This window comes from Eleutherodactylus coqui, chromosome 4 (genome assembly GCF_035609145.1).
Source record: "Eleutherodactylus coqui strain aEleCoq1 chromosome 4, aEleCoq1.hap1, whole genome shotgun sequence".
NCBI classification, from domain to species: Eukaryota; Metazoa; Chordata; class Amphibia; order Anura; family Eleutherodactylidae; genus Eleutherodactylus; species Eleutherodactylus coqui.
In genome coordinates this window covers 20,339,515-20,483,693 of record NC_089840.1, presented here as the reverse complement: position 1 = coordinate 20,483,693, position 144,179 = coordinate 20,339,515, and the positions used below count along the sequence as shown (strand labels likewise).

Sequence of the window (144,179 nt, the reverse complement as noted above, 5' to 3'; positions counted from 1 at the left end):
GAAAAAGGAGCATTGAGGGAGGACGGTGTCCACCTCAACGAGGTCGGAATGGATACTTTTTTTATCAGGTTTACAGGACGGAGTAGAGGCAGCCTTAGTGCAAGTCGGTGGGGTGGGACGGAATGCGCCATAGGGATATGGCACATCCCGTGTGGCCTGGAGTTATTCCATGCTGGATAGGGATAGTCGAGGAAGGTTGGCAAGCCAAAGGATCGGGGCTTACGAACGTCCTCTAGGACGGTTTACGGACTCAGAAGGCTAACCTTCTTACAGCATGGAAAGGTTTCTGGTTTGAGAAAAGTTAATTCTTGAGTTATATGAAAATTTAATAAAGCTGTGGCCTACCCCACATTTTATACAGCAAGAAGTTGTAGATGTGTTTGTTTGGTAAAGTAAGTGAACAAGTAGTTAATGTTAATGTCCCCAGTCACAAACAGTGAACAATTTTCCTGAATCTCCGCAGGCCTATTGGACGAGTATAAAGTCTTTAGATGTCTTGATTTGGCGGGAATAGTTTTCTCACAGTTCCTTAACTTTATGCTCATTATTCCGGCAGTAGCAAAAAGTGATCACAAAGGCTGGGCCTTGCTAAATTCACTGGAGAGAGTACATTTTGCTATCTGCCATTGCCACAGCTGGTTTTTCTTCTCTGAACTAGAACCTCAATGCCTTCCAGATGTAGCTGTTCTGGGGAATATCCCCTGCTTTTGGACTAGCAGCGTAACTGCCTCACTCTGCCTAACTTCCTGTTCCCACTCTGCTTCCTCCCCCTCTTAAAGCTACAGACGCCCAGATTTAGAACTCTACATTCTATACAACATAACAAGGAACAATAGTAAAACAGAACCCCTGTTCCAGAATATGTAATTAAAAACGGCATTTCACACGCTACTCTAAGCAAAGTTGGCATCTGCATCTGTATTACAAATGTATTGTCAGTGCCACAAGCCTCCATGCACCAGACTGAACTCTATGCCAGCTAGGTTTCAGCTGTAACTTATGCCTGTTTCAGGAGTTAAATAAAGTAATTTTGACAGGCCCCTGAAGTTACATCCCTGTTCACTTAACCCCGCCCACTGTTAGAAAAGTACCACAGGCTGGCTTAAAAGGGCCAAAAAATCACAAATTATGACGTGCACTACAATTTGTGGCTTTTGTGCACCAATAATCTGGTGACCAAATCTCAATAAATATGCCCCATCGCATCTCTTTCCATTATAGGAAGAACTGCTGCTTATCCTGATCCCCGTACTTCATGTCGAGAAAGGCATAGCTGCTGCGAAGTACCCTAGGAGGACTGGGGGTATGGCTTTCCAGATTGGGATAGATTGAGGGGATTTACCAGCTATGACAAATACTGGTGTCTCCCTGAATGGGTAGATTACCTTGTGCCAGGGGTGTATCTATAGGGTGAGCAGAGATAGCAGTCGCTACTAGGCATCAGAGCCTTAGGGGGCCCAGAGGCCCCTCTATCACATAAGAAGACACCAGTATTAAAAATGGCACATGGTAAGTGGAGACCCTGTTACAGATTTTGAAATAGGGCTCAAGAGCTTCTAGTTACGCCTCTACCTTGTGCCCTTCTTCAGCCTCCAGGAAACTCCATTGGCTATATGGCTAAGCATCTTGCTGGGCATAATGATAGAAATCATAAGAGACAAGACAGGGTAGATGATGAATGAACTCTTTTGATGCCTTATTAGGATAGAACGAACAGTCTCTCTATAACATGTAGGTCCAGGTTGCAGTCATGCAGGAGTTTACAGAAGGTCAGTGCTTTCCTCCGGGGTGGCAGGCATGTTCCTTCTTTGACTCTTGCACTTCAATCAGTGGCAAACCACCTAGCCTCAACACTGCTGCGTCATAGACCGCCAGCATCTCGTCTCCTGTTCTTTTATATGGCCTGACCTGAACCCTGCATGACTCCTGCATACCGCTCCGACACGCCTTGCGCCATTATCCGTAATTAGAGAACACTTTCTTATACATTATACAAGTGTAAGGCACAAGACATGAGCAAATAGAAAGCTGCACAAAAACATTAAACTAAACATTTACAGTCCTGTAGACGAGGAATTATCGCAGTGCCGTATGTTGAGTGATACATTTGGTGCATGCCGAGATACCTTTGTCTAACCTTATACCACCTCTTAGTTGCCTCAGTTTGCAACACTGTTGGGCCAAACGTTTGGTGCACTTTTTGGCATGTAATAGCCACTCCCTTTTCCACATAAAGCTATGCCCCTTTCCACAAAGTCACACCCATATTACATAGTAACATAGTATGTAAGGCCGAATGAAGACATTGTCCATCTAGTCCAGCCTGTCTATCCTACTGTGTTGATCCAGAGGAAGGCAAAAAACCCCAAGGCCAGAAGCCAATTAGCCCTTTTGGGGGAAAAATTCCTTCCCGACTCCCTAATGGCAATCAGACTGTTCCCTGGATCAACCCCTAATAGTTCCTACCTGCCTGTATACCAGGATTGACACTTAACCTAAGATTTATATCCTGTAATATCCTTCTTCTCCAGAAAGACATCAAGTCCCCTTTTAAACTCCTCTATCGATTTTGCCATCACCACTTCCTCCGGTAGAGAGTTCCACAGTCTCACTGCTCTTACAGTAAAGAACCCCTTTCTGTGTTGGTGATGAAACCTACTTTCCTCTAATCGTAGCGGATGTCCTCTTGTTACCGTCGTGGTCCTGGGTGTAAACAGATCACGGGAGAGATCCATGTGTTGTCCCCTCATGTACTTATACATGGTTATTTGGTCGCCTCTTAACCTTCTTTTTTCTAGAGTAAATAATCCCAGTTTTGATAGCCTCTCTGAGTATTCCAGTCCCTTCATTCCATGTATTAGTTTAGTTGCCCTTCTTTGAACCCCTTCAAGCACTGTGACATCTTTCCTGAGCACCGGTGTCCAGAATTGTACGCAGTATTCCATGTGAGGCCTGACAAGTGCCTTATATAATGGAAGGATAATGTTCTCGTCCTTCGCCCCTATACCTCTTTTAATGCACCCCAAGACTTTATTTGCCTTTGCAGCAGCTGACTGGCATTGGTTACTCCAGTTTAGTCTATTATCCACTAATACCCCTAGATCCTTTTCCATATCACTTTTCCCCAGCGGTACCCCATTAAGTGAATATTTGTGACATCCGTTCCTCCTGCCCATGTGCATAGTCTTACATTTTTCAACATTGAACTTCATTTGCCATTTTTCTGCCCAAGCCCCCATCTTATCCAGGTCCGTTTGCAGCCGCACATTGTCTTCCGTTGCATTAATTATATTGTATAATTTTGTGTCATCTGCAAATATTGATATTTTGCTGTGCAGCCCCTCTATCAGGTCATTAATAAATATGTTGAACAGAGTGGGGCCTAATACTGAACCCTGTGGCACCCCGCTAGCGACTGTGGTCCAATCAGAGTACGAACCATTTATTACCACCCTCTGCTTTCTATCGTTGAGCCAATTTTTTACCCACTTACACACGTTTTCGCCCAGTCCGAGCTGCCTCATTTTGTATATTAGCCTATTATGTGGCACGGTGTCAAAGGCTTTAGAGAAGTCCAGATATACAAGATCAATAGATTCTCCCTGGTCCAGCTTAGAGCTTACTTCATCGTAGAAACTGATCAGATTTGTCTGACATGAGCGACCCTTCATGAATCCATGCTGGTGAGGAGTTATTCCCTTAATCTCCTTGAGGTACTCATCGATGGCGTCTCTCAGAATCCCCTCGAAAATTTTTCCTGTTACTGAAGTGAGACTTACTGGCCTATAGTTACCAGGCTCACTTTTGCTCCCTTTTTTGTAAATTGGAACCACGTTGGCAATACGCCAGTCCAATGGTACTACTCCGGTCTTGATAGTGTCTAGAAATATTAGGTATAGCGGCCTAGCTATCTCGTCACTTAGTTCCTTTAGTATCCTTGGGTGTAATCCATCTGGGCCCGGTGATTTATCAATTTTAGTTTTCTTTAGACGCTTCCGCACCTCCTTCTGCGTTAGATATGAGATATTTTGTGAGGGGTTCGTTTTATTCCCCTGCATCTCGTGTGGCATTTCCTTTTCTTTGGTGAACATACTTGAGAAGAAGCTGTTTAGTAGATTTGCTTTCCCTACGTCATCATCAATGATTTCTCCTGCATTGTTTTTTAAAGGGCCAGCGCTCTCCCTGCAAATCCTTTTGCTGTTTATGTAGTTGAAAAATAGCTTCGGGTTGTTTCTGCTCTCTTTTGCAAACCGTCTTTCTGCTTCCTCCTTGGCAGTTTTGATCGTATCTTTGCATATTTTGTTTTTTTCCCTGTATGATTTTAGCGCTTCTTCGCTGCCTTCTTGCTTTAGTAGTTTGAACGCTTTCTTCTTTTCGTTTATTGCCCCTCGTACCGTCTTGTCGAGCCACATTGGTTTCCTTTTAGCTGAGTTTCTTTTATTTTTAAAGGGAATGAACTGCTCACATGAGGTGATTAGGATCCTTTTGAACTTTTCCCATTTTTCCTCCGTACTGATATTTTTGAGGATGTTGTCCCAATTAATGTTACCGATAGTAGTTCTAAGCTCATCAAATTTTGCTTTACTAAAGTTTAGTTTCTTTGTCACTCCCTGATAAGGCTTCCTATTGATTGACAGCTGGAAGTTGATTATATTGTGGTCGCTGTTCCTCAAGTGCCCCTCAACCTGCACCCCCCTTATACGTTCCGGTTTGTTAGTTAGTACTAGGTCCAGAATGGCTCTCCCTCTAGTTGGTTCCTGCACAAGTTGGTTCAGGTAATTGTCTTTAATTACTCTCAAGAACTTTTCACCCCTGTGAGATTTGCAGGTTTCGTTCTCCCATGTTATATCTGGGTAATTAAAGTCCCCCATGATAATTACTTCGTTTCGTTTTGACACCTCCTCTATCTGCCTTAGTAGTAAGTCTTCAGTTTCTTCTGTTGCTTTTGATGGTCGATAGAAGACCCCTATCAGGATTTTGTTATTTTTTCCTCCCTGTATTTCTACCCACAGAGATTCCACCTGTTCGTCTCCTACCCCTATATCCTCCCGTAGCCTCGGCTTCAAGTTCGATTTGACGTACAGACATACCCCTCCCCCTTTCTGGTTCCTTCGGTCTCTTCTGAAGAGATTGTACCCCTGCAAATTCACCGCCCAATCGCACTTATCATCAAGCCATGTTTCAGTAATTCCGACTATATCATAACTTTCATCAGTCATTCTTGCTTCAAGCTCGCCCACTTTACCGATCAGACTTCGTGCATTCGTGATCATACAATTTATATCATTTATTTTGTTTTTTAAATTTGTTTTGTTGCTATTCGTACTTATGGCTGATCTATCAGTTCTAACTGTACTAACCCCACCCCCTGCTCGTCCCCCATTCCCTTTGCTTGGACCCAGATCGCTAATTACACTGGCTACCCCACTATTTCTCATTTTGCCCTCCCCCCCAGTCCCTAGTTTAAACACTCCTCCAGCCTTCTAGCCATCTTTTCCCCCAGCACAGCTGCACCCTCCCCATTTAGATGCAGCCCGTCCCTACGGTAGAGCCTGTAGCCGACCGCAAAGTCAGCCCAGTTCTCCAGGAACCCAAATCCCTCCTTCTTACACCAACTCCGGAGCCACTTGTTTACCTCCCTAAGGTCCTGCTGCCTTTCTAGTGTGGCTTTAGGTACAGGTAGTATTTCCGAGAAAACTACCCTGGAGGTCCTCGCCCTAAGCTTGGACCCTAAGTCCCTGAAATCATTTTTGAGGACCCTCCATTGACCTCTAACTTGTTCATTGGTGCCAACGTGCACCATGACCACTGGATCCTCACCAGCCCCTCCCAGTAATCTGTCAATCCGATCCGCGATGTGTCGAACTCGAGCGCCAGGAAGACAACACACCGTTCGACGATCCCGGTCTTTATGGCAGATTGCCCTCTCTGTCCCCCTAATAATTGAGTCCCCCACCACTACAACCTGTCTAGCCTGCCCTGCGCTCCCCGTCCCCCTCTCACTGGAGCAGTCATCCCCCTGGCGTTCAGAGGGCGTGTCGTGCTGCAGCGGTGCTGGCTCTGTAATGGCATCCCCCTCATCTGCCAATCTTGCAAATTTGTTGGGTTGTGCCAGTTCAGGACTAGCCTCCGTGGTTCTCTTCCCTCTATCCCTCCTTCTTTCTGTCACCCAGCTGACTGCCTGCTCCCCCTGCTCTTCCGTACTACCGTCCGCCCCCGCCTCTACCCCAGCGAGTGCCTGCTCAGTGAGCACCAAACTCCTTTCCATGATGTCAATGGCTCTCAGTGTTGCCAGTTGCCCATTTAGATCCAGAATTTGGGCTTCTAAATGTGCGACGTGCATGCATCTTGCGCAACAGTGTGCACCCTCGATCGGCTGATCAAGGACCGCATACATTGCACAAGTAGCACACTGGATGACATTGCCAGGCATGGAGCTCATCCTAATGGGGATCTACAATTTACTTGTGGAAGTAGTGAAGATAGACTTGTTCACACTCCGCTCACACGCTGACCCGCTGCTGCAACCTCTCACACCCTGCTATAACCGCTGACCCGCTGCTGCAACCGCTGACCCGCTGCTGCAACCGCTCACCCGCTGCTTCAACCGCTGCTGCAACCGCTGACCCGCTGCTGCAACCGCTCATCCGCTGCTGCGACCCCTCACCCGCTGCTGCGACCCCTCACCCGCTGCTGCGACCCCTCACCCGCTGCACCCGCTGCTGCGACCCCTCACCCGCTGCTGCGACCACTCAACTGCTCACACGCTGCTGCAACCGCTCACTCGCTGCCGCTCTCGCGCAAACGCTTACCCGCTGACACGCGCTCACAAAATTCCCCCCCCCCCTCACAAACACTTAGACCCCCAGACACACACACACACAGAAGACACAATAAACCAGATACACAGAAGACACACAGCTCACAAACACACACAGAGGTAGATACTTATCAGCTCACTCTGCCCTCCTGTCTCAGCTGCTCCGTTCTGGTCCCCTCCGCTACTGCCGGTCTCTGTTTGCTGCCCCCGCACCTGCTTCTGCTCCGGCGGCCGCTCACTCCACCTGTCACTCTGCCCTCCTGCTGCTGCTCCGAGACCCGCTCCGCTCCGCTTCTGCACTCCTCCTGCCGGCTCCTGTCACCTTCGGGCGCCGGTATTGGGCAAAAAATGTGTCTAAAACACATCATATATGTATATTTATGTACTGAAGTTGATTCTGGTGCTGTATATATCTACTGAGGCTGGTATGTGCTGTATTCATGAGCTCAGCTTGGTTCTGGTGCTATATTTATATATTGAGATTGATTCTGGTGCTGTATTTATGTTATGAGCTTAGTTCTGGTGCTATATTTTTATATATTGAAGTTAGTTCTGGTGCTGTATTTTTGTGCTGAAGTTGGTTTGTGCTGTATTCACGTGCTGAGCTTTGGATTTGGTGCTGTATTTATGGGCTAGCTTGGTTGTGATTCTATATTTATGTATTGAGGTTGGTCCTGGTGCTGTATTTATGTTATCAGTTTGGTTCTGGTGCTATATTTTTATATATTGAAGTTAGTTCTGGGGCTGTATTTATGTACTGAGGTTGGTTTATGCTGTATTCATGTGCTCAGCTTGGTTCTGGTGCTGTCTCTATGGGCTGAGCTTGGTTCTGGTGCTATATATATATTGAGATTAATTCTGGTGCTGTATTTAGGTTATGAGCTTAGTTCTGGTGCTATATTTTTATATATTGAAGTTAGTTCTGCTGCTGTATTTATGTGCTGAAGTTGGTTTGTGCTGTATTCATGTGCTGAGCTTGGCTCTGGTGCTGTATATATTGGCTAGCTTGGTTGTGATTAACTATTTATGTATTAAGGTTGGTCCTGGTGCTGTATTTATGTTATCAGCTTGGTTCTGGTGCTATATTTTTATATATTGAGGTTGATTATGGGGCTGTATTTATGTATTGAGCTTTCTTCTGGTGCTGTATTTATATTATGAGCTTTCTTCTGGTGCTATATTTATGTATAGAGGTTGGTTCTGGTGCAGTATTTAGGTATTGAGATTGATTATGATGCTGTAATTGTTTGATGAGCTTGGTTCTGGTGCTGTATGTAGGTTGTGAGCTTGCTTCTGGTACAGTATTAAGTCTCTGTGCTGTTCTGGTGTGGGTATACTGCTATCTTGCTGCATTCTGCACAATCAGAATATAGACAGACTGCCTAACAGTGCAATATTTATCATTTTTTTCTTATGAGAGAGGGGCGCCAAACAAAATTCAAACACAAGTTGCCAACTAACTTAAAGCCGGCACTGTGGACAACCCATTCATTTCATTGTAATGCAGCTTCTCACCTGTGGAGGCACTGCAGGAGAATTAAACACTTGGAACCTCTGCAGATTTCAGCTTAGTGCTGGGGAAACCCATTTAATAACTCCTAAATGTTAAGAAGACCGCCCCCCCCCCCCCCCCTCCGATGTTGTTACCGATGCAAATAAAAAGTAATCTTTAAGCAAACTTTTCCAAGGTCTGGTTTGTCTTTCCTCTTGTAACCTTGAAATTATTTTGAAAAAACCCTCACTATATATTCTTGTCTCTTTGCGGCATCTGCTTTCTTCAAGGTTACATTACCTAAATGGATGCCCCTAGCTGCTTCAGATTCATATCTATACATCCAAAATGATCTATCTGTTCGCAGGCTTCTCATACTGCTCTTATTTTACAGAATAATTACACTGTTGGCCTTTAAAGAGGTAAATCTGCTAAGACCAAAAATATTAAAGTGAGCAGTTGGCACCTTATATGCCGTGTCACACATTGTGATCTGCTGATATAAGCGTTCTGTTTATCTCACTTTTACACAGCCAAGATATGAAGAAGCCGCTCCGGTGATGATGAGATCTCCCAATAGGTGTCTGGGACGTATGAGGGATTGGCAGGCTGGGTGAACGGGTTAAAGACTGCAAATAAGTTCTCTTTTTCATCAAATATGTTGGCAGGCGGCCTGAAGATCCTGATTTATAGAAGTTTTATATGTTTTAGATTTTAACTTTTTTTTTATAAAACATAAAGTACAAACAGCAGAGCTGAGAAGGGGTTGGAAACGTTAACCAGCTGAATGAGGGAAAATTGACATGTTTAATAAAGTCTAGTTGGGTAGAATGTATAGAGTGCCAGCTGTTGATAGGCAAGTGTGATCATTCCAATGCTAATCATAGAGAGGGCTAGTAATTAGAGATGAGCGAGCATACCCGTTAAGGCGATTTACTCGAGAGAGCATCACCTTTTTCGTCTTCCTGCTGGCTCGTCCCTGAAGATTCGGGGGGGGGGGGGGGGCTGCAGGGCCGGTGGAGGAGAGCAGGGTGGAGAGTGAGAGAGATCTCTCTCCCTCCCAATCCCCTCCGCAACCCCCCGCTCACCCCCGTGGCCCCCCCAAATCTTCAGGGACGAGCCAGCAGGTACTTGAAAAAGGCGATGCTCTCTCTTGAGTAAATCGCCTTAACGAGTATGCTCGCTCATCTCTACTAGTAATGCTGCTAATTAATTGGGGTAAGGCTGTAATTGCTAGAACATTTACCTGGGTAGCTATTGTATGTGTACTAGTGTATTCGGGGCTGGCTTTAGGTTTGATGACACCCTGTGCGGAAATATTTTTTTTGCCATCTCCCTGATCATAAGAAAAAAAAACTATATTGCACTGACAGGCAGTTTGCCTGTAATCTGCATGCAGCATACTCATACCAGAACAGCTCCGGGAATACCTACTGTACCAAAACCAAGCTTAAAAAATAAATACAGCACAATAGCCAAGCTTAGTTCGTGAATACAGTACCAGAACCAGGCTCAGTACGCGAATATAGAGCTGGAAGCAAGCTCATAACAATACTACAGAAAGAGAGAAAATGACCAAATATGGGATTGACAAGGCAACTGTTAGGTGGATTCACAACTGGCTGAGTGATCGTACTGAAAGAGTGGTCATAAATGGCTACACATCCAAGTAGGAGAATGTATCAAGTGGGGACCACAAGGCTCGGTCCTAGGCCCAGTGTTGGTCAACATTTTATAAATGATCTGGAGGAGGGAATTGATGGGAAACTGATAACGTTTGTCGACAACACAAAGGTAGGAGGGATGGCTAACACTAGAGAACAGAGAGGGATAAGAAAGATCTGGACAAGCATGAACAGTGGGCGGCGACTAACAGAATAGTATTTAACAAGGAGAAATGCAAAGTCCTACATCTGGGCAAGAAAAATAAAAAAAGCACATGCAGAATGGGAGGAATAGGGCTAAGCAGCAGCACATGTGAAAAAGACTTGGGTATACTAATAGATCACAGACTGAACATGAGTCAACAATGTGATGCAGCATCAAAAAAGGCAAACACAATTCTGGGAGGTATTAAGAGAAGCATAGAGTCTAGATCATATGAGGTAATTATCCCCCTCTACTCTTCCTTAGTCAGACCTCATCTGGAATACTGTGTCCAGTTCTGGGCACCCCACTTTAAAAAAGACATAGACGAACTGCAGCAAGTTCAGAGAAGAGTTACCATGATGGTGAGCGGCCTGCAAATCATGTCCTATGAGGAACGGTTAAAGGATCTAGGAATGTTTAGCTTGCAGAAGAGAAGGCTGAGAGGAGACAATAGCTGCCTACAAATAACTGACGGGCTGTCACAGTGCATAGGGATCAGCCCTATTCTCATCTGCACAAGGAAAGACTAGAAGCAATGGGATGAAACTGAAAGGGAGGAGACACAAATTAGATATTAGGCAGTGATGGGGATCAATGAGTGGAACAGGTTACCACAGGAGGTGGTGAGTCCTTCAATAGAAGTATTCAAGCAAAGGCTGGGCAAATATCTGTCTGGGATGATTTAGTGAATTCTGTATTGAACAGGGAGTTGGACCCTGGAGGTCCCTACAAACTTCAGTACATAAATACAGCACCAGAACCAACCTTAGTACACAGATATAATACCAGAACCAAGCTTATTACATAAATGCAGTAGCATAACTAAGTGATTGTGCTGCAGGGGCGCTAATGGCCTGACAGTAGCATCTCAGAACATCTGAGGGGAGGAGATGGAGGGGGGGGGGGGGGGGATTCATATATCTCAACAAGATTCTGCCACACAGGGGAAGAATATCATCTGGCCAGATAGACCTAGAGGGTGCAATTGTCCGCAGCCTACATGTGTCTGTGCCCTACTCTCACCTGTGCAAGCTGGTGGCCAGTGTCTTGTGCTGCCCCATAGGCTATACTAGCTAAGCCCGGCCATGAGTATAATTAATAGGAAGTGTTAAGTAAAGAAGAAATATATATGTACCCCAAGAGTATTATAGTTACTAGTCAGTGTTAAAGGGGTTGCCAAGATTAGCATAAAACGGCTACTGTCAGTGCAGCCTGTGGAAACCCATCCTAGGACGGGAAAATTCATGTGCAGACAGGAAAAGTTGGAAAAGTTATCTAGGGGGCAAAATCAAGGTTGAGTCGCGAGCATAGGTGGAGCATAACACTACATTGCTGTGAACTGTGTGCTATAAGGCTCTGCCCCCTGCCCGCAGTCATGCACCTTTCCAGCTTGTATATGGATTCTACAGTCAGTGTACTGCTATGCTCCGCCACTCGCCAATGACCGCATCCTCTTCTCCCTCTCGATGTGCACATGAATTATTCGGGATTATATAGACCTATTATTTGTGTAGTGTATAGGCTTGGTCATGGACGAGTGAGGAGGGGCAGGAAACTTTTCCGGATAGTCATACGAGAGGCAGAGAAAGTCTATAAAGCAATGGTGTGTAATTTAATTCCTCCATGTCAAAAAATGGCATCCATTGACATTCATCGACACTGGATGTTAGCACTGTGAGATGGTGGAAGGTGCATTTCAACAGTGGCGACAAGACACATTCTTTATGGCTATGCACAACAGTTACACCACGAAATGAAGTGTCTTGATCAGCTCATCTACATACAATCAGTAGATCGTGACCAGGGAACTTAGTAAGGAGCTGAATATCGCCTTCAATGCATTGGAAACAATGATTCACCTATATGCATGGATGAACTTATTAGGACGTTCTTCATTTCGTGGTGTGACGGTTGAACATGGCCACCCAGAAAATGGCTTGTCTTTCACGTTGCTGTTACCACTTGTAACCATTTTTGTCCTCCAGGGGAGGGGTGGCGACGACACACTGGACTTCAAACGTGCGTAAACTTAACTTCAGTCTTTATTTGGCATGGCACACTCCAAATCAAAGCAACACAACGTCCTTATAATCCAATAACGTGCACCACGCAGGGTGCTCAGGCCCACACAGATGGCATTCCCACCTCAGGCTGTCAGACTGGATCACAAAGTCCATATACACCCCACCTGGGTCTTAAGGTTAGGGTGGTCACCCCTATTAACCTCCCGCCTTGCCTGGTCTGTACTAGACCCTGGGTCTAGCAGCCCTACCAGCTCCACTGAGCTGTCTCTCTGGCTCTCTCAGCCAACATCTCCCCTGACTGTAGGCGGAATGCACACTTATATCCCACCTCCTGACCACACCTGTAGGCATTTTTACTTTTCTCAGGCATCAGAATGCCTGTCTGTTGCCCCCTACAGGCCCTTTTATGTAGTGCACCTCTACACGCGGTTGATGTGTGTCAGCCACCACCTCACGGCGCTAACATCTACTATTTGGCCTCTGTAAACATATAGCAAGCATCAATGAATATTAATGGCTACATGCAGGAATTCAATGACACACCTATACTTTATATACACTTCCATGCCAGATGCTATTTTATCAGACTGCGTTCTACTGCCATCTGGAGCATGACAACAAAATTTACTGGAAATTGGCAGAAGGGTTCAAAGTCTGTTGCCAGACCGCCATCATCCCTTCTGACTTAGTGTGCCAATACAATAAAATAGAGAGCATTGGTTGAAGAGTAACGTTTGTAAGTAGTCCAAGTTGTTACCTGCAAAACCCCCTAGAGCTTTAGTCTTTATTGGTACCATTTTGGGGTATATTTGATTTTTTTAATTTGGGGAGGCAAAATGAACAAAAAAAAGTCTTTTGGCTCAGTGTTTTTGCTTTCTGTATAGTATTTGCTGTGCAAGCTAAAAAGTATGTTCAATTTATTGTAAAGGTCGTTACGGTTATAATACCAAACATGTTTTTTTTATATTTTCTTTAGAAGGGGGGAAAATGTGCAAAGAAAGGATTTTTTTTTTACCAAATTCTACGTGTTTTTTAAAATGATCTTTAAATTTTAATTACACTTATTATGTTCCTGTAGGGGACTTGAACCTGCAATGTTTTGATCTCTCTGATAATACACTACAGTACTTCTGTACTGCAATGCATTATCTCTTATAAGAGAGATCACAAGCCATGGCAGACCCGAATGTCACTATTTTGCGTCTGGTTGGGTGCCATAGCAAACCATTGTCCCTCCATGATTACATAGAGAATGGTCAATAATATTACAGAAGGGTGTGACCTCCCTCTTTGAACCTTTTATCAGCATTGTTCGTGGCATGTAAGGGGTTAACAGAGGAGATTGGTGTCCTCACTGATCCTCGCTGTTGCAGCTGTCAGTCACAGATGGCTCCCAATGCAGATCGTGGAAGTTTACGTCCTTTCTCGGGAACCCCTTCCCACCTAGGGAATATATTTACTTTGTGGGGCAGGAAAGAGTTTAAGAAGTTGCTCAAGGAAAGTGGCCATTGTCTTGTTACATGTTGTCTTGTCCCCATTGCAGGGACTGATTTGTCATTTAAGGCGTTGACCTGCATTCTTTTGGCTTCATGAGTTAGAATAATGCAATACGGTTCCCTAAGCTCTTGTATCAAACCCCAGTAACGCATCAAGCTACGCTCTGTGCTATGACGGCCTCATTGGTACACAAATGTACTATTTTCATAGGGATCTTATTAGCGTACCAGCATAATCAGCGGCTGTAGGACTCATACAGTATTAAGGTGCATTTCTCATATTTTCAAAGTCATCATTTTCATCCATTGATGCAGAACTCCACCTCCGCCTCTTGACTCCAGCTCTTCTATCCCGGGGTGTACGATCATTTAGCCAGGTGCTAATGGCTGCCTATGATTGACTATAAGCATCAAGTCTATTGATTTTATCACCTTCATGTTAGATTCTCGTGTGAGAACTGTCACCTCCGTGTTCTCTCATTAAGATAATGTACTAGGCTTGAAAACCAATGTTTAGGGTTTACAGCTCATTAACTTAAAACTGTTGTAAATGGCCTCTGACCAATATTTTCCCTTCTCACATGCAAAGCTTTTTGCAGATGCCTCACTTATTTCCTACTTGCCAAATGAGCATTATCGTCCGGACCCATCAATGGATCTCTTCTGCTTCTTTCTATCGTACTGCTTGTAATTACTCCAGATTGCTGGTTATGTGTAAATAAAGCTTAATCAGCATATACCTGGGAGGGCCTACAACTTCTGGTATATTGTGTCAGATCAGCGACGGAACCTCCAACTGTTGGTACCAATGCAGATGTGAAACCACTGCAGCTCATGGCCACCTAAGTACAATTACTGGGTGCGCTCCTGCCTTGAGATGCACAAACTCTATACCTAGTTCAGCTTCCTTTCTAGCTACAGCGAAGTATCCAGTTTAGGGAATACCAAGGAGAATGTAACACGTTCCTGCCACACTAAGGGGAGGGAAGGGGTTCCTGTAAAATACTATACATGTACGGCATATGGAAGGTGAAAGAAAGAGCTCAGGAGATGAGCCTGCACCATCCGCAGTGAGAGAGGGCACATGAGTGACCCTGAAATGGCAGGGATCACAGAGAACACTGATCCCCTCCCTTAACCCAATACATATACAGACCAAGATCAATGTTGATCGCAGCCTGAATGGAAGTAACAAATTGAGGGAATTCCCTCTGTGACATCATCTGCCCTCCACCATTCAATTGCGAAGGGTCGATGGGTTGCCAGTCAATGGCCTCCAGGTCTGCCTTGGTTTTTAATGTTAGTAAATAGAGATAATACACTGGAGTACAGAAAAGAAGATCAAAGGTTCAAGTCTCCTACAGAGACTAAGGTGAAAAAAGGGGTAAAAAATTTTAAAGAAACCTTTATTGTTCGCTTTTCTCCTTTTTTCTTTAAAAAATGAACAAAAAAAAAAAAACCACGTTTGGTACCGCCACATCCATAGTGACTTGTACACTAACTTGGACATGCTTTTTATTCTGAACAGCAAATGCTATAAAAAAAAAAGCAAAAATATGGAACCAAAACAGGGGCGAGAACATACAAACTATATGCAGATGTCATCCTTGGTTGGATTTCAACCCAGGACCCCAGCAATGAAAGGCAACAGTGCGAATCACTGAACCCCCAGGCTGTGCATACAGTATTACACTAATAAACAATAGGAACAATAGGAGTGAGGGCCTTGCTCACAAGTGCTTACAATCTATGAGGAAATAGCGATGACACAAGAGGCAGAAGTCCCTGTTCTGTACAATGGTCCAGGGTAGTATACAGATAGCTGTATGAGCCAACCACTAGCCGCTATCTGTGTATGTTCAGATATCAGGTGTGTTAGGCTATATGTGGCATAAAGGGATCAGGTTCCAAGGGAGAATGTAGAAGAGGGGATAGATGGAGAAAAGTTAGATTAGGGGATGATATAGACTTCCCTAAAGAGATGTGTGCTTAAGAAGACACACTTAAAACTGAGGAATTTGGAGATTAACCTGATTGTCCATGATAGTGCATTCCAGAAAACAGGGGCAGCTCTGGAGAAGTCTTGGAGTCGGAGGTTTGGATTATGGAGGAACTAAGTTTGAGATTATTAGCAGAGTAGAGAGTGCTGGTAGGTTGGTAAACAGAAACGAAGGAGGAGATATAGGGCGGTGCAGCACTGACAATTTTATGGATGAAAGTGATAAGTTTAGATTGTTTTCTATAGTGGACGAGTGACCAGTGTGGTGAATGGCACTGGGTAGAGGCATCAATATAGCGTTTGGACAGAAAGTTGAGCCTGGCTGCTGCATTTAGGATAGATTGAAAAGGGGAGAATTTAATGAGTAGTCAAGACAAGATTGGATCAGGACAACAATGAAAGTTTTTGCTGCTTACAGGGGGGATTCTGGAGATGTTTTTGAGGTGCAAGTGCCATAGTTGAACAAGAGACTGAGTATAGGAAGTGAAGGAGGGATTAGAGTCAAATATTATCCTAAGACAGTGGGCTTAAGAGTTATGGTGGTACCGTGACACGGAGATGAAAATATCAGGAGTAGGTCGGTTAGTAAACGGCGGAAACACCAAAAGTTCAGTTTTGGAAAGTTTCACAGAGAGAGAACATGATGTTAGGGACAGCAGAGGACAATCTCTCGGGCCTTCCAGTAGTGATGGGATGATGACTCAAGAAGAAGTGTATATGATAATTAAGTGTAATCAGCATTAGAGATGATACAGAACTCAAGTCTTAACTTTTATCATCAAGAAAATAGTTTCTCTCGGAGCGTCCATCTACTATATTATATCTTCCGGTTCATTTCTTTATTTGCATATTCTTGTGGAAAAAATAAAGGAAAACAAAGAAGACTGTTTTCTCTATGAAGTTCATATTCATGGAAACTGCACATACGTTAGCACTAATAGAGTGTAATTAATTGTTGATTAATTACAACAGCCAATGACTTTGACCCCAATTTGGCGATAACAAAAAGCAATTAAAGAACCATTTCAAACAAATGCAAAATAAGCATAAAAATGCCATAACTTTCTAGAGTGGCTGATATTTTTATATCTAGTATATCAAACATTCACCCTTAGTGACAGTCAAACAATACAATTGGTGACAATAAAGCTCTACAATTTCATCTGAAAACATGGATTTTTAAAAATGATCCTCATGACACCCACTGGGTATGTACCTCTCAAGACCCGCACAACATTTAACTCCAGTTGGTCCTCTGGAGAGCTAGTATCACCCTATCTCCACTCCTCTCTTGAATCCATAGAGAAATTGTCTACATATATATATATTTGTCCTTCTGGTCCAGTCTCACAAATCCATCGTGTTTATTGCAATGAAACTAAACAACCGCATTGGTCTTCCAGTCTTCATCAAGCTTATTTCGATACAGCAGTACCTCATTCGAATAGAACTCCATATGGTATCATCCACGGCTTGAATCTCTTATCACTTCCAGCATCTTATCTATCCATTACCTCTCTAGATGGCATATGATTCCATGGCATTCATGGGGTTCCAGACCACACCTTCTCTTCTCCCCTCTGAGAAGCTCTACAACCTTGTTCTGCTCGGACTATGTGAAATGTAAGGTTTGAAGGCCATGCTGGTGGAACACCACAAGCAACAGAAGGTGGTAGATTAACGGGCAGTGGATAAACAGTCGACAATGGGAACTAGGCTAAGGGTTGGCAGACATGCTCACACCTTCAGGCGGTGGAGGAGGAGTAAAGCCCTTGGGATGATTTTAGTCTAAAGCAATGGACCACCCTCATGCTTCTTCTGCAGTGTGTCAATCAGGCCCACGCTTCTGCTGAGCTCCACTCAGGTCTGCTGAGTTCTAGAACTCCACATACTCTACCACTCCATCTGATTTATCCCTCTAAACTATACTCTGCTCACCTCAATCTATGTGTTACAGTGAGTGGCAGGTGACTCAAGTACCAGGTTAACGATTATACAAGTATAGATAATTTTAAAAAAAAATCACATAACTTATTTGGTTCTGTGTTGCGTCCAATCGGACATGCAATATCCAAAACAAACGAAAAAGGCACAACTGTGCAAAGGAAACATAAAACTACGGGAAATCCTCTCCCTATAAACCTATAACCCAGGAGGGGGCCCTGTCTACTCGGCGGGCCGATCGCTCCGATAGGTGCGGACCCGCACGCGTGCCTGGGCCCCTGACACGTCCCTATCAGGGAGCCCTAGAACAAAAGAAAGGGAAACAGAAAACCAAACAAAGAAGAAATAGGGACTTAGCTCGCACGGAGGAGCTTCAGCCAGGATGTGTTGCTCAGTAGCTGTCCAGCGGCAACTGAAGCATTGACCAGCACAGGAGTCAATACTAGCACTGCTTAAATAGGAGCAGGGCTATTCAGCACCAGGTGAGGACTGACATTACTCTTGCAACCACCACACCCTCAGCTCCAGGAGAGGTAGGAATACTGCTAAACCCTGGTCTGGCCTGAAAGCAAGGTGGGAACCTCCGAACGGCTGCAACATCTGTTTTTTGAATCCTAACTAATAATAATAATCACCTTTATTCATATAGTGCATACATATTACGTAATACTTTACATCATATGATATTGGGTTCTGCCCCCATTGGGGCTCACAATCTTTAATCACTATGCATCTGTATGTTTTTGGAGTGTAGGAGAAAACCAGAGGAACCCACACAGAGAGAACATACAAACTCCATGCAGATGTTGTCCTTGGTGGGGTTTGAATTCAAGACAACACTGCTGCACGGCAATAGTTCGAACCCCTAAGCCACCATGCTGCCCTACCGCTAACTAGCAACAACTGCTGTAGAACACGCCAAAGAGGGCAATAGACAATTATCCCAATATCAACCATGTGTTTCAACTGACATGAGAAAGGTATTTCAACAATATGCAAAGACGCAATGTCAGTGGCTTGCCGCATGCAATCCAGAGTGTTGTCAGAAAGATGGCCTGCAACATGTCAAGCTCTCCAAGTCTCTGAATTATACACTGTCAAGTTCACTAAATACTTGAGTTCACACTTTCCTAATGTAATGTGACTAGCAGACCTGCATGGTCTGTATAGTTTTTCTCTTGGTGCGCACACATTCAAGTTTTTACCGAGGCCCAACCTCATTTACGGAGCTCCTGGTATGCTTTGCACTGGAGTGTGGGTGAAGAGCCTCTCAATGACTATTAAATAGGGCCTCACACTCTGTAGAAATTTCATCTTCCTCCTATAGTCCTGAAGACGTTCTATTGGCAATCACCACACGTTATGCTCACACATGTTGAGGGCTGAGAGCTAGTCCATATAACAGAATCAAAAGTAGTTAGCACCGGCTAGACCTTACATAGCTGCAGTTCATTAAGTCTGTTACCGTGAGGTGCTTTCTATCACTGTAAGGCCCTTTTACATACAATGATTGTTGCGGGTTCAATCCTTGCTTGGTTCAGGCAGCCGGCTCAAGGATGACTCAGCCTTCCATCCTTCCGAGGTCGGTAAATGAGTACCCAGCTTGCTCAGTGCTTGCACCAGGGGACTTTACCTAGCTCAATGTGAGACTATTGTCATAAAGCTTCACAATATCCTGTAAATTGAGCCTACATAGAGACATCTTTTGCAAACATTTGCAATATTTCTTTAACGCTTCTGTACTCTTTATTGTGGAGCTGATAAAATGCAGTCTGGTTGTCTACTTCCAGCCGGAAACCACAATAACACAACGTCTACTCGGCGGATAGCATTTTGGCGCTGAGGTATATATTTGGGTGCCCCAGTTTAATAACACAACAGCATGCAAAGAGCAAAGCTCAAAAACTAGTTGTTTGGTTTCAAAAATAAGTCATGACCTACTTCTCCTTCCTGACCCAAGGCAACTGACTAACGCAGAGGCAGACTGTGACCTGCTTAGACTGGTTTAGTGTGTCAACTGCCACCTGGTTTTATGTCATTGAACGTTTAATGAAGCTGTCTAAATCAGGCAGAGTTAACCCAGAAACCACGCTACGGTCTTAAGTTGTATTTTTAGGTTAAATCCTGTTAAATACATTAAGCGGCATCCTAAGCGCACTGTGTTTGGAAACTTTGCTAATCCATCTTGTGTCTTTGGGAAATGGTGGTGAGCGATCATGTGCCTCCAGGTCTTGTATGGAGGAGTGCTGAGGTTAATAGATTCTATTCACTTTTTTCAAGAAACATGGATTACAAATTGTGCTACGGCCACTTACCCAATAGTTGACTCGTAAAAAAAAACTAAAAATGTCAAAATCTGGCTGAGCTTGGAGGTCCTCAAAGGTCAATGTAGTAATTGGTAAATAAAAGACGATCGATGAATCCTAGATAGTAGAGAATAGCGAGTATACTCGCTAAGGCACATTACTCGAGCGAGTAATGCCTTAGCTGAGTATCTTCCCGCTCGTCTCTAAAGATTCGGGGGCCGGCGGGGGAGAGCGGGAGGAACGGAGGGGAGATCTCTCTCTCCTTCTCTCCCCCCTACCGCTCCCCACCGCAACTCACCTGTCACCCTCGCCGGCCCCCGAATCTTTAGAGACGAGCGGGGAGATACTCAGCTAAGGCACTACTCGCTCGAGTAATGTGCCTTAGCGAGTATACTCGCTCATCTCTACTAGATAGATAACGTCCGGCATTCAAACCGGATAGAAATGTAAAAATAATAGCTTTGTTCCATAAATTCAAAAAATAGTTCCATTGGGGCATACTGCTTACCAACCTGTTTCAAACTACAAGGCTTCTTAGTCGTGGCGTGACCCTTGCCGTTTGAAAGCGTAGCGGTAAACGGGATGTCCTGATTCGCTATTTTTAAATTTATGGGTTAAACAGGGACCCCCCTACCATGAGGCAATCTGAGCCTGCCGCTTCAGGAGGCAGGCTGCCCTACCTCACAGAGGCAGCGGCAGGTTGCAACTCAGCCGGTAAATCACAGACCCGTATCGATGGCCGGGAAAAAAAATACCGGTTGTAAGCCGGCTGGTCAGCAACCTGACAAGTATTTTACTCGCTCGGTCTATTGCTATGCTCTAGGTCCCAATGCTGTAATCAGTCTGTGACCCATGACCTCTCCCCCACACCCCCCGCAGACACCATCCTGTATACAGTACAGACACCCAAACAGAGCTACAGATGGAGTGGGTGAAAAGCTTGTAAGGTTGCTGGAGGCCCACTATGGGGCACTATTAATACTGTAGCCATTATGTGGGTCATTATTACTACTGGGGCCACTATTAGTATTTGGGTCAATACTGAGGACAGTATACTACTGAGACCACTAAGGAGACATTATTACTACTGGAACCACTATGGGTCTCACTGTTACTACTGGGGTCACCATTACTGCTGGGGCCACTAAGAGGGTCTCTGTTACCATTGGGGCCACTTTTACTCTGTCGCTTCAGACGAGTCTGAATGGGTCAAAAATGTATTTGGTATCTCGTGTAGTTGTACGAGGTGGCGCGGGATAGGGTCCAGCTCACCAGGCTTGGGATTGGCATGCAGATGACGTAGTCTTTGGGAGTACAGGGGCCTATTTGCAGCTTTGCCATCAAGTTCCTCAAGGGGGACCTTTAGCTTGACTTCCTCTGCCCAGCTCCAGTTCTGCGGCACTGGGGACATGCTTACTATCTTGCCATCTGCTGATACTGGCCGTTTCACATTCTGGTTCTCGCTCTCAGCATCAGACACACGGGAACGAATGGAGCCCATATACATAGTTGCAGATCAAAAGGAACCAGTTCATTGAACGGAGGAAGCTTGCTTTCTCCTTGAGTGCTGGGGAGCAGTCCTGGCTCTTCTCTAGACGCTTCCCCATCTCTCTCTCAATACCCAAGACTCAATGTCGCACACGGAGACTCCAGACTTCCACACAGTCTGCTTTCACTTTCACTATCTCTCAGCTATTCCTTCAGGGCGGGCACCGGCCTCTCTTATATACCACACCATGGTTACCAGGGTGACAGGGAAAAACGGTGCATTGTGCCAGGCACGGGTTGCCCTTACCAGCACTCAGGGGGCACATATTTGAACATTGAATGCGACACAACCAAATGCAACAAAATAAAAATAACCATCACTAAGACACCCTCTTGCATATTGGTGCTTTCAATGCCTGTAAAATGAGTGTTTTGCATGGGGGTGCCATTTCCCCATTTTGCCTCGGGCAGCATAAGGTTTGGGGCATCCCTAGGAATAAAGCTAGTGGTTTTGCATTTCTATACAGTTGGAGTTCAGGACATTTTCTACCTTGGATTCATTATGATTGCTTGCTTCTGACATGGGATTGTCTGGCACCTTCGGGCCTGAGGGAGCTGACTAATTACCGTGTGGTGGATGTGGTGAGCAGTACTGTTTGTGTCTGCATTGCTATTTCCGACATAACGAGGATCTCTTATATCATCACATCAGTGGGGCTGGCTGAAAAGCTTCTGCAGCCACAGTCCCACCTAATCCAGCAAGGTCTGTCTTTTATTCATACTCATCCCCGTTGCCCTCTATGGACTCTTCTTAGAGTTGGCTCCTGATGCTGCAACTGTATCAACCCTGACATCGCCTTGTTCCGGGTGATGGGATGCGATATGGCATACAGAATATGATCAATTTCATACTTCATATAAGACAGTGCAGCGTCCGAGGAGTGGGTCCACAGCCGAGGAGATGGTGGGGTAGATGAGGTTAATTATCTCTACCATCTCCTTCCCTGGGGGCAGCTCAGGACCCGCCCAAGTTACTGCTGGGGGAGGTCACAGGGCAAAATAACCAGGAGTTACCTTAAAGTTCTTTGCCACTCGTGACGCCACTATTTCATCCTCTGTGGTGAATCTTGATGAAGTAAATAACTTAGTCCACACACAGGGAAACTTTCTGGACAAACCGGGAATGGTTGGTAATGTCCATTTACAGTAACTTCGGCACATCCCAATTTACAACAGTAGTTTGGCACAATTACACGCATAGAAGGTGGTGTGACAGGGAGGACTCTTGGGGTAACCTGAACAATCCACAGTCCTAGTTATCTGTGTGATCCCACTCCCAGCAACTCTCTCTTTCTCCAACACTGTACTGGTCAACATTCATGCTTCTGGTGCCTTTTCTCTCTCAAGCAGCGGTCCTTCTTTCTCTCTCTCAGTGCTTAGTGGTAGCACCGGCACATCCTGGGTAGGGTAGGCCCAGGCCAAGCAGAAGAGGATCACTCTGCTTCCTCCATTCTTTCCACACACAGGCCGGTCTCTGAAGAGTGAGTGTCAGACTCCTCTCACTCGCAGACTAAGATTTGTGCTAGACTGTCTCCCACTGACTGACTTCCATAGACTTGGACTAGACTAGTACAGACTCTCTCAGACTACTCTCTAGCATAGCATCCTTGCAAACACATATATAAGACATAGTCACATGACACACAACATGATACATTTTCCAGACATAACCCCGCCATTAACTCATTCAGTGCTGCAGAGGTGCAATACACATAACAAAAGGCACACTACACATAAGACACCGACAAGACAATGGCACAAGACAGACATATACCATTATGGAGGGGCCCCACTAGCTCTGGGCCACTACAATAGTTACAACGTTATCAGCAAGTGGTGTTCTGGCTTCATTCACCAGTAGCAGGTTTCTTTTGTCCAGATTTTGGTTTATCAGCGACAGAACCTGTTTCTCAGAATTTGGAAAGACGTTCGGCCACTGCTCTGTGGGTCATGGGTGGTCTAGTTGTATGTCGTTGTTTGAAAACTGTGGCGATTACATTTGTGCTTCATTCACCTGACATAAGGATGATCTCAACACATTCTGCTTGAGATAACGTCTTCATTCCACTGCCTGTGATGAAGAAAAATCAATATGCTAACATGAGGATGAATGGAATTATGTTAAAATGAAGCCCACCATTATTTTTCTGGTGAAATTCTCCACCAGTTTGATATATCACACATCGACCTTCCCACTAAAAAAAAAATTTAATTGAAGCCAAGATGGCGGCATTCAAAATGGCTGTCATGTTGGTGACATCGACTAATAGGTTTGTCCCTTCCCCCGCAGCTTGTATGCACAATTGGATCGCCATCTGCCAAACCATTTTAATGCTATAGGGGCCCTTTGAGACACCCTAAATATTAAAACATGGTTTTCACATTCTTAATGTTCTCCTCCTCTTTACAATCACATGATTTTTTATACACAGTATTGCAAATCATTCCTTTACATATATTTATTCTTTTGCTTTGCAATACATTACACAGCGGAGTTGTACATGTTTGATTAATTAGATTAGTACTATATCTGCCTTCTACAGAAGGACACATCAATGGCTTTTAGCGGTAGCTGTCATAGAAGCCGCATCCCTAACCAAACCGTTGACTTAATCGCAGCAGAGATCTCCATGAAGGAGGTGGGGGGGGGGGGGGGGGGCAGGGTAAAAAGTTAATGAGCTGAGTCTGAATCTAATTAAGATCCTTACTCTGCAGTTCAAGGCAGTGATGGAGTGCCTTAGGAAAGGAGACAAGAGGTGTCCCCACTTCTCCAGCCACAGTTTTACGGGCTTCTGGGACGTAAAGGATCACTTAGAAAGCAAGAGAACAGCACTCTAGCTTCTGAACTACATAGCCGAAGGGCAAACGGGCCCACTCACGAGCAAAACCAAGCGTGCAATATTTCTTAATTAACGTATGCAAGACAGAAGTTAAATTGGTGAAATATTGACTTCCCGGGATGGAAACAAGCTCTTCAGTCATCAGAAAATAAGTGCTTGTCTCCAGGCAGAACCTTAATGTACCTACTTGGCCAATTTCATAGGATACTTTGTACTCCACATTTCTAACAATTAATGTTTTTATCACTGAAGGAAACACAAAATTGTAGCCACTTTGTGTGGACGCAGCCTGCTAAAAATATTTGCTTTGTAGGAAATACAGTCTCAAAAAAAATGAAAGAGCCTATTAACTCCTTAATGACCAGTTATTTTGTATTTTACCTTTGTTCATTTTCTCCCTGCTTACAAAAAAAAAAAAATCTGAACTTTTTTACTTTTCCATCAACATATGAAGACTCGGCCGGCTGATATATGCTATGATCTGAGGCGTAGAAACTCGTGAACGGGCGCACAAATCTAACATTTGTGCCCCCTTTTAGATGGCATGGGCCCCTGCGCATATGGGCTGAGGCCGCCATGCCGTTGCCCCTTCCCTCCCCCTCGCCAGCTCACCTCCACTCTCCTACCCGCTGGCTGTTTGCAAAGGGAAGGGGGTGGGATGGGGCGGAGCTAAGCTCCTACCCCTTCCCGACCCTTATCAGCAGCAAGCAATGGGAGAAGGCGGGATGGGGTGGTGCTTAGATCTGCCCCCACCCATTGTAATCAGCCGGAGGGGAGGAGAGAAGAGGGAGGGAGTTTTGCCATCACGTTGCTAAACTTCCTCCCACCTCCATTCTCTGGCCGCTCTCATTGGCTCCCATAGGAGCCCATGCAGTGGCCGATGTATTCCGGCCCAAAAGATAGTTCCAGGACTGTCTTTTGGGCCTGACGTAAAAACGGCCAGCGCTATATTGGCCGGCCAGGTGCTTTTACGCCACGGGAATACGGCCATGTGATCTGATGCATTGTGATCCAATGCATCAGGTCGTAGCGTATATCAGCTGACCGTGAAAACGGCGGTCGATAAACGCTCATGTGAAAGAGCCCATAGGCGGAACGAGTTGTATTTTTCAATGGTAGCATAAAATGTGTTAGAAACATTTCTGAAGTGGAGATTAAAATAAGGGCAATTACATAATTTTTGGGGGGGGCAAGTTGGAGTTCATGATGAAAAAATTTAACTTGCTGGCACTCATCTTCTGGTGCTCTGAGTTCTGCTTCCGTCTAATGGTCTCATGTAAAATATATATATTCCATATGTAGGATATGTCTTACTAAAAGGTATAAAAAAAATTGTATCCAGCATCCACAAGTAAAATAAAAATTGCAATTTATTGCATCATGCTAAAAAAAAAACGCCAGGAACCTCAAAATCTCTGACGCATTTCGGCAGCACGTCTGCCTTAGTCGCAGCATAATTTGGCTGTAAGGGAGAGATACAATTATTGCGTCCATCCCGCCAACCCTCATTGCCCATTTTCTTACCTCCATTCAGTGACAATTTCATCTTGATCTGGAGATCCGAGTAATCTGAGACCCGCTGGTTGCTAGGGACGAGCTGCCTGACAACCCCCCATTGAAAAGACTGTGATTATTAGACATTCAGCCATGATTCAGTGGCTGTCGTTTCATACGTGACATCTACTTCACACGCCAGGAGATATTTTTACACACGTCAACATAGATGAGGTTTCCTCTTCAGGATATTCTGTGCTTGACCACAAATATGTCACCCCTTAAATAATTTTCATAGCAGGAATTATGTAAATGTCTCGGCTAGAATAAATAAGATATTGTATCTCCTACTCACGGCTGGTTTTATGGCACGGACAGGCAGAAGCAGCTGGAACACATTAATAACCCGCCACAGCCGCATTTTACGACCAGCTCACAATCAGCCGACCCAAACTGAGCAGACGGGTTACTGTGTACAGTCCGCTCTGTAGAGCAATTCACAATTCTCATCAAATCTATGGGGTTAAAAAAAAATGACCACTATGTTGGTTGCCTTATTGGTTCCTACAGGGTCACCTTCGATTTTCCCTATTATTTGGTTGCCAATGGCCAATCGCATCAATAATCGTTATAAGTGGAGAAGATCCATTTGGTTTTGTCCTTACCTGACCTGGTCCAGCCAACATTTTCCCATCTGGGCTTTTCATAGCCGAGATGGACAAAGCTTGCCATGGCTACCAGCCACCCGGTTGGAGCCGAAGGAAAGAGCCGAGTATTTCATGGCTTTCATTGAAGTGAATGGAAATACAGAAATAGCGTAGCACATCACACTACAGTGTTTCCGTAACTCAAGAAGTGATGGAATCAGTTTAACACCCTGTGCTACATTGTTTTCTTACCTACTATTCACTTAACTGAGAGCTATGGAAACAGAAACGCATTAATTGTTTGGAACAGAGCAGGCAGGTTTTCCCATTTTAGCCGTGACAAGTCGAGATGGGAATACCCCTTTAAAGGGATTGTCCGGGACTTATAATGTTGATGACTGCTTCATACTGATTCAAGTTTACCATGTGTGAGCTGTCTTGTGGTCCATCCGTAAAGATGTGCTGAACCACTGTGGAGGTCCTGGAAGGGCAAGTGACCAAACCTTTGTGCAGTGCTTTTCCATAGAAGTGCTGCAGATGTGAGGCGGCCCTGACATTTGGCCCAGGGTTTCCGCAGTGATCTGGGATGGTGTTGGTAGCATGGAGTTTCTGGGGATAGCTCACATCAGTCAGGTACTACAGAGCATCCGTGTTAGTGGTACTGCATTAAAAGGCCACTACCCATATCTTGGGTTTCTCCAGAATCTTTACCCAGTAACTGAGGCTTTAATCTATGTACTCTTGAGAAACCTGTTACACCAGGAAAAAAGTCCTTACTCAGTCATTAATAATGTAGTCTCTGGCAGCTTTGTATCACATTAATGATGGCAGACAGAAGGGAGGAGAGGAACGAGGAGGTAGAGATCTCTCCAATGCTTGTATCCAGCTCAGCCTTCATCCAAATGAAACATCCGTCCCATCGAGGAGATCAGGCCTGTATGGCTAATCCTGCAGACCACAGATTCTCTCACATCAGGGACTATCCCGAGCTCCTCACTGCACAGCATGGCCGTACAGACTCAGAGGAGTATCCTCAGCCACTCACACTGCAGCTTAGCTGCACAGACACAGAAGAGCTTCCTCAGCTGCTCACACTGCAACATATCTGCACAGACTTAACTACTTTCTGTATGTCTATTTTCTGTCTCAGAGAGCTGCTCCTCATTTCCTCCCCTCTTTTAAGTCACAGTAGTTTACAAATTACTGACATCAGATGAACAATAAAACAACTATACCACCTTACATAGAAAAGGGCAGCACTGCCAAGCCCCATAGTCTCCCCCATGATTAGTCTAGGTCCTAACTTGCCTGAGCTTTCCTTGGCTAAAGGCACTTTTTTACAACAGTCTGGGTTGGTAATGCACTGAGTTCAATGGGAGCTGCATTTGCAGTACCAACCTGGTCTGCTGCAATACGCACAGCGCTATCTGTACTGATGGCGGCCTGGTAAACAGCTGATGAGTGGGGATCCTGAGTAGCGGACCACCACCGATCAACTATTGCTCATCTATTCTGAGAATAGGTCATCTATAGTAAAAGTTCCATACAACCCCTTTAGCTGTTAGTGATTTTTCCAGATATCTGCATTCTATGGAATAGCGGGGTTTACATTGCATCCCAATAAATTATCATGGTGTCTAAATGGTCTGATTGTTGCAATAACGATGTATTAGGACCTTGGTCTGATTTTATACCAAGTCTTGTGAGATACTGTATCTTTAACTAAACAACATTGTGGTGCTATGTTGAAACCTCAGATGTTAGGTTATTGCTTCCATCTGCAGTGATTTATGTGCTGTACATGCAGACACGGAGAGCATGTGCATTACTGCCCGATGTGACATCTGTAACATGCCATGACCTGCAATAAACATACTCAGGTTACTGCAAAACTCTTTGCATTGCTAACTGTTCACAAGGTCATGGATTTCGACCTTGTAATATTATCTCCTACAATCTTCTTTCACTGACGATACACTATATGCAGTAACGAATTATCATATGGGCCCATTTGATAATTTGCCACAGTTACAGACTGATAGTAGCCTCACACTGTATAGATAGGACAGTGTCATTCAGCCCCTGCAGAGATCTTCCCTTGCAGTCACATCTTCCTCTCTGAATTCTCTCTGCATGCGGTACCATAAGCACCACAGAGGAGAAATGACCACTCACATATAGTATCCTCCTGTTATATTTACACGAGGCGCGCTGGCTACGAACCAGAGATACTACAGTAAACTGGGAACAGGACTCACGGACAGACATAAATCATGACTGACAAACACTCCAAATACTCATACTTGCACACATAGCCAGATGGAATAGTTATAGAATGTACAAGGTATGAGTTTGTATTTTGGCTAAGATACTTAAGCCCATGAGCCCACTTCAAGGGTCCTTGTTGTGTCATGGGTCCCTACTTTAAGGAGACATCTAACCAGAGGAAACCTGCCTGCAAGTGGGGCGATCGTCCCAATAGGGACGGTCCAAGGCTGGAACCTAAGGACGTAACTAGCCCAGAGATGTTAAATGATCCAAAGTAGGACAGGACACAGTTCACACCAACACACTAGGGCTAGCATGCAACACAGAACAGGACTGCTCATACCACATGTCCGGCCACCAGCACAAACCCAACAGAACACATCGCTGTTCACACAAATATACACTGAACATGCCTGTTCACACCTATATACACATAGCAGGCATGCAAGATACCCAAAACCCTAGAGTGAAGGGATACTAGCTTCTTCTTGCAGAGAGACTCATGTATATATATGCAGCAGGCCAGTGAGGATTGGCTGGCTGGAGTAATCCACACCCAGCCAGCTCAATTATCCCTCACCTGTGAAGGTGTGCTCCTGGAAACCTGTAGAACAACGGGTCCCAGCAGCACAACCTAACAACTCCCCAGTGCTGCAGAACACAGTCTGGACTCCTACACAATCCCTAAAGAGGGACTTAAGGCTCGTTCAAATTAAAGATTTGATTTCTGATTTGAATAGATCCCTTTTATAAAAAACGGAGTAGATAACAAGGTAGAACTGAAACAGAAATAAATGGAAGCATAGACTGGTAGAGTTGGAAGGGACCTCCAGGGTCATCAGGTCCCAACACTCTGCTCAGTTCAGGATTTACTAAATCATCCCAGACAGATGTCTGTCCAGCCTCTGTTTGAACACTTCCATTGAAGGAAAACTCACCACCTCCCATGGTAACCTGTTCCACTCATTGATCCCCCTCACTGTCTAATATCTAATTTGTGTCTCCTCCCTTTCAGTTTCATCCCATTGCTTCTAGTCTTTTCTTGTGCAGATGAAAATAGGGCTGATCCCTCTGCACTGTGACAGCCCTTCAGATATTTGTAGACAGCTATTAAGTCTCCTCTCAGCCTTCTTTTCTGCAAGCTAAACATTCCCAGAGCCTTTAAGGGTTCCTCATAGGACATGATTTACAGACCGCTCACCATCTTGGTAACTCTTCTCTGAACTTGCTCCAGTTTGTCTATCTCTTTTTTAAAGAGCGGCGCCCAGTATTGGACACAGTATTTCAGATGAGGTCTAACTAAGGAAGAGAGGGGGGGGGGGGGGGGTGATTACCTCATGTGATATAGACTCTATGCTTAACTTAATACATCCTAGAATTGTGTTTGCCTTTTTGCTGCTGCATCACACTGTTGACTCATGTTCAGTCTGTGATCTTTTAGTATACCCAAATATTTTTCACATGTGCTGCTGCTTAACCCAATTCCTCCCATTCTGTATATTCTTTTTTTCATTTTTCTTGACCAGATGTAAGACTTTGTGTAATTATCAATTAGGTTATCATGGGAAATGTAGTACCTCAGCTTTGCACTATGTAACAATCCATTACTAGGTATGCTGAACCTGTACTATCTTATTGTTCCACTGTGTAATCATACACTACAGTTTTTTGTTGGGGTTTATAGTACTTCAGTGTTCAAGTGTGTAATTATCCATTATAGGTTATGCTGGAACTTGTAGTATCTCTGCTCTCCACTATATATATATTCAGTACTAGATTATACTGGCATGTGTATTGCCTCACTAAATTAAAGGGGGTTGTAACAAGTTCTAAAGTTATCTCCCATCCACAGGAAAGGAGTTAACTTTATGATTGGTGGGGGTCCAACTGCTGGGACCCATACTAACCTTGAGAATGAAGGTCTGGTTAGCCCCTGAGTGAATAGAGTGGAGGTCACACACGCGTGCTGCCATTCCATTCACTTCAATGACAACAGCTGAGATGGCCAAAGTGCTTGAAATTCGGCCCACTGGCCCACCGACCTGAGGAGGAGATTGAATGCAGCAGGGAACACACACGTCATCTTCAATGAGATTGCTGGAGATATTTGAGCGCTTGTACTCGGCTATTTCTGTCAGCCCCATTGAAATATATAGAGCTGAAACGCGCGGGTATTACCACTTCTCCATTCAATATTCTCCTCACCGTGGGGCGTGCAGTGAGGAAAAATGGGATCCCTGTTCTTGAGATTAGTGCACGTCTCAGTGGTCAGATGCCCACCAATCGGATTTTGTGGATAGCTGATAAAAAATGGATTTTAGGAATAGCCCTTTAAAGCTCCTGGACTACAATGCAGAATCTATGATGTGTGTAATGATGTGTGTCAAAAAGCGCAAAAACACGGTAAAATAGAGCAGACAACGCTCGAAAATCGCGAGTTCCCATTGAAAACAATAGTAGCATTTTATCGCGGTGTTCAAAACACTGTGGTAATCGTGGTAAAAAGGCCATGTGTGAGAGTGGCGTTAGTGGTTCTCCATTCTGACTTATCATGTTGGGGGAACCGTTCTCTTTATGATGCCCATACACCCTAATAAACTATGGGGGGGGGGGGTGAGGTACGGGCTGCTCTGATTCGCACTTGCGGTAGATTGGCATCATGCCATCTAATATGCAGGCTGTGCTCAGGTCACACAGGGTGATCTCTACCCCAACAGGTGCCACCAAGATAACAATTCAAGGCTGCACCTGATAACGGCACGTTGCCGGTCTAGATAGCAGCTGCTGGGTTGTCATCTGCAACATCTGTAATTAAGACTTCAAGTTCACTTCGAAAAAGGAAACACATTTACAGACATACAATGAAACACTTCCAGAGCTTATCACGGGATTAAATATTTGAGATAAGGTCATGACTGTGGGAGGAGATCTGCTCCGAACCCAAGCATTTCCCAACAGTCTTCTCCTGAAGGACACCATGACCGCCAATGGAAAAATAATGAAATTGATAGCCAAAAACAATAACATGCACAGCATACACTAAATCCAATGTAGCATCTCAAGTCATCTTAAAGCAGGGATGCACAATGCTTTCTGGCCAGAAGGATCTATTGTCCCATTGAATCAGCCATAAGGGCCGGAAAAAAACAGAGGGGTATAACGAAGGTATATGCCATAAATGTCTAATGGGTGCCGATTCCACTTTCGGAGCTCCCACTTATCAAGAGGATGGGGGTTACCTCCTCTTCCATTCACACTCCAGAAAAAAAGCAATGTCACCACTATAGTTTATGGGAGTTACTGAAATGGCCGAATGTTGTGCCACTTCGATTTTCCAATGAAAATAGCCACACGCATGCATGGCCATCTTTCTATATTATCTACTCCTTTCGGGAGTGCTGCACTAGGATCAGGGGACCCTAAGTTTGCCACTTTTGTCACCAAAAAATACCAAAGGCACAAGGGGGCGTGGTTTACGGGTGTGGATAACCATGGTAAATGTCATTACTCCGGTGGCACTAGTAGTAATAGTGCGCCATTAGTGACCCCAGTATCATTAGTGTCCTTTTAGTAGCCCCAGTGGTAAGTGTCCCCTGTAGTGCCCACAGAAATATTACTGCACCCGGAAAACAGTTCCCCCTTTTAGTGGCCCCAGTAGTAATAGTGTCCCCTCTTGGTGCCCTTCCCACCCTTGAACCTCTGGAGAGGCAGCAACCATAGCCTCAAGTGCTATAACTCACTTTTAAGTTGCAGTTGTGATGCCACTTCAACACTCGGAGAAGATCCTCACTCCTTTCCCGCAGCATTTGTATTCCTACTTGTACTGTATGCAGCGCAGTCACCGGGTGGGGGTGGGGGGGGGGGGGGGAGTGAGGATCTTCTCTGAGCACTATTACCAGGTACTATGTTCATATAAATATCACTATGAGCAGTGTTTACATCAACCAAGGCCACAGACATTTTTTTGGGAGATCTGCTGTCTTCCAATTGCTTACTTTTTTCTGTCCCTTGGGTAATATCATAGTGCAATATTTGTACCAGAATCACCACAGTTGGCACCGATCCCGAGATCCTGAACTTTCTTCTCCAAAGTCTTTTGCTATCAGCCCCTGTGTATTCTGGTACATAACCTAAAGGATCATAGCTGTACAGTTATAAAGGCTGAACGGCCATCTTGTTTGTCATAATTGTATGACAAGGGCTGCTTAATCATCGCTGTCCTGGTGGTCTAGGGCAGTGAGGGGTTTATTATAAGCAACCTTTATAGTTAAGGCTAAGTGCACACTAGCCATGTGCCCAAGTTGCCCCTGAGAAGTTCAAGTGTAGCTTGCATTGAACGGCACATGGATACGGGTTTGGATGCTGTCTGATTTATGCAGAAACAGCAGATTGATGTATCCTATTTATTGTCCGTAAAATAGGCATCAATAGGACATGCCATAAGTTTTTTCAACTGGACTGTTGGTCTGTGTGAAAAAATGTCAATGTGCATGTCCTCATGGGCATATAATGGGTCTGTGTGCTGACCATGGATTAGCATGGACAGCACATGGCCCAAAATACAATAGTGTGCATGGGGCCTTAGTGTAGTAAGAAAAAAAACTGCATCCTTGGTGGTCTAGAGTAGTAAGGGTTCAATGTCAACATCCCGGGTGATGTACAGCAGAGAAGGTGTTAGGTCAGGTTTCCATATGTCTAGCCCTAGTTTTGTACATGCCAGTTCAAGGCATCTGATGCATCAGTTTTGATACTAGAGGCCAACCTGCGCCAAACAGAAAAATGGTCCATGCAGTGTTTTTTTTGCCCAGCTATGGATGCAGGATCGGTAGAAAAAAAGGGAACCAAAATGTCATCAGTTGAGTTCAGCTCCAGCATGAAAACACTGGCTGGACACAACTGATATATGGGAACCCAGCCTTACTGTACGGGAAACACCACTGGTAGTCTAGTGTGCTGGAGGGATTAATAATTACTGGGGTCTAGTGGGTTACTCACCTCCCTAGGCTCCAGTGATACTCGTGTTCAGTTTCCTGTTACTTCCCTGCATTGATCAGAGCAGAGAGGTATAGAGCACTGAGTGGCTGCGATTGAATAGCCGCAGGGATCTGTGTTCAGGCAGAGCAAAGAGCTGTAGCTAATGAAGATATATAAAGTTATTGTTGCCAGTAAAACATTAACACCGGCATCAGCCTCCATTACTAGCATCAATTATTGGACAGGACTGTTATCACCGGGCTCAACCCTAAGTGTACGTAGTGCAAGAAAGTGTGATTCAGAAGTCAGGGCCACCTGGAATATCTCCTGAATAAAAAGGTTTACAATGAGGGAAACTTCGTAAAACACTTAGATGAGTGGGGAGAAAAGTTTTGGCATTATGGTGATGCCTGTTAAGCATCGTAGTGGCAGCCATCTTGGATTCATCCTAAGAAACTTCAATGGAAAGGGGGTCATGGGATACATGATTTAAGGGTAATCTTGCAACAGTTTTCAACTTATGAAGATGTCATGTTGAGTCTGTTTAAAGTTATGTTGAATTATGTGGAATGGAAAACACTTATTCCATGACTTATTAGGTACCAGAAGATGTCGTTAACAATACAGGACAGAATGGAGATCATCCGGATAAATCGGTAAGTTCATGAGATGTGGCAAAGACTTTCAATCAAGAACACCCAAGAAAACACCACTGAGTGCACCAACTGTCAGAAAACTGATTCAGGAGTTCAGGGAAACTGGTAGTGTCTAGAATACACCGAGAACTCATCATACAAGCAGTGTTTCCGATACTCAGGTTTTGACAGCTGTACTAGTTGGTTTTGTGAAGCTAAAGTCCCCTGATGCAAGCAAAGAGTCATGACTGATACCTAGGCCTCTTCGAAGACTGTTTTTGCAGTGTGGTTTGCCATTGCCTTTCCCGGTCATCTTTTACCCCCGAGCAAGCTAGGTACTCATTCTACCAACCTTGGAAGGCTGAGTCAACCTTGGGCCGGCTACCTGAATGGGATTGAGCGCACAACCCTCAGGTCGTGAGTGAGAGCTTAGGACTGCGTTTTTGCTGCCTTAACACTCTGCACCACATGAGGTTCCTATTCATGAAGAGTCTACACAAAAGCAGCAGGAAACTGGCATTGGAACATGGTGTGAGTCAACCAACTGTTGTAATGATCTTCAAGGCATACAAGTGGCACCTATGCAAATTGTAGCTGCAACAGAGGTTGTGTAAAGATGACCCTTGTGCACTTACCAGATGCCTTCCTGGGTGTTCATAATTGAAAGCCTTGGCCACATCACATGAACTTCTATTACCAATCATCAGGATGATTTCAATTCTGTTCTGGATTATGAACGGCATCTCTAGGGGAGGGATAGGTTTGAGCACAAACCTACTGATAGGTGAAAGGTTGAGAGACATTAAAATTCGGGATGTGATATCAATGTGGTGTGGAGGGATAGTGAATTTCTGGATGTGACTATATTGTGATTATTCTTTATGCAGATTGAATTGTGGATTTGCAAAACTTTTTTTGATAGGGCTGCACTGAGATTCAATATATTCACTGGGCTGCCCCAAGACTGAAACCCTGCGTTATAGTAATAACTACCAAAATGTGGTCTGTTATGTACATATCTACCACGATATGAAGTATGACCCGTTATACAGTGGGTGGACAAAAATATGGAAACACCGTACGAAATGCATGCCTTAAGTTACATGGGATTATAAATCATATTTCACAATACTACCAGTACATTTTAACTATAGAAATAAGACATGTAGAGACCAATTTTAAGTGGAGGTAATAAGAAATGAACATCTGCCCGAGCAACAGGGTTCCATTGGTCAAGGGTTTGAGCCAATTAGCTACTGTTAACCGTTGGCTCCCATAACCACTCATCAGTGATCAAAATGCTACTCAGAGAAGACAGTGGCTTAAAAGTAATAAAACATGGCCTATGCAGCAATGGAAAAAGGTCATTGGGTTGGCTGAGTCAACCTTTACACTGTTTCCGACTTCTGGTCGAAATTACATCTGGAGAATGCCATCCCAAGCTTATGATCCAGATTGTTTGCTGCCAAGAGTGAAACATGGTGGGGTTCAACCTGGGGGTTTTCACATTTTTGGTGTTTCCATATTTTTGTCCACCCCCCTGGAGATTAGCTACCAAGGTGAAATCATGAAATTTTAGCCTTCTTAGGTAGAGTTAGAAAAAAAATATACATAAAACAAATTTCTTTTTAATATTTATTCAAATCCTCATCAGGAAATGAACACTAAGATAAAAAAAAAATAATAATAAAAGAATCACACGGCATTATATACAAGGCTTGTGACACCACAGGAAAACAAGAAATTTTCCATTAAAATAACACAATTAAAACAGTTTTCTGTAAACCTCAGATTCCATAACTGAATGGCAAAGAAACATAGAGCAATGCTAAATTACTTCATTTACTTTCTTTCGGTTTTTTTTTATAAAATGAAAATATATAAACTTTTCATCACATTACAATTGTGGGCTCCCCACCGAAATCCAACATCGTATCGTCCCACAGGACCCTTCACTTGGGGACCATTCCAGGGGGACTATGAAATAAACCCACAATACTGTTATTTGTGATTAGTCTCTGACCTGACCGTGAAGTCGGAACGCACAGGACGTCTTCCCATGCATCATACATGCAGAATTTTATTACATTTTTTTAAATAAAATTTTGAAATTTTCTGTACATTTTCCCAAGGTACAATGATATGCATACATGCAAAACGAGAAGGCTGAGAACCCATCTGCTTCTATATACACCTCTATTCACAGACTGTATAGAACCCCAAAAACAGGTTTAATTAAAACAATACAAAAAGAGTTGACTTATGGAAAACAATATTTACAGCTATTTTCTTAAAAAAATGTTAACATACCAACGCATTACTGATACATCATTTACAGTCATATGTACAGAGGAAGAAAAACATTTTAGTAATTTGTAATAAAAAATACAATATATTTGAAAATGTTTTTGTTTTTCGTTTTTTACACAAATTTAAATATTGTTTTTCCAACACAAAAATCTTAGAATTTTGTAAATTCGGCGAAATGAAACAAACTTTCAAATCAGAAATATTTTCATTTGAATTTTTTTTTTTTTTGTTTCTGGAGAAATTAAACTTTAAAAGTATAAAAAAAAAAACAATCCCCCCCTCCAAAAAAAAAACCAACAACACACTTCTTTATTATTGATGGAGCATTTTAAGTCGGTGCATGGTCTGATAAGGTAAGCAATCCTCTCACTGATAGTATAGGCAACGTTGAGCCCCATTACATATTCATGGGTGCAAGCACAAGTGAGTGGTCAACCTTTACTTTTAACGGTATGAGGTCCGAACGTTTTTGGGTTTCGGTTAATTAGAGGGGTCGTCCGTCCAGTTAAATTTTATTAAAAACACACAAAATTTTTAAAATAATGAAATAAGTAATATTCAATTTATCAATGCCCCTACCACTTCTGTTCTGATGCTTCCTGGGGTCCTTTACTGCTTTCTGTGCTTTCTGATCCTTGTTGACATGGACATGTGACTGCTGCAACCAATCAGTGGTCACCACCACTGCTATGGTCAGGGACTGACCACAGCCATCATATTTCCAAATTAGCGCGACCAGGAAGTAGAAGGACTAGTGGGGACCCTCCGAAGCATCAGACCAGTATTGGGATTCTTGACCTTTATTATTCTCAGCTTTTATTGTAAGTGGACGGACAACCACTTTGTTATACTTTTATAGCGTCCAATCTATTTCTGATTCGGATCTCCAAATCCCCTGCACAGACCTAACATATAGGATTGGTTCACACAAGTTTATTTGTTCAGTGCCTTACGAGCAATTATTACCCGCATAATACGCAGCGAATAGGACCCATCGACTTCAACGGGTTCTTTTACAGTGAGTGCATTTTTTTCACGCGATGTTCGATCGTGTGAAATAATATGCATGTGAGATTTTATTGCGCACGGCAATAGGCCATTGAAGAGAATGGGCTGGCGTAAATTTACAGTGACTATGTTGGAAATCAGCGTATTCACTGTGAATGTGCGCAAATAGGTAGCGTGTGAATGAGCTCTTAAGGGGGTTATCAAGTCAAAATTTTAATAGAGTGATCTAAAAACACAAAAAAGTCCTACCTCAACCAAGCCCCCAACACGCCTCTTCTGCCGAAACAGGTCCCTCTCCTGCAGTACCAATGACGGAACCGATACTACAGACATGTGACCACTGTAGCCAAACACCGGCTGGCTTTGGCCAGTAATTAGATGCAATGGTTGAATGTCCCTGTGACAGCTACTGCAATGGGAGACCGGGCACCGGTGGAACAGGAGCCGTGGGGGATAGGGTAACATGGGTTACTTTTTACAAATATATGTTTACAGGACTCTGAGCAGTTTTTCATTTTTATTTTTTTTACCGGATAACCCTTTTAATGATACAATATTATTGCGAGCGCCATGTAAATGGTATGTGGTAAACATCTGAGCTCCTGCTTGTGGTGGCTTACGGGAGACAGAATTTCCTTACCATTTCACTCTATGTCTATGCAGGCAGTTTGGAGCCTATAGGTATATTAAGAGATGAATCCATCATCACACAAGTTTGGACATACGTAGATAAATAATGGTATTCATGGTTGGTCATGCTCTTTACGGGGATTCTCATTCTTAAGAATCTTTTGAGGTCGATGAGCACACTACTCCAAAATCGTAATCCTGTTCTTTCTAAGAACACAGTAGTTGTAGACGTCAGGGTTCATACATCGCCCTTTACGTTGTTGACCGATGCTCACTTTCTCACTTTTGACTTTTTGGTTTAAAGGAAAAACATGGGCAGACGTCAGAGAGAAGAGTTGGGAAGAGGTGAAATGTAAATGCTCCCCAACTACAAATTCTCAGATTGTATACCTTGTATGACTATGCACTGACTGAAGATGCCCAAGTCTGTCCTCTTACATGGTCAAATTATGGCCAAATACAACTTCAGAGCAGTATACATATTAGTGCCATACATATGCCTCCGATATCATTCGGAGTCCAATAGAAGAAAAAAAATGGCGTATTACACAGGTATTGCTTCTAGTATATCATACTGTATCTCCCTAAAGGTGGGGATAAAAAAAGTTAATTGAAGTCTTCTCAGTTTTGCATAAATTTTTTTTATTTAAAAAGTCATACTTTACATGATACCCTACAGCTGCAGCAATGGCATGCCGTCACATGGGACTGCTGAAGCCAATTACTGGGTGGATGTAACTCAGGATCAGCCGGTAATTGGCTGCAGCAGTAATATCTCCCTATAACAGGACATCATCTCTTCAACCAAAAGACAAGGGGATCAGACTCTGATGGAACTATGGGGAATCGGGGAAGGTTTTAATATGTTTATGTAGCACTGAGCAAATTTCACTAAACTTTTTTTGCCTCCCAGACCACCCTGATAGGAGGTACCTAATGGTGGCACATGGAGGACTAGGTCCCGGTAATATGGATCCGTAGAGACCTTCATGCACACGGCTCTGCTTTGTATATGGAACCTTAAATTAGAGGGCATCAACATTTTTTTTTTTTTGAATTCGACCTTAATTCCTGGAATTTTCTAAATACTACAATAAGATTTTTTTACTTTTTCTTCCCAGAATTCTCAGCTTGACACAAAAAGGACATTTGTTTCCTTTGCCCCCCCCCCCAAAAAAAAATTGTAATTTTTGTATTATTTAAGAATTAAATCCGAACCAAAAAAATAATATTTTCTGAAGTCAGATTTCAATTTCTTACCCCACAGATCGCTTCTATTTACATACACAGCATATATCTATATACATATTTTAGGCACACAACAAGTGAGGGCATATCACATAGAGATACTCAGATAGTAAAATGTTATTTTCAGTATTTCACATGTAAACTTTGTTAGCTGCCTCTTAAAGAAGTAAATAACTCGGTGTTAAAAAAAAAAAAAAGTTTGCTTCTTAAATAACGCATGGATCTGTTTGATTTTCACGTAACTACTAGATTTATCAGGTTTGTTATTGTAAAGGGTGTGGGGCGCTAATCTAACCGATGGATGCAAAAAATTTGGCAGACTGTAAATAAGATGTTTAAAGTTAAATCACCCATTAAATAAGTTAGAGAATCAAATAAAAAACCTTTAGCTTCCAATCATTTTAATAGCAGCTAGGTCAGCGATCAAATTAAACTAACCTGCTTAGAGTCAGGCTCAGCTAATGTTAAAAAAAATGCAGAAGTAATAAAGAACACGCCCAATATACACTCTCCTTCACCGATTGGCTGTTTTAGCCATTTTAAAGTACATGTTACATTATCTTAAAATTACTAACTAACGGACTGTTCCATTTTGTTTTTTCTAAATTGTAAAAAGTTAAAATTCAATTCAGGCAGACTTTTAGATTTTGACTTTACAATCTTAAACCATGTATGTGCCTTTAAAGTCAAACATATATGAGTTTTATCATATGCAGAAATGTGTATTTCCAGTATGAAAAATAAGGATTCCCTGTAACCAACGCATTGGTTACAAAAATGGATTTGGTAAAACTGGGGGGAATTTAATAACCTCTGGCATACAAAAATTGCAAATTTGTGTAAGTCCTATTTGCACAAATTTTTTTTAACTTTTTGGTTTTTTTGTGCACTATTCCCCATTTGTTTTTCTAAAAATAGGCATAGCATAGTAAAACGGGCTATGGCCTTGAGACCTGTCAGATTTACTATAGTTTACACCAAAAACTGGACTCTTGGTGCAATTCTCTCCGAAGCCGTATTTACTTACAGATGCAGCAAAGTTTAACCCAACTCTGTGGTTGCAGCAAGTTTTCTTTCTTAACACAACAAAAGCCATTGAAAAGAGAAGAAAAAAAAAGTCTGCACCACGGCTTACTTAATGTGTTGAGTGTGAACTTTACTATATCTGTAGACCGGCATGTAAACCGACAATTTAAGTAAATTCCTCCCCCCCCCCCCCCATTAAATTATAGTTTGTTGTAAAGCATTTTTCATAATGAGAAATTTTTATTTAACGATTATTAAGTGTGGATCGTATTTTGAATCTGATAATTTCAGTTCACTTAGTTACAATGGGTGGAATTTATCAAGACTGCCATTGCATAATCTGTAGCCTACCGGAGGCCGGTGCACCAAATAAACTAAGAGATTTAGCTTCTTAACACAGTGGGCGTACCCTGGGCTGTTCGTTCAACACAAACTGAAATCAAATTTCCACTAAAATTTCCATAAACTTCTGGTGTAAATTATACTAAATCTGTCGGGTCGGCCTCGCCCCTCACACTGGCTACGTTTTTTTGTTTTTTTTTTTCTTTTTAGAAAAGTGGTAGGAAGAACGGGGCTGAAAGACCAGCAAATATATGGCTTGTGCAAAAACCTGCAACATTCTACCACCACAATAGTGGCGCACAAGCCCTTCAGAAATTCCCTCCATAGTGTTGTAAAAAAAAAATTCCCCCCAAATGATAAGGTAATAGCAGTAGCTGGACCCTAAGTATTCGGATGTCAAACTAAAACCGGCAACACACAAAAGTTTTTGTGTCTTGGTGTTATCAGGATTTCTAAATTTGTTAGGAATCTCAAGATTGTATTATGGCTCTATAGAACCATCAAGTTGTATGGAACTGTAATATGGTACTCATAGAATACTATGGAGACTTACTGCACCCCTGCAGACCTCTGATTTCATACAGGGTCATACAAACCTCATATGGTGCCATGTTCCACTGGATGTTGTATCAATAACTCCATATGGAGGTGTGCAGAGTGCTTCTGGCTCTGCACTATGGGGCTATATGGACTGTGTCTGCTTCTGTACAGGCTCTATGCATATGAGTCTTTATTAGATACTGAGCAGTATGGATTTTGAACTGGATTGGATTCTGATTTATTAAAGATGTAGGGAGTGTACCCAGACACTTAAAGGGGTTGTGCCAATATCTATTGGTATCCCCTATCCAAAGGATACAGATATAACATTAGGGCAGATTTACTAATGCTATTACAGTGTAAACTTATACCAGTACATTTGGCGCATTTTCAGTCACTTTTGTTTAACCTTATACCGCCTACTCGGCATAGCTTGTGCCAAAATTTTGGTGCACTGTCATATTTAAAGGGAACCTGTCATGACCTTTGAACCCTATACACAATGTTATGGGGTTCAAAGGTCAGTGAACGGGGTGCCCGGGGAGCGTTGTTTTATACTCACCAGATGTCCCATTACTGTGCCATGACCCTCCGAAGCAAGACTCCTTCTGCGGGCACATCTCCCATAGAGATAAATGGGAGATGTGCAAGCAGTTGGTAGTCACTCAGCTGAAGTATGCAGACTTTGAAAGGACACACCGCAGGAAAGAGGTGCCCTGTGAGTATACAACAATGCTCCCTGGACACTGAAAATGAATATGCCCAATACAAATAAGCTTTTCCTTTTGCACAGATCACAACCGTGAATATTTATACTGTGTAATGATCTTCAGCACCAAATATTATCCAATGATGGCACATATTCTAGCACTGAAGTTTTGCCGATCTTGACCTATTATTTTTGCATGCACTTTAAAGAGGTTTTCTATGGTCACAACTATTGGGGACCTATCCTCAGGTCCTAAAAGTCAGACTCCCGCTGATCAACTGTTAGAAAGTTGCTATGGACAGTCAGAAGTGTCAAAATGCAGTCCATACTGCAGTGGCCTGATTTGGAGTTGCAGCTTTCTCCCATTTACTTCAATGAATGAGAGCTTCAATACTAACATGGGCCACTCAGCTACTGCTGACGTTTGGACGATTCCAGGTGTCCACAGCAGTTTGTCCCATCAGCTGATTGGCAGATGTGCCAAGTGACAGACCCCTGCCGATCCGCTGATGGTGATCTATCCTGAGGGTAATGACCAATAGTTGTGATCCTGAAGAAACCCTTCAGAGAGGAAGTCTACCTTGAGAGAGGAAGTCTACGTATATGGCCACCTTCAATTGCCTCATTTATGTCATACTGACTCGATACCCTTGAGTATGATGTTAAAAAAGAGCCAGACTCTACTCATTTGCATTAATAGTACTGTGCTTTACCATGACCCCTTTGTTCCGCAGATCAATGGGGGTCCCGGGTGTAGGACCTCCACTATTAGCCTATCTTAAGAACAGGCCATTCATTTTTGCTTCCCACAAAACCCCTGTAAAGAGAACCTGTCAAACATTTCTTTTTCCCCCAAAAAAGTCTCTTTATTGTAAATATGAAAAATTAAAACTTGAGAAATCTAAAAAAACCACAAGGGCAAAATAAAAAAAACCTTTAAAAAAATGAAAAAAACAATAGCGTCCCAAGGATTAATCTTTCGAACCAGTACTAGGAAAGTTACTCTAATGGTCAAAACAAAATGTCAAAATGGATTTTCACACAAATAGGATGCTGTCATGATGTTCTCCTTGAAGAAATGGAAAGTCAGGTGTCGACTGAAATGGCAAATGTTGTTACCTTGGGAAAAAGACTAAGTATTCATTTACCACTAGGTTACACCACCATGACCTTGTGGTAACCAGCCAGGTTCACTGTGCTTGCTGCATTGATTTTACATTAAAGACAAACTGCCAAGAACATAAGTCTCCGAAAGAAAACCACAATGATCAGAATAAGGATTACACATCGAAAAAACATTCTGTTATTGTCGCCATCTGGTCACTTCTGTGCTTAAGAAGATCGAGAAAACCTAAATGCTACTTGAGTATCGTATTTGCCGAAAGACACTGGAAGCATCCAAGCCAAGACATTTACCATCTACAGATATATATTTCACCAGGATACAGTAGCGTCATTCTATTACTTGGATGATGTTTTTGTTAAAAAAATTGTGTAATTTTGTGTTTCTCTCGTTCGGGGAAGGAAGGGTGGGGGGGGGGGAGGTGTAGCAGGGTTGGAGGGTTAGAAGTATCATGTAGTAGTTTACCCGTAATGAAAGTGTTCCATTCTATAAACTCCTTATTTTTTCTTTTTTTTTCAAGTACCCCAGAAAATAAACGCCCGTTTTACCAGAATATTTTTGAATCTGCTGACATTATCCATAACGTGTATTAAAAGCCGATATACCTAGCTGCTAAATTACGAGCAACATAAGATATTAAAAGGTTTAAAAAAAAAAAAAGTTTTTAATAACAATACTTGTACATTTACTAGAACCACAAGCAAGATCAACCTAAGTCCATAAAATGAGAACGTCCGTAAGATCATGCCATTTATTACGTCATGCATGATACAATGAGAAAAAAAAAATAGTTTTTAGGTCTAAAATAAATCTGTTGCTAATTTTTCGGTATTTTATTCGGGCTCCTTCTTTATCGTTAGCATATCGAGAAGCCCGTATTTGCTGCTATTGGAATTATGCAAAGTGTTATTTACAACATTGGGCGGTTTGGTAAAACCGATTCCGTTTGTTCCTCTACTATGGGCCGATTCTCTTTTGAAGGTCATCTCTGCCGCTTGTCCCAACAGTGATTCAGTCCAGCTGGTTCGATCTCGCAAGTCCTGACTAGCCGCCGTATGTGCCCCCTTTTGCAGCATATAGTACAATATAGGGTTGGTTTTCGTCAGTCTTGGAGAATCTTTCCCAAAGTCATTTTTTTCCATGTCGGTCATAACCCATTTAATGGGATTTTTATCACTGGGGGGAGGGCACATACTCATATGGCCAGACTCAGTCCTTGGGGGGTTATTTCTTAAAATATCTGGGGAAGAATGAGGAGAGTTCTGTAAAGGAGATGGATATTGAAATGACATTTGACCTAAATTATTTTGGTGAGGATGCTTTCCCATAAACATGTTTAGAGAAGGAAGCATAAATTCAGAATTTCCTGGCAAGTTACTTCGGTTTCCTCTTAGAAGTTCATCAACCGGTGTATTGTTCCTATGCTGAGAGTCCCTGACACAATTTTCTGAAAGCAACAGCTGTTTTAACACATTGAAACCTTTACTTTCTCTTGACCAGCTCAAGTTTTTATTCCCATTCAAGGAATTATGACCCATAAGGTCCTTGTTATCATGGTTGGTCTTTGTGCCATTGACTTTGTCTTCGTGGAGAAAAGATGCCTCGCATAAGGATGGTGAAGAGCGGAACTGCAGGTTTCCAACCTCGGGCAAATTCATCCTTGCTATTTTTACTTGGCTTTCTACGGGGTCATTTTGGTGCATTTTTCTTTTTTTAGGCACAATACAAGATATTTTTGAATCCATTTGTTTGGACTCAGAATGTCTATTATTCACATCCAGATCACTGGTATCATATCCATCATGGTTCTGACGTAGTAGACGACTTAAAAGGCCATTTTTTGAAAGTGAAAAGTCCTGTGGAGAAGAGTGTGGAGATCGGACATCCTCCGGAGCTGGTTTTGAAGTTTTATGCAAGGAAGCCACCAAGGGGCTTGGAGCACTTGTCTCCCGGTCCGTAGCACCGGCGTCATCCTCTGGCTCGGTTTTAATTCTAAATGCCACCATTTGCTCACTCGGAGACTTTCCAGTCCTGTCTGTATTAACTTCATCCTTTATCATTGGTTTCTGCATTTTTTCATTTTTGCATTTGTTGTTAGGTGCGGCCAGCAGTAGTTGAAGTACAGTGCGCCGTTCTAGAAGGTTTTCAATCTCAGAGCCAGGAAAGGTCGAATCCACTGGCGTAGACGGACTACTAAATCCTCTACCTTCTTCAAATGTCCGTGATGGATTTGTAACGAGAGGGCTGTTCAGTCTTTCAATTAGTCCTAAAGATTTAGAATTTGCCACCCCTATTGGTTTTGATTGCCTCTGCTCATCGGGAGGAGATACTGGCTTTCCACACTGAGCTAAATTCTGTAACAATTTGCTAGCACTGAAAGACGAACTTTGTGCATTTTCATTCGCTAGTGGGACAGTTGATTGAAGTACTTTGCTCCTGGTAAGCTCTATCAAATGGCTAGATGCTGGATTGATGACCCTTTCGGGGTGAATATTGTTTATGTACGATGTGAAAGGTGGCTTGATTGGAAATGGCTGGTGAGTCAGGTTCATTGGAGAATCTGCTTTTGTAGATGGGTGCAAAGACATAGCATTTAATGGAGAGGAATTGCGTATACTTGGACTTTCTGAGAGAGGACCAGGAGCTGAGAAGCTGAACTTCGACAAGTCTGCAGCCTTCTGTTGCATTTGAAGATCTTCCATGGTTGTTGGTTCATCGTCTGCTTTATGTCCTAGCAACAGTTGTAACAGTGTTACTTTTTGATATGGTTTTAGCGTAGTATCCACTGACAAGTCTTTATTTTCCTTGCTGGTATCAATTCCGTTTACTTTTGGGTCCCAGTTGTGAAGCAACGATTCCGTTAAATTTTCGAAAGAAGCGGCAGAATGCAATGTTTTGGGCTTGTCTACTCTGTTCTTGAAGGACAAATCGATAGGTACACAGTTAGAATGAGTGCTTTCATCATCACTGCTCTCTTCTTCGGTAAAGCTAGGATTGTTATCAGAACAGTCGTCCGTAGTCGTAGGTGTAGCGCTTTCATCGAACAGAGAATATTTTTCATTGTGTGAAAGGTTCTTTCCAACACTTGCCCCGTTCTGACTTTTTAGAAGGTGCAAAAGTAAACTGTTGTTGGGTGATGGTTTTCCATGGCTTCTTTCCAGATGGTTTTTATATCCAACTGTTTTCAGAGGAGAACTTGGAACGCCAAGCGTGCTTGAAAAAGGAGAAATATTGCCTGCATTACTTAATCCATTGGTTACTGTCCTTGCTGGAGAACTGAGACCAGCTGGCACATTTGATGACAACTGAAGCCGGCCAAGATCTTTCTCCGAACACTCCTTCAATCTCGCCATTGCTGCCAGCCTTTCACTTGCTAACTGACTTGAGGTCTGTGCTTTAAGGGCATGTTCCCGAGAGTACTGCTGCAAGTGTGCTTCACTGGAAAGCAGAAGTGCAAGCTGACTACAGGCCACACTTGGTTTAGGCGAAGCGGTGGGGCTTGACCTTTTCTCCACCATGTTAGCAACAGCTTGAAGTCTCGCAGCACATGAAATTGGCTCGCTTACCGCTTTAGTGCTACTTTGTGCAGACAGAGAAGGTTCCACAAACTTTTCCTGAATGGAACTTTTCGCCAGACCAGTCAAATTACCCTCCACTGTATTATCTTTTGATCTGTTTTTATTCAAGAGAGTCTTTAGGTGATTTGAAGCCAAACCGTAACATTGGTTATCCTTTTCATCCAGGTTTCCCTGCTGATTGAGGGAAAATCCTTGGTCTTTAAGACTTTGCTTAATCTGTTGAGACAGCGCAACACTCTGAAGCCTCGAGCTAAATGACTGCAGCAAAGACGCCAGCAACGTGCTATCTTGTTTCCCTTTCGGAACATTTTCAACCATTCCAGCTAAGAGAGATTCATTTTTGCCATTTCCATTGATAGAATCAGATAAACGCCTTCTCTTTGCAGCGTGCCAGTCCTCCGAAGACTGCAAGAGTCTGGCCTTCTTGAGATGCAACATGCCGGAGGGCTGACTACTGTTGTGCACTGGGGCATTATTCTTACAGTTCGTAAAAACATTCCCGGAAATGTTGAAGTTGTCATCAGCTTTTACACGGCCTGAGAGTTTGTCAACCGCAGTTATAGAACCGCCTGCTGCTTGATGCATTAGTAATCCTTCTAGATACGTTAAAACAATGGGATCCTGTTGCATTTCAGAGCTAAGCTCTTCTCCATGAGTCATGTTCAACCAACGTATGCGTAGAAGCTATGTCTTTACCTAGTTTAGAGAACGCTGAAGACTCGGGACTGAATTTCCTAAAGTCGATGTAGATGTTCTTTTAAATCATTTCCAGAATAATTCCCAAGCAGATGTCCTCGGAAGAATCTTTGCCAAGAAAATGAATGTTCCATCAAATTAGTGTTGAGGCAACATGTTGAATGGTGCGTATCAATCTGTCAGAACTCTGTTCACATAAGACAATCTTCTCAGTTTATCCATGGAAACAGGCCTTTAATTCTTCTAGTCGCGATCACCTTAAAACAAAAAGAAAAGGGAACATATGTAAGTAATTTATCAAAGGTTGTCACAATGCAGATATAGCTCTTATATCGGTCTAAAAAAACATCATCTCAACACGGGGTCCATTTTTATTACAATTCACAGGTACATACAGTATACAGCACTGTGTTTGCCATACTTTTGATTGGCACTATGCAATTTAAAACGTTTCGAAGACTAAAGCATCGGCGGCCTACCTTTAACATAGGCCATTAGTATTCGAATGGTAGTAATCGAAACCAATCATCAGAAGGAGCAGGATTAAACCGCAGCTCTAGGTACAAATGCCCATATGGGCAAGACGCCGTCTAGATCAGAGGTCCCCAACTTCAGTCCTCAGGGACCACCAACTGGTCATGTTTTCAGGATATCCTATAGTAAGAACACTTGTGGCAATGTCTGAGGCATTCACAAGAATTACATCACTTGTACGACACTGAGGAAATCCTGAAAACATGACCTGTTGGCGGTCCCTGAGGACTGGAGTTGGGGAACACTGGTCTAGATAATAAAGTCAAGGGTATTGTTCTGATAATAAGAATCCCCTCTGATCGAATACCCATCGCCTGATCACTGCTGGTTCCCCTACTGAGGCCCACCAACCAATCATGAGAATGGCGCAGCCTGAGTAACTCTAGTGAACGGAGTGAAGTGCTCCATTAAAAGGGGTTGTGCCAAGATAGAAAGTTATCCCCTATTCACAGAATAGACCATAACCTTCTGATCCGTCCCAAAAGGTCCTTGCATGAATGCAGTGCACTGTTGCAGTGCATTCATGCAATGGGAGTGCTGGAGATTGCCAAGCGCTTGCGACTTCCATTGCATTCTTGCCGGGACCTCTCAAGATTGGTGGGAGTGTCCGCAGTTGGACTCCCACGGATCAGAAAGTTATCTCCTAATATGTAGACCGGGCATAACTTTCTATCTTGGCACAACCCACTTAACCATCTATGAAACTGAAGAATAGAGCCAAGTGATATGCTCAGATATCTCAGTGGACACCTAATGGAGTAGTGGTCAAGCTTGTGCTCCTCTATTCACTAGAGGGACTCAATGTGCACTATTCTCATAATCAGTGAGGGTTCCACCAACTTTACCATACCTTTTTTCACTTGGTGGTAGTGAAGCAACGGACAGCAACTTATCTATCACAGCGATTCAACATGCCTAATCTTTCTTTTCCCTCAACATATATCATCGCAGGAGAATCCAATGACCACCAAACACGCTAGATGGAAAGCCAATCCAAATGAAATCAGTAGGTTTGGCCAACATTTACCTAATGTGCACGGACACCAATAGTTTTAGAAAACCCTTTTATAAGTTCAATTAGGAAAAATAATCAAGTAACTATTTGTGGAGTTATTAAAGGGGTTTTCCTGGACTTAGGTCATCAATATCAGATCGGTGGTGTTCCACTGATGGAACGGTGGCCTGGAGTCCCCACCGACCAGTTGTTTGAAGAAGCCGTAGTGCTTGGGTACAAGGTACAGCACTGTTCATTTCATAGTGGCGATGCCTGGTATAGCAGCTCAATCTGATTCACTTGAATGGGCTGAGCTGCTCTCAGACCATGTGATGTTACTGTCCTTAGAAGAGATAGCAGTGCTCACCGGCCTCTTCAAAGAGCTTATCGGCAGGGTCGGTTGGGGTGGACCCCTACCAATCTAATATTGATGACCTATCAATATTTTAGCCCTGGAAAGCCCCTTTAAATGAGTATATTTGTATTCAGAAAGTATCTTTAAAACGTGTAACAAGGTTAGACGCTATATACACACACAAAGTAAATCACCCTTAAAAATAGATAGAACACACGGTGAGGCCACAACTGCAATGTCAAGGTCATCGAGTAGCATGTAAGATTACAAACAGGACTGATGTAACAGCTGGCATTTGATCCAGGCTCCTGGGGTTTAGAATACACTTAACATACACACACTCCATTTACGCATACTGTACATTGTATCACAAGTGTTTAGCTCGCTTAAGGACAACCAAATACTTAGCCTGGCATGACATTTTGTATAAACCATCGGAAATACAGCAAGAAAATAAAACACCGCAGCAAAGCATTAGATCGCTAATTACAGCACATCAGAAATCATGCCAATCATCGGACCACTAAAATTAAAAATGACTTACGTTAAAAGGCGACTAAGACAAAAAGGCAAGATGCCTTACAAATATCACATTTTAATATGTCCGCAAGTATTGGACGTTACAGAACTGTCCGGTTCAGTAAATACTTCTATTCTCCATTACCCAACACTTCTGGAACATCATTTATTATGACTCTACGTTGTCGTCCCTCCATTATTGCTCCTAGAGATTTATGAATCCATTGACACCTACTTAAATAACACTCTGGATTCCCGAAGAGCCACCACTAGAGGGAGCTCTCTGTGTACAATTTTATTGTTGAGCTCAATACCTTATCAGTACGCAGTTAATGCCCTCTACTGGTGGCAACAGGCAGCTAAAGGGTTATAATTTAACTTTGTGATTATTTCGAGGATCTGGAGTAGAAAAATGGCTTTCTGACGGCTATAAAAGTATATTAAGAAATTAATATGCACTGTACTTTCAATCTACACTGTATGACCACTTTGTTAGAAACCCCGTTCTTACACAGTTGGTGCTTTCCTGTATGCAAATTCTGGTACTGCCAACCACGTGGGTTTTCTCATGTTATGGTGTGGAGAATGTACAGAGAATAGTGTGATCGAGGATAAAAAAAATCAGCGAAAGAGGATCCTGTGGATGAAAACAACTCCTCACTGAAAGGGGTCAGAGGAGGATGCCAGGAATGGTTTTGATGAACAGGCACTGCACAAGTAATTTGCAGCCATATACAGTGTCTGTGCTCCATTAACACGTTTCAATGCTTAATTTCCCATTCCATAGTACGAATGGGCTATAACTAGAGATGAGCGAGCGTACTCGGAAAAGCACTACTCGCTCGAGTAATTTGCTTTATCCGAGTATCGCTGTGCTCGTCCCTGAAGATTCGGGTGCCGGCACGGAGCGGGGAGCTGCAGGGGAGAGCGGGGAGGAACGGAGGGGAGATCTTTCTCTCCCTCTCTCCCGCCCGCTCTCCCCTGCTCCCCACTGCGACTCACCTGTCAGCCGCAGCGGCACCCAAATCTTCAGGGACGAGCACAGCGATACTTGGATAAAGCAAATTACTCGAGCGAGTAGTGCTTATCTGAGTACGCTCGCTCATCTCTAGCTATAACAGTAGACACTATTGCTAAGAGAAAGACGAGACTCCAGTGGGCAAAAGAGTGCAAAAAAATTGTATCACTGAGTAGCGGAAAAACCTCTCCTGGTCAGATGGTACCGTGCTGATGGGAGTCAGAATTGGACACCAGCAGCATGAATCGCTGAACCCTTCCCGTCAGGCTGGTGGGGATGGAGTAATGGTGTAGGGAATGTTTTCTGGATCCTCTTATACCTGTGAATGGATGCCACAATCGTTCTGAAGGCCAAAGGAGGTCCAGAGCACTACAAGAAAAGGGTCTCTAATTAAGTGGCCATCGAGTGTAAATGTAAGAAATATATAGCTGTTCAAAATCGTTCATTTTACGCTCATAGAGCCGAATGCAAAATGTATAAGAGGTCCACAATTATACATATATAGTACTGGGATCTTCAGACAAACCTATGGAACCCCTAAGGCACCAGGACCAAGTTGCAACCTCAACCTTTGCACCACCCCATAGTCCGTCCGCACTCATATATAGGCTGGTTTGTAGTAGGCCACAGTCTTATTTACAATTTCACCCCATTCTAATAAAATAAATGTTTCACGTCTTCCTTACAAACGCGCTCCTCAGTTGTGGAAGAAGGTGATGACTTATTTGTGATAGATTTTAGTTTCCCTTTACACTTTCTGGCTAACTAGATGTGAACCTATTGATTGATGGAAGAATAAGCTCGGCGGTTCCTTCCCATGTACAGTCATTGAGGTCACAATTAAATACCTGAAAACAGCTTGGCTGTCCCTGCAAAAAGCGATTTCTTGAAAAGTACAAGTATCAAGTTCCTGTAATGACTGAAGGCCCTTTTACATGCAACGATTATCGTTCAAACAATCGTTTATGAAAATGAACGGTAATTCGTTCGCTTCTTGTTCATTTCATCCGAGCATAAAAATCATTGTTGGCTCATTGGGTTCAAACACTAACGGTTCAGTCGTTCACATTCGCTGGCGCAGCCAACTGAATGATGGAACAATCCTGTTGAAATCATTTGCGAACGATAATCGTTTTGTGTGAAAGCACCCTTAGGTCATTACTTTGTAGGAACTTTTCTTATATTCCTTAGTTCTCATTAAACAGAAAATGGAGAATTCCATTTCTACACTAAAACTTAAACAACGCCCTAGAGCCACTTTGGAGTCTGCGGCCATTGTCCGACTCAACGCGACTGAAGGATCATTACAAGCACAAAAGGTAATAGGATTGTAACTAATTATTCCCATTTTCAGCCTGTGTAAGTTGAGGTTCCCAACCCAATTCCCCTCTACCGTTGATGTATACGCCAAGAAAACCTCCTGATGCATATGTCTAGTATGCCCCTAGACTTCATTAGCCAAATATGTTCCAGAAGGGTCTCCTTTTGGCAGTTGTACTTCGGGATAACGTTACCTCAACCATAGTGTTGTCCAACATCCTCATAAACAAGATCACAACTAAGGCTCTTTCCAGAAGGCACCTTTGCTTCCACCTCCAGTCTCTCTTGGGCCTTAAGATAGTAAAATATAATTTCAAGCCACCAATACAAGCCCTCACCACCTCCTGCAGCCTCCAGCTTGAAAACATCTCTTGGATACAATCTTTCCACAACTTCAAGTCAAGAAAAATGCGCCATGATCTCCCATTTAGACAACTGTGACATTCTTCTCCATGGCCTCCAGGCTCGTGTCCGTCCATTCCATCCTCAACTCTGCTGCCCGGCTGATCCATATTTCTCCCCGTTACTTTCCTGCCTCTCCACTTCTATGCGGTCCACACGGGGAAGATTAGGCCAATCTAAGGTGACCCCGCCCGTGACCCATAACTCCACTCCCAATGCAATCACTAACTCCTTCTCAAAACTTTTCCCTCTACTTCCTATCTTCGTCATGGAGGTCTCCCCTATACTGCGCTCGGGCGGTCCTGCCTCATCTTTATTCAGATGGCAGTGGGGCACATTTAGGGCGCCTGCACACGGGTAATTTTGCATTGTGGAGCGGATGGCATAGCAAGATTGCTTTGTTGATTGGCAATCATTCATCAGGCCAAGTATCAGTCCATGAAAAAGGTCAGTTAAACTACTTAGTCTTAACCCTTTTCCAATCCACTGTCTGACATCTAAAGACATTCTGATTGAAGGCTGTACAGCTCCGATGTCGGAAGACGTCCGGCAGGGTATTCTTACTGTAGATCACTGGCTGCTCTGTTGTCGGATACCTCTCCAGCATGTCACATACCACAGTACTGGCTCTAGCCAGCAGATGGTGCCATTGTATAATGGCAGAAAGAGTAAGCCCCCCTAGGAAACCCTGAATCCGAAATTGGATTGCAAAGGGTTAAAATGCGCCCTACTTCTCACAGGGACTCAAGCTGGATGATAGATCTGATGCAACTTTCTAAAACCTATTAGTAGTCTTAGAATATTCCAGTTTATGCAACCAAATGCTTATGCATGTTTTTGGTGCATGGGGCGTTTAGGCCACAACCCTTTGTAATAGGCCACACCCCCTAACAGCTAAGCCCAACCCAGTTTATAGGTATGATGGGAAAAAGTGCCTAAAAGACCAGATTCGTACAAGCATATTGTAACATATCCGTAATACAGTTGCAATATCATCTGTAACGCGTTTGTAGGTCATCAGTAATTGATGGTATTTATTGCCGCCGTGTTCGCTTTCATTGGTTTTATTTCCCGCTGGCCGACGGCAAATTTGTATTCGTCCAATAGAAAATCTTAACAATGAACACAAATACAGGTCAAATACTGGTGACTACTAATGGCACACGGTTGCATCTGAATTGAAGTCTCTCGCCATAGACTATGAAGGACGTGTTTTTCAGGCGATACAGAAAAAAGTGGCGACTGCTGTGTTTTTAATACCCGGGCTTGAAAAATATATAAATAGACACACAGATATACATTATCTCTGCGCTAAAGTCTGCAAAACGCGGGCTAAACATATATTCGCCTCATAGCTTCCAAACACAGCGCCAATGTAGTGCAATGCATGCAAGACTTTTTTGGCGTAATTTGCGGCAGAAACTGGCGCACTTATAATAGCCGTATCCCGATAGAGAATGATCACATCATGGCCCCTATCAGTGGTCTTCATCAATTTCATTGAGTACAGCAAAAACAGACGTCCGTATGTGCGACTCCGCTCGCCACTACAGAGTGTAATTACGCAGGAACGGGTCTTCTTTTCCTTCTTGAACTTTTCAAACTCCGCAGAAGTGCGCATGAGTTTGAAAAAAAAAAAACCTATGGGAAGATCGATGCGAATATCGCTAATGAAAAGGCCACCATTGAATACAGTGGTTCCGTTTCGCCCTGTTTTGTGGCCGCGGTGATCACAGCCGCATAACGCGACAAAACAGCGCCCATGTGTTCAAGCCCTCAGCTATAGGCACCCAGTATCTCCAATGGGCACATTTTCTGTCCATGTTTTTTACTGACAACAAGAGGTCCTGTTAAATAAAATTGGCGCATTCAGATTAAGGTTGAGTGTAAAAGGAAAAAAAAAAAAAAAAAAGAATCGCAGCTCATCCCGCTTTAGTTTATATTCAGGGACCAAAATGGTTCAAAAAACCCCCAAAAAACCTGTGAAAACGGATTAGGGCTTATTCACACGGGCGTAACATGTGAGTGCGTTCCGTCTTTTCTCCCGTCCCCATTCGCATCAACGGAAGCTTTAAACATCAGTTGAACCACTTTCCTTTTTTTTTTTCATGCGTGTAAAAAATGGATTATACTGAAAAAAGCAAAAGCGCATGAAAAATAAGTCCGTTTCTAAAAAGGTCTACTCATCCTTTGTAAATAAGGTCTTAGCATCTGTTTTTTTTTTTTTTTCCTGCGCACCCCGTTTTCTATTGGTTATGACAAAATTGGCATCACTTGCGCTTCCTTGCTTTTTTTTTTTTGCGTACAGGAAAAATGCGGTGCAACACAGACGTAAAAAAAAACGCACTTGTGCGCCAATTTTTCATTGGCCAATGGTTGCGCTACTGTTGCATCCTGCTAAATTGCGCCAATGATATAGGATGTCCTATAGACAAATCTGCGTCATCGAGGTCTTAATCCGCCTACATTTTCTTTGGCACGCAATGAATAGATGCAGATTGCAGCTTCAGACGAAGGACCGACAGGTAGAGCAACGTATGACGGAGCGCTGGGCTGAGCTCATGGCGTTTGCTGGAAATGCAATTTGCATGAAGCCGACACGCAGTCTTAGCACGGAACAAAGCGTGGATTTATTTAGAGTCCGTGACCTCACGCTAAACTCTCGCCACTCGGCTAATTTGGCATAAAGACATTCAGTACAATGCCGTACCTACTTACAGCAGCTAAGTGACCCCAGCAATGAACTCCCGGCCACAAACAATCGTCTCTCTGTGCCGCCGCTCACTGAATCAACAACTTATTTTGCCTTTGCACTTTGTACATTTTTATCTGGTGACGTGTTGGGGGTCACATTCTTTTATAGGGCTATTTGTTTTGGTGTGTTGATGGTTGCGCCAATTACATTCTACTGTACGAGAAAACGCACACAGATACATACGGATGTTCGAAGCATCACTCAATGCGTCTGGTGTAACCGGAAACCGGGCGAATCAACAAAATAATACTTATTATTATTGTTGGTGTTGTTATTCGTGAGAGACAAGCCTGTGACATGCCGCGAGTACAGAATAACATTGCATACTTGCTGTGGGCCGCCAACTGCCATTAGAGATGAGCGAGTATACTCGCTAAGGCACATTACTCGAGCGAGTAGTGCCTTAGCCGAGTATCTTCCCGCTCGTCTCTAAAGATTCGGGGGCCGGCGGGGGGTGGGGAGCGGTGGGGGAGAGCGGGGAGGAACGGAGGGGAGATCTCTCTCTCCCTTTCTCCCCTCCCCGCCGCAACTCACCTGTCACCCGCGCCGGCCCCCGAATCTTTAGAGACGAGCGGGGAGATACTCGGCTAAGGCACTACTCGCTCGAGTAATGTGCCTTAGCGAGTATACTCGCTCATCTCTAACTGCCATGCATGCTCACGTAATACACGCCAAGATAGCGGGTGCTGCAACTTTCCGTGCTCGCATGTCTTACACGATTTGTGTGAGCGCCAATATGGCTGATTGATACAGCGTATTCCGTGGGCAAAACTTGCACGCGGATATGCTGTAACAATACCTTCAACTGAGAGCGCTGCCGGAAAAAAAAGGATCAGCCTGTCCCAATAAAATCGGTGGGTTTGTCCAACATGCCTGTATCTTATTGGTTGTATTGCTGCCACATAACCCCGCCCCTGCGGAACCAATGAATCCAACTTGCATCAGCACAGGCTTCTAAAGAAACAGAGGGGTCCAAATTTTGTAGTCATTTTGTGGATATTAAGAGGTCGCCGTATTATGGACTGAAGGTAGCTTTACAAAGGACAACTATTGTATGAATAGTCGTACAAACGACTACTGCTTGTGTGCATTTACATAAAGCGATCGATGTTCACTTGTTCTTCAATTGTATGATCGTTGAACAAATTGTTGGGAGCCATTTACATGGGCCAAAAAAAAAAATTGTTCATAGACGAGTTAGAAGGCGTGGGGTTCCTTGGTGGACATGTATTTGAAATTTCAACTCCCTTCCTCATTGGTTGCCGAGTCCATCGAATGCACATAAATACATGTGAGTGGTCTTCGAGTGAATACTCACTGTTGAGAGAGGCTGTAGTATAAAGCATTGCATCGAAGACCAAAACCAACAAGAAACTGTAGCAACGAGTGCATCCTCGAAGACGAAGCCCAGCCAGAAACCAAAGCAGCGAGGGCTCTTTTTTTCGAAGACCGGTAGGGACTGTTCAGCCAGGGATCACTCTCATGTATTTATGTGCTTTCAGGAACAAATGAGCATTAAGTGGGAGGGTGAAATGTTAAAGAAAGGCAGGAGCCAATCAGCATTTGGTGGGAGGCACACGCCAAACAAGATCACACCCCCTTGCAAAGCTGTTGACTAGTTGTTGAAAAATAGGGATTACCTGTTTACACCAGACCATCAAATCATCCGACGACTATTTTCAGGTGAGCTGAAACAAAATGACTAGTAAAGGAGTTCTGACTCATCACTCCGCTGGTGGCCGGGTTTACTTGGAACAGCTGTCGCTTACATTTGCCCTATAGAGCGACGGTTCAGATGCTAGTGGTTTTGTGTAGCCCCCCCCTGGTTTGTTTCCATCTGCTTTCATAGATCATACTTCATACATTATGAATACAAAGGTCTCACCCTCTTAATTCAGAAGGGAATTCTTCATCTCTCACGCTTGTCGCCAATCTGGACAGCCAAGCCACTTATGAGTACAAATGTCACAAAAAGTTTCCAAAGAAGAATGCCTCCCGTTCTGTAGACGATCAGTCATTGCCCGACTACAATAACGTCACCCAATTGCTGTAGTCCCAAAGCTAAATCAGAGCTGAATTGTGATATACAAGATGGGCCACGGAAAAGTAGTCTACTCCTAACCCTGGCACCACATTCTTATGAAAACAGTCAAAGAAAAATCTGTCCTTCTTGCCCGTCATAATCAAGACAGATTTTTTTAGACCGTTTTCATTAGGATTGTGGTGCCAGAATTAGGGGTGGGACAATGGCCCATCTTGTACTAGGATCAATAACAATGTAAAGGTGTCCATACACCTTCAACAATGGTTGACTGTGCGTTCACGTGTTTTACAGAGATAGAGGGAGGTAAGCCGCAGCCAGAGAGCTCTGCTTATCTCCAGGGAAGACAAGAGGATAAGGCATTCGTTTCCCATCCTCGTGTGTCAGGGGTGCCACCCAGCTAGTGACTCACCGGCCCGGCTGGTAACTAAGTTGAAAGGCTGATTCCGGTATTTATTTTTGGCAGGGGCAGCTGAGAGTATCTCCAGGTGCGAAGCAACCTCACATTATCATGTATTTCAGTCACTTGCTCTCTTCCGATGCATCGGATGAAATATCATGAAATATCACATGAAATATCAGACTGGTTATTATCAATTTGCAATCGTCCGTGTGAATATGGGGTGGATTTGCAATTTTTTCCATGTGACTTTTATCCATCCGACTGCAAGATGGACAGAACTTGCATGGGAAAAGAATCCATTCATTTGAATGGATTAACTCACATGAGTGATTTTTCTCTTGAACCAATAGTCGGAGTCAAAAAACTTGCTTCATGTCCTATTTTTGACAATTCTTAAAAAAAAAAAAAATAATAATAATAATTATATATATATATATTAATAATAATCGCTCATTATTTTCTGTAGGCGCGTGAAAAGGCACGTATCACACCTGCATGCCATGCGAGTTGCAGATGATTTTCATGCAAGTATAAGAAGTTTTTAACACAGGTTACCTATGGGGACCGCATGGAAAAAGAACCCCGAGGTGCAGAGCAGAGAGAATCATACGATTAAAAACGCGCGTGAATAGAAATCGCAAGAACATCGTATGGACTTCACTGACCAAAATTGCACGCACATGGTTTGTAGTGTTGGCGAATACTTTGTAAAGTGACCAAAATATATTAAAAGTGGCGCAGGATAGACGAGAACTGTAAATGAGCAGCAATAACAATTCCGAGGAAGTTCTTCGCTCATGAATATCCAAGGAAGAGTGTTAGGAGTTTAATTAGATTGTCACTTTGATTGATTTCCCCATGTTTTGGAGGGATATCTGTCATCATCAGACGTGTTCTAGCAGGATACTTTACAATGTATGATACGTGAAGAATGCAGAATATATGTATTAATTCATGAGTGAGTAGAGAGCAGACTTTTTCTCTAGAAGTTTGGAAAGTTGCCCTTGTTTCCATCCATTCATCCATCCATGTCATATCTATCTATCTCTCTATCTATCCATCTCATATCTATCTATCTCATATCTATCTCATATCTCTCTCATATCTCTCTCATATCTCTCTCATATCTCTCTCATATCTCTCTCATATCTATCTATCTAATATCTATGTCATATCTATCTATCTCATAACTATCTATCTAATATCTATCTATCTATCTAATATCTATCTATCTCATATCTATCTATCTCATATCTATCTATCTATCTCATAACTATCTATCTCATATCTATCTATCTCATATCTATCTATCTCATATCTATCTATCTATCACAAAACACACATCTCATGTCCAGCCCTTCTTAATACCGCACTCCACGTTGGCAAAAGCTCTCCTAAGGTCTTTTCGCTCATCGATACCTTCTCCACCCCCTCCCTCCCATTACACGGTAAGCTCCCATGCACGTCTGCCACCTGCCCAGTAATGTTAACAGCACAATCTGTTCTACGAAAGTGGACGAAACACTTGATCTGCCTGTACTATTCATGTAAACAGCTCATGGTTCACATACTAAACCGACATCCCAAGTAGAGCTCATCTCTGGCCACTTTTGATGAGACGTTCGAGGTGAAGACCTCAACTCGGAGTTTCCAGCAAAGCATTCTAACAAGTGCGGTTATCTACGAGGAGATTACAAAGACTTGACATCCAACAGATCCCATGCCAATAAATAAAGCAACTTTATATAACCCAAGACTAACTGTCTACGGACACGACAGACCGAACACCGTAACAAGACCGCGCTTTGCTTATCCTTAATTATAATTCAATCTTCCCAATGTTTACGCCAAGAACATAATCTTGGAATGCCTCGATCTGCGATACGGTAACAACAGATTACAAGCATACCTCTATGTTTCTCCCTCTCGTTGCAAGCGCTGGTCCCGGCGCAGGTACGGCGTGGCAATCAATTTGTTCTGCAGACAGAATGGCTTCCTTAGAATACTAATGAAAATACATCCTTCTTTCTCCTTCGACTTGACTCCCCTAGCGCCCAGGTCCTGACCAGTAACGAAAGGAGGGAGAGAATCTCCTCTAAGACACCTACTGGTACTAATCAACAGCATGCGTGTCAGGGCATAGGATTAAAACCTTTACTACGCCTGAATCACTCAGAGCAGCTAAGCGTATGCAGAACAAGGTTAGTATTAAACACGTAGACACACACATGCAAGTAGACTTGAGTGCACTAATTCATCACTCAGTACCATTGACTGACTTCTACCTCCGGGGATTACATCGAAGGGTGAAGATAACGTTGAGGAGAAGAAAAAAAAAATTAATCTATTACTGAGAACGGAGAGGGAACAGTTTATATTTACGCCACTTCATCGGGAGGGGGGGGGGGGGGGGTGTCAAAAAGAAAATTACAAAAATTTGCATTCGATTCGTGTCACTACACCTGGGTGAGTAATGGCAGAATTGTCCGTGCGCGGTTTGTTATGCGGCTGTAGCACCAAACAGCAGGTAACCTCTTTGTCCAGAGACGTCTAAGGGCAGACACAAAATCTGCCAAGCTATTCCCCTTCAGTGAGCACCTACTTCTATAAAACCAGTGAGAGAGGAGCGCTCAGCCATGAAACATCTTATTAACCTTTCAAAAGAAGGAGGAAGACGAAGAAAAAAAAAAAAAAGAAGAAGAGTTAACATCTAATAACAAACACAACGTTCTACCCGAGCTAAGTCTGATATTACACAAAAGTGGCGTGGCATATAATCGCCGGGGCCGCGAGACAAAAGGTCGGAAAAAAAAAAAGCGCTGCAAGAACTTTTTGCACACCGGATTCGGTTCTACGGTTGCACTCGGCATCGGAGGTTAGCCGTTTGCTCCCCCGGTGACAATATCACGCACTGATTCCGACGCCAAGGATGTAGATCAATGTTCCGGGCTTTCAGTATTATAATTTCCATTCTCCATGGCTTGCTCACTGCACCGTACTTTAATCACTGACATCCAATATATAAAGCCGCCGCAACGAGGCATCATGAAAAGGGACAATAATCAATAACGCAGCGATCGCCCTTGACACGGTGACATTGGATTGGCGGTCATGTGATAGCGAGTCGCTTCCCCACCTGGCTTGTGACCTTGTCCTTTCGATGACCCAAAGCCTCTTTGCCATGAGGCATGAGGCTCCTCCCCTGCTGTCTCAGCAAGGTCGATCGGGTCAGCATGTCCCCATCTATAATCCTCCACCATTTGTCAGCGGGGAGGCTTGAAGGAGGCATGCTTGCTACAAGGAGAGAATGCCCAATTAGGCAGCTGTCACACAAAGCATTGGATGCAAAATTATCCCCTGTCAAAAGAAAGAGCAGCTGCGGGTGCCAATTACAACAATCTTTCCACCCTTTGGGTGCCGGAAACCACACAAGAAACAACAGGGGAGAATTTGTCACAACATGGCATTGAACTAGAGCGGTAATGTTAGATGACCGTGTCCGGAGGGGCAATACAAAAACACAATGCTCCCCAATGACGTGAACTTGGGTCCTTATAGGGGCGCGAATAAGACGAGGATGGCGATAAAAGCGCCGTCCGTTGTGTTCGATTTAAATACCTGGTCATGCAAATTTGTGGCAGGACTGGTATCTCATCACCAGCCGACGTGGGAAACGTTCACTTGCTACCTTACTGGCAGTGACGAGATAATCCGATGTACAGACGAGTGACCTCGACCGCATTCCAAACAAGAAGGCATTTAAGAAAGTAGGACAAGGCGCGATGGGGCCATTCAGAAAAACGCAGGACTGGAAGCCCGTGTCCACCAACGCACAAAAAAATTGCTACTTTTTTGAAACCACCCTTTATGTTGATTTATTATGGTATGCGGTGTTGACATAGTCCGAAGAATGTCACCACTCACATAGGATCCTCACCCCCCTGCGGTGAGGGGGAAGTTCCTACTACACCATATAGGCAAGAGTTTACTTAAAATGTTCTAAAATGTTAACGACTGTGAAGATATTGTTACTTTAATGGGGGCGGAGTTAGAGGAGACCGGGAGGTTGGAGGAGGATGGTGGAGTGCTGTTTTGGGCACCAGAGTGAGTACGGTTGAGGATGTTGAGCATGTACTTTTGGGGAGTTCCTACTAGTAGCCGCACCATATTGCGTTTGGATTGGTCGGCCATGTTGACCGTGATCAGAATGGAGATTGATAGAATTCTTTTCGAATCTGTTAACCTTGGGTATACCGAATTCAGCACCAAATGCTCCCATCTGGCTCTCCTGCACCTCGTTCTCACCGGCATACTTCAGAATAGGGATAAGACACATTGTCAGAGATTACCATTGGACTATTCAATAAACTGTTTCCGGTTGTCAGCAAGAGTCAACAGTCTCCATTTGAGACCTTTCCTTATGTCTGTGGCCATGCACTATTCCTGGCTCGTCCTCTCACTGACCCGGTTTGACCCAACCCAGCTGTTCTCCTGGCAACTGTCAGTGTGTACGAAGCAGGAAGCAGATAACACTGTACTCATTGTAGTGGCCTGGGTTGGTACTGCGGGCAATGTTGCCATTGAATTTAATGCAATACCAACCTGGGCCACAGCAAAGTGTACGTCACCATCTGCTTCTTGCGCCACACAAAATAACAGAGACCAGAACAGATGATCAGCCGGGGTCTCGATCAGCTATTGATGACCTATCCGGATGTTGAGAAGCCGGTTGTAGGCGGCTCCACTGTCTAAGCTTGCTGAACCAGGTTGGATCAACTATCCCTGGCTTGGGTTTACCTCTGCAGCTGTATATATCGGTGGAAGTGAGAACAGAGGAGCCAGTAATGGTTGTAATACTTTATACACGAAAGTCCAAATTAGCCATTTGCATGGAAAAGTCCTTCTCCTCTTCTTACTTTGGCCAACAATCTGTTGGACCAAGCATCATGATGGCCACAAGGCATTGCTCCGGGGATATACTCCTTGATGCCCTTTCTGTCTCTCCCACCCAAAACACTTTGTTCCCCTCACTCCACTCTTCTCGCCTCCTCTTAAAGGCACACGACTCCATACATGTTCCATAGTACCAAACACGATAGAACATCATTTATACTCCCTCCACTTACCAAGTACAGGCCATACATAGTATAGACGTGGACAAGCTTCTAAGACTGAAATGCCTTAACCGAAAAGGAGGTAATTGGCTATATTACCCTCCCACCCCCACCCACCAAAAAAAAACTAACTTCTTATATTTCATAAATTTACAAATTCTCCATTCCAGTTCGCTCTGTTTACTTGTTAGAGAAACTTTGCAAATCACAGTCGCATTACTTCCTCAATAAATAGGTCAATGCATGGGTCAATTAGCCGTCTGTAATGCGAGTGACAGTTTGGCAAGTTGGACTGAAATAAGGAAGCAAAGCACAGAACTGGCGTTAGGAGAAAACTTTCCGCTTACAGCAAGAAGATCCTGGGAAATTTTGGCTGCATTGAGATACACAGACTATCATTTCCTCTTCCAGACAGCCAAGCTACATTCCCGGAGAGGCGGAACAATCGTAGACAGATGCGACCGTGAGGGGAAACCTGGGACCAGCCACTGAAGCTCATCATTATCTACCCATTAATGTACATGTACCTTAGGTGATCCAACACTAATGTATTATGGGATGGCATGAAGAACAATTCCCTAACCTAAAATATCTGCTAACATTCCCGATGGTAGACTGTGATAATTTTGGTAAGGAGGAAGCACCGATGAGCATTAATTACTGTAGCAGTACGTAAAACGACCGCCCCGACTGATCAAAATAGCAGACGTCTGTTCAAATGATTTTTCACAATGTCTGACAGATGGTTCCCTTGAGACAGATGTCAGATCGAGAGACTCAACAGTTTGTCCATTGTGATAACCGCTACTGTCCAAACGGCAAATGACTGATCACAAGAACTGTGAAAAATCACACCGGTCCGGAAGCTTTGACATATGATATGAAGAAGTGGACTGAATAAGGGTTAATCAACAAGTCGGACCCCCCTTGATGTCCCGTGTCCCCACATGAAACTGAATGAAACGTTGGTCGGCAAGCACACCGATGCTCCATTCACTGTCAATGAGATTGTCGGAGATAGCTGAGGGGCAAGCTGGGTATTTCCGTAAGGCCTACTGAAATGAATGGGGTGCTGACTGTATCTGCTCACCCAGCGCTCTATCCATTCTGATGTCACTGCAGAAAGTGACCCCTGCATTGACGGGCAGAAGTGGCCCAGAACCCCCGATAATGGGATTGGTGGGTTACAGTGGTGAGATCCCCATCGATCAACAGGCTAAGGGATTATTTGTATAGCGCCAACTTATTCCGCAGCACTTTCAAGTAATTTATTACCCCCCACCAAGCTGGGTACTCATTGTAAGCACAATCCACCATATACACAGCTAAATCCCAGGAAGGGTATCTGTTGTCATTGAAGAGACCCAACGAGTGTACAGGGACTCATTTTTAGTGTTCCATGGGAAAAATGTATGCAAATTAGCTCCCGTCGGTTAAAACAGAAACTCTTCCTGAAGGAACAGAGACCCATCTGTAGACAACTGTTTCGGGGTTGTTTATTGTCAGTAGAAGGCTGGATTCAGACGAACGTATATCGGTCTGGTTTTCACGCCCCGGCCGATATACGTCATTTCTCTCTGCAGGGGGGAGCCTGGAAGAGCCAGGAGCAGTGCACTGAGCTCTCACCCCCTCTCTGCCTCCTCTCCGCCCCTCTGCACTATTTGCAATGAGGAGAGGCGGGACTGGGGCGGGGCTAATTCGTGGACCCTAGCCCCGCCCCCACCCACCTCCTTTCATTGCAAATAGGGCAGAGGGGCGGAGAGGGGGTGAAATGGAGGCAGAGAGGGGGTGGGAGCTCAGTTCCTGCTCCTGGCTCTTCCATCCCCCCCACCCCCTGCAGATGAGGACACCGTATATCGGCTCGGCGTGAAAACCGAGCCGATATACGTTCGTCTGAATCCAGCCGAAGGCAGAGACATCCAGCCAACCAATACCTTAATCTGATAAGGGCCAAGAATGCCGAAACAGCCATCTACAGATGCGTCCCTGATCTTTTTGGAAGTCTCCAATTTGGCTGACATGAGCTAACTTGCATATGGGGTAAATCTAATTTGCTTGAAAGGTGAATAAGGTAACTTGGATTTCCCCATGTAATTCCATTATAGCCCCGATGTCTCGTTACTAATTTCTGGTCATTAAATATATGTAGGCCAACTATCCGGCCTTCCATTTTCAAGAAAATATACCCTCAGATTCAGTATCCGGTTAAAGGGGTTCTCCAGTTGTAAATTATTGATGACTTATCCTCTGGTCATCAATACCGGTAGTAGATTAGTGGGGGTTTATTGCCAGACACCCTGGCCAATCAACTGCACTCTGGGCCATTGCAATTGTGCACAGCATTGATTTTCTGCAGGAAGCAGACAGCTCCATTCTAACTGTAGTGACCAGGCTTGGTATTACAGACAAATGTCCCACTGAAATGAATAGCCTACAATACCAAGCCTGGCCACTGCAGTGGGAATGGAGCTGTCTGCTTCCTACAGAAATCAGATCTATGCACTAGCGCATCAGCCCAGTCAACAGCAGATCAATGGGGGTTCCTGGCAACGTATACTCAACAATTTATAACCGATTCTGAAAAAGGAGCCATCAATAATTTACACATGGACAACCCTCTTAATGGATGGCAGGGCATGGAGGCTACTAATAGAAAATTGAAAACCAGAACTAATGTCTTTGCCTCGATCAATTCTAAAGCTCTCCGTACACATTAGGGAAAAGACATCCCAAGCCACAGATTTCGACAGGACCGGACGACTACTGCCTCTATATGGGGAAGTCTCTAGACTCTCCACCAACATATGATGTCAGGGGGAAAAAAAGTATTAGACATGTTGAATTTCAATGCCTGATCCTTTTGTCCTCTCTGTAGATAAGCCACTGCCACAAGCTGTCTGGCAGCCAACTTCTTTTTGCCCTTGAAAAACATATGAACCCTCAGCCAAACTGAACATTCATAGGTGGGGGGGGGGGGGGGCAAGGAGAAGGAGCTGCCCACTGACAGCTATTGAAGATGTTTGGGTAACCTAAAGGGGTTGTAAACTATTGATAGACTATGTTCAGGATGAGCCATAAACAGTAGGTCACTGGATGGGATCCCCAATGATCAGCTGTTCTCTGGGCCAGTGTGCTCCTGCACTGAACTGATGTCTGCAGGAAGCAAGCAGCTCCGTTCCCACTGTTGTGGCCAGAGTTGGTATTACAAGTTCACCTTCACTTCAGTAGGAAGGGAGCTGTCTGCTTCATCAGCTCAATGTATGAGCTCAAAGAGCTTATCAAAAGGGAGTCCTGTGTTGTAGACCCCCATCGATCTACTATTGCCATTCTATCCTGTGGATAGGCCATCAGTAGTTTACAACTGCTCAACCACTTTGTATATGATAGTATGTATCTGTTGTCTTAGAAAGTTACATATCCGCTATATCAATGTCAGCAGGAAGTGGCAGGCAGTGGAACGGACAACTTGGTTCAGCTTGGAAAAATTTGGCCATGACAAAAAGGTGGCATGCGAAATGTATCTTGCAAGGCCTGCCATATGGAAACCATTTCAGTTGTGGCAAACATCAATCTAGCATCGGCATTCTCATTTTTATGTTAATTAACACTATGGTTGCAGCGCCAGTGTCAAGCAATTGAGATTCATTATAATAATTACTGCAGACACTCTAACGAATAAGGCAGGTAATGGGTACTGGCTTCTGGCTGCAATTCTACCCAGCCGCGGCCGACAATGGGAGCGCGATCGTGGGAACACACCCTAATAGTCAACACCCCCCCACCCACCGTCTGCTAATCAACATTGGGTGACTTGCCCCCATTTCTGCTTCACTGTGTTGAGATGCAGACAGATGTTCGCCCAATACCATACAGCAGGGCGTAAAATTTGGGATTCAAGTGTTGGGAGGTCTATTTGCTAGTAGTAATTACCTACATTAAGCCGATTCCCTATATATCTGGTATTCCGGCTGGTTTCCATCCAGCGTTTTAGTACACACTAATACAGAACCGATCCCATAGTCTTCTATTGGGCATATGGCATGCCCCCCTGCACCAGACAGAATGCTACGGATGCTGGACTCCTACTCAAAGTGCACCAAACTGTAATCAGCTGTGTCCAGTTCAGGTGTAAAACCAGGACGGAATGTGACGGCCCCCATTATAAATCAATGAGGTCTATTTGGCACCACTGTGACGGGTTCTTCACAGCTTGAATTCCGTTTTTCTGCTCCAATGATGAAATTCCTAATCTGAATTTGAACAAAGCCTCAAAGCTTCAGATCCATTTTCTTCTAAACTGAATAGGTCAGGATTTCTCTTAAAGGGAACACGTCATCGGAAAATGAATTCTTGTATAAACAGGTTTTTATATAAAAGATATTTTTAAGAATTTTTGGTGATTTTTTTTTCAATTTTCAATGTCATGATATATTTAAAGGGCCACTCTAGTGAAAATACATGTTTCCGTCCTGCCCGCTCACCTAAATTGCCTGCCACAATCTGGGGGTCTCCTCAGTAAATTGCAGCCTCCTGTCTAATGCTTATCAAATACCATTGCAATGGTGAGATTTTTTAGTTTTCACTTTCACATCACTCCCATGATACATCAGCACAGCATTAGCTAGAGGCTATACCATTTCTGCCTGCTAGGGGGTACAGTTTAATTATCAGTATCTTCTATATTCACCTAAATAAGCTACATACCATACGTATACAGTCAGGAGGATGAGCTGTGATCTCCTCTATTATAACTGTATGGTCAATCCAAGCATTAGAAACAGCACCGGAATCCCTCTTTTAGCAACCCCCCGCAAATTCAGCAGCAAATAGCATGCAATGGGAAAGCGCTCTTTCCTGCACGAGCGGAAATTAATTGCGACTTTCCACTTGTGGAGGAAAAATCGAAACAGGCTCTAGTTTTGAGTAGATTCCGCTCGGACACCTTCCCTTGAAGTCAATGGAAGGCGTCCGACCCGCAGCCCCTCTGCAATTAACATTGCGGAAAGGTCGCAGGATTTGCATCTTTGCCTAGCAACGGCGTGGGGAAATCTATACTGCGCATGTCAGATGGCTCTCCGTCCGGACCATCCACATGAGAGAAGAAAACAACAGGTATGCAGGGTCACCATATGGGATCCCGCATCTGGAATCCGCCCCTTTCATGTGCAGCCGGCCTAAATCTAAGAAGAAGGAGATTGGGAGTGTCAGTATTTGACACTGTCTATCACAGCACTGGCCCTTTAACAAAATCCTAAAATCCTGCAGTTCTCACACTGACCACTAGGCCTAATAATAGTCTGTCACTTCCTGTTCTGTAGAGAAAACTTCTCAGCCATCATCTTATTATCATTGCAGGCAGGATTACACTGAGAGGAGACACCTATATATAGTTAACACAGGACCTACCATTCACAATAGGTGATGTCACAGCTCACCTCCTCCCCTCTCTGCACTCTGCACACAAAGCCAAGTAATAGTTTGACACTTTCTGTTCTGTACAGAAAACTTCTTATCAGTCATCTCATTATCATCTCAGGCAGAATTATACTGAGAGGTGACCCCTATATATAGATAACACAGGATCCACCATTTACAATAGATGATCAAAGCTCACCTCCTCCACCTCCCTGCATAGAGAATGTCCATAACACTCAGCCCTAGAAGCTAATGGGTCCCCTCCAGCCTACTGTGTCTACGGCCCACAAGGCTGCTGTAAAGCATATCTCTGAATGCTCTTCATTGCAATTAGGTAAAATAGGCAAAAAAACCCAATTAGGCCATAGATTCCCTTTAAGTACGACTTGGTCTCGACAGACCAATGAATTATTGCCCAAGCCATTGATTCTTGGTAAAATTGGTGAAGTTCTCGATGGGTCTATGACCACCCTACAACATAAGGGACATCAAAGGGTAAGAAGAAAGTCTGCACAATTAAAGGCTCAGTTCTACAGTGGGTGAATATCCCTTTAAAGAATTGAAATCCTCTCCATCAACTACAAAGCTGTTTTGAAGCAGTTTAGCTTTGTTCTTTACATGTGTTCTAATTAAGTAAGAAATGACCTTGTCATCACATACAGCAGAAATCCTGGATTATGTCTTACAGCGGCAAAAAAAAAAAAAAAAAACACGCCAAAAAGAAAAAAAAAAAACGGAAAAAAAATAAAATAAGCACCTCGTTTACTGATGAGCGGAGAAGTTTTGGTTGGCTGGATGCTGTAGCAGTTTCACTGCATAATTTTGTGTGTGCTGAATGTCACAGGGCGGGTTAGATTGACCTTGAGATGCATCAGCAACACAGCAAGGGTCGAGATGCCTGCAGGCGTCCTTGTACTGGATTTACAAGACAAAAACCTTCAAACTGGCTGAAGGACATCTTAAATCTCTTCAAAGGTTTTCTGAACTAATCTGGGCTGCTCTTAGCCGGATCTGTGCCAGTATGAAAGGCAAAATGAAAAACAAGGTCTTTGACGGGCATGTGGTCTCCTCTTAACCCTTTGAGGCCATCGTGATACTCATTTTACAAAAATATCGATCGCAGCGGTGCGTAGCGACGCAACAAGCGGACCTGGTATATCCTCATGGGTATTAGATTACAGGACAGCACAGCTGTTTATTTATGCACCCAACTGCAACGTGCCGCAACGTTTGCCATTCTGTTGGTTGGACCAATAGGGTATCATCAATGTAGATGTTATCAGTAATGTTAGTGAGAAATAAAAGACATAAAAAGGTACAGAATATCATTAAGAAGGCAAATAAAATGCATTGCGCCTCATGCTCCAAAGATATACGGCCTGATTGGTTCCATGCAACCTTTGCGGTTACATAAGGTGCCAACCTTATGTTTATAGGGGGGCACTAGATGTGTGTAGACTGCCCCTTAGGCCAACCCGATGATCTTCCTTTGTGAATCAGCATCTTCTGGAGCTACATGAATCATCCTCCTCCCGGCTCTATTTCCTTCCCTATGGTGTTCTGAGTCAGCCCATCAGTGCCTTTGCAATACAACGGTTTAGTTCTGCTAATGTATTTGTGTTATGAGCTTGCTTCTGGTATTGTAACTACGTGCTGAGCCTGGTTCTAGTGCTGTATTTATGTTAGGACTTTGGATAGGGGTCTGTATCTATGTTATGAGCTTGTTTCTGGTATTGGATCTATGCAGTGAGGTTGGTTCATGCTGTATTTATGTTACGAGCTTGGCTCTGGCGTAGTAGCTATTCACTGCACTGTTTTGATGTGCGTATAAGGCTTTATTCCCACGAGCGTATATTGGCCGCGTTTTCACGTCCGCCCGATATACGCTACCCATCTGATGCATTGGATTCCAATGCATCAGTGCAGATGGCCGTTTTTGCGGTGTGCATTCCAGTCTGTTTTTACGCAGGCCAGAAATGATAGTTCTGGAAGTATCTTCTGGATGGAATACGGTGGCCGTGACGGTCGCGTAGACTCCTATGGGAGCTGCCGGAAAAGGGAGGTGGGAGGGAATTTAGCAGCATCTCTGCTGAACTCCCTCCCCCCTTTCCTCTTCCTCTCCACCCCTTGCCGGCTATTGGCAAAGGGAAGGGGTGGAACAGGAGATTCGCATACTAGCTCCTGCCTTGTCTGGCCTCTCCCATTACCGTCAGCCGGCAAGGGGCGGAATGGGAGTCTAGTAGAGCTAAACTCTCTCCCTCCACCCAACATTATCCCGGGCTCAGTGCATACACGCCGCACTCAGCCGTCTGAACGGTCACAACTGCCTCCTGTTCACATGCGATTTTCGGTCGCGCTGTGACCGTGACATGGCCGACCGAAAATCGCAGCGCCTGTGTGAAAGAGCCCTAACCTTGTAACATAGTATATTAGGTCGGAAAAAAGACATATATCATCTAGTTCAGGCTATTAACCCCCAATGTTGATCCAGAGGAAGGCAAAAAACCCCAATGAGATAGAAGCCAATTTTCCTTATTTTAGGGGGGGGGGGGGGATCTATTTCCTGACTCCAATCTGGTAATCAGAATAATCCCCGGATCACCGACCCTTCTGCGTAATCAGTGACATACCATGCAATATTGTATCGCTCAAGAACATCGTCCGGGCCCTTCTTGCTGCCATCTTCCGGAATACTGGTAACCTGTCCATCATTGCAATATATGCCATACTTGTTCTTATGACGGGAGGGGGGCAAAAAAATATTCCACATAGGCCCCCTGCACACGGGCGGAAATTCTTACAAAACGCAATCCTATGCAGACGGCCGCGATTAGTCCGCGTGAAATCACACGCGAAAAACAAATCGCGGCATGTTCTATTTCTGTATGGGTCTTGCAGAGGCCCGCACAGAAATGCCACTCTCGGGCCGCCGGCTCTGCTCTGCACATGCATCGGCTGGGCGGCAGCCGGCACATCAAAGAGCTGGAGCCGCGGGAGCAGGCGAGTGCAGCGCTGGTCCCTGCAGGGGCTCGGGTCGGGTCCCGCTGCGAGAATTGATAAAGTGAAATCACACATGGACATGATTTTTCAGAAGTCGTTTAAAAAAAAATAAAAAATAAAAAAAATAAAAATTTGATGAAAGAAGTTAACAGATTAAAAAAAAAAGTGACCCATTTTCGGTAAATGAAGAATAAACCGTCCTCAGCTCCTTGATTGCACCAGCAATCCAGCGCTTACTCTCCACAGTCCCAGCGGGCGGTATGTGATCACTGCAACTAATGAGCAGCTGCGCCGGTCATTAACTGCACCACTGCTCACTGATGGGAGCCATGACATCAGGAGTACGTCACATGACCACAGCGGCCTCCGATTGGCTGCAGCAGTGACTAGAGGTACGAAATCTCACTGATGCCTCCATGGAAACGGAGACCTGCGGGGGACTGAAGGTGGTGGGCAAATGCAACCGTGACTCTGTTCAATCTCCACATCACTGTGGGTGGGTGCAGTGAGCCTGCACTGATGAGATAAGGGGACATGGGAAATCCCTTTCTGGCGATCAGTAGGGGTCTCAGTGGTGAGATCGTCACCGATCAGACTTTTATCATTTATCCTATGGCTAGGTGTTAAGAGTTGGTTGTGGCACAACCCCTTTAAAGGGTCTCTCTCGAAGACGATCCCATAGTGGCACTGCCAGCTCAGAGTACCTACAATGCAGGCTTAGGGTATGTTCAGATGATGAAATCCAGGGTGGATTTTTTTGTGTGAATTAGGATTCTAAATCCGACCTAGAAATATGTTTGTGAGGTACCGAGTTGTACTTTTGTCTGCATTAGATCCGGATTTAGTCCTTTTGAATGGGCACATCTATGTGCTGTAACATGGAAGCATTTAGAGCTAATAATGTAAGCCTAACAGGAAAACTAACCCTAACCCTCCAGGCCAGCCAAAAATCAATACAGACGCTGCTAGGACCTTCAAGAATTCAGACAATCAGGAGCTAGGGGTGTGGCAAGGGCGTTCCTCCATGAAAACCCAGTCAGACCCCTAGCACTTCTGTGGGCGTCAAGGTACAACAGTACCACTAGTGGGTCCCAAGGGCCCCCTCACTACTAACATACCTGGGCTTCTCTCCAGGGGCAAGTTTTTTATCCTCTTTTACTACTTATGACCTGAAGCGAATGTAATAAATAATGACGTAAAAGTTTTCTTAAGACTGCACTTCCCTGTTTGGAAGACTCCCATGAACTTACAAATGAATGACAACATGTTGCTTTTTTCCTATCACTGCAGAAAGCCCCTGAGTGGTCGTCTTTCGGAAATCCCTCAGCGTGTAACGTGCCCTTGGCCTATAAAAAGGCTCTCAGAGGCTCCTTGTGTGTAGTAGACTGCGTGTGTAACCCTGCTATATGTGCTACAAGGCTTATTGAATGTTTAGATTGAATAACCCTTAAACTCTTAATTGTCCTCACTGCTCCTTTAAAGCGGTAACAGCCTGTAACTTTCAGCAGTCCTTTCCAGCTCTTAGAGGGGCGCTAACTCCTCCTAAAATATAGTGTCTGATACATAAAATGTATATGTGCACATATTTTTGTGGGCGGACCATGGCCGGTTGCCATGCAGAGTAGCTGCACAGGAAGTGGAGAGGGGGGTAAGCTAAACTTTTGCACCCAGGCCCATGAGCCTTTAAAGTGGATACTCAGGGAAACTGGAGGATATTTTTTGCCTCCACTACAAAAATCAACAAAAAGGTAATTGTTATTTAAGCAATTTCCTGCTCTAAAAAGCGTAGACTGGTACCATTTATGAGCGCAGACTCTGGGGACGAATTACTCTTGTCATCTTCTAGGACTCTACTCCGTTTTTATGACTTTAGCGAGTAAAAAAAAAAATTTTCTTCATTAATTGAAATGTGAACCGGGATTGTGGAAGGAATTATTATTTTGACCTTAAGGAATTCACCTTTAAATCTTCCGGCTGGGCTAATATTGACTCGGATTGCATCAAACAGATGGAAATAATAGGCCCGGGCGAGTATAGAAGGACTAGGTTCCTAGAGCAGGAAGCTGATGGTATCGCTCACGTCTAGCATCAGTAGCAGCCGGTTATATTTGGTCAGAGCGGGAGGATTCCAGCTAGTAAAGCTCACGATGACAATACCCCCAAGCATCTTTAGCGCATAGGTCACAGATGTCCTTGGGGGAAGACAGCAGAGGTGAAAGAGAGACCGATAATGCCTTACAGAGTGATCGGATTCACTCACCATGCATCATACTATCTATTTTGAACACCTCTGCATAGTTAGAAGGAAGTAACACCCAACAGCGAGGAGCAAAAAAAAAAAGGGCACGAGTCAGCATAGCGGCGTGCAAAAGTCAAATAGATGACATGGAACAGACCCTTAAAGGGGGATTCCAGACATTTATCCCCTTACAGTATTGATGGCCTAATCTTAGGATAGGTCAAAAGTTGATCGGCAGGGGGCCTACTATTGGGACCCCCAGCGATCAGCCGATCTCAGCCCCTGTACTCACTGCAGAGGGCTTGATGTTAACATCTCCGTCCGCGTTGGGGTCAGAGCCAGAAGTACAATAGAAGGTATAGCGCCCAATGAAATCAGTACTTACATCCAGCTGAGATTAGCTGATCGCTGGGGGTCCGAACAGTAGACCCCTGCCGATCAACTATTGATGACCTATCTTCGGAGAGGTCAGCAATATTGCAAGGGATTAAATGCCCAGAATACCACTTTAATGTTTTGTATTACAATGAAACATTGAAGGTGTTTTACCAGATTTTGATATTGATGGCCTAGTCTTAGAGAAGGGCATATCCAGTCAGTAGCGGCACCACCATGATTAGAGGTCATGGCGCTAGATCAAGCGCCACATCTCCTTCATTGTTTACCCAGCACAGCGCCATTCATTTTGTAGTGGCTGTGCCTGGTATTGCAACCTTTCTTTAAAATACTCTACTAAAGCGATCTGAGTTAAAGTGACCCTTCACTTTTGGGACAAAATTGCCAATTCCAGTTCTGTTTTCATCCATACACGATTGCCAGACTACCTAATCTCCACAATGTATTGATAGTGTTGGTCTCCCAATGCATACAACTGCATAGAATCAAGAGAGCTGTGCACAGCGAGCATTAGATAGTTAAAAAATGACAGCGACCATCTTGGACAGCCAACTACGGGGCCAAGGACTGGTGGATCGGAGGGACAGCAGACAAGAACAGCTACAGACAATATGCCTCCCACCCTCTCTGGTTTCAGGATAAAAGTTTGTTCTAAGACCAAAGAGTCACTTTGAAGGGGCTGTCCAATGAAATGAGGTTATGCCCTATCTGATCAGTGGGGTCCAACCACTGGGACTTCCAACAACCAGCTGAACAGGAGTCTTGAAGGTCCCCGAAGGAATGGCACAATGGTCACATATATGTACCACCACTCCATTCACTGCAATGAGACTGCCGGTTGCATGACTATGGCTCAATTCTCTCAGGGATCTTCAGGATTCCCATCATCTCAGTGACTGATCAAATAGTTATCCCCTATCCTGTGGACAGTGGATGACTTAATTTCATGGGGAACCCCTTTAATACTGGGGTCAATCCTCATTCAGGATCTCTATCAGTTAGCTAAAGTGTAGCAAGGCTACAAAAAGGGGCATCTTTCTCTTTGCACCACCAGAACATTTAGAATTACACAAACCACCCACTAACTACAATGGGCACCATGTAATACTTCATATTCCCTGTGGAGGTGCTGCAGAGGAATTTAACACTTCCAGACAGTTCTCCCAACAGCAAGAAATCATGCGATCAACAGATTTCAAGGGATCCTTTTAACCAAAAGGAATGTTCTTAAAATGTTTTTTCATGAGTAAAACATTCTTTGATTGGTGGAGTTTCCAATTCCAGAGATCTGCAGATCACCAAAACCTGAGAGCATCGTGGCTTGTTTCACCAAGCACAGCGACTCACCTGTAAGTGTATATTCACACGGCAGATTGCAATGCGAAACTTTTCAAGCAGAATCTGTCTATTCTAACACGGTGTTATGTGTGCTGCTGAGACATGTTGTACTACTGTGCTTCCAGCACTACAGCACTCTCAGGGTTAATGATTGAGCTGGCTGGGTGTGGTACTTCCTGCTAGCCAATCTCCTAGGTCTGTGCTCACATATAAACCCAGCTCTCTGTCTGGTGTTCAGGGTGAGCAGTTATGAATCCTTGTCTGTTGAAGTTTGCTGTGTGATCTGTGTCTTGCTAGTTCATGTCCGTTTGTTCGTTTATTTTCTGTCAGTTTTGTGTCAGTTTTGCTGTGTGATCTGCTATCTGTGTCCTGTCCTGTTGCAGTGTTCTGTGTGAACTGTGTCCGGTGGCACTGGACTCCTGGTTAGTGTAGGGACTAGCAGTATAGCCAGGAGCTGTGAAGTGGCCCGCTAGCTTTCATGTTTTGTACAAAATGTCAACTAATACCTGGTATTTATATTCAGCTTCCTATCTATTACTAGTGGTTACATTTTGGCTGTTGTATGCTGTGTATTCTGGCTCCGAGTCCTGTTGTTCAGTCCCTGTCATTGGCGTGTGAATGTGTCCTGTTCTGGTGCGTGGCTCCTAGGTCAGCTAGGGCCCAGATCCGAAGACCGCTGGGTTGCCCTTATTGGGGCAATGTCCCCGCTTAGGTAGGGCCAGGTCAACCTCCGGGTAGCACAGGGCCAGTTTGCCAGAAACCCGTGTGCATACACAGTCGCTCTTGGTCACGATTGTAAGGGCCCCACACGGTTTGTGCTACGGATCCGCATGCACTCCTGGTACTGTCCGTGACCAAAATCCACATGTGGAAATTCTGTTATGTTTCTTCAAGGATTCGTGGCAACAAATTACATCACCTCTTCTTGTGGATCCGTGCGAAAACGCAATGGAAATTCCACATACGGATTTTGGTCCCCCGTTAGGACTTAATCTGTGCTCGGATCCACAGCAAATCCTGCAGCCGATTAGTTGTGGATTTCTGCTGCAGTTTTACATGCGGTTTTCCTGTGAAAAGTTTGCGGCAGAATCTGTACCCATTTTCACGTGCAGCGTCTTTTGTGTGCGTCTGCACCACAATACGTGTCAAAATCAGCAGAGTTTGGTGCGGATTTTGATGCGGTTTTCGTCGTGGATCCGCAACAGATTTCACCCTTTTAATTGAAGGGGGAATTCTGCTGCAGACTAGCGGCAAAAACCACATCAAAATCCGCGCCAATGGTTTTTGACGCAGACTTGCTGAGAATTTTCAGCTGCGGAAAATCCACACTAGTTCTGCTACGTGTGATCGCACCCTAAACGCAACTGTGCTTGGTACGGCAGCCATGTTCATGTGAATGCAGGTACACTGCAATACCAGACACAGAAATACCTAGCCATACTGTAGGGACTTTTCACCTGATCCGTGGGTATCGCCAGAGACAGCTTGTTCTAAGGACAGATCAGCAGTGTTTTAGTCCTGGAAAACCCCTTTATGAATTCTGTAAAACCACAAGCAATCATACAGTCATCGCCGTCCTATGTGCGGTGTCAAAACCGTCCTGAAAGTCAGCGACTGACCGAAATAGAAAGAAGTACGACTTCAGAACTGACGGCGCGCTTCTTTCACCTCTCCGCAGGTAATTACTCAGATGACGGGTCGCTTCCTTTCACACTACAGTAGTAGTATCTAACACAGCAACAAGCTTACACGAAAAGATAGGAAAGTCAGTCATATGTCCCCAATTCATGCAGCGGAGCGGTGCAGAGGGGTGCGGAGGGTATGAGGAAACAACGAACTAAACCTCATCGATAACCTGCTTAGTATCTTCCCTCTTATTATCCAGGAGTTCTAGATTGCGGTCATTCAGCTTCTTTCTGTAGGGCGGACAGTCCGTACGCTGCGGAATACTCTGCTGCCAAAATCTACATGTAAGACTTAGGAGTCTGGATATTTGCTGCGGAATCCATGGCAGGCGTCCGCAGCACTTGCAAGTGGAGGAAAGAAAAAAAAATCGCAGCATGCTCCATTTTTCTGCGGATTCCGCGCAGACGATTTTCATTGAAGTCAATGGAACCTGCCTGATCCGTGGCCCTTCCAATGTAATAGCGGAATGAAACTGAAAGCCAGCAGGTACGCGCGGGCGCCGCTGCTGGTAGGGCCGGATTCTGCATTAGGCCAGTCTCAGGCAACTGAGTGACAGCGTGAGGAATACAAACACACACAAAAAAGTGGTACTGCGCGTGACTATCTGTGGGCATACGCGGTCGTGTGAGCCCGGCCTTACTGATTTTGACACGGATTCTGCCATTCTTAATCCCTATAGACCTGCGGATTGCGGTATACGTTTTTCAGCACGGAGGAATATTCCATCCCAAACGGGCAGAGTTTTTGCAATCAGTTTCTTTAGTCTTTGCAATGTAACAAGTTGTAACAAATAACCAACTCAGCTCTGCTACATCATAAGAAAAAAAAACCCACAGATGTGAAATCCCGATCTTGTTTTCTGCAACATTCCTGGTACTTAGCGATACAAAGTTCAACCTGTTTGTCAGCCGCGGAAACAGGTTTTCATCCAAGTCATACGAAAAACAAGGAATAGCGACAAATCTGAGAGACGCCCCAAAAGAAGCGATCGCCGAGGTCCAATCTAATCTACGTTAGACTGTATTAATCGGCGCCGGGCTGTCACAAACAAACTGCTGTTGAGGTACAAACTTAGAAAGTGGTTGTTATTAGGAATCCGTGAAGCCCAGGAGGACGCGGCACCCAACCGCTCCGGCTAAAAATAACTCCGCCAATGTAAACAGCGGGCGAGGAAATGAGCGCCACGAACACGTGAGAACGCCCACACTGAGCTCACCCCCCCCAGGGGCAGATTCATTTCCTGGAATGTCTTAGTTACCAGAATTAAAGTAGCGCTCCGGGGTTCGAAGAAACTTCTAACATGTCGTAAAGAAATAGCGGGTCTTCGGCGCCGCAAAGGGCTCCCTTAAAGGGGTCGTCCAGGGAGCCTAAATACTTACACAGACCCGCGGAGTCTGAACCTCCACTTCCAGCCCAATTCTGGGTCACATGGTATAGCGCCTTTCTCTGTGCCTGTGATATCATCAAGGGGCCGGCTGCTCAAATCATCTTAACTAGAGATGAGCGAACGTGCTCGGCCACGCCTCTTTTTCGCCCGAATACCGCGATTTCCGAGTACTTCCGTACTCGGGCGAAAAAATTCGGGGGGCGCCGTGGCGGCACGGGGGGTAGCAGTGGGGAGTGGGGGGGAGAGGGAGAGAGAGAGGGCTCCCCCCTGTTCCCCGCTGCTACCCCCCGCACCACCACGCCTCTCCCCGCCCCCCGGCGCCCCCCGAATCTTTTCACTCGAGTACTGAAGTACTCGAAAATGGCGGTACTCGGGTGCGTAAGTACTCGAAACGAGTACGTTCGCTCATCTCTAATCTTAACCCCTTAGTGACTGCCAATACGCCCTTTTACTGACCCCACTAATGGGCTTTAAACCTGCACATACATCTTTTTAAGGTGGTGGCTTGATTGACTACTGACAGCCAGGCTCCTGCTCTTACTGTCAAGAGGGAGAAACCTCAGACTCTGACAGTTTAACCCCTTACATACCACCGTCAATAGCAACGGCAGCATGTAAGCAGATGACAGGGTTGAGTGGGGGGACCTTCTGTCAAGCATTGGCATCCTGCAGTGTGATTGCAAGGTACCAATGGGTTCCCATGGCAGCCGAAAGCCTGACAAAGCCCACCGGCACCGTAAAAATGCCTGAATGGCAAAGGGTCACACGCATATACGCCGAGGCCGCAATGTCATGGGGCCTAGGGAGACATTCCCCCTTCCCTCCCTCTCACTGGCTTACCTCCTCTCTCCTCCCCTCCAGCCAGTTGCAATGGGAGGGGGCGGAGCAGGGGCAGAGCTTAGCTCTTGCCCCCTCCTCTTGTCCGCAGCCAGAAATGGGAGGGGGCGGAGTGGGTGTAGCTTAGCTCCGCCCCCTCCCATTGCAAACAGTGGCAAGGGGCGAAGAAGAGAAGGGGGAGGGAGTTTAGCAGTCATGCTGCTAAACTCCCCCCCCACCTCCCTTCTCCGGCAGCTACCATAGGCTCCCATAGGAATCTATGCAGCTGCTTTTAGCAGTATTTATAAAATACTTTACTGTAATCTCATGGACCCTGTGCTGTGGGCATGCTCTGTTACCTATGCAGGGAGGGGGAAGTGGTGAGCTGTGACCTATTGTGAATGGTGGATCCTGTGTTATCTATATATAGGTGTCTCCTCTCAGTGTAATGCTGCCTGTGATGATAATAAGATGATGGCTGAGAAGTTTTCTCTACAGAACAGGGAGTGTCAGTCTATCATTAGACTTAGTGGTTAGTGTGCAGGGAGGGGAGGAGGTAAGCTGTGACATCAGCTATTGTAAAGGGTGGATCCTATGTTATATATTGCTCTCTACTGCTGATCCCTTTGCTAGTTTTGTGGCCACAGAGAACGGTGTCTGCATGATTAACCATTTCCTACAGCTATATATATATATCTTATGAGCAGCATGAGGCCATTGATTGGCTGCAGTGGTCACATGCATGTACATCGGGGGGGACCACCAAAGCAGAAGAGCTGGTAGAATTAAATTTGTATAACTTTCGGACAACCCCTATAACACCCCCTCTATGTAGCCAGATAGAAGCAGACAGTATCATTATTACGCCTGCGTTTACAGCACCGTGCTGACCTACAGATACAAACGCGCATAATGTTTACTGCTTGATGTGAGACGCTCTGCGCTCCTGGCATGCTGCATCCAGGTTACAGGGCAGGAGGAGAACTAAAATGATATTAATGACCGCCAAAAACCAAACGGTCAAAAGACAAACAAGTGTAGGAAGCGGCACTGTGAGAATGAATGACCTACTGTCCGCAGGAGGGCATCCATTGCATCACCGGGAAAGAGGAAAAGCCAAAATCAGTAAAGAGGTCAAGGGTCGTCTTATTGCTTACCGTCACCTTCGTACAAATAGAACCGACTTGTGAAAGTACATAAAAAACAATACAAGGACTTGTCAATACAAAAAGAGCAGCAACAACACAAAACACCGGAACAGCCAAATACAGGAAGGTCAGTGGGGCGATATGTAACCAGCCGCTGCTGCCTGTATAACCGAACTTATAAGATATGTTAAAAAGATACTGATTGGTACTTGTCTCTGCTTAAAGGGCTTAGATAGATAAGGAGGAACCCCAGAGCATAAATCATGAATGGAGCCCCTACCCCGAGTCATGCAAAAATCCTAGGACACATAGATCCGGCAATTACATCACTGCTGTATGTATCACAGGCAGGGAGCAGTACGGGACATGTAGTACAGATGGAGAATGGTACAGTACATATTGTACAGGTAGGGAGCAGTACGGCATGTCTAGTACAGGTGAAGAGCAGTACAGGTAAGACAGGTGAAGAGCAGTACAGGTAATACAGGTGAAGAGCAGTACAGTACGTGCAAGTACAGATAGAGAGCCATATGGTACATTTAGTATATGCTGAGAGCAGTACAGGACATGTAATACAGGTAGAGAGCAGTACAGTACGTGCGGGTACAGGTGGAAAGCCATATGGTACATTTAGTATATGCTGAGAGCAGTACAGGACATGTAGTACAGGTAGAGAGCAGTACAGGATATGTAATACAGGTAGAGAGCAGTACGGTACATATAGAGCAATCCAGAACATGTAATAGAGGTGGAAAGCAGTATGATATATGTAGTACAGATAAAGAGCAGTATAGGACGTATGAACAGGTAAAGAGCAGTACATGTACTACAAGTAGAGAGCAGTAGATTACATATAGTACAAGTAGAGAGCAGTAGAGTACATATTGTACAGGTAGAGAGCAGTACAGTACATATAGTACATGTAGAGAGTAGTAACGTACATGTAGTGAGCATTAAGGTATGTGTAGTACAGGTGAAGAGCAGTATAGGACATGTAGTACATGTAGAGAGCAGTACGGTACGTGTAGTACTTGTAGAGAGCAGTACGGTGCATGTAGTACTGTTAGTGAGCAGTACGTTATGTGCAGTACAGGTAGAGAGCAGTACGGTACGTGTAGTACAGGTAGAGAGCAGTACGGTGCGTGTAGTACAGGTAGAGAGCAGTACGGTGCGTGTAGTACAGGTAGAGAGCAGTACGGTGCGTGTAGTACAAGTAGAGAGCAGTACGGTGCGTGTAGTACAAGTAGAGAGCAGTACGGTGCGTGTAGTACAAGTAGAGAGCAGTACGGTACGTGTAATACAGGTAGAGAGCAGTACGATGCGTGTAGTACTGTTAGAGAGCAGTATGTTACATGTAGTACAGGTAGAGAGGAGTACAGAAAATGTAGTACAGATAGAGAGCAGTACAGTACGTGTAGTACAGGTAGAGACCAGTACGGTACGTGCAGTACAGGAAGAGAGCAGCACGGTGCGTGTAGTACATGTAGAGAGCAGTAAAGTGCGTGTAATACATGTAGAGAGAAGTACGGTGCATGTAGTACTGGTGGAGAGCAGTACGGTACGTGTAGTACAGGTAGAGAGCAGTACAGAAAATGTAGTACAGATAGAGAGCAGTACAGTACGTGTAGTACATGGAGAGAGCAGTACGGTGCATGTAGTACAAGCAGAGAGTAGTACAGTGCATGTGGTACTAGTAGAGAGCAGTACGCTAAGTGTAGTACATGTAGAGAGAAGTACAGTGCATGTAGTACTGGTGGAGAGCAGTGCGATACGTGTAGTACGGGTAGAGAGCAGTACGGTGCATGTAGTACTGTTAGTGAGCAGTACGTTATGTGTAGTACAGGTAGAGAGCAGTATGGTAAGTGTAGTACAGGTAGAGAGCAGTACAGTGCGTGTAGTACTGTTAGAGAGCAGTATGTTACGTGTAGTACAGGTAGAGAGCAGTACAGAAAATGTAGTACAGATAGAGAGCAGTACAGTACATGTAGAGAGCAGTACGGTGTGTGTAGTACTAGTAGAGAGCAGTACGGTACATGTGGTACTAGTAGAGAGCAGTACGGTACATGTAGTACAGGTAAAGAGCAGTACGGTGCGTGTAATACATGTAGAGAGCAGTAAAGTGCGTGTAGTACAAGTAGAGAGCAGTACAGTGTGTGTAGTACAGGTAGAGAGCAGCACGGTGCATGTAGTACTGGTAGAGAGCAGTGCAGTACGTGTAGTACATGTAGAGAGCAGTACGGTGCGTGTAGTACAAGCAGACAGCAGTACGGTGCATGTGGTACTGGCAGAGAGCAGTACAATACGTGTAGTACAGGTAGAGAGCAGTACGATGCGTGTAGTACAGGTAGAGAGCAGTATGGTACATGTAGTACATATAGAGAGCAGTACAGTACGTGTAGTACATATAGAGAGCAGTACGGTGCATGTAGTACAGCGGTATTAGTGTACCTTACAGGGTACAGATAGAGAGCAGTACATGTAGAGAGCAGTACGGTACGTGTAGTACCGGTAAAGAGCATTACGGTATGTGTACTACAAGTAGAGAGCAGTACGGTGTGTCTAGTACGTGTAGAGAGCAGTACGGTACATGTAGTACCGGTAAAGAGCATTACGGTATGTGTACTACAGGTAGAGAGCAGTACGGTGTGTCTAGTACGTGTAGAGAGCAGTACGGTACATGTAGTACCGGTAAAGAGCATTACGGTATGTGTACTACAGGTAAAGAGCAGTATGGTGCATGTAGTACATGTAGAGAGCAGTACGGTGTGTCTAGTACGTGTAGAGAGCAGTACGGTACATGTAGCACAGGTAGAGAGCAGTACAGTACGTATAGTGCAGGTAGAGAGCAGTATGGTGCATGTAGTACATGTAGAGAGCAGTACGGTACATGTAGCACAGGTAGAGAGCAGTACAGTACGTATAGTGCAGGTAGAGAGCAGTATGGTACGTATAGTGCAGGTAGAGAGCAGTACTGTATGTGTACTCAAGGTATGTAGCACTACTGTCTTGGCTGCTCTCTACGAGGCACTGTGCCGTTGATACATTTTGGTGCTCATGTAATTATCGCAGGCCGGTAATACAGCTGCTTGACATTCGGTGTATGCGCCGGCCACACATGCAATGTGCAGAACCCTTTATCTGAAGGCAGATGAGTAAACCGCAGTCTAGACACCTATCAGGAGTCACTATAAACGAGAAATGTCTCAAAGCAAATAATCTCATTAGCTGTAGGAAATGGTAAATCATGCAGACACCGGTCTGTGGCCACAAAACTAACAAAGGGATCAACAGCCTCCCTGTGAGGACAATCATTACCGCCGCGGGGACAGAATGCTCGAAATGTTATCGGCCGGGAATGATCAGTCATGTTATGGGATAACCGAGTATTGTCTATATGAACACTACTGGATGCACTACATGGGCAGAGGATGTATCTAAAGGGTGCCATGTAATACTTCATTTCTCCTGCAGAGGCACTGTAGGGAAACTAAACAATTGCTGCTACCGAAGCTTCCTCTAGAGATTACAGCTGAATCTCCCTTATCTGCAGGGATCCATCACCAGGGTCCACCACTGATTAGCTGTTCGCTGGGGTGATAAGCTCGGGCACTGGGCTCATTTTTGCAGGAAGCAGATAGCTCAGTTCCCAGGCTTGGTATTCCATGCACTCAATGGGAACTTGGCCTGCAATATCAAGTCTGGCCACTGTAGTGGGAACGGAGCTGAAATCAGCTCAGTGCACAAGGACACTGGTCCAGCAAACAGCTGATTGATGGAGTTTGTGTGATACCAATCTACTACTGGTGACCTAATCTGAGGATAGACCATCAATAGTGACAACCCCTTTAAGGATTTTGCAAACGGGTCTTAAGGCTGGGTTCACACAGGGCAGATTTGCCGCCGAAATTTCCCTGCGGCAAATCCGCCGGAGCCGCTAATCCCAGGATTAGCCAGCCATGTGGACGAGATTTGTCAAAAATCGTGTCCACATGGGGCGTACAATCCGTCGCGGCAAACTCGGTATTAGCCGGCGCGGATTCCCGGGACGCAGCATGCTAATTCTTTTTTTTCTTGTTGCGGCCTCGCTCCTCACTATGGGAGTGCCGGCCGCAATGGAAAAGCATACGGCTAAGCCGCTCTAAAACCCGCGGTTAAGTGATGCGGGTTTTGAAGCTGCGGTTATCCTGTAGAAGTCTCGCAGTTTTTCGCTGCGGCAAAACCGCGAGATTTCTGTGGTGAAACCGTCCTGTGGGAACCCAGCATAAACGAATGCCCGTCAGAATAAAGTATACTGCAATACTACATATTGCAGTATACCACATAAGCACTCAAACACTTGCAAGTTCAAGTCCCCTATAGGGACGAAAAGCAGAAATTGAAAATAAGTAATAGAAAGATTTTTTTAATTAAATTCCAAAAAAACTTTTCCCCCTGTCTTTGCTTTCAAAATATTTTTTTAAACTTGTACAGCCGTGTCCATAAAAGCTCAGCTTATTAAAATATCACCGCAATCCAGAAAAAACAGAACTGTGCTTCCTTTGGTTACCCCGCCTCCAAGAAAAAATTTTAATAAAATGAGATCAAAAAGCCGTACGTACGAGTCAGTGCAAATAAAAAGTAAGCCAGGAGACCAAGTACCGCATGGCCGCCGTGCGCTTCCAATTGTCCGCAGAGGAGCTAAAAGTGGAGAATAAGCACCTGGCAGCCCTCTGTAGTAGAAGAGACCTCCGGACGCTCCTACGGGCAGCAGATGAGGAAACACAAAAACTTACAGATTAAAAAGTTGTTTTATCGGGTTGTTTTATATAAACAAGAGCCTGCGAAGCCGAAGAATGGAAAGCACGGTGATAAGCGGGTCGTCGTGACCAGTCAGTCTGTTCTACATCAATAACAGAAGGCCAAAGAAACTAGAAGCACAAGCAAAACTTGATAACTTCCAGAGTAAAATTTAAAATACATCCATGGGGGGAGGGGGGGGGGTCACTACTGTGAGACAAGAGCAACTTCCTATGAAAGAATACCCTCAAAATACAGGGTGAGGCAAAAGTCTGGACACACCCGCTTAACTGGTGTAATAATGAGAAGTGTGGGAAAGTATTAATTGGTATTAAGTATTAAGTCCAGCAACCGTGGCGGCCATACTACCATATCTCTGGGGCCATTTAAAGTCCCTTGTGTATGCAGAAAAAGTATTTAATATGGTTCACCTAAAACAGTGAAGAACTATCACCTGCGGCTCTCCGGGTGATCACAAAGACTGGATTAAACATTTAAAGGGGTTTTCTAGGGAAATACTATTGATGACCTATCATCAGGATCGGTCATCAATAGTTGATCGTCCGGGGTTCGTAGCCCAGGACACCGAGTGATCAGCTGAGCGGGCGCATGCTGTAGTATTGTCCCTAGAAAACCCCTTTAACCATGTGCATCTGGCAGAATGGTGGATATAATGAGCACCCCATGTAAAGCACTTTGTGAAACGTTGCCCTTAATTCCCAAAACTGACACTTCCTGTGTGTTTCTCACTCAATTCTAGCCAAGACCGATATATCACATGACCCGCTTCCCATTTGAAAAATCAGCTCAGATTCAAAATAGTAAAGTTTAAAATGGAAGCTGAAACCGTCTCTTCCACCCAAAACTGCAGCCTCTCTCCCAATTAACACTTTTACGCATTGGAAGTTAATTTCCTCATTATTACACACGTTAAACGGGTGTGTCCAGACTTTTGCCTCACCCTGTACACACCTCAGCTGCTGCAGAACCACACAATACACACACAAGTATCTTCACACTGCAGATTAATTCAGTTCTCACAGGCCAGGTACATCATCACAAGCAACCCATGACAGCTGAATGCTATGGTAAGCATAGAAAATGCCTGAACAATACCCAACACTCCTTCTCCCTAAGTTGTCTGCATTGCCTTTTCTCTTTTGAGTCCAGACCACCATGATGACTTCCTCCGGCCACAAATAGTCTCCATGCACAATAACCTTGTCCCTTTGTGGCCAACTAATAATTGCCCTTTGTGCTGTTGCTCCTGTTGCCGTTACCCTCTGCCCCACAAGTGTTACTTTCTGGCGCTGGCCTTGTGTGCGTCTTCCAACCTGCTCTGCTGTTTCCTGCTATTTGTTTCCTCTCATTCTGAGGCAGCAGAGATAGCAGAGCCGGTCCGAGGATGCACACAGAGCCAGAGTCGGGATTTAATGTTTAACCTTGTGCATGGAAGCGACAGCAGCTCATTAAAAAGGTAATAAGTGTACGGCAGAGGAGAGCACCAAGTGGGGCAGCAGCACAAAGGGGAATTGTAACAGCACGCCCCCTCGGTGGGCACACCCCCTGCCCGGTGGTAAAGACAGCCTTTGCCATGCACATGACTCGTCCATGTGCACAAGGCCTACTTATGGTCATAAACATTGGCGAAACCCATGGATGATATAATGTGTGTGAAGGTTTCCTGACTCTCCCCTGTTGGCGCTGGAAATATTTCAACAAGCGTGATCCCTTGTTCTTAAAGGGGTTATCCACCTGTAAACTATTGATGGCCGAGGTAACCAATAGAAGACTAGTGGGGGTCCGTTGCCGGAGATCTCCAGCAGTTGTGCTAGTGCACTTGGCTGATTTCTGCAGGAAGAAGACAGCTCCATTCCCACTGTAGTGGCCAGAATTGGTATTACAAGCAAAGCTCCTATTTGCCTGCAATGCTAAGCCTGGCATATCTACTTTTCCAGCAGAAATCAGCTTAGTGCACAAGCAAACCAACCTGGCAAACAGCTGATTGGCAGGGGTTCTGAATGGCAGATGCCTACTGCTCTACTACTGATGGCTTATCTTGTGGATCGGCCTTCGATAGTTTACAACTGGACACCCCTCTTTAAAGGGAGATAAGCTGTCACCGGAGGTATCAAGCAGGGGCTGTTTTTCCCCCTGAGAACACATGGACATTCGTATGAGTTAGGCTGGGTTCACACAGGGCAGATTTGCCGCGTTTTTTCCGTTGTGGTTTTGCCGCAGAAGAAATGCTTCTGCGGCAAAACCGCTTCAAAGGTTAATTTTGGCTTGCGGATTTTCTTGCAGAAAAATCCGCAAGCGTTTTTTTTCCGCAGCATTTTTTACTTTTTGTCGCGTATTTTGGTGCAGATTTAGCTGCGTCCATAGAGGCCTATGGACAAAAAAGGGCTGCGGAAAAGACAGAAGAATGGACATGCTGCTTCTGCGGCTGTGCGGAAAAAATCCGCTCTGTGAGAACAGCTTTTTTGCAAAACTCATTTGTGCTGCATTGCACTGCAAACGCAGCGGTTTTGCCGCAGTGCGGATATGCAACGGCAATCCGCGGCAAAACAGCAGCAAATCTGCCCTGTGTGAACCCAGGCTTAATCATGCATGTGTATTGGGGGGGATTCAGTGAGTATACTCATAAGGACATAAAAATATTGCAAATACATAACAAAAAAGGGCTAAAAAGTTACATAAAAAAAAAAAAAAAGAAAATATTTTTGACTCAAAATGAGATCTTGTAGTAAAATATCAGTTATTGACCAACACAGTACGAGAGCTGTATCTCAGAGACGGCATGGGCAGTTTAATCTGGAATTAGTTCCATTTATCTAATTGCAATCACACATTGGAATAAAAATGTCTTGTTATCACACAGGGAGGCGAGAAATCTTCTTAACTGGAAGGGCAGGTGACATTGATCCAGTCACATAAGCCAGGCCACCCTTGGATAGAACAGCAGACACCTTGGCTAAGAATTACCTCAATTATATTTATTTACATGACTCATGACACTGTTCAAGTCAGCGGCTCCAAGGTCACCTAGGGGAAGAAGCAGTAAAAACAAAGGTATATGGTACAACTAAAGGGCACCGACACGGGCCTATATAGGCATATAAATCACTATACCAAAGCTGGGCAAGAGTCAGGGGGACTAGAGAGTTGGCAATGAAACCAACTTTCTGTGTTGTCGTCTCTGACATATCAAGAATACCTGACCACTAAAAATGTCAGTGTGACTCCCGGAAAGGCCTATGTTTTTGAGGGTCTTGTATGGTATCCATCAGAAATAATATAAAACCAGCTAGAAGCGCATTGATCATCTAATGTCTGTCCGAAGATTTTTCTGCCTAGCAAAGCGGACACACAAAACTTGTTGAAAAGTATCCTCTTCATCTTTGAATAGAAGTAGTCCCTGTATTACCAAAGCGGGCCAATGCAATGTGGACAGAGCTTCTGTCTCTGTCTGCACTGACAGAGGGCCCAATAAAAGCGGATCGCCAGGGGTCCTGAGTTGCAGACCCCTGGCAAACAACTACTGATGACCTGATTTGAAGATAGGTCATCGGTAGTTAAAGGGGTTGCCCAGTTGAAAACTATTGATGGCCTATTCACAGGACAGGTCATCAATAGTAGATGGGTGTGGGTCTGGCCGATTAGTTGTTTAGCAGGTCAGTGTGCAGGAAACAGACAGCTCCGTTTATACTGCAGTGGCCAGTCCTGGTATTACAGGCAAAGTTCCTATTTTTTTTTTTTTTTTTAAACGGGAACTTTTCCTGCCATACCAAGCTTGGCCACTGCAGTAAGAATGGAGCTGTTTCTTTCCTGCCGAAATCAGCTCAACACAACAGCCTGGTAAACAGCTTATCAGTAGGGTTATCAGACAATGGAGCCTCGTTCATCTGCTATTGATGACCTATCCTTGTGGTTCACAACTGGACAGACTCTAAGTTCCGGGAACCCCCTTTACATCGGTTCTAGCTCACGATTACTACAGTGAGTAAGCAAATGAACGAAGTGATGATTTTCAAATGTTTTAAAGGGGTCTTCAGGGCATTTAACCCCTTTTAGTACTGATGACCCATCCTCAAGATAGGTCATCAGTATTTGATCAGCAAGGGTCTGCAACTTGGCATCACCAGTGATCGCCTGATCTCAGCCCCCGCACTTACTGTAGAGGGGCTAGATGTCCGCATTGGGGTCGGAGCTGGAAGCACTGTGGAAGCTATAGCTCCAATTGTTTTCAATGGGAGATGTAACTTAAATAACACTTCCGGCTCCGACCCCAATGCAGACGGAGCCGTCAATGACTGTGGATGGATGAGATCAGGTGATCGTTGGGAGTCCTGAGTTGCGGTTCCTTGCTGATTAATACTCAGGACAGGTCATCAGTACTAAAAGGGGTTAAATGCCTGGAATACCACTTTAAATTACTGCAAAATGCCATGATTTCAATGCAATCAAAATATTAAAATGAGGCATAATATTCCCCTAGGATAGTCAGAGCAAAAAAGCAAATTATGGTTGCATGTAGACGATTCCTGGAGAATGTGCTGATAACTGGACAGTTCAATTGAGCAAGCAGAGATATTAAAGGGGTTGTCCCACTTCTAGCTGTTATTCTACATGAAGCAGACAACTCCATACACTCTGCAGTAGTCCAAGTAGGTAGAGGTTAGTCTTATTGAAGTGACTGGGATTCAGCCCGCAGTACCAACCAGCGCCACTATGCTATATACGGAGCTGTCTGTTTCCTGCAGAAAAACAGCTAGAAGTGGAACACTTTAAGGTTTTGGTCCCCTTTAAAGGGGTTGTCCCGCGGCAGCAAGTGGGTCTATACACTTCTGTATGGCCATATTAATGCACTTTGTAATGTACATTGTGCATTAATTATGAGCTATACAGAAGTTATAAAAAGTTTTTTACTTACCTGCTCCGTTGCTAGCATCCTCGTTCCCATGGAGCCGACTAATTTTCGCCCTCCGATGGCCAAATTAGCCGCGCTTGCGCAGTCCGGGTCTTCTGCTCTCTTCAATGGAGCCGCTCGTGCAGAATGCCGGCTCCGTGTAGCTCCGCCCCGTCACGTGCCGATTCCAGCCAATCAGGAGGCTGGAATCGGCAATGGACCGCACAGAAGAGCTGCGGTCCACGGAGGGAGCAGACCCCAGCGGCCATCTTCAGCAGGTAAGTATGAAGACGCCGGACCGCCGGGATTCAGGTAAGCGCTGAGCGGTTTGTTTCTTTAACCCCTGCATCGGGGTTGTCTCGCGCCGAACGGGGGGGGGGGGTTAAAAAAAAAAACCCGTTTCGGCGCGGGACAACCCCTTTAATGGTGCTGTCTTACCATAGACAACCAGCTATTTTCTGGGTAAAGTTGCCATTGGCTGCTCATTTCTCCTGCAGTGGCCACTATGGGACAGATGGAGTATTACACATGGATTGCTCACAGCTCATAGAGGGGTCTCCCACATCAATATAGCAATTTGAAGAAGAAAGTTACGAGACAACCCCTTTAAAAAGATGAAACCAAATGAAAACACAATGTATCACCTATATCTTTTGCTAATTAAACCCAAATAGTGAAACATTCCCAATCTTTAATCTGTTTGCAGATTTTTTTATTCTACAGTCTGTATGTGAATATTGGGGCGGCCATCTTGCCTGAGCTGCAGTTAATTGCATTCAGAGATATACCTCGCAGCAGCCTCATGAGTCATACACACAATACAGGAGGGTCACACAGTGACGTATATGAGAAGGTGCTGTGGCCATACTCTTATCTAAGCAGGAAGGATGAGGGAGTGAGCTGTGACATCACCTATTGTGAATCGTGGACCCTGTGTTATCTATGTCACGGCTCAGTGTAATCCTGCCTGTGATGATAATGAGATGACGGCTGAGAAGTTTTCTCTACAGAACAAGAGGCATCAAACTATTATTTAGTTTAGTGGTCAGTGTGCAGGGAGGAGGAGGAGGTGAGATGTGACATCACCTATTATATTATCTATATAAAGGTGTCACCACTCAGTGTAACCCTGCCTTTGATGATAATGAGATGATTGCTGAGACAGTTTTCTCTACAGAACAAAAAGTATCAGACTATTATTAAGTTTAGTGGTCAGTGTGCAGGGAGGGGAGGAGGTGAGCTGTGATGGTCCCTATTGTGAATGGTGGATCCTGTGTTATCTATATATGAGTGTCACCTCTCAGTGTAATCCTGCCTGTGATGATAATGAAATGACTGCTGAGAAGTTTTCTCTACAGAACAAGAAGAGTCAGACTATTATTAGGCTTAGTGGGCAGCGTAAAGAAGAAAAAATATCAAACCTTTTTAAAACATGGTTAAACCTGATTTATATAATTGGGCATGTTTTGATGTTCGCTTTAAATTGTGGGGTGGTTCCCCTCAAAGAGCAAAAATCAATGCTAACCAGAAGACTAGGTCACAGAAATAGTTATGGGTGTTGAAGAAAGTCTCCAAGAAAGTTCACCATGTTCAACCATGGTCTCCTCACATCTACTAAGCGGTAGTAGAGGAACATTATCCCTCGTGAGCCACATCATAGACCTCTCACCCAGCCCGCCAGAACCCTACTGAACACTGATGAGGGGCAAAAACAACTGTTCACGGTTTTCTCTTCCTTCTGGAGAAGACTGGCAAGAATTTTTCATTTCCAGTCATGTTGCAAGTTGAGATGAGCGAGTATACTCGCTAAGGACAATTACTCGATCGAGCATTGTCCTTAGCGAGTATCTCTCCGCTCGGCAGAGAAGGTTCGGCTGCCGGCGCGGGTGACAGGTGAGTTGCGGCAGTCAGCAGGTGGGGGCAGGGGGGAGAGAGAGAGATCTCCCCTCCGTTCCTCCCCGCTCTCCCCCGCAGCTCCGTGCCGGCACCCGAACCTTCAGTCTCGAGCGGGCAGGTACTCGCTAAAGGCAATGCTTGCTCGAGCAATTGCCCTTAGCGAGTATACTTGCTCATCTCTAGTTGCAAGGCCTGTTAAAAAGACAGATATCGACTTGTAAGAAACAGCCTTCTAACAGGTGGCGCTGCCGAGGCGTTGAACCACCTCCCGACTGCATCCCAACCATTAACAAAAACACTTCCCGTTACAGCAGCGGACTTGAGATCATCTTAGAAATCCACGTAGAAGCAAATGATAATATATGGAAAGCATGAAGTACACGGTCGTTCTTTGTTGGACGACTCTTATTGCCCGTCACAAAAGGGTTCCGACATTCAATAAGTAATTTATTAACAGGTTTCATAAAAGGCATTAAAAAAAAAAAAAATCTTGAACCCTTCCCATTGCCAACAGATCAACAGCTTTTACTGAATACTTAATGAGCGGGCTTCCTCCTCGAGTAATTGAGTTTCATTATTCATTTATCAGCAGGATGGCTCCAGAAACGGCTTTTTACTACGAAGACAAAAAAAAAAAAAAGCGCTATGCGGTTGTCTGAAGTCAAAGCTTCATCTGATTGTCGGCCTGTATTTATATCCAGCCTTAGTGTTCGGCCTTGTGGAGGCGCAGACACAAATTCTACATCGTGTCGTCTAGATCCACAATTGATACTGATGAAGAAAATAGAGAACATTATAGACGTACTTAAAAAGAACGGAGAACATACTGAGAGTTCTCCGCAGTGGAAGGTCATCACCAGCGGACCTTCAATATTAGAGCGTTGAAGGTCAAACGTGTAGCCCGTGCCCCCAGGGCTTGGACTAACAATCATGCCTGGTTTATAGAAGCTTATGAGTACTCGATCAGTATGCAGATACGAACGCTGCTGCCAACCCAATAACAAAGCAGAATAGCGCATCCAACCAGTGACTGTAGCCCACAAGTATTTTATTAAAAGCAGAGAGTTAAAAGGTTGTCTGAGGCCAAGTATCCCGTTTTGGCTCTACAGCCCTTCTGGCAAAAGCCAGAGTTTACAGCTCTCTCCGATTCTGACCTTCCTCAATTACGATGGCTGGTGGGGGTTAATCCAAGATAAAGTATTCCCAGTGTCCAAATGCAGAGCAGGGAGCCGAAAAAAATTTCCAGAACATGACATCACCGAGACATAACACAGAACGTCCTGCACAATAGTATTAGCGAATTCATACATGTACTTACAATATGTTCACAGCTAATAATTGATGGAAATACCTTCGCCTTCAAAATGTCACCACCATCCGCGTTGAGTAATGTGAGAACGTGTATATCCCCTTAGAGGATGCCAAAAGAATAGGTTTAAAGGAAGACGGTCAACGGTTTTCCACCCATTAAATCATTTCCAGACACAAAACCACCTTACCGAATGGGTATCTATAATTGCCCAAGGCACCCACATAACTTAGGAGGGCTTACTTTAGACTTAGGACCTTCCACGCCTTTCGGCGAAACGGGCAACAAAAGAATGCCATCGTTGCTGATCGATGGCAGCAGATTCGACATTATCCCATGAAAGGTTAACGGTGTGCAAGTCCTCTAGAAATGTAAGTCAACTTGGTGATCCTCCCTGCCGTGGATTCCACGAGATAGTGATTCTTGCCAATCTTGTCTTCGGGAGACATAGAATGTGACCAGCAAAACGGAGTCGAGGGACTTGAAAGTGTAGTGGCTGCACACCGGAGCATCAGGTAATTTCTTCAATAGTAACCCGATCATGGTAAGTGATTTTGAGCAGGTAACAAAGGTATCGTTGTTGGGGGTCTCACTGCCGATCGCTAGAATGGACTCTGTGTCCTGTTCTGCCTGTCACCGCTGGGTGGCTTCTTCTCCCGCAGCGACATCAACAAGAAGGGAGCTCTGGGCAAGCATACTTGGTCAGAGCTTCATTCATTTCAATAGGGCTGATGGAATGACCGAGCAGGTGCTGAAAGTGAATGGAGTGCTGGTGCGCTTGCGCAACAAGCGCTCTATGCAGTCTCCTCTGCCCTGCCGAGGGTGCAGTAACCTATCCTATGATGGTTTGAGCAGCATGAACCTGATGATAGAATTTGTTTAAGTCTTATTACTGACTAAAGGCTGTTCCCTCTGTGTCCAAGGGTCCTTTAAGGGGTTGTACCAAGATTACAAGTTGTGCCCTATCCTTTGGGGGTTGCTTTTTCCCCAGTGGTGACATCAGAACGAATGGTGCACTGGCTGAGCATGTGCTCTTGGCGCTCTACTCATTTGAACGGGGCTGGTGGAAATACCAAAGTGGTGCCCATGGGTATCTCCACAGTCCCATTGAAAGTAGATGGATCATCGGTGCGCTTGTATGTTTAGCTCTACATTTAGTCTCCTCCTCCCTGTGGGGGTTGCAGTTACCAAGAAATGGGGAGGATGAGGGACATGGGACCAGTGGTGGTCTTAGTGGTCAGATCCTGTGGATTAGGGGATAACTTATCATCTTGGTACAACCCTTTTGAATGGTCAACCCGCCTGGTTCCAAAGTGCACATGCAACATTTCGTACGCCTGCATAATATTTGCAAAAACATTTGCCAGTAAAGAAAGGACATCTTGATTAGAATTGTCATCTCTGACTACGACTCGGGACTACTGGTGAACCATTTCTGGTGCACAGTGCAGAACAAAGAGCGTGCTGCCTCCCTGACCGTACAGAAAGCTGGGTTACATAAGAGCCCGCTATCGATAAAGAAATATTGTTTCATATTCTGTAAAGAACTCTTCCCACGCAGCAGATAATGCAGCTCTATTAATCTGAGTGAGTGAACGCCTCCGTGCACAAACTGTACAAATAGTGAATAACTGCACAGGACTCATTAACAACCAAAAGTGCAAAGTGCCAACTACCTTATGCCAACACAATCAGAAGAAAAGCCTCGCGGATGGAGCACAGGCCAAAATTTGAGACTCCAACTACCTGGACACAATATGCTGTGCACCGCTCAAGAAAATTAAGGAGGCACTTAAATCACGCATCAGATCTTGATGATCTCCATCGTCTCCAGGCTCTTTCACGTCTGTCATGGTCTCAAGTGTGAACAAGGCTCTGATCTGTGTAGAGAATGCCAGTCTGATGTCATTAAGCGGTGTGGACTGCCCACTTACAGTGCGAGAGCTGGACCTAAAGAACTGCCCATCCGTATGAAGAGATTGGTGGGGCTTCAGAACTTGGGATACCCACTATGGTTGCCACTCAGCCGGTAAACGACTGGTCCAGCTGATAATTTACTCGAGTCCAGTGCAAGTATATATCGGTTACCAGCCATATTAATGCTGTGAGCATCTCAGGTTGGGCAGAAACCTTATTACCAAGCATTGTACCTCACCCAAGCTCCACCTCTGGTCTGAAGGCCACCACTGCAGACAGTGAAAGCCCCGGCAGGGGCAAACGCTGGGAGGAGAAGGAGTCAGGGTCTTCATTGACTCCAGAGGTGGAAGCGGACCTTGGGTGAATTAAGAGGGTTACAAGTTATCCCCTACCCACAAGATAGGGAATAACTTGCTGATCAGTAGGGTCCCATAGCTGAGAACCCCACTGATCCTAAGGGCAAAGCTCCCCACTGTGGACTTGCTCTACTCCACTCCCTTCCAATGAGGAGGAGATTGAATGGAGAGATGGTCATACAAGCACTCTGATGCACATTCACTTTCAATGTGATTGCGGGAAGTGTCAAGAGCTTAGGGTATTTCCAACAGCTCCACTGAAACGCATGTAGAGTCAACCGTGCATGTTCGGCCAGTGCCCCATTCATTCTGACATCACTGCAGCGGTAGAAGCTGATCAGTGGGGGTCCAGAGCTGCAGATCTACACCAATTGGATATTGATGACCTACCCTGAAGATAGATTATCAATATCTTAGTCCTGTAAAACCCCTTAAAGTTATGGCCAACCCCTTTACCAATAAGACAAGACAAAAACAGTCAGAGTTGCCCACAGCTTGCACTCCAAAAATTATTTGCCATCTACTCTCGCCTATACATAACACCGAGAAGTAATCTATTTTCAAGTCAATTAAACTTTTGTTTTGCCTTGATGGGCGCTACAGCCCTTCTGATGCATTAACACGCGCCGGCTGAACGCACCTGCGATGGCACAGAACGCGGGATATTTCTGCTGCATATTCTAATTTGTGCTCGCACAATGGCTGCAGAGCCACAAAACCGTGAACTCTTCGGGAAACAGTTTACATAATGAAGGGGTCACATCTGGCGATGCTCCGCCAATACGCAATTAATGTTATAAAATAATGAAAAAGCAAAAAAAAAAAAAAAAAAATTCTTAGGATCAACGGCTTTTGTTTGCAAGTTATGAAAACGCTGCAACAATTTGCTTCTGGCAAGGTTGATAAAATATATCCAACGCTATAGCTGAAAATGTTACTTGGCAAGGAGAACCGCGCAGAGATTTCAAGGTCTTGCTGAAACTCTTTCAAAATGTAAAATTGCCTCCATAGGCTGAGACCGATCTTGGCACTGACCTTCACATACCAGCACCTCCGTCCTTCATATAAATAACGCTGCGAGAGATAACCAGAAGGGAGAATTCCACCCCGGTAATGCGCTCACCTTTGAGAAATGCAAACATTTGCTGTAGGCAACGTAAATTATAATGAGCTATAGGTTTGAGGGGAAATGGAAAAAAAAAACACTGGTCGGTGGAGGAAATTTTTTGAAAATATATTTTCCCAACATTTAAGTAACGAAAGGCGATGCAATTCTTGTGGCCCGCGTAGTTTTTCTTTTATTGGTCTGCGCTCCTCTCTCTCAGTGCCCTTTAGGACTAGTTCTCATCAGCACCAACGGTTTCTATTTCGCTACTACATTAGGGGAGAAGGAGAACGGCGACCAATAGCTGAATGGGTTCATCTTATAATGGAAGCCAAGAGCGCTGAAAGTACCTCATTGACTATAATGGAGTCCGCTCAGTTCCTATCCGATATTTTATAAGACAAAATAGTTTTTTCCCCCTGTATTTTAGTGGAATTTAGCGACAGATGTTCCAAACAGAACCTCCAATGCTAATATGAACTGACCCTTAGTGACCCCCTCACAATAATAGTACTGTTTAGTGTCCCCCACACAGTAATAGTGACAATTAATGACCTCCTCACAGTAATAGTGCCTCTTAGTGACCCCCTCACAGTAATAGTGCCCTTCAGTGACCCCATCACAGTAATAGTGCCTCTTAGTGACCCCCTTACAGTAATAGTGCCCTTCAGTGACCCCATCACAGTAATAGTGCCTCTTAGTGACCCCCTCACAGTAATAGTGCCCTTCACTGACTCTCTCACAGTAACAGTGCCCCTCAATATCATCCTCACAGTAATAGTGCTCCTTAGTGACCCCCTCACAATAATAGTACCTATTAGTGTTCCTCTCACACTAATAGTGCCCATTAGAGTTTCTCTTACAGTAATAGTGCTTTTTAGTGAACCGCTCACAGTAATAATGCTCCTAAGTGACCCCATCACAGCAAAAGTGCCTCTTAGTGACCCCATCACAGTAATAGTGTCTTAGTGACCCCCCTCACAGTAATAGTGTCTTTTAGTGACCCCCCTCACAGTAATAGTGTCTTATAGTGACCCCCCTCACAGTAATAGTGCCCTTCAGTGACTCTCTCACAGTAATAGTGCCCTTCAGTGACCCCATCACAGTAATAGTGCCTCTTAGTGACCCCCTCACAGTAATAGTGCCCTTCAGTGACTCTCTCACAGTAATAGTGCCCTTCAGTGACTCTCTCACAGTAATAGTGCCCTTCAGTGACTCTCACAGTAATAGTGCCTCTTAGTGACCCCCTTACAGTAATAGTGCCCTTCAGTGACCCCATCACAGTAATAGTGCCTCTCAGTGACCCCCTCACAGTAACAGTGCCCTTCACTGACTCTCTCACAGTAATAGTGCCTCTTAGTGACCCCCTTACAGTAATAGTGCCCTTCAGTGACCCCATCACAGTAATAGTGCCTCTTAGTGACCCCCTCACAGTAATAGTGCCCTTCACTGACTCTCTCACAGTAACAGTGCCCCCCAATAACATCCTCACAGTAATAGTGCTCCTTAGTGACCCCCTCACAATAATAGTACCTATTAGTGTTCCTCTCACACTAATAGTGCCCATTAGAGTTTCTCTTACAGTAATAGTGCTTTTTAGTGAACCGCTCACAGTAATAATGCTCCTAAGTGACCCCATCACAGCAAAAGTGCCTCTTAGTGACCCCCTCACAGTAATAGTGTCTTGTAGTGACCCCCCGCACAGTGAGGGTGCGTTAACATGTAGCTGATTGGCTGGTTGAACGGTTACAAGTTACAATGATTGACATGTGACTGCTAGCCTGCTTCTTCTTGGTTTCCGAGAGGCGGGCACAGTGGCTCCAGCGCTGGACGGGGATCCTCTGAAGTAGTTGAGTACGGAGTTTTTCTATATTTTAAGCCTGGAACATTTTTTTTTTAAAGTCCCTGACAGCCTCTGTGGGTTCACACGTTGCGGAAATGTTGCGGATTTGTTGCAGAATTTCCGCAGCAGATCTGCAGCAAAAAACACAGGTTAGAGTAAGGACATGTTCACAGGGGGCGGAGCGGCTGCGGAATGTCTGCAGTCCACATTCTGCAGCAGATCTGCAGCAAAGCGCGCACCAAATTTTTGGATCCATGCGGAAAAAGAATGATAAATCCGCCCCGTGTGTACACGGCCTTATCGCAGCAGGTTTGTTTGCTCTACACGTGAACAGGTTTGTTTTAATCCCATTCGCTTTAATAGTAAATGTTTCCACTGCGGAAAAACCGCAGCGTTTTCGTAACATGTGAACGCACCCCGACATATTTTCAGCCGTGCCTGCAGGACGGCCGTACATTGTACTTGTGATACTTTATGGTACGGTCTATGTAACTACCGTGATGCATACTGGATATGAACAGTCCTGCGTGCTTGGACACAATCCTTCATAAACATGAAGATGACCTTCCTATGGACGCATCTCGCATTTGGCGCGGGTCATATGTTTGCAGCAGCAGCGATAATTACCGTGTTGTGGAAAAGAGGTCAGGTTACTCCCTTATCGCACATTCTCCCATGACCTCCAGAACTGGAAAAACCTAAGGAGGTGGAGCAGTAACCTCTATTAACCTCCAATAACCCTTCCAATCTGGAAGGTCAGATGGGCAGAAGTAAACAGTCCGCGTGCGAAATAAAGGTTACGGCACCTTTTTAATGAACAAAAGGGAAAATAACATAATTGGCTGCATCCCATATCAAACAGTCCTGGAACACGCGGACTACGCAGGGGCTAAAACTGTTCGTACACCATACGGGTTCATGTATTGTTGTATGCACAACTGCCCCAAACAGCACTTTCTTCTAAAACATCAGAAATATCACCCATAAACCACCTGTCTATCTTCATTATATCAATTTCTGGGAAAGTTGGGTGACAGACAATATGGCCGCCGTTACGGCTCCCACTGCGGTTCTAAACTTCTGACACTAGTGCATATTTATCACCAAAATTCTGGCGTAACTTGCACCACTTTAAATTTACTACTGATTTGCACCAAGAAGAACAGATGTGTCGCCTCTCACTTCACTTTTCAAAAAGGTCTAGAAAAGGGGGCGGGGTTTGAGGTTTTTAGATGATGCAAGACTTGCGACTTTTTAAAAAGTCGCCAAATGTGTCGCGATGTCACTCCAGTAGCTGCGTGGTCTACAAAGTGACTCCACATCTCTGGTTGTACATGAAGATGTAACAAATTTATTATCATGTGACATTTTATACATTTTTTTTTGCACTTAAAAAGTGAAAAAACTTTGCCAGAAAACTGTCAATAGGAAGGACACTACGATACACGGCGAGTTCCCATAATACACGAATGTTTCTCTCTACTGTTTGTGTACACATAGAAGGTGCAAGAAGTAGCAAGATAGCAGTGTACACACAACATGAATACCTCAGTACATAAATACAGCACCAGAACCCAGCTCATCACATAAATACAGCACCAGAACCCAGCTCATTACATGAATACAGTATCAAAACCAAGCTCATAGCAAATAGTGCCCCAGAATCAAATTAATAAACTAAATATGGTACTAGAAGCAGGCTCATCACATCAATATGGAACCAGAACCAAGCATATACTATAAATACAGCACCAGAACCAAGCTCAGTACATAAATATAACACAAACAAACCAAAGTACATAGATACTATACCAGAACCAAGGACATAAATACAGACCAAGAACTAAACTCAGGACATAGATATAATACCAGAACCAAGCTCAGTACATAAATACTGCACCAGAACCAGGCTCATAACAAAAATAGCAGCAATATTAGGCTCATAACATTGGCATAGCACCAGAACCAAGCTCATAACATAAATACAGCCTCAGAACTAACCTCAGTACATAGTTCTGGTGAAGTATTTATGTATTGTATCTATGTACTGATGTTAGTCCTGGGGTTGTATTTATGTACTGAGCTTGGTTCTGGTGCTGTATTTATGTACTGAGCTTGGTTCTGGTGTAGTATCTGTATACTTTGATTGGTTTGTGCTGTATTTGTTATGAGCTTAGTTCTGGTGAAGTATTTATGTATTGTACCTAAGCTCATAACAAATACAGCACGAACCAATCAAAGTACACAGATACTACACCAGAACCAAACTCAGTACATAAATACAGCACCAGAACTAAGCTCACAAAATAAATACCGCCCCAGGACTAACCTCAGTACATAGATACAATCCATAACTACTTCACCATAACCAAGCTCATAACAAATACAGCACCAACCAATCAAAGTGCTCAGATACTACACCAGAACCAAGCTCTGTACATAAATACAGCACCAGAACCAAGCTCATAACCCACATACAGTAGCATAACTATACGATTGTCTGACAGCAGCATCTCAGATCATTAGAGCGGAGGAGAACGAGCCAGAAGGATGACGGTTCATGAAGCTCCACAAGACCCTGCCCCATAGAGGAAGAAAAGGATCATAAGCCTGAGGGGATCTAGTGGGGCGACTGCCCTCAGCCTATATCCCCTGTGACCGCCAGCTACGTGTATGAGAGAGGGCACATTTGTATATCCAACACACAAGTAAAAAATGCCAACTTTGGGAATTGCCTTTAAAGTAACTATCCAATATATCCCCCTCTACCAGCCCAGACTGCCGCCTCCCATCTGCCCCCGCCCGCTACCATCATTCAGATTTACTAGTACATAACGCGCGGCACAAGTTCCGTATAAACACTGGCACAATATCCAAGAACCTCATAAACCCCCTAATGGAGGTGACTTTAAGGTAACAGATGGCGATGTTGTTTTAGAGCAAGCCATATAGCGAACAACGCCTCGCTGTTAACAATAAGTATGGGGCAAGGGGTACGATCAAAGTCAATGATCTGTTTTCCAAAGGGGTGTGACGGCTTCTATCCAGAACGGCGGAGAAGAAGAAAACCTCGTCTGATGTTCACCGTCAACATATTTTTTTTCTCGCTTCGCTGCCAAGTCAATCACACGTCCTTGAGACTTGTGTTAATATTAGACAATGCGGCCTGACCTCCGCCTGACATTAAACCGGAGAACAACCTTGAACTGTAAATGAACTACAAACCTTATCCCCGGCAGCTTTTTCTCTCATCAACATTTTATTAATGGTATCGAATGGCGAGAGATAACTCCATTCTAACTTTACAAAGTCACGCGGTGGACAAAAACACGCTTAATGGGATGCATAAACGAAAGCGAACGCAAAGGCTACAATGTTACAACACAGAATGCAACATAAAAGGACACAAAGAAACGAAACAAAGCCGAGGATAAAAGAGGACGAGCAATACTGCCGCTATCGGACGGGCGAAGAGGGTGATCTCAGACATAACGCAGCTTAAAAAGGCTTAGGGCTCGTTCACACGGGCGTATGTGCGTTGTGTATTACGTAAATCTTGCGCATGATACCCTATTACCCTAAAAATAAGACATACCCTGAAAATAAGACATAGCATTTTTTTCCAGAATTTTTGAGGATGCAAAATGATTTTTCAGGCTTTTGGAGGATGCTTGAAATATAAGCCCTACTCCAAAATTAAGCCCTGTTAACAGCTAATTAAAAAAGTCAATTTAAATAGTGTCCAGGCAGCTATATATGAAAAAAAGTTAAACCTTTTTGAACAAAAATTAATATAAGACACTGTCTTATTTTCGGGGAAACACGGTATTTAGTGAATAGAACTCATTGATATTGATGGGTTCGTTCACATTGTATCACGTGATGTTTGATCGTGCAGAAAAAAAAATACACGGCAAATATGCAGTATATTTGTACGACTAAAACTGGCCTACATTCGCCAGACTGAGTCTTTAAAGGGATTTTCCAGGCAGTGCCCACTGTCCGTGCCAGGATGCACTGGGGTCGGAGTAGCAGCTTCCACTCCAACCTCGGTGTATCCTGGCTTTGACAGTGGATGCTGCCTGGAAAATCCCTTTAAAGGGGTTGTACCAAGATTTCAAGTTATCCCCTGCTGATCTGGAGAATGGGACTCCCGCGTACCGCACTCCTGTTACTGCGGGGGTCGCTTCTCCCCCGCAGTGCCGTCACTCTGAATGGCTGAGCATGCATGGAAAGCGCTCCATTCATTTCAATGGGGCTTATGTAAATAGCCGAATGGGTGTCAGCACCTCCAACTACAAGAAGCTTCCTGTCCGCAAGGGCCGATATTCCTAAAGAACAATTTCGGCACCTAGTTGAATCTACAATTGCTGCAGTTCTGAAGTCCAAAGCTCTACTAGATGGGGGGGGGGGGGTCCTAATAAAATAGCCATTCAGCATATACCCCTATAAGTCTTTTTGAAAATTCAATTTTGTGAAATAGTTTACTGTACAGTCATCGTTATGAAAAGAGACTTAATAGAAACTTTTGCTGATATATTAAAGGGCCAGACTGATGAAAACACATTTTCCCATCCTCGACCCCCACCTGATTACCTGTCATACTCTGGAGGTCTCCTCTGTGCAGTGCAGCCCTCTGACTGATGCTTATCAGGCACCATTTTGACTTTTTAACTTTCAATCAATTCCATTATGCATCCGTCCAGCATTAGTCAAAGGTATACCATTGTTGCCTGCTAGGTGGGGGGGGGGAGGGGGGTTACTGCCTTCTATACTCACCTAAATGAGCTACAGATCATATCTATAGTCAGGAAGGTGAGCTGTGATCTCCTCTATTATAACTGTGTGACAAGAGCTGTGTGATCATCATCAGTAACTTTAACCGGAGTGTCTGTCCCCCCTCTAGGCAGTTTCTGTGGTTGATCCATGTATTAGCATCACACAGACTTAGAAACTGACTACAAACTGAACACATAACCCCAAGTAGATCTGAGCTGCTCCGACTTGCGATCACATGACCATCTGAGGAAGAAGAGGCCAGGAGTCTCAGATAGGAAGCAATAACCGAGGTAACTCTAGCCGACTTATATATACTGCAGTGATGAATGAATAAAAAAAGAAAAAAAATCACCGGATTTAAGATTCTGCGCCGACCAACACAACGTGAACACATCTACTCTCCTAAAAATGACAAAGGGTACTTCACGTGTCAACATGGTAGATTCCTTTGCCCTTTACTCCAAGCCAGTCATTCAGCTTGAAAAATGGCAGAAGAGTAAAGAGGACTGTGGGAAATCTACTTAATTGTCACCCAGCGAAGTCACTCCTGCGCTCCTCTAATTAACGCCATGTCTTCACGTCGTGACCTTTTGTTCTCTTCTATTATCCTACCAAGCAGAAGTTCAAATGCTTAAGAAAAATAAACTTAATTGGGGAATGTGCGGCGAGCGGCGAGTGAAGGAGCGGAGGAGAGCTTTGTTTGCCATGTCATGTAGGTTACAGTTCAGGCATAAAGTGAATTATAAAGAACGTTGCACGCTTCCCTCGTGCGCTGATGGCGCTCTACGACGGCTCCGCTCTTTACCACAATGCCCCCCTAGAACTCAATGAACCCCGATCTTTACTCCGAGATGGCAAAAGGTAAATCTTACAAAGAACTACCCAAATGATCTGGAGAAGAAAGCACAAAACCACGGAAGAGGCGACTAGAAAAAGTCAATATCCTATAAAGGGGTTGTGCTTTATTACTGTACTGGGTTAAAGCGACCCTACAGTTCTCTGCTGTCCCTCCGATTCCGGGTCCCGTTTCCTTCCATCTTCGATGGCTGAGGCAATCTTCAGACCATCTTACAAGTGGATGTCAAATGCTATAGCCCCCACCCATTTGTCTCCCATCCTTTGTCCAATATACACAACCCAGACATTGCGGCACTCAGACTTGATACTGTTATTAATCAGAAGAGGAATTAATATTAGGGATTATGGGTCATCTGAAGGTCCCAGCCCAACAGCGGTTATAATTTCGGAACTGTAAGTGTACCGCGCTTTGAGTCAATCGCAGAAACAATAACAAAGAGACAACTTGCACTTTTTGGTCATGTTGCACGCTTGTCAGAAGCTGTCTCGGCCCACGGTGCTCTAACCGAAGCAATTGCTAGGAATATCGAGAGACAACCCCTTGCCGGATGGCGGAGGCCTCCTGTCATGGGTGCAACAGATAGGCAACGGTAGCTCCTCCGACATCAACACTGAATGGAGCAATACTCTCGGTCGTGGTCATTCTAGAGCGGAGCTACGGACCATCGTCGTCCAAGCGTGATAACTCAAGTGTACCGCAGACCCAGTGGATTCATCATCATCACTGTGTCATCCCTAGAGCCCGCGGAATCGCATATCTGCAAAGCTAATCACCTCTGGCATATCAGGTTTGGTATCCATGAGTAGGCAAATGCATGATATGGCAGCCAAAGCTCCCTTACTGGAGGGCCTCCTAGGGAAATATGGCCAAAATGGGGTTCCATCCATTAATGATGTAAAAAGAAGGATGGTAGAGGTGTGACTCAAAGAAGGCTTTAAAACTAAGGTGGTCCACTTACCAGATTGTCAGACCCAAAAGTGGCATCTAATGCGGGCCTGTCCTCATTGCGCATGCACGCCTCACCCCGGGATTATTGGAAACGGCTTCATAGACTGGTGTTTTCTATGACTTTATTCCTTTTTATTCTCATACTGTTTTGTGTGTATTTGGAGCTCTTTACCCTTTTGTACACCTTTCCTTTTGTATGTTTTTTACGTAAGCTCCGCTAACCCCTTTTAGAATAAAGTTTAAAACGTAGTCGTCCTTGAGAGCTTTAAGCGATCCATAATTCCAAAGTGCATTAACTGTGTGTAGGCACTGGGTGCGATTGGGTTTGATTTGGCACAAGTATAGGATCCAGAGAGCTGGAAGTAAGTCGACCCTGTGGTCTGCCCCTGGGTGCCGTACGGCACAGTTTGGTGAATGTCAGACCCAAACAGGTTCCCACTGATCAGCTGTTTATTGGGCTGGTGTGCTCTGCAAGGAGAACCAGTACCACCCGTTTCCATTCATAAAGGCCCACATGCTCATCCAATCTGAATGTCCATTGAGGAACCCTGCAGGATAGCTAAATCTACGGCTTCCTTTAGACATCTGTATTCCAACCCTATAAGCCACCAGATTGGTATAGGGTCGGGGGGGGGGGGGGGGAGTTACACTCTATTCTAATTCCAGCTATTGGTGCACAATGACCTTCTTTAGTCTAAGGCACAGCTTTTCGACTTATTTCCAAGTTGATAACATCGAAAGAAAAGGTGGGGAGGGGAAGGTCGCTCTTGAAAATTCCAACTGACACCAGCTTCTACGTCTAGAGAGCGCCTGTCATCATAAGCCCGGTTGACTAAGCAGCTTATTTGTCTAGATGTATAGCTGAAGAGACGATTCCCCAAATCCTTCACCAAGCAACGAAAGGGCACGTTCCCAGCAGCCAATAACATGACGACAGTTACAGTAACAAGTTAGCCGGTATGGATTATGTGGCGTCTAGGTCAACTCGTAAGAGATTACAGGGATGTATAAAACCTACCATTTTAAGATGAAGGGCATGATTCACTAATCTGCATGATGTCATCCTGAGCTCATTAGAGGCCAAAGGGTAATCATTAGTCATTTATCTCGAGTCATTAAGGACAGTGCAATGGGAGACGAGACAACAGACTTTCCATGGAGCAAGTCATTGAGTCACAACTCTATAGCTTTACCTGCATTAAAATCGACCTTGAGTCAAGAGGAAAACTTCAAAACTGTCGCTGGGATGGATCATAGCGATCAATAAGTAGCTCAGATGTAGCAAAGTTATAAATTCTGTGTTGACTCAGTGGTGATGTCAGCTGGCCCTATTATGTGGACAGTAAAAGAAGCAATTTGCAAGTTATAGCATGTGCATCACACGATGTTCCAATTCCAGCGGGCTGGGAATGAAGGTACACCGGGATGCTTCCCTGCGTCTATTATTGCAAAACAATAGCAGGTTGGGCTTTAATTTCGGCAAGTAACCATCAATTCTCAACTGAGGCTCTGTTGACATCATTGTTGGAGGCTGATGCGACGCCATGCCATCCGAAGGTGCATGATGGTGCCAAATGGAAACCATTACCGTCAATGGGTTCCATTCATGTCCGGCATGTGCCGGATCTGGCACTTCTGCATTTGCTGTTGTTCAGCATCTAGGATGGTGCTGAACAATGGAAATGTCAAACAATAGTGTGAACGAGCCCTTATTCCGGACTTCTCAGGGTCAATTACTCATTATGTATGCACGAATGTGATATATTTCGCAGCCATATGTATTCTTTTTTCTACGTCAGATTTATGACGATGAAAAGGAGCAATTTTTGCACACATACTTTTTGGAGTTTTACGCCGGGCCCTGGAACTTTACAAAAAATGTGCATTGGGGCAAGAATTTAGCCAAAAAGTGAAGTAAGTTATAGCCGAAACCTACTTAGATGGTATAGGTTTCAGTCTATCGCACGAAGGCGCCACCGGACACAACAAATAAGAGGCTTGCACCTCTTAATACATTTGTCAGACCATTGTTGCATCCCTTTGCTAAACCCCACCCACTTTTCAAAAGTGATGAATGCAGAAAAAACCTTCACATTCCAGCACACATTTTGATCCCTTTCACACCACAAAACTGACACACATGAAGTGACTGGGTTTTGGAGGTCAACTCCTAGCCAACCTGGCAGATGGAGCTCTCCTAGGTGAAGTGTTGGTTGAACAATATCTACATGCCAGAGTCATATCCAAAAAGTCACGGACCTAAGTGAAGCCGGTGGTTTGTTCCCAACGCCCCCAAGTGTTTCCCCAATGTTCTTAGTAACGTTTTCATTAGTAAATAGGTTTGTTTTTTTGCATGTGACCTCACATGTCACACTTTTTGGCACTAAACACCACAACTGATGAAAAAAGCCTATCCTTGGCCTTACACAAGCATGACTCCATACAACGGTAGGATGGAGCAGAAGGCTTCTTTCACTGTGATTGACTGCCAAGGAGAACAGAAAGAGGGAAAAAGTGGCTGAAATAGCATGCCCAGATCTAATACAAGTACCTTCGGACACACATGAGTATCAGAGTTTTGGTAGCTACTCGCTACTCTTAAGTTACTGCATGTGCATGGACAGATTTAGATCTTCCAAAGATAGTCAAGTAGTAGAGCTAACAGACACATTACAAGAAAGTCCTAACAGGCTAACATTGAGGGCATAGCCCGAAATCGTGTTGATAACGTCAAAAGTGAGATGCCCAGTCAACCCATCAGAAGGAGAATTCCTGGGGAAGAGGTGTCGGTTGGAACTTGGAAGACATATGCTTCTTAGATTTATAGCCAAAAAGTAACTGGCCTAAGTGAACCCGATGAAGAAAGTCCTACTAACCACTTCAGGCAGATCATAGTGTAACGTTCTTACGGACACCGTGAGGAAGACACCGATCATGAAAACAAGCACATGGACTGTTTTATGGGTGGTCAGTTTTCAGATGAACTCTTCCACGTGACCCACCATAGCCAACATCAACAGAAAATACAATGTGACATGTTCTCGGTGGTGGTGCAAGCTAGACAACTGTTGACTGTAGCCAGATTTCCCTTGGAAGCTTCTGGGCAAATTAGAAACAGAGATAGGCAACTTATTTTTTATAATCAACCATCAGTCACCACCATAAAACTCAATAATGGCAACCCCGTAGACTGTCTACTTCTATTGCTTCCCAACAGTTGGTAATCCTCAGCTTGTTCCTTTCATATTACACCATGAAACTCACATGGAAGCCAAGTTCTGCCCACACGTTCAAAGTCAATTTCTTATACTTTTTAGCTTTTTTTTTATTCCGGTGCACAAATCAAACAGCTTAAGCTTAGACCCGATGAAAAGGGGAAATGTGATCAGTGCAAAAAAAAAAAAAAGTGCGGGCAAAAGTTCAAGTCCAATATAACAAAGTTTACTATGCGTCAAACACATGAAAGAGAGAGAAGAGAGTAAAGGGTGTGAGCCACAGGGAAAAACAGCAGCTCCGGAGCAGATGGTTTGTAAGCAAGTGGGTGCACCGTGTGATACGGCAGATTGTACTGCCTCATGGGGAGCGTTTGCCAATGACAGTTGAGAAAAAAAAATTAAAAAATGAACAGTGGTCCACGAGCTCCGATTGTCAGCTTTTCCCCCTCCGATTTATGATGTTACTTCATTTTCTAAAGGTTCTAAGACCTGATGTATTCTAATAACCCATCTCTATATGCCCAGTCATCCGGCTTCTTACACATTGGCATTGCAGCAAAACGCCAGAGGGAAACTGATGCCAGGACTAATCCAATGGTACTCAATGGGACAGTTCATGGCACTCGGCACATCAGTTTTGATGCCGAATGTCTACCTGTGATGCACTGAAAAATGTTGATGCCATGTTTTCTTGTCCAACTAGCGACCTCGGACCTGAGCAAAAAGTGCACCAAAGTATAATCAGTTGTGTCCAACTCTGGTATGCAACAACTCGCTGAATGAGAACCTAGCTAATCGATCATCGGTCAGATTCTTGCTTGATCGTACGAAGCTCTACAATAGTTTTGTTTGCTTATCGTTCCTTGTTCAGTTTTGTAGTCACACGATGATCGGCTGGTGTGAGCAGGCAGTGGTTCATCTATCAACGACTGCCTGTTTACTGTGAATGGAGACGGAAACGATCTCCAACTGCTCTGCCTCCATTTACTGACCAATTATCACTCCCGTGTGAGAGCCCAGGAGTGATAATCGCTGGGATGACTGTTGGGCCACTTAAGCGCCCAACAATTTTCCCATCTAGAAGGACCCTAAAATGATGCCAAGATATCACCCCAACGGTGGTTGTCGCCTGCCCATTGTAACAAGTGGTGCCTGCAATGAGCATGTTGGTCCTCGCTCATTCATAATATGTATACAAGCAGATCACCACCAGTATGGGGCCAATGACTTACTAAGATTGTCCATCCCCATACAGAATGCAATACTCAGCAGCACATCCGCCTGCCGACACGGAGAGATGTGCCGCCGGTGAGCAAACATTTCATGGCCGTACAATTAATTTCCCGTCCATCGGCCGATTGTGAATTTACCAAAATTGGTGTTTATTATGACAGTCTTAAACCTAAGTAGGTTAGAGTAGGGAGCACCAAGTTTATGAACCCCTTAAGGACCAGACACTTTTTAGAGATATTACCCAAGTGGCGGTTTTACGTTCCTTTTTTATTTGATGTGTTTTTTTTCCCCGTGACATATAGGGTTATTTTTTTATATTTTTTTTTTTCGATTTTTATTAGGGGTAAGAAGTTTTTAATTGAAATTATAATTGTTTTGTTTTTTTTTTAATTACCATATTTATGCTAAAATAAAGTATGGGATTGGGTACCTCATTTTGTTTCAAATGTTTTGATATATCGGATTACAAGGCACATACGGCGATGGTTTTGGTTGGCGGTGGGTCATTTTCTTTTATATATATGTTTATTCTATATATATTCTTTTTTAATATCTACGTATGTCCCACATGATGTCATATAAGACCTCTGGGGGAAAAGTCACATGGTCTTTTTCTTTCACACTTTTCCACTGTAACTGGAGGAGCTCAAGCTGCCGGGAATACACGCCCCTGTAGTGACGATAGTCACTAGGAGAGCTGGTCGGGGTCTGCAGCTCTGCCTCAGCAGGGGGTACCTGGCGGTCACGTGATCGCTGGGTCGAATAGCGGAAGTGGCACTTCCACTTTCTCTAATCACTATGTAGAACTATCCTTTGTCATTGGCCAACACTAGTCTGCCTTTGCATAAAGATTAGTTATCAGAAGAATTCTATTACTGCTCCACGTTCTTCACTCTAAGGAATTAGCGCAAAAATCGCAAGAAGCGCAACATCTTCGTGCCATGCTGTATTATACACTATGGAAGGAACACGATGCGGTGCCGTACCGTCTGCCGGATCTGTAAGTCATCTGCGTGTTCTGCAACTACAATCAGACTGCATGAACTTAACACTTGAGCTGTTCTCTTCTACAGTACTAAGGGACCTTTCACACGGGACGGAGTAGGTGGCACGAAGCACCGCGATGAATTCCACCCCAAAATGTCAAAAAAAGTTAAATGAAGTTTAAAGAAAAAAAAAAAAAAAGTTTAGAAAACTACTTTTTTTTACCCACAAAAAACTTTTCTAAAAAGGGATACAATTTTTTTTTTTTTTTTTAAAGCGACATCTAATAGGTATTACTGCGTCTGTAATGACCCAAACAGTGTAAATATTTTGGTACTTACCTCACAGGGTGAGCGCTGGAAAGAGTTTTAAAAGCTAACAGAATTGTTATTCTTTTTTTGGTCACATCCTCCCCAAAAAATTAATAAAAAGCAATTCAAAAGTCCCAATGTACCTCTAAATGGTACTAATGAAAACTAGAACTCCCGCCTGTGTGAAACCGGCCGTAAAGTAGTCAAGACAATATATTAAACTTAGTATCGCAGCAGTCGCGCTGATCCGGTTAAGAAAGTTATCAGGTTGTTTTTACCAAACGATGAACGCCATAACAACAAAACCCAAAAAACAATTGTGGAATTTCTGGGAGGGGGTTTCCATCCCCCCCCCAAAAAAATGTAATAAAAGTCCTCCAACACATTATATGTATCACTGAGTGCGGCCACTGGAACATACAAAGAAAACAAGCCTTTATATGGCTATGTCAACGGGTTCTGGCTCCTGCGATGCAATGATGAAAGTCGCTTTTGTCCTTAAGGCACAAAATAGGCCGTTCACTAAGGGGTTAAATTCCTAGAATTCATGCAGGATTTGTCATGTAGAGCTCTTACACTTCGCCCCCTTTAGGTTATATCCAGCGCTGCACATAAGACAGGGTCCCCGTATTTAGCACTGCAGTTCGATACCAGCCAAGTGCAAAATGCTTACACTGCAAATATGTCTTGCTAGGACTCTCAAACCATGAAGCTAATAAGTGGAGCCGTACGGTAACCGCATTACAGCTCTCCTACCGCTAAATAGTACGGATAAAAATCTTTACTAAGCAGAAGGCGGGTCAATAACGGGCGACTTGCAGGACATGCTAAGCACTATTGATCAAGGAGCTCAGCGACAGCTTGATCAATCTAGATGGCCATCTATCGCCTTAGAGTTGTCACCTTTATGATGCTTCCCCTAAAGGGGGTGGAGCCTCCTCTTAGGACCCCGTCATTGAGGTCAGCTTCATATTTGCGCATGCAATACGCAAAGAAGTATACCTATTGATTTCAATGGGTTCATTCGCATTTCTGGTTTTTGCACGCGCATTTCGGTCTATTTTTAGGCATATTTGCGCACCAAAGCATAAAAGTCAATGGGCGTGTGTGCAAATGCATGCACAATACGCAAGGAAATGCGTGAAACACTGCGTAATACCTCAATAGACGAATTAGCCATTTCAACTGGTGTGTCTTTGTGTCCCGCGCACAAATTACCAAACCCTGCATCTGTTAAATGGATCAAAAATGGAACCGAACGGAAGCCTTTGTGCTTAGTTTCATCACCCAAGGGACTGTGGTGCTCGAGCAAGCGCTGCAGCCTCTAGTTGGCTTCTGACATTGCGCTCCTTGGGCACACCACCTTTCCGTAGCTCAGTCCTTTCAATCAAATACGATAATAGTGTAATAGGAAATTAACGAGGTATCCGAAGACTTTTTCAAGTTTTCACCCAACTGCTGGGTGAAAACTGATAGATTGGTGGGGGTCTGACACCTGGGACATCTACCGATCCAGAGAATGTGGGTCTGGTTGGTCTTCAAGGGATCCGAGCGGAGGTCGCATAGGGTCACCGTCAGCCCACTCATTTTAATGAGAGGGATGGAAATTGCCGAGTGCTTTGCTTTCTGCTTTGTACTCCGCAATCCCTGTCACTCTCATTGAATTGATAGAGCAGTGGTGCACCTGCACGACTTAAACTCCGTTCCCTTGGAGATCAACCGGACCCCATTCTCCAGATAGGTGGGAGTCACAACGGTTGGACTCACACTGATACATCACCCATTCAGCATAGAATGGTGGAGTTGGACCTCCAGGGTCTTCTGGTCCAACCCCCTGCTCAGTGCAGGATCACTAAATCATCCCAGACAGATATTTGTCCAGCCTTTGTTTGAACACTTCCATTGAAGGAGAACTCACCACCTCCTGTGGTAACCTGTTCCACTCATTGATCACCCTCACTGGCTAATATCTAATCTGTGTCTCCTTCCTTTCAGTTTCATCCCATTGCTTCTAGTCTTTCCTTGTGCAGATGAGAATAGGGCTGACCCCTCTGCACTGTGACAGGCCTTCAGATATTTGTAGACAGCTATTAAGTTTGTCTTTTTTAAGGACTAATGTCCACGGACGGATATCACTGTATAAATCGTGGCCAGACACCGGCTGCGCATTCTGCAGCAATGTCCGTCCATTGACATGCTATGTTAAATTATTCTCCCCTGCCCACGAGCAAAAATCTACTGCGGTTTTCTGCTCACGGGGAGAGAGTCGCAGCAGGTTCTATTCTGTGCAGAAAAATGCAATGGAAGCCGTCCGTCCCGTGATACTTCCGCTGTGTGAGCACAGCGGAAATATCGCTGGAACTCGCATCACCGCCCAGCGCTGGTGCGTCGTGCGCTGCATTGCGCATGCGCACCGGCTCGGCAGACAAGACACTGGCCATGGATTCGGACAGTGAGTATAGTGTCTCTGGGGGCGCCAGGTCTGATTCTGCTGTGATATTTTGCAGGCGGAATCCGACCCAGCCGTGGGCATGAGCCCTAAACCGGGGTGCCCAGAACTGGATACAGTATTCCAGATGAGATCTGACTAAGGCCGCCTGCAGACAGGTGGAAATTCCCGCAGAATTTCTGCCCATGGAAGCTGCCATAGGATTGCGTTAGAAAACTCAATCCTAGGCAGACGGACGCGATTTGTCCGCACGAAATCTCGTGCGAAAAAGAAATCGCGGCATGCCCTATATCTGTGCGGGGCTCGCAGAGTCCCACACAGAAATGACACTCCCCGGCTGCTGACTCCGCTCTGCGCATGCGGCAGCCGGCACATCACAGAGCCGGAGCCGTGGGAGCAGGAGAGTGAAGCGCTGGTGCCTGTAGGGGCTCGGGTCGGGTCCCGCTGTGAGAATTCTCGCATCGGGATCCGACCTGGCCGTCTACAGGCGGCCTACGGAAGAGTAGAGGGGGATAATGACCTCACGTGATCTAGACTCTATGCTTCTCTTAATACATCCCAGAATTGTTTTTGCCTTTTTGGCTGCTGCATCACATTACTGACTCATGTTCAGTCTATGATCTATTAGTATACCCAAGTCTTTTTCACATGTGCTGCTGCTTAGCCCAATTCCTCCCATTCTGTATGTGCTTTTTTCATTTTTCTTGCCCAGATGTAGGACTTTGCATTTCTCCTTGTTAAATACCATTCTGTTAGTCGCCGCCCACTGTTCAAGCTTTTCTAGATCTTTTTGAATACTCTCTCAGCAGATGGGTGAAAACTTGAAAAAAAAAAAAAGACTTTCAGTCTCCGGAATATCTCTTTAAATACACACCAAAGTTCCAATTATCAATAAAGCGGAGACAGCACTGCTGTACAGAGGACGGTGTGTCTGCTCCACGATGTTTCGCCATCGGGGGTCACTTTTTATGATAGCTGAACAAATATTTAAAAGACGATCAATTACGTCGAAAATGAAGTTGGGGTTTGTACGGTCATCGCAGCGCATCCCATAATTTAATGAAGAAGCCTCCCACGGCACTCGCTTTATGGCTCCATTTGCGTACGTGGGAGCGGCGCGCTTCACCTTGGTGCAATCTTGAGGGTTTTTTTGTTGCACAACAAAGACAGAACACTGAACCATAAAATGTTTAATAGCATCTATCAATCTGCCAACCGAAGGGTAGAGCGCACTCATGTAGCAGAGCTGAATTTGTCATTGAACTACGTGTGCGCAGTGATGACAACTACAAACTCAGCTCTGCTACATCTGTATGAAACGTGTTCACAGGTTGATACATTACAGCTGGTCATACTGTAGCGATTTCATATGGCAGCTTTCTGAAAAGCTTGGCGTCCACGGTCGGGCTGTGAATTTGTCATCTGGGTTGTCAACGCCATAAGTGAAAAACGAAAATCCGAGCAAAACAACAGATCTGTGGACCGGTTGGCTTTCCACCGACGTGATGCAGATCTGTTGTGTGGCATAATCGACCATAGCGCTGACAAAGACCAAAAAAAATCAACACAGTAAATCGACAGATATCCAACGTCAGTCGGCAACTTTTGCGCACATTTTTGTCACATAAAGACCTTACTGGTCAGCAATGACCCAAATCAAGATTTCCGACCATCCAAAATCTATATTAATAGCTGTTTTATCAGCAAGTCTTCACAATCAGGTTATTTTCACGAGGGCGAGTGTTTCCATCCAATTTTCCGTCCGAAGGAGAAAGAAAAAAAATCCGTATTGGGACGCAAATAACGTACAATATTTCGGATGGTTATATTCACGCGGTCAATTATGTAATTAGACAGTCTGAGCAAAAATGAAATAGATCACAGCTTGTAATATTTTATTCAATTTTCGGACGAGAATCCCCCATATGGGTGTGTTTAAAAAAACGGATTGCGCTAGTTTGATGAGAATACAATCTCTTTTTAATGCCTGTAGCCATGGTGACCATGAAAAAAAATACTAAGAATCAGAAAGTCCCAAGAATAGACATTTTATGTATTTTTTTTTCTCCTCACGTGAAGTCTGATGCAAAACGGATGAAAACTGCATGAAAAAAAAACCCCAGAAAACACATATAAATCGCGTGAAAAACACACAAACAAGCGGCTTATTTGATATGGATGGCAGCTGCAAACATCCATCCCTGAAGGGCTCGCAAGCGTATCAGTTTTTTGCGCTGCCGGGCCCGTTCACATCCCGCACCGTTATTGAACGGGCTAAGCAGCCTGATTAGTCCCTCGTGTTATCAATTAATACCGCAAAATCGTTCAGTTACGTGCGCAATTTTGTGCAGACGGGGTGAACATGTGTGCACCCACACCGACTCCTACGGTGCCTTGGATGCACAAATGCGCGCAAAAATAGCACAGGTCGCATGTTTTTTGCCCGACGGAAATGCACACGCAAAACCGCTGAATGGGAAGGGTCACGTTGAAATTAATAGGATCTATTGCATGAAAATACAGGCGAAAACGCCAGCGTGCCGCAGCTTAAACTAATTGGAATAGGTCATCATCATCAACAGTTGATCACTGGAAGGACTCGGGACCCCCACTGATCAGCTGATCGCCAGAGCCGCACGGGGCAGGTTTGTCTCAGGGACCCCCAGCTCTCTACACTCTGCTACCCATCCTGAGCTGGAAACCCCTTTCCAATCCACTGTCTGACCTCTGAAGACATTATGATTTAAGGCTGTACAGCTCCGATGTTGGAAGACGTCCGTCGGGGTTCTCTTACTGTATATTATCAGCCTCTCTGCTGTCGGAGCCTATCCAATGTGTCACCTCATGCAGTACTGGCTTTAGCCAGCAGATAGCGCCGTTGTATAACGGCAGAAAAAGAGTAAGCCCCCTAGGAAAACCAGCATACAAATTGGATTGGAAAGGGTTAACCCTTTCCAATCCACTGTCTGACGTCTAAAGACATTCTGATTGAAGGCTGTACAGCTCCGATGTCGGAAGACGTCCGGCAGGGTATTCTTACTGTAGATTACTGGCCGCTCTGTTGTCAGGGGCCTCTCCAGCATGTCCCATACCGCAGTACTGGCTCTAGCTAGCAGATGGCGCCACTGTATAATGGCAGAAAGAGAAAACCCCCTAGGAAACCCTGAATCCAAAATTGGATTGCAAAAGGTTAAAGGGAACTGCGCATCAACTAAAAGCACTATAAACCAAGTTACAGTTTAGGTGATGCGGACTCCAAGGAGCAGAGCCCCATCCTCACCTGCTCCCTCCATTCCTGCAGTGCCCCCTGGCAAAGTCTAAACTATGACCCCCAGAACTTTAGTGCTTCTAGTCGGTGACCGCTTCCCTCTAACTATATTACAAGTTTGCACCCGCAGCATAAAGACCTTTATTATTTACTGACGGCCAACAGTTCATCAGTAGGTGCGTCCACCTGCCGGCAAAGAGAATAGCCACAATGGAAGCAGCCATAGAAGTTGGCTCCCACGGAAAATAGGAATGGCTGCATGCGACTTTAGCTGCAGATATTTAACCTCTTAGTGACCGGCCTAGATTTGTGTCTTAAGGACGAAGCGATTTCCATCATTGCATTGCAGGAGCCATAACTCGCTGACAGACGTATGAGGGCTTGTTTTTTGAGGGGGGACAAGTTGTACTTTTTAATGGCACCACTCAGCATTTTACTAAGTTTTTTGTGATGAAAAATGCTAATTATTAGACTCTGCAGGAGGCGGGGCCTAATAGTCTGATTTATACGGCAGACATGGTGGCCTTTGTCAGGGTTCCAGCTGCCATGTGAACCCATTGGTATGTCATTGCTGGGTGACAGTAAGGGCCCCCTCCCTGTCATCTGCTTACATGCTGCCGTTGCTATTGATTGTGGTATGTAAGGGGTTAAACTGCCAGAATCTGAGGTTAGTCTGTTTCTGACAGTTAGAGCAGGAGCTTGGCTGTCAGTAGTCAGCCAAGCCACCGCGTATTGGCTGACATTAAGGGGTTAAAATTATACACAAACCCTACATTAGTGCCCGTAAAACACTGGCGGTCAGCCGGTGCTCAGAAGAGACCTGCGCTATGTAGTGATGGCGCTAGTAGTGTCCCAGAATAGTACTAGAAGTCTGGGAAAACTGGACGTTATAAGGTGTATAAGGCACACCTCCCAACTGCCTTCAGCAGGACAGTCCCGAATGTGAGGCTCTGTTCTGCAGACAGGGGGCATGTCCCACCCCGCAGGTTCGACATGTAAAAAATATACATTATAATCACCTTCTCCGCTGCCTCGATGCTCCACTCCCCGTCTCTTCCAATCCTGCTGATCTCCCTGCAGCCGGTCACATTCTGCTGCAATCCCTGGTCTCAGGCCAGTGATTGGCTGCAGCGTCCATGTGCCAACATGCATGTGACTGGCTCTCAGGAATGAGGCCAGGGGAGATAAGCGGGATCTGGAGGGACAGTAAGCGTAGAGGCAGCGAAGAAGGTGAGGTGACTGGGGAACCTAATGGGGGTCACTATTACTGCTGGGGCCACTAACAGGGTTCGCTATTACTAGTGAGGCTACTAACGCGGTTCATTATTACTATTGGAGCCGCTAACAGGGTCAATATTCATATTGGGGCTGCTAATAGGCTTCATCATTACTATTGGGGGCACTAATGAGGGTCACTATTACTATTGAGGCCACTAACGGGGTCACTATTACTATTGGAGCCGCTAACAGGGTCAATATTGACATTGGGGGCTGCTAACGGGGTTCACTATTACTATTGGGGCCACTAATGATGGTCACTATTACTGCTGGGGGAACTATTACTATTAGGGCTCCCACATACTTGCGTTTTTTTTAAAACGCAAGTGTGTGGGGGCCCTTGGGGTCTCTAAAAGGGGGTCACTATTACTACTGGTGCCACTAACGGGGTTCACTATTACTATTGGAGTCACTAAGAGGGGTTACTATTACTGCTGGGGGCACTATTACTATTAGGGCTCCTAATGAGGGTCACTATTACTACTGGGTCCAATAATGGGGGTCACTATTACTGCTGGGGTCACTATTACTACTGGGTCCAATAATGGGGGTCACTATTACTGCTGGGGTCACTATTACTACTGGGTTCAATAATGGGGGTCACTATTACTGCTGGGGTCACTATTACTACTGGGTCCAATAATGGGGGTCACTATTACTGCTGGGGTCACTATTACTACTGGGTCCAATAATGGGGGTCACTATTACTGCTGGGGTCACTATTACTACTGGGTTCAATAATGGGGGTCACTATTACTGCTGGGGTCACTATTACTACTGGGTCCAATAATGGGGTTCACTATTGCTCTTCGTTCCGCTAATGGGGTTCACTATTACTGCTGGGGGCACTATTACTATTGGGGCCATTAAGGGGCACTATTACTATTGGTGGCACTAAGGCCATATCTACATGACTGATGGCAAGTTGCATCCCTGAACCTCGGGCACAACTAGCATGGCACAGCACACGGAAACCGCATGGTGTGATGTGCGCGACAATGCATATTGCAGGTTCTACTCTTATGTGAGTCACTGAAGGGCAGTATTACGGGATACAGAGGGGGCGTGGCTTAGAATACAAGGGCGTGGCCCATCATAGAAACCTCCCACATGGCGCACAGCTACATTTGTCCGTCCTTTAACAGCTCATAGGTTGGGAGGTATATAGAAGGTGCGCAGATCTGTATGGCTTCATATACACATATTAGGACGCTGCATGCGGGGGTCAATTCCACCAAAGCAAGAGACGTTCTCCAATCCGGGTAGTAGATAGGAACGTCCCAAAAGGTTGTCCGTAAGTCCTAAGAGCTCATATGAACAAGTCAGGGTGGCACTCTTCTTAAAGCTCCTATTGACTGCGGTCAAGCAGCACAGAGATAGAGTTTTACATTAAGCATAGAACCCCTCCAAAGGGATCAATATCCGCCCGCTCGCCTATAAACATCCATCCGCAAGTAGACAGGATTCCGCGCAGGATTCATAAAACAATGGCCGACCGGCCGCACGCGGCTCGGCCGGAGTCTATAAAGTATACCGCCATCTCTTCCCAATCCAGAACACGTGGGAACCTCCCAGATAACAGAACATCTCATGCGGAACAAGTCAAGGAATACTCTGCGAAACTGCGCAAAATAATCCACCGCCACCATCACGAAGGCGTTGTGAATCACCAGCGCGGATTGTACAGCACGGGACTGATAGGTACATTTCAGGTATTGGTTTATGGGGGTCCATGTCTGATATATATGTGGATACACGGACGGATACCCTCCGCCAAATTTACGAGCAAAGCCCCCCCATCAATCTGCCCATCGCTGCTATTTTGAAGGCGACAAACACGGACTAATCTGAGCTGCCGGCTCAGTGATGGGATCGAGTTCTGCGAAAGGCCAGCAGTTCGTGTAAATCATACACATTCATAGTCTTAGATTACAAGAACACCTATATAAAGCCGATCACGTAAGACGGGCATGATGCCACCCGGGCACTACCAGTCCAAGCAAGCCAATACCTTCCACGAGGTGCGGCTCCTCAAGACGGTAACTTTGTGCACAGTACACACAGACACACACGTCTAAGGGCGGTAAGCACTGACGTACGGTCATCTGCGAAACGCACACGTTTCGCGCTTTGCGGATCCACAGGCCATAATGGCGCTGCACGGCTGTTTCCATACGCCTAACAGATACGTTTTTTATGACCATGGGAAAAAAAGAATTATGCGGATATTTTTCACGTACATGTGTATTCGCTGTGTATGTTAACTCCCCATAGCGTACATTGGCGTGTAACACGCACCGACATGGAACATGCTACGTTTTTTTTTCACGTTTGTAATACGCGCATGAAGAAAAAAAATGCAGGTGCGAGCGGCCCAATAGAAATCAATGGGCTTTTAGCGCCGTGTTTTTGTGTGCGCGGAAAATACGTACATAATACGCAGGATACATACGCCCATGAGAGTGAGCCCTTAGAAAAAAGCTACAATGAGGGCTCCTGCACACTTGTGGTTTTCTTGCGCGTTTTTTTCACGCGATTGTCAGCGGGACCTTCTTATGTTAAAAACGCATCGCACAAAAATTGGGAAACACCAACGTGCGATGCGCTTTTAACATTAGAAAGTCCCATTGGCAATCGCGTTAAAAAAACGCAAGTGAGCAGGAGCCCTGAGGGCGGATTTAGACGACCGTAGGCGCAACTATGCTCGCTGGCGTGGAGCTTAGTTACGCCTGAACGAGGGGAATTCCTTTCCCTTCGCCAGCTTTTCAAATGCTGCGCCATAGCGGGGGAAAAAAACGCTGGAAGATAGGGCAGGCGCTATGTTTTCTCGCCCGGGCGAGAATCCCACTGAATCCATTGAAATCAGTGGTTTCGTTTTGTCCCGTTATGCAGCCGCGATTACCACGACCGCACAGGGGGAATATTCACGTTCGTCTGAATCCGCCCTGAAAAACGAATATGTTTTTCATATAGAAACGTATGCTGAAATCGCACGTACTGTTTGGGCATGCTTACGTGTAGCAGAAATGCTGCTATTTTCCACAGCGGAAAATCCCCAGGAGCCTGTGCGCCAATTCATCGTGTAGCACATCCATGCCATCAAGTACGCTATTACTACCCTGTTTCCCTGAAAATAAGACATAACATGATTTTCCAGAATTTTTGAGGATGCAACATGATTTTTCAGGCTTTTTGAGGATGCTTGAAATATAAGCCCTACTCCAAAATTAAGCCCTGCTAACAGTTAATTAAAAAAGTCAATTTAAATAGTGTCCAGGCAGCTATACATGTAAAAAAGTTAAACCTTTTTGAACAAAAATTAATATAAGACACTGTCTTATTTTCAGGGAAACACGGTATTTCAATATAGGATACCAGTACTGAGATATAGCTCTGGATCAGACTTTTTGACTCCACCCTGTATAGGTAGATATGCTGTACAAGAGTCTTAAGAAAAATGCCTATCACCTACCTATATATACAATATGTACATACACACACATGCATGCACGCACATACATACATACACACAAACATACCAGTCCAGATTTACTATGTATATGATAATACGGATATCAATTAAAGTGTTCCGATATCACATCCCCACATACACATTATACGCAGATACTCCATATTTAGCGGCGATTCCTCGCTCCTATTTTTGGGAAGCAGATATCACAGTTTGTTCCAGGCGCAGTAAGGACCAATTGTTCCGTCTCCACCATTTGTGTTGCATGAAATGTGACATCTTAAATTGCAATATCAGGTCCCAACAATGCAGGGAAGCCAGCTGTGGTTAAAGTAAGCCGCACTGGTGTGATGATTACAACCGTAACTTGGGAGAGCTGCCAGTTATTGGGCCGTCAGCGTGAGTCACCCAAACAGTCATTTCCCCTCCTGTACATGACTTGGAGGTTGTTCTGTACGATGTAACCCCCATCACCCCACTGAGCAGATTAACCGTGACTGCCACATGCAATAAATCAACGGCTCAACGGACAGACACTAGAAAAGCGCGGCCTGGACCGCAGAGCTTGCAATCTATCTCCTTTATATCCGATGCATCTGGGTTCATTCCTAATCAAAATTGGCTTTATAGCGTCCATTCCTATGTTACAGTATATGTACTGCTGCACAGCGCGGTATATGTTGGGGGTCTACTAATATTAGTGCTGCAGCTTGGTATATGATGGCGATACATAAAAACGGGACGAGATTACTTTAAGATCGAAAGGGCTGCAGTATATGTTAGTGCTATATATTACCCCCACTTGCTCCTTAGTATATGTTGGTGCTATATTTTACCCCCACTTGCTCCTTAGTATATGTTAGTGCTATATTACCCCCACTTGCTCCTTAGTATATGTTGGTGCTATATTTTACCCCCACTTGCTCCTTAGTATATGTTAGTGCTATATATTACCCCCACTTGCTCCTTAGTATATATTGGTGCTATATATTACCCCCACTTGCTCCTTAGTATATGTTAGTGCTATATATTACCCCCACTTGCTCCTTAGTATATGTTAGTGCTATATATTACCCCCACTTGCTCCTTAGTATATGTTGGTGCTATATATTACTCCCACTTGCTCCTTAGTATATGTTAGTGCTATATATTACCCCCACTTGCTCCTTAGTATATGTTAGTGCTATATATTACCCCCACTTGCTCCTTAGTATATGTTAGTGCTATATATTACCCCCACTTGCTCCTTAGTATATGTTAGTGCTATATATTACCCCCACTTGCTCCTTAGTATATGTTGGTGCTATATATTACTCCCACTTGCTCCTTAGTATATGTTAGTGCTATATATTACCCCCACTTGCTCCTTAGTATATGTTAGTGCTATATATTACTCCCATTTGCTCCTTAGTATATGTTAGTGCTATATATTACCCCCACTTGCTCCTTAGTATATGTTAGTGCTATATATTACACCCACTTGCTCCTTAGTATATGTTGGTGCTATATATTACTCCCACTTGCTCCTTAGTATATGTTAGTGCTATATATTACCCCCACTTGCTCCTTAGTATATGTTAGTGCTATATATTACCCCCACTTGCTCCTTAGTATATGTTGGTGCTATATATTACTCCCATTACCCCCACTTGCTCCTTAATATATGGTAGTGCTATATATTACCCTCACTTGCTCCTTAGTATATGTTGGTGCTATATATTACTCCCATTACCCCCACTTGCTCCTTAGTATATGTTGGTGCTATATATTACTCCCATTACCCCCACTTGCTCCTTAGTATATGTTTGTGCTATATATTACTCCCATTACCCCCACTTGCTCCTTAGTATATGTTGGTGCTATATATTACTCCCATTACCCCCACTTGCTCCTTAGTATATGTTGGTGCTATATATTACTCCCATTACCCCCACTTGCTCCTTAGTATATGTTGGTGCTATATATTACTCCCATTACCCCCACTTGCTCCTTAGTATATGTTGGTGCTATATATTACTCCCATTACCCCCACTTGCTCCTTAGTATATGTTAGTGCTATATATTACCCCCACTTGCTCCTTAGTATATGTTGGTGCTATATATTACTCCCATTACCCCCACTTGCTCCTTAGTATATGTTGGTGCTATATATTACTCCCATTACCCCCACTTGCTCCTTAGTATATGTTAGTGCTATATATTACCCCCACTTGCTCCTTAGTATATGTTGGTGCTATATATTACTCCCATTACCCCCACTTGCTCCTTAGTATATGTTGGTGCTATATATTACTCCCATTACCCCCACTTGCTCCTTAGTATATGTTAGTGCTATATATTACCCCCACTTGCTCCTTAGTATATGTTGGTGCTATATATTACTCCCATTACCCCCACTTGCTCCTTAGTATATGTTGGTGCTATATATTACTCCCATTACCCCCACTTGCTCCTTAGTATATGTTGGTGCTATATATTACTCCCATTACCTCCACTTGCTCCTTAGTATATGTTGGTGCTATCAGTATAGTGCTATACCTTCCCTTGATTGTAAAGCACTGTAGTGTACTGTAAGTTGGTACTATACATTATGCCCACCTGCTCTTTGGTATATGTTGGCGCTACATCTGTATAGCGCTATACCTTCCCTTGATTGTAAAGTACTGCAGTATATGTTGGTGCTATACATTACTCCCACTTGCTCCTTAGTATATGTTGGTGCTATCTTAGTATAGTGCTATGCCTTCCCTTGATTGTAAAGCACTGTAGTGTACTGTATGTTGGTACTATACAATATGCCCACCTGCTCTTTGGTATATGTTGGCGCTACATCTGCATAATGCTATAACTTCCCTTCATTGTAAAGTACTGCAGTATATATGTTGGTGCCATATGTATATGCTGTTAACCACTAATTAGTAGCATAGTAATGTATGCTACTACTATAAACCTTTTTGGTATATGTTGGTGCCATATCAATATACGGTACTGTTAGTGTTCCCCAACTCTGTACAGCATTGCAGTATATGTTGGTGCTACATCAGTATAGTGTTCCATTGACTGTAAAGCACTATAGTACACGTTGGTGATATATTAATATACTGTATTCCTCCAGACTGTAAAGTACTGCAGTATAATATGAATTACTCGAATTGCTCCTGCTTGATAGTAAAACCCTCCGGTATATGTTGGTGCCATATCTATATGCTATTACTAATGTATATTGCTGCTGTATTAATATAGACTACTACTGTCATTGCTTGATACATCCCTATGGTATATGTTGGTGTTATAACTTCACTGATTGTAAAGCACTGCAGTATATGTCAGTGCCATCACTATATACAGTACTGCTATTACCATGTTGGGGTTACATTTATTTACACTACTAACACTATTGCTTCTGCTTGATAGTTATCTGGTATATGCTGGTATTATATTAGTACAGTGCTATAACTATATATGTTGCTGCCATATCTATATACTGCTATTAAGTTGGTGCTATATTAATATATACACTACTACCATCATTGCTTCGGCTTCATAGTAAATCCCTCTGGTATATGTTGGTGCTCTGTCATTCTAGTGCTATAACTTCTCTTCACTGTACAGCACTGCAGATACAGTATATTGGTGCCATACCTATATACTGTTATAACTCTCTAAGTGCTATATTACTATACACCACTACTACCATTGTCTGGGATATGCTGGTGTCATAGCTGTATGCTGTTATTACTATGTTGGTGGTATGTTAACATACTCTACTACTGGCATTGCTCCCTCTTGATAGTAAATCCCTCTGGTATATGTTGGTGCTACATTAGTATAGTGCTATAACGTCCATTGATTATACAGCACTGTGGTATATGTTGGTGCCATATTTATGTGCTGTTACTTGGTTGGTGCTATATTAACTACTACCAATGCTTCTGCTTGATAGGAAATCCCTCTGGTATATGTTGGTGCTACATTAGTATAGTACTATAACTTCCCTTACTAGTAGGACACTGCAGATACAGTATGTGTTTGGTGTCATCTCTATATACTATATCACTACTACCACCACTGCTTCTCCAGATTAGTAAAGCTCCCTGGTATATGTTTGTGCCATATCTATATATTATTACTATGTCACTATTACAATTGCTTCTCCTTGATACTAAAGCCCTATATGGTAGTGCCATATCTGTACTACCATCATTGCTTCTGCTGAACAGTAAAGCTCTGTAGTATATGTTGGTGCCATATCTACATACTGTTATTACTGTGTCACCAATATTACCATTGGTTCTCCTCAATAGTAGAGCCCTCTGGTATATGTTGGTGCCATATCTACATACTGTTATTACTGTGTCACTACCATATAGTAAATCCCTCCAGTATATGTTAGTGATAACAGTATATAGATATGGCACCATGTCACCACTACCACCATCGCTTCTCCTGGATTGTAAAGCCCTGTGGTATATGTTGGTGCCATATCTACATACTGTTATTACTATGTCACTACCATATAGTAAATCCCTCTAGTATATGTTGGTGCCATATCTATTTACTGGTATTACTGTGCCACCACTACCACCATTGCTCCTACTGGATATTAGTGCCCTGTGGTATATGTTGGTGCCATATCTACATACTATTACTGTGTCACCACTACCACCATTGCTCCTACTGGATATTAGTGCCCTGTGGTATATGTTGGTGCCATATCTACATACTGTTATTACTATGTCACTACCATATAGTAAATCCCTCTAGTATATGTTGGTGCCATATCTATATACTGGTATTACTATGTCACTACCATATAGTAAATCCCTCTAGTATATGTTGGTGCCATATATACATACTGTTATCACTGTGCCACCACTACCACCATTGCTTCTCCTGGATATTAGTGCCCTGTGGTATATGTTGGTGCCATATCTACATACTGTTATTACTGTGTCACCACTACTGCCACCACTGTTCCTACTGGATATTCGTGCCCTGTGGTATATGTTGGTGCCATATCTACATACTATTACTGTGTCACCACTACCACCATTGCTCCTACTGGATATTCGTGCCCTGTGGTATATGTTGGTGCCATATCTACATACTATTACTGTGCCACCACTACCACCATTGCTTCTCCTGGATATCAGTGCCCTGTGGTATATGTTGGTGCCATATCTACATACTGTTATTACTGTGCCACCACTACCACCATCGCTTCTCCTGGATATTAGTGCCCTGTGGTATATGTTGGTGCCATATCTACATACTGTTATTACTGTGCCACCACTACCACCATTGCTCCTCCTGGATATCAGTGCCCTGTGGTATATGTTGGTGCCATCTGCCTGCTGGCAGCCCCACTGCAGTACATGCCCGGGCTCCTCTAGTCCAGGATGTTGCTCTTCCTCCCCTGATAGTAACAATAATAATAACAAGCTACAATGTAACAAACAAGTCTGACCATCCCCTGCCAACAACAAAGTCTGCACCCATCTCCCTCCCCACCCTGCTCAGTGTGACAGCTCCGGTGGGTGCCCCCTCCAGGGTAATGATGCCCCCAGTATGGGGCTGGGCACCTCACCCCTGGCTGTGCCATGTCACTGTGCCAGCTTCCCAAGGTACAGCATTACCTCATTTCCAGGAGCCCCTGAGCCAGAGGTCTAATCACAAAAGCAGACATGTCCTGGTGACACAAGGAGGCTCCCAGTCTGCTCCATGATCCGGGGTACAATGGGGGTCCGGGCTCCAGGGACCCTCATGCTGCGATCCCCCCAGCCCGAGCTTCCTTCCTTCTCCCCAGCCCGGCTGAGTCAGACATTGGGCTCAGATGAGAAGCAGTCATGGCCATGTAACAATACAGCAGGAGGAGGAGGAGGACGGCTACTCACCCCACAGCCGGGCCTCATGCCTCCACATGTCCGGGGAGCAGCACTCCAAGCATCCACAGTGTCCCCCAAATCCCAGAGTGTGAGGTGCAGCAGCAGCAGCAGCAATGTCCCGGCCGCCGTCCTCCTGTGTGAGCTCCGGGCTCTGCTGCAATGTCTGCTGTCCTCCTCACCCGGCACTGCACGGCCCTCCCACTGCTGCCATTCATCCACTCAGCCAGCGCTTAACCCTTCCACCCACACAGCGCTGGAGGAGGAGGAAGAGCCCGAGCTGCACTGCCAGCCGGGGGTCTGTGCCCATATAGTGGGGGCAGCATCAGATGTGGAGGGCTACACGAAGAGGGTGCTGCAAGTGTAAGCATATACGCAGATATATAGATAGAGAGGAGCGATCTATCTCATATCTATCTATCTATCTATCTATCTATCTATCTATCTATCTATCTATCTATCTATCTATCTATCTATCTCATATCTATCTATCTATCTCATATCTATCTATCTATCTATCTATCTATCTATCTATCTATCTATCTATCTATCTCATATCTATCTATCTATCTATCTATCTATCTATCTATCTATCTATCTCATATCTATCTATCTATCTATCTATCTATCTATCTATCTATCTATGTATCTCATATCTATCTATCTATCTATCTATCTATCTATCTATCTATCTATCTATCTATCTCATATCTATCTATATATCTATCTCATATCTATTATCTATTTCATATCTATCTATCTATCTCATATCTATCTATTTATCTATCTATTTATCTCATATCTATTTATCTATCTATCTCATATCTATCTATCTATCTATCTATCTCCTATCTATCTATCTATCTATCTATCTCATATCTATCTATCTATCTCATATCTATCTATCTATCTCATATCTATCTATCATCTCATATCTATTATCTATTTCATATCTATCTATCTATCTATCTATCTATCTCATATCTATCTATCTATTTATCTATCTATCTATCTATCTATCTATTTATCTCATATCTATTTATCTATCTATCTCATATCTATCTATCTATCTATCTATCTATCTATCTATCTATCTCCTATCTATCTATCTATCTATCTATCTATCTATCTATCTATCTATCTCATATCTATCTATCTCATATCTATTTATCTCATATCTATCTATCTATCTATCTATCTATCTATCTATCTATCTATCTATCTATCTATCTATCTATCTCCTATCTATCTATCTATTTCATATCTATCTCCTATCTATCTCATATCTATCTTTCTATCTATCTATCTCATATCTATCTATCTATCTCATATCTATCTATCTATCTATCTATCTATCATCTCATATCTATTATCTATTTCATATCTATCTATCTATCTATCTCATATCTATCTATCTATCTATCTATCTATCTATCTATCTATCTATCTATCTATCATCTCATATCTATCTATCTATCTATCTATCTATCTCATATCTATTTATCTATCTATCTCCTATCTATCTATCTATCTATCTATCTATCTATCTATCTATCTATCTATCTCCTATCTATCTATCTATCTATCTATCTATCTATCTATCTATCTATCTCATATCTATCTATCTATCTCATATCTATCTATCTATCTATCTATCTATCTATCTATCTCCTATCTATCTATCTATCTATCTATCTATCTATCTATCTATCTATCTATTTCATATCTATCTCATATCTATCTTTCTATCTATCTATCTCATATCTATCTATCTATCTATCTATCTATCTCATATCTATCTATCTATCTATCTATCTATCTATCTATCTATCTATCTATCTATCTCATATCTATCCATCTATCTATCTCATATCTATCTATCTCATATCTATCTATCTATCTATCTATCTATCTATCTATCTATCTATCTATGTATCTATCTGTCTCATATCTATCTATCTATCTATCTATGTATCTATCTGTCTCATATCTATCTATCTATCTATCTATCTATCTATCTATCTATCTATCTATCTATCTATCTATCTATCTATATCTCATATCTATCTATCTATCTATCTATCTATCTATCTATCTATCTATCTATCTATCTATCTATCTATCTATCTATCTATCTCATGTGTATCTATCTATCTCATATCTATCTATCCATCTATCTTTCCATATCCATTGATATCATATATATTGATCTATCAGTCCATCTCATATCTGTCTATTACAGGGGGCGCCGGGGGTGTGGGGAGGCGTGGCGGAGCGGGGGTAACAGGGGGGGAGCCCTCTCTGTCTCTCCCTCTCCCCCCACTCCCCGCTGCAACCCACGGCGCCCCCCGAATCTTTTCGCCCGAGTACGGAAGTACTCGAAAATCGGGGCGCTCGGGCGAAAAAGGGGCGTGGCCAAGTAGGTTTGCTCATCTCTACTGTCTATCCATTTGTCATCTCATATCTATCAATCTATCTTTTTTTCTATCCATCTTTCTCATATCACAATTGATATATCTATTTATCTATGTATCGATCTGTCTCACATCTATCTATCCCTCTATTTATCTGTTGATCTTTCTCATATTTCATCTATCTAATTATCTGATATCTATAGATTTATCTATCCATCTGTCATCTCATATCTATCTATCTGTCTTTCTCTCTCTCTCTCATATCTCCATCTGTATATTTCATATCTATCTTTTTTTCTATCCATCTTTCTCATATCTATCTATCTAGCTTCTATTCATCTATGTATTATCTGTCTATCTTTTTATCTCTCTGATATCTATCCATCTGTCTCATTTTTATCTATTTATCTATCTGTCAATCACATATCTATCTATCTATCTATCTATCTATCTCATATCTATCTATCTATCTATCTATCTATCTATCTATCTATCTATCTATCTATCTATCTATCTATCCTTCTGCCAATCTCATATCTATCTATCTCATATCTATCTATCTATCTATCTATCTATCTATCTATCTATCTATCCATGTCATATCTATCTGCTATTCTATCTAGCCATCTGTACATCACATATCTATCTATTTATCTATCTATCTATAGATCTCATATCTATCGATCTACATGTCCATCTCATATATGTCTATCCATCTGTCATCTCATATCTATCTATGTATCTTTTTTTCTATCCATCTTTCTCATCTATCTATCTTCTATTTATTTATCTATGTATTATCTATATATCGTTCTATCTCTCTCATATGTATCCATCTGTCAATCTCATTTTTATCTATTTATCTATCCATCTCATATTTATATTTATCTACCTATGTCATATCTACCGTGTTTCCCCGAAAATAAGACAGTGTCTTATATTAATTTTTGTTCAAAAAGGTTTAACTTTTTTACATGTATAGCAGCCTGGACACTATTTAAATTGACTTTTTTAATTAACTGTTAGCAAGGCTTAATTTTGGAGTAGGGCTTATATGTCAAGCATCCTCAAAAAGCCTGAAAAATCATTTTGCATCCTCAAAAATTCTGGAAAATCATGCTATGTCTTATTTTCAGGGTATGTCTTATTTTCAGGGAAACGGGGTATCTATCTATTTTCCCTCTGTCATATCTATCAATCTATCTATCTATCTATCTATAGATCTGTCTCATTTATCTATCTATATTTCTATCTCTCTTATCTATCAATATATGTACATATCCATCTCATATTTATCTATCTATCTCCTTTATCTATCTTTATCTATCTATAGGACTGTCTCATATTTATCTATCTATCTATCCATCTATTTATTTATCTTTCTCTCTCTTATCTATCGACATATTTATGTATGTATCTCATATTTATCTGTCTCATATCTATCTAGCTATCTATCCATCCATCTGATATCTCTCTATTTATCTATCTGCCCATCTCATATCTATCTATCTAATCTATCTATCTATCTATCTATCTATCTATCTATCTATCTATCTATCTCATATCTATCTATCTATCTCCTATCTATCTCACATCTATCTATCTATTTATCTATGTATTAGCTATCTATCTTGCTATCTCTTTCATATCCATCCGTCTATTTATCTATCTATCGCATATCTTTCTATCTTATATCTATCTTTTTCCTTGATCCATATTTCTCATATCTATCCATCTCATTTTTATCTATCTATTTATCTATTGATCTATCTATCTGATATATTTATCTATCCATCAGTCAGTCTCATTATCTATCTATCGATCTTTCTCATATTCATCTATCTTTCTTTCTCCCTCATATCTATCGATATATCTATATATCCATATCATATTTATCTATCCATGTCATATGTTTTCATATCTATCTATCTATCTATCTATCTATCTATCTATCTATCTATCTATCTATCTATCTCTATCAGTCTACTTCATATCTATCTTATGCGTCTATATATGCATCTGTCCATATCATATATATCCATCTATCTATCTGTCCATCGCATATCTATCTATCTATCTCATATCTATCTATATATCTATCAATCTTTCAATCTCATATCTATCCATCTATCTGTCCATCTCATATCTGTCTATCCATCTGTCATCTCATATATATCTATGTATCTTTTTTTCTATCCATCTTTCTCATCTATCTATCTATCTATGAAAGAAGAAAACTCCTCAGCGCTCCTTCAATGCCATATAAATTATGAATCTCAGGATCTTACTTGTTTGGGGATGCTGGCCCCATGGCACCCCTCATATCCAGGTGAGTGTGAAGATAGATGCAAGGAGATGGTTGTATACAAATTCTGTTTTAATGCGACGCGTTTCGGCTTATCCTTAAAGGGGTCGTCTCGCGCCGAAACAGGTTTTTTTTTTTTTTTTTGCATAGGCCCCCCGTTTGGCGCAGGACAAACCCAAGGGATGTGTTAAAATAAAAAAATATATGTTACTTACCCGAATCCCCGCTCTGCGACTTCTTCCTTCTCCAAGATGGCCGCCGGGATCTTCACCCACGATGCACCGCGGGTCTTCTCCCATTGTGCACCGTGGGCTCTGTGCGGTCCATTGCCGATTCCAGCCTCCTAATTGGCTGGAATCGGCACACGTGATGGGGCGGAGCTACGCAATGACGCATAGAAGGGGGCAGAGCCAGAACGCCGCTCGTGCCCGGACGACCAGAAAGGGAGAAGACCCTTCTGCGCAAGCGCGTCTAAAAAAGCAAGAAGACCCCGAAATTAGACAGAGCCATGGAGACGGGGACGCCAGCAACGGAACAGGTAAGTGAATAACTTCTGTATGGCTCATAATTAATGCACGATGTATATTACAAAGTGCATTAATATGGCCATACAGAAGTGTATAACCCCACTTGCTGCCGCGGGACAACCCCTTTAAGCCTTTTTCAAGCACAGACATTAACATACAACAAACCTGTGTTTATAGTGGACAAACAAATGAGAGCAAATAGTCCGGCCGCAGGCATAATTAACTACAGAAGAATAGTCCGGACTATTTGCCCTCATTTGTTTGTCCACTATAAACACAGGTATGTTGTATGTTAATGTCTGTGCTTGAAGAAGGCTTAAGGATAAGCCGAAACGCGTCGCAGTAAAACAGCATTTGTATAGAGCCATCTCCTTGCATCTATCTTCACACTCACCTGGATACGAGGGGTGCCATGGGACCGGCACCCCCAATAAGTAAGATCCTGAGATTCATAATTTGTATGGCATTGACGGAGCGCTGAGGAGTTTTCTTCTTTCTTTGATTGCATTGTTCTTTCCTCCACAACATGCGTTTGTTTGGAGTTCCTCTATGCTGCTCTCCCCCTGGGATGTCTCTTTGTGACCGTTGATCTACCATATACTCACCAATATCGGGATTAAAGGCTCCTGTGGATAAGACGACTGATCAGTTCCCCTACACAGGACCGGTTTAGTCGGGGTGAGTCCCTACCTTTACTTAATTGTCTTTCTGCTCTACACCATTGGAGCGCCGCTTCTGATTATTGTTTATCTATCTGTCTATCTATCTATCTTCTATCTATCTCATATCTATCTCATATCTATCTATCTCATATCTATCTATCTATCTATCTATCTATCTATCTATCTATCTATCTATCTATCTATCTCATATCTATCTATCTATCTATCTATCTATCTATCTATCTATCTATCTATCTATCTATCTATCTATCTATCTATCTATCTATCTATCTCATATCTATCTATCTATCTATCTATCTATCTATCTATCTATCTATCTATCTATCTATCTATCTATCTATCTATCTCATATATATCTATCTATCTATCTATCTCATATCTATCTATTTCACATCTATCTCTAGGTAAGCTGGGTAAACAGGGACGGGTCAAATCAAAAGTCAATCACAAAACTAGAGCACCTTTGCAGAATCTTATTGAATGGGTTCCTCAGGCAACAAGGACAGTGTGAGACAGCAGTGTTAAATGAGCCCCACTGTTCCTGACACATCAGATGATATAATAATAATAATCTTTATTTGTATAGCGCCAACATATTCCGCAGCGCTTACATAGACAGGGGGAATACAGAAAGACAAAAGTACAAACATTACAGAACCACGGTTACATAGTTATCAGTTGGTAGTGCGTTCCAGAGGACCGGTGCTGCTCTGGAGAAGTCTTGAAGGCGGGAATGAGAAGTTCGAATTAAAGGGGCACTCAGTCTGGTTTCGTTAGCAGAGCGGAGAGCCCGGGCGGGTTGGTGGATTGAGATTAGGGAGGCGATACAGGGTGGCGCTGCGCTGTGGAGGGCTTTGTGGATGAAGGTAGCGAGTTTAAATTGAATTCTGTATTTAACGGGCAGCCAGTGCAGTGACTGGCACAGGGCAGAGGCGTCCGAGTAGCGGCTGGACAGGAAGATGAGCCTGGCTGCCGCATTCAGGATGGATTGGAGAGGGTAGAGTCTGGTGCAGGGGAGGCCGATCAGCAACGAGTTGCAATAATCGAGCCGGGAGTGGATGAGGACAACAGTAAGCGTTTATAACGTGTCCACAGTGAGAAAAGAGCGGATTCTTCTTGATGTGCAGCTGACATGTTCGGGACAGCGATTGGATGTATATATTATGGGTGGAATTTTCCTTCAACTTCTTATTTTTGCCCCACTTTCTTGGACATTCTTTACTGCAGTTGTCAACCAATGGATACTTTCATCTTACTGATCATGCTGCATCATCTTCACACGCAGCAAAACTGCTGCCGATCTTTTTCAAAGGAGAATCTGTTTCAAATTCTGCGTCAAAAACTGCATCAGAATCCGCATCGCTTGTAAGACTGCAGTACAGAGGTGAGGGGAGCGATGTAGCTACTAAAATCAGCTGATTTAGGCCCCGTTCACACGGGCGACACGGCATCGCTACTATTTCTCGCGGTGATACAGCGACTTTGTAGCGCTACAAAGTTGCATGTGGTGCTACAAAGTTGAGCGACTTTGTAGCACCACATGCAAGGATTTTCGGGGGAGACTTGAAATACAAGCCCTTCCCCGAAAATACACTGTAGCTGAAGAAAAAAAACAAAACATATACATCACCTCTCCCACGCTGTCAGCCCGGCCGCATCTTCTCCCCAGGTCCCCAGCACAGATCATCTTCTTCTTTTCTGGCCGGGGATTCAAAAATCCCCACCTCCTGAAGTGCTGGCTGTGATTGGCTGACGCTTAGCCAATCACAGCCAGCACTCGATGAATGGCAGTGATTGAACCAATCACTGCCATTCATCGAGCGCTGGCTGTGATTGGCTGAGGCTTAGCCAATCACAGCCAGCCCTTCCAGAAGACGGGGATTTTTGAATCCCTGGCCAGAAGAGGAGAAGATCACTGCCAGGGACCCAGAGAGAAGATGCCGCTGGGCTGACAGCGCGGGTCATGTAATGTATATGTTTGGTTGTTTTTTTTTCTGTAGCCAGGGCTTAAATTTTAGCTTTGACAGTAGAATTTCCTACTGTCAAAGTTGCATCGCACTGCATGAAAATCGCGTTTTCGTGCAATGTGATGCAACAGGGAGGAAAGCTCCATAGAGTAACATGGGCTACAAAACGTCCCGAGTCGTGTGCATATAACCGGACCCGTGAGGTTTTTGTGTCGTTTTGTCGCATGCTACAAAAAAATTGCATGTGTGAAGTAACCCATAGGAAAGCATGGGCTTCACATACATGCGATCTGTAGAATTGTAGCAACGCTACAAAATTGCGCGACTTTGTCGCCCGTGTGAACGAGGCCTTATGCTCAATATTGGCCCCTACGGTGAGGCTTTCAATGCAGGTCTTTATGCGGAATTTGCAGCTGAATTTTTTACCACAAGTATTCGGCAGCGTTTCCGCCCCATGTGAACGTGATGTATATGAACAGGCCCTGCGCAAAAAAGTACAGTACAATGTGCTAACATGTGCGCAAATTAACCTTGTTCATAACGCAAATACGTTGCCCTGAATCGCACACATTTGCGCATACACCCTAAGTCTGCTCTCAGACGACGCAGCCTAACGCGGACCACTTACGCCGATGTGAGCGAGCCTTTATGTGGAGTTTCATAAGACAATAGGGCCTGTGTCACACGAACATATTTGCGCGCACATACGCAGAAAGTGGAACCCATTGAGTTCCCCTATGTAAGCGTATTTCGCTTGTTCATAGAGCGCAGCACGCTATATCTTCCCGCGCATTTGCGCACGAAAATAGAACATATTGATCAAATTAACTGAGTTTCCCCTTTCAGTGAATGAAAGCACGTTCGCATATTTTTTTGCGCACGTAAATGCACATGATTTCCTCGCACTAAAAGTACGATAAAACATGCGAATGCGCGCTCAAAGTGCTTCTAGGTTTGTGTGACACCGGCTTAATATTTGGTACTTTCGTCCTGGTTTCTCGTCCTGTCTAGGCGTTCCTGCTAATCCGCCATATTGGATAACGCGTTACGTATTTCTCGTATATTTGTCGCTGGATGGAAGACTTTCTCGGCACTCTACTACTATCTCCGTGCGTGATAACTGCAGGACATATCATCTATGTAACGGATTCCGGGCTCAGCGGCGACGACATATCCCCTCCCCGGCTGTGGGAATATGGACGTCAGGCCGCCGAGAGTAGCAGCGGGGTTTTGTCAAGCGCGGCCGGCGTGTTCTCAGTCAGTGACAAGACCCCTGAGATTATTCCAGGCGAGTAGAAAGCGTATAAATCTTTGACCTGTTTCAGGGGTAAGACAGGGGCTGAATAGTGTATCGTGAGTCCGCATCAATCACCCTCCACTCCCCGCCAGTTATCACAAGTGCGCAGTGTCAGCGGCGTTATAAAGTGGAAGCGCAGGAATAACGGATCTGCGGTCAGTGAGAATGCAGGAAATCGTATTGTTCACCGCGACGCATTGATGGGATTATTCATTTCATAGCGCCAACATATTCCGCCGCGCTCTACGTAGATCGCCATCACTTATGGCCGTCCCTGTAACCACTGAGGCTCACAATATAAGGGCGGCTTCACACGTGCGATGCGCACATGCGCACGCTTCAATGCAAAGTATGGTTGATTTGTGCGCGTATTGGCGCACTTTAATGTACTTTTTGGGCACGCAGTGTATGTTCATTTGCACCCGCCAGGCGAACACGTCCTGATTTAAATGGCTATGTAGCCTTATGAGGTCCGGATGTGTTCTCTTTTTCACGGAATTATTGCATTTTTTTGGCGCACATTCAGCGCTTATTTGCGCACCTACCATGGACTTCTAAAGCGCGCTGTATTTTTTTACACATGCGCAAAAAAAAAAGAAATAAGAGCAAACCCATTGAAACCGGTGACTTCTATTCTCGGCAAATTGCGCACGAACGTTTTGCGAACGCAAATGCATGCGGAAATATGCCTGTATGAAGCCACCTGAACTCTCCAATTAACCGATTAGCGTATGTTCACACGGCGGGTTTTTGCCACGGGCTTAGTGTGGAGTACGCTTGAAATCTACGCAGATTCTACGCCACATCTACATCCTCTCAGGGCTTCTTCACGCGAGCGTGTTGTGCGCGCAATATGCAGAGAATAGGACCTATTGTTTTCAATGGGCCTTATTATTACTTTTGCGCTCGCATTTAGTGCGTGCAAGAAAAACCCACAGCGTGCTCTACTTTGGTGCGCACCCTACGCCTGTGCAATTACACAACGAACCGCGCAATTTTGCAGAAAAAAACAACACATCAGGGGCGGATTTTTTTTTTAGCCACATGCGGAAAAATCGAAGGAATGCGTCACTTCCTGATACCGATTCCATATCGGGAAGTTCGCACACAGATTTGCTTCCTCATATCTAAATCCACGCCCAGATCAGCGGTAAATTCATGAGCGACTCCAGGGTGCAGCGGTGAGTTTAGGGCTTATTCACACAAACGCATTTGCACTGTGTATTACGCACGCAAAATTTGCACATGCGATACGCAGTGAATAAAACCCACTGATTTGATTGGGTCCGCTCACATGTGCATTTTTGCGTGTGCATTTCGGTCTCGCTAAAAAAACGTAGCATGTCCTACTATGGTGCGTATGATGATCCAATCAGCACATATTAAACTTAATTGGCTATTGAAAACAAGGGGGGCGTGCTCGCGAGTTTTTTTTGCATTGCAAGTACGCAGGGCAAGCGCACGCAAAAAAACAGTAAAATACGCACTGATGTGCGCAAAAACACAACCCCATCACACGCACATACACATAAATACACTTACGCCCGTATGAAACCAGCCTTAGGCTAACTTCACACGGGCGAGTGCAATATCCGGGCGTGAGTCCCGGTATGATATCGCATTCGCCAGCATGCGATTTCCCCACAGATGCGAGGCGCTTTTATAGCAAAACCACCTCGCTTACGGAAATAGCGAGTCTCCGCACGGCGGACAGTGAAGGGTCGCAGTGTGTCTCCTATTGTTTTCAATGAGGAGATCTCGTATCGCATCGCACCGCGGGCACCCAGGACGCAGCAATGCAGCTGCCGGCCGCATAGGAAGCAAATGATTGTTTCACAACGCACAAATCTTGCGCAATTTTCTCATCCGTGTGAAAATGGCCTTAAAGGAATCTTTTCGATCAGGCCTCCTGCAGACAAGCGCATGCACACATAAGGATGCCCAGTAATACATCATTCTGTCATCGGTGACCCCACCCCCTGTAATCACCCATAAATAGTCCATCCTGCGGGCTTCTGGTACTTTCGAGGTTCTTTGAGCGAGTAGCTGAGACGTCTCCTGATGATGAGGATGTACTTTTGCATTGTAGTCACATAAGATGGCGGCGGTTGTTCCTAGAAGGAGGAGTTGGCGGTTCGAGGTTCATACTCCGGTGTCCCGTAGTGCCAGCAGAGCTCGGCTAAACTGATGAGCATCTCCGTCTCCACTTGGTTGAGCTTTCAAAATGAGACGACCCTAAACAATCTCCAGAATGGCTACCGTGTCTTCCCTGCAACTTTATAGCATACTGACAGGTGGGTGCAAAATGACGCCATTTTTCACGCATGTACATGTGTAGTTTGTGTGTATTTGCGCACCACATAGACTTCTACAGGGCCTTCGGTGCACAAATGCGCACAAAATTAGACCATGTTGCATATTTTTTTGCACAACGGAAATGCGCACGCAAAAATGAGCAATGTGAGCGAACGCATTGAAATCAATGGATTCTATTGTCTGCGTGCGAAAATATACCTGTATGAAGAAGGCCTTAAAGACAGTTAACCTCTCTCCACTAGATAGGCGATAAATGTCTGATCACCAGAGGTCCAGCTGCTGGGACCCCCAGTGATCCTGAGGATGGCACACCCTGATGCTCGACCACCATTCTATTTACTTCTATGGGATGGAGGAAAAGTTGCCAAGCGCATCGATCACCTAGCATCCCATAGAAGTGAAATGGAGCAGTAGTCGGTATTAGTGTAGTATGCCTTCACCGGAAGTATGAGTTGGCCGTAGAGATGAGCGAGCATACTCGCTAAGGGCAATCGCTCGAGCGAGCATTGCCCATAGCGAGTACCTGCCCGCTCGAGAGAAAAGGTTTGGGTGCCGACGCGGGGGAGTGGTGAGTAGCGGCAGTCAGCAGGGTGGATCAGGGGGGAGAAAGAGATCTCCCCTCCGTTCCTCCCCGCTCTCCCCCGGAGCTCCCCGCCCGCCGCCGGCAACTGAACCTTTTCTCCTTTTCTCTCGAGCGGGCAGGTACTCGCTAAGGGCAATGCTCGCTCGAGCAATTGCCCTTAGCGAGTATGCTCGCTCATCACTAGTTGGCTGGTCTGACCTGCAGGTAAGGCCCAGGTCACTCCCAGGAGGCTACAGCCACACCTACACGAGCTCAGAACCTTAAACAAACATTTTCTTCACTGCCGAAACTAGGCCTGCACATGCAATTGTTCCGAGAGGCATCATTAAAGCTACTGAGCTGAAACCGGTAGCACTCTGGAGCTCGGGTTGGGAGCACCAGGTGGGCATGGTGCCTGCTCGGGTCAGGAGCTTGGAGGTTGGTGTGGTGCCCGCTCGGACGCTCGGGTCGGGGGCTCGGAGGTTGGCGTGGCTGTAGCCTCGGGCCTGATTGCTCGCTCGGCAGCTCAGCTCGGACCTTGGCAATCTGTGAAGGTTTGTGTGCAGGAGCCAGTCAGGAGCTTTTGCCAACTTTGGGCATAAACTGGGCGTTACCTGTAGCTGAGCCCAGCCAACCCATATTTCAGGTGGAGACATACTACACTAATACTGTGGTAGTCAAGCATGTGCACCGCCGCTCCATTCACATGGGATATTCGGGGTATGGTATTTTCAGAATCACCGAGGGTCCCAGTAGTCAGACCGCCATAGATTAGACATTTATCACTTATCATTTGAATTGGGTATAAATGTCTATAGATTGGCGCAATTGAGTGCTTCATGTTAATGGAGCAACAATGATCATGATTGACCACCACTTCTATGGAATGGAGGGAGATTGTCAAGCTCATCGATCTCCCCCTGTCCCACAGAAGTGAATGGAGTGGAGGTTGAGCATGTGCACCACCGTTGCATTCACATAGGACAGTTGGGTTCACCAGTCTCGGGATCGCTGGGGGTCTCAGGATTGCTTGGGGTCCAACCTGCAAACAGGGAATACATGTTTTTTTATAGGAAAACCGCTTTAATAAATTTGAATCACTTACAGTTATATTTATATGGCGGGTGGGCCACGGAAAAGTAGTCCAGTATAAGAAATTAAATAGCAGCTTAAGAAATTAAAGCTGCTCTGTGATTGGTTGCCATAGTCAACAAAGACCTTTTCTTTTAGACGGCTTTCATAAGTGTGTGCTGCTGGACTACTTCTTTGTGGCCTTCCCCGTACTTTGGGGCATATTCTTTAAGACTTTTATGCCAGATTTCTGGTGTTCGGAAATCAAAATTTTAGCACAAGTGCCAAAATTCCAACTTTTTAAAGCTCTTATACTGGGCCTCGCCACTTGCTCAAAAATTGAGCAGAGCCTAGTGTAATGTAATAATACTGTAGTAATAATAATAGTGGATCGTCACTAGATATGAACGAGTAGTGCTTTAGCCGAGTATCTCCCCGCTCGTCTCTAAAGATTCGGGGGGCGGGGAGCGGCGGGGGAGAGCAGGGAGGAATGGAGGGGAGATCTCTCTCTCTCCCTCTCTTCCCCCCGCTTCCCCCTGCCCACCACCGCAACTCACCTGTCACCCGCGCCGGCCCCCGAATCTTTAGAGACGAGCGGGGAGATACTCGGCTAAGGCACTACTCGCTCGAGTAATGTGCCTTAGTGAGTATACTCGCTCATCTCTAATCGTCACCCATCTTTCCGTGTCAATCTGCCACCTTTCTGGTTAGGGAAAAGATGGTTAAGTGTATTTTCTGCCAAGCAGAACTCATTGATATTCACTGCCCCTTAAACCCGTACCAGAGGGGTCTTTGATGTCTCTTGCTCTTTCTGGGACCAGCAAGGAAACCCTCTGTTGTGATGTTAATGAAGTTTTCTATTATTTTCTCCCTTTTTATTTTCATACTGTTTGTGTGTATTTTATGCTCTTTACCCTTTTGTAAATACTTCCTATTGTATATTTTTTGGAATAAAGCTTAAAACTTTATTAGTCGTCCTTGAACTCTTAAAACGATCCGTAACTTCAAAGTGAATTACCTGTGTGCAGGCTGGCCTACCTGTCAGAAACGGTCAGTAGTGGCAGCGAGGGGTGTTGGGGCGTGAAGCCCCAGGTAGAATATTTGCCTGTGATAGAGAAGGATGGGACACTTTTCCAAGGGGGTTTGAAAATGCATGTCGCCAGTACCAGATACCCTATGAGCAATGGCTAGGTACAGGGCTCAAAGACAGAGGTGTATGCAGCTCTCAGTAGGATGGCAACCTTCAAAAAGGCCTGCAAGAACGACCTCACTCCAGAGGTGTAGCACAAAAAGTTTCAGACTCTACAGCGCAGACCCAAGGACATCTACCCTAACCTGGCAGATGGCCTCAGTACCACCCTCCAGCAGTGGATCCAGGGTCTAACCATCAGCACCTTTGATAGTCTAAGTGACTTGATGGAAAAACACCAGTTCTTGGGCTCAAGCAACCCAGATCGCCGACAACTACATTGCCAATAGGACACCGGGAGTGTGGAAATCTGTGACCAACTGGAGAGGGGGTAACCCAAACATAAACTCTTCTGCCCCTGCCACTAGACCCTCAGGGGTGTCAGCCCCTTCTCTCCCCTCCAATCTTCAGACCACCTTATAAGCGGATGTCAAATGCTATATCCCCCAACCGTGTGTCTCCCATCCTGTGTCCAATATACACAACCCAGAAATTGTGGCACTCAGCCTTGATACTGTATTAATGAGAAGAGGAAGTGCCTCGTGTGGCGCAGAATGTTAAGGCACCAGAACGCAGTCCTAAGCTCTCACTCATGACCTGAAGGTCGTTAGTAGAGATAAGCAAGTATACTCGCTAAGGCACATTACTCGAGTGTGTAGTGCCTTAGCCGAGTATATCCACGCTCGTCTCTAAAGATTCGTGGGCCGGCGCGGCTGACAGGTGAGTTGCAGGGGGGAGCGGGCGGGAGAGAGGGAGATCTCCCCTAGGTTCCTCCCCGCTCTCCTCCGCCGCTCCCCGCCCCGCGCCGGCCCCCGAATCTTTAGAGACGATCGGGGAGATACTCGGCTAAGGCACTACTCGCTCGAGTAATGTGCCTTAGTGAGTATACTCGCTCATCTCTAGTTGTTAGCTCAATCCCTGCGTGGTTCAGGTAGCTGGCTCAAGGTTGACTCAGCCTTCCATCCTTCCAAGGTCGGTAAAAGCTTGCTGCGAGATAATAAATAATTGAAATTACCTTATATTTTTGAAACAGTGAGTGGATCTAGGGAAACATGACTAAAATGTTAAATTGGGGTCCATCCAGAAGATCTTTGCATTTACTCAGCCAGCCCATCAATCAGGATGGAGGATGGCAGAGGTGTGACTCAAAGAAGGCTTTAAAACTAGGAGGGTCTCTTCCCCAAATGGTCGGACCCAAGAGATGCATCTAAATCTAGGCTGTCCAATTCCTCTCTTTGTTCTCCTCACCCCAGGACTATTGGAAGCAACTTCATAGACTGGTATTTTTTATTTAATTCCTCTTTATTTTCATACTATTTGTGTGTATTTGTAGCTTTTTACCCTTTTGTATATATCTGCTTTTGTACATTTTTACCTATCTCTGCTAACCCCTTTTTAGAATAAAGCCTACAACTTTATTAGTCGTTCTTGAACTCTTTAAACAATCCGTACCTCTGAAGTTAGTTAACTGTGTGGGCTTCTTGAACCCGTGGTGGCTGACCTACCTGTCGAAAACAGTCAGTGGTGGCAGCATGGGTGTAACTATAGAGGATGCAGAGGATGTGCTTGCACCCGGGCCCAGAAGCTTTAGGGGGCCCATAAGGCCTAACTTCTCCATATAGTAAGCCTAGTAGTATGAATAAAGAATTACAGTTGGGGGCCCTGTTATAGGTTTTGCATTGGGGCCCAGAAGCTTCAAGTTACGCCTTTGGGTGGCAGTGAGGGGTGTGCTAGGCCATGCAGTGTATTATTTAGGATCCATCGTGCACCAGTGCTTGATCTTAGGAGCTGGAAATAAGTTGACCCCAGGGTCTGCCCCTAGGTGCCGTACGTCACAGGTTGGTGACTGTCGGACCCGTAAACTCCACATCCACTTGTTCTAAAAGTGAGTAGAGCCTAGCCTTAAGGGTGAAGGGTGAAGGAGCCTTAATAGCACTAATACTTAGTGGGCTTTTACACAGGAACGATCATCACTAGTGAATGGAGGCAGAGCGGGCCGGGATCATTTACAGTAAACAGGCAGTCATCTATAACTGAATGACTGCCTGTTTACACGGACCGATCCATCATTCAGTTATATGCATGCACAAACTGAACAACGAATGAGAATCAAACAAATTCTCATTCGTCATTCAGTCGGTGCGTGCATTTACACTGAAAGATGATAGTTCAGATCAGGGGAATATGAATAAGTAGTGGCTCCTATAAAAGGGCCCTTAGTTTATGGTTTAGTTGGGGGACAGCAGGTATCCTGTAAGGGGGAGGCCAATCTGCCAAGGAGAGTCCTGTGCAATTCCTCAATAGTCAGTAAAAAAAGGATGATGGAAATGTTTAGTAGTAATTTGTACTCCCCCCCCCCCCCCCCCCCCGTAGGTAATATTGTGGTCAGATGACGTCATCTACTGTAATTCCAAAACTGTTGTGTGATCCCTTGGGTCCTGCCGAAAAATCCCCTTGACTCTAGAAACTGCGCAGGTTATTCTTCTCAGTATTCATAAAACATTAAAATATAAAACCTGGAAGCATTTGCAGCTTAATAATCCTCGAGGCCAGAAGATGTGGACCCCCTCCTACATACTGCCCTTCAGTTTGTGCAGTTTTTTGGAACAGTTGGGG

General features: G+C 44.3%; 1 protein-coding gene across 3 annotated transcripts; it reads right to left on the bottom strand.

Moving 5' to 3' along the window:
- Positions 1-35,996: 35,996 nt before the first annotated feature.
- NRIP1 (nuclear receptor interacting protein 1) lies at positions 35,997-127,369 on the bottom strand. 3 transcript variants are annotated; one of them, XM_066599115.1, is made up of 2 exons: positions 127,245-127,369; positions 35,997-47,823 (listed from the first exon to the last, which is right to left on the bottom strand). In XM_066599115.1, the coding sequence occupies exon 2, from the start codon at positions 47,528-47,530 to the stop codon at positions 44,126-44,128; it is 3,405 nt and encodes a 1,134-aa protein (XP_066455212.1). In that variant the 5' UTR covers positions 47,531-47,823; positions 127,245-127,369; the 3' UTR covers positions 35,997-44,125. The 3 variants fall into 3 exon arrangements, with proteins under 3 accessions (XP_066455212.1, XP_066455214.1, XP_066455213.1); XM_066599117.1 differs by lacking the exon at positions 127,245-127,369 and adding an exon at positions 76,867-76,955; XM_066599116.1 differs by lacking the exon at positions 127,245-127,369 and adding an exon at positions 59,817-59,921.
- Between the last annotated feature and the right edge of the window lie 16,810 nt (positions 127,370-144,179).

Bases quoted from the DNA above. Each gene is read 5' to 3' on its own strand.
- NRIP1 (XM_066599115.1), bottom strand. From the start codon at position 47,530: ATGACTCATGGAGAAGAGCTTAGCTCTGAAATGCAACAGGATCCCATT.